Source organism: Cetorhinus maximus, chromosome X, assembly GCF_964194155.1.
Source record: "Cetorhinus maximus chromosome X, sCetMax3.hap1.1, whole genome shotgun sequence".
NCBI classification, from domain to species: Eukaryota; Metazoa; Chordata; class Chondrichthyes; order Lamniformes; family Cetorhinidae; genus Cetorhinus; species Cetorhinus maximus.
The window spans coordinates 17,913,793-18,057,971 of NC_135917.1; the positions used below are offsets into that span (position 1 = coordinate 17,913,793).

The window sequence follows — 144,179 nt, forward strand, 5'->3', positions numbered from 1 at the left end:
ATAACTCACTGCTGATAGCACGATAGTGCAACAATTCGTCAGTACTGGCCCTCAGACAGTGCAGCGCTCCCTCTGTACTGCCCCTCTGACAATGCGGCGTTCCCTATGTGCTGACCCTCTGACAATGCGGCACTCCCTCAAAAATGAACATCTGACTGTCCTCATCCCACCCCCTGCATTTACCAACCCCACCCCATCTACCCCACGCCGGATTTAATGCACAACATTCAGGTGCGTAGAATAAATTGCTTTCACTGTCAAAAATTTGGACGCGTGAAGGTAAATTCAGAATCACAGAATGACGGAATTGCGATGGTTCAGAAGGAGGCCATTCTGCCCATCGTGACCGCGCCGGCTGTCTGAATGAGCATTATTGTTCAGTGCCATCCTCCTGCCGTTTCCCAAAAACCCTACTCATTGTTTCTATACAAATATTCATGTAACGCCCTTTTGAATGCCTCGATTGAACCGGCATCCTCCACAGTTCCAGACAGTGCACTCCAGACCAGAACAAGCTGCTTCATGAAAGAGGCTTCCTTTCCCCTCAGGCCAAATTTAACAGGCCGGATTAGAAAGGTAAGAGTAATAAAGCAGCAGATTCTAAACAACGGATGACTTCTCTTTGGCTTTTCTCGTGTAGAAATGTTAGTTACCATCATTTCACTCAGGTTCGACGGTCCAGGTTTTTTTTTAAAGAATTAGAGCTAAATGAGTTCAAGCATAATTGATGAAGACTGAAGCTCTGTAAGATCTATGTATTGCTTCATATCAGTGAAACATTTTCCATTTAAGGATTCATAAAGTAAAGGTCTATTTGAGAAGACACCTGAAGATGCCCCTCGGAGATTTGTGCAGTTTTGTGAGAATCTCTGCTTTCTATTGATCTGCCTGTTTTATGAGATTGTTTAGCTGCAACTTGGACAGGTGCCGTCGAAAGTTCACTATGAGAAAATAACCAGCTGATGACACTTAATTAGGCTTGCACAGTGAGCAGCGAAAATTCTAAACCCAAGATTCATCACGTGGAATGCAAGTGAGGTCAATCTCAGTATGGATTGCATGAGGAAAAATATTCTGGAACGTTTTCTGGTTTGAAACTGAAAAAAGAAATCTACAGTGGTCCTCACAGAGCCATGTGACAACATATAGCCAATCGTGGATTAACATGGAAATATTGAGGAGAAAAGACAACAAGGGAATGAATCGCCTAAATACATGTTAATTGAAAGTCTTAAAGCTGAGGATGGCTGGAACTTAGAAGGTATAAAGCAAGTGACATAGCACTGGCATTCTAGGTGATCCCTAAAGAAGTCAATAGCTTCAAAAGTTTTTATGATCTAAGATAATTCTCTGAAGGAAGGAGCAAATTTGAGCGTGTAGCATCTCGGATTATAAACTGTAGCATTCAGGCAATTGTGCTTGTGTTGCTGAACCATCTGTTACTGTTTCCCAACAAATACGGTAATTGGCACGTGATCATTCTTAGTCCGTAGAGTTAACAAAAAACACACTTTCATCATCAGCCCTACCTGATACTTCATCAATGATGCCAATCGATTTTGTCAGAGGCTTTTTTTTTCATTTATGTGTCTCTTCTGGCTGTTATTTATAAACCCATGGTTTCTCATCAACAAACTCATTTTACCCCAAATTATTGAATCTCTGATATAACACAACGTTTCACTAACAATTCTTTTATTGATCGGCAGACACAAGGTTTATCCATCTGCCCTTCGATAAACAGGGAGCAGCATTGACCACACTTTGGGAATAGTCCGATATCCAAGGAGGATTGAAGAATAGTGGTTATTGTGTCCACGATTTCCAACTTTCCTTCCCTCGTGAAACCTCAGACATCCCCACAAAAGCTGCAAAAAAGCGGTTTCATTAGGGTGCAATAGAAAGGGGTTAACTGAAACTTTTATTTTGTGGAATGATAGTATCAGTCTCCATGGACCTTAATTGTGCCAATAGAGCTAACACCTCTTCAATTAAAATGCGAATCATTCCAATAAGCCATCTCATCCTATAACACGGATAATCAATGCAGCACTGTCAAGGAGCAGCAGATCCAAAGCGAGGGAGAGGATATATTAGCATCGGAGGACAATAGTTTGGACTATTATAATGACCTCTCCGAAACCGAGAGCAGCAGCTTGGATTTTGTTCACAATGGATCAGGATCTGAGAACAATAGATTAGAATATAACAACAATGGATCAGAATCTGAGCACAATAGATTGAAATATTACAAAAATGAATCAGAATCTGAGAACAATAGATTGGAATATTACAAAAATGGATCAGAATCTGAGAACAATAATCTGGAATTTTACAACAATCGATCAGAATCTGAGAACGATAGATTGGGTTTTCACAACAATGGATCAGAATCTTAGAACAATAGGTTGGAATCTTTGAACAATGGATCAGGACCTGAGAATAGTCGATTGGTATCATACAAGAGGCAGGGGGTTTCCCTGGTATGTTCACTATCTGTTGACGATTTATTATGGAATCACATTCAAATATCGGGTCCCAATGGTTCTTCAGGTTATTCAATGTTTTTAATATCCAATGCTCGCTATTGTTAGTGTGCCTCGTAAGTCTTTCTCTCTCCAGTTTTTAAGTACATAAAGAAGGCTCAATTGCAATGATGTGCTTGAAATTCACATTCGTATCTTCGGTTTAGTTGATATCCCTGGATGTCTCTCAATCTAGCTATTATATCTGGAAGCCATATTTCACTGGTTAGTTGCTCCTTTTTCTTATTTTTCAGTTGAGCCTTGTGAGGGTCGAAGCCAGTGTCACCTGACTGCATTCGAAAATCTGTCCTCCATCAACACATCCTCCACCAACCACACACCCCATCCCCTCCCAATATCGCGACCTGGCCCAATGCCTCATGTTTACCCAGAGCGTTTGCTGATGGCCTGGGCTCAGTTCCTACCCAATATAAACCTTTCCGAAATACTGCCCACGACCATCGTCCTAATATCACATATCTCCAATCCTGCCTCGATCCAGCTGCTGCATAAACACACAATCTGGGCATTTTTTTTTCAAATTGAGACACATCTGCTCATCTATTACAATGTCATCCGACCAGAATCGCCTCCTCTCACTCACCACTCACCATCCCCACTCCCCCCAACCCCCACCGCCCCAGACCACCATCTTGTTCAAACTTCACCTCCTGGTTAAAAACCTTTATAAAACTCAACAGATACCACGTTCTCCTGCCTGTAACATAACTGGAATCAAATCCCACTTAAACATCGTTCCTGTGCTCAGAGGGGTACATGGGCTGGCAGCCCGAAAGTGAATATTTTCATTCTTATATTGTTGCCCCTCACCCCTTTAGAGAGTTTTTCGCCTTCGAATGTTTAACAAATTCACGTTTGAAATGCGTTATTAAATCTGGATGCACCGCATTAGTGGCCAGTGTATTTCAAATGAGACCTCTGCTCCTTCTGCCAATCAGATTATATCTGAGCCATCCGTTCATCACCGATTCAGCAAAAGGAAAAGTAACTGCATCGTTCTTCAATTTCTCTCAACTGGTCAAAATGTTGAACACCTTAATGTAACTTTCTCACAATTCTGATATTGGTGCAGGAGCAGAGTGATCTGTATTTACATGCGCGTGAATCAGTGAATATGGGAGGATGGGTTGAGACAGTGGTTCATTAATCTTTGCACATCCTGGGCTTTATGAGGAGGGACATAGTGTACGAAAGGAAGATGGAGATGATAAACCTCCATAAAACGCAGTTTCGTCCTCAGGTGGAGCATTGTGCCCAGTTCTGGAAATCTCATTTAAACAAGAATGTTCAGGCACTAAAGATATTACAGAAAAGATAGACGACAATTTTCTCTGAGATGATTAATCCCAGTTGTGCAGTTGAATTGGAAAAGTTGTGGCTGTTATCCTTGGAAAACACAAGATTGAGGGGCGACTTGAAGAGATATTTAAAATTATAAACGGACTGGAAAAAGTAGGCATGGAGAAACCCTTTCATTGTTGGAAGGATCAAGAATCATAGGGCATGGATGTAAGGTAATTGGGAAAAAAAAGCGATGTCCCCCTGAGGAAAACCTTTATTACAATGCTTAATACGGAATGTGGTTGCTGGGAGTGTGGTGGAGCCAGGCCCAACCGAGGAAAAAGGGCATCGGATTAATGCCTGAAAAGGGGATAAGTGTAGAAGAAGAGGGAGATGGCTGTCGAAGTGACACCAGCGAATTGCTCCGTCAGTGGACCAGCATGGATAAGATGTACTGAATATCATCCTTCCATGCTGCACCCATTCTGTGACTGTACTCTTCATGATAATACCTTAGCTTCTCCAATCTATCCATGTTATTGTAATCACTCACCTGCGGTACCATTCTTCCCTGTCTCCTCTCAACCCTCTGCAAATTATTCACGTTATTTCTAAAGTGAGCTGCACATTATTCGGCACAATACAATATGTTTGGCCAAACTAGTGTTTTGAATAGTTGTAGAGTATCTTTCTGGAGTTTGCATCCATTCATCAAGCTGAAGGTCCCAGCTGTTTTATTAACTGCTTTTGTTAGCCTCGCCTGACGTGTTCAAATATTGGAAACAGGCACCCAAAGTCGCTGTGCTCCTGCACCTCCAATAAAATTGAGTTCTACAATATCAGTATTGTACTTTGAACATTTAATCTCTCCAGACATACAACATTTTAAAATTCCACCATTTGTTATTTCAGGTAAAATCGATTAAATGTATTAATGGTTACAGTGGCACAATCGAAAATGACAATAAGTTATCAACTAAACTTTTCTGATAACCTAATGCATTCTTTTCCTGTTTATTTCCCTTGCTCGCAGTTATATCGGCGACAATTCTGATCATTTCCCAGGGAAAGTGTGGTCTCTCCAAATGTGTAACTCACTACCTGTTGGCTATGGCATCGGCGGATCTAATGGTGATTGTACTCGACATGGTATTGAGGCATATTCCAATTGTTCATCAGGAGCAGTTTACTTTCTTGTACTACCTTCGTATCCGTAATATCCATGCCGTGCTGCTTTATGCAGCCACTGATTGCTCAGTCTGGTTCACCGTCACTTTCACTTTTGACCGATTTGTAGCCATATCTTGCCGAACTCTGAAATGTAGATATTGTACCGAAAAGACAGCAGCTGTGGTTCTTGGAACAGTGTCTGTGCTGAGCTTTTTTAATAACCTTTTCTGGTATTTCATGTTCACAGGAATGTATCAATTGATGAACCTGCCTTGGTTTTGTTCTGTAACGCTAGATGTTTACATGTCTACGGTTTGGGTAACAATCGAGTTTGTCCATTACATTCTTACTCCCTGTGTCCCATTTGTCCTGATTCTGCTGCTCAACGTTTTCACCATCAGACACATTAAAGTGAGCAGCAGAGCCCGCAGGAGACTCCGGGCTCAGAGTAGTGGAGAGGGGCTCAGAGATCCGGAGATGGAGAGTCGAAGGAAATCCATGATTTTACTGTTTGCTATCTCGGCAAATTTCCTCCTGTTGTGGGCAACGTTTACGGTGTATTCTGTATGGATCCGGATGTATAATTTGGGGTATGAGTCCATATTACTGCATCCTTATGTACAGGAACTGGGCTTCATGTTGCAGCTCCTGAGCTGCTCCACAAATTCTTGTATTTATGTCCTGACCCTGACAAAATTCAGGGAGCAATTGAAGCAGGTGCTGAAATGTCCCTTTGCACCAATCGTGGAATTCATTCAAAAAGGAGAGAAGAAATGAATCAGGGAAAGTCCAGCATTTTCTCATTTTAATTCACATTCCCAGTGGGTGGGGGTGCTGTGCCGTTCGGCCGAGTGACTGGAGGAGTTGTATAGCACCACCACCGGCATGGGGTGTGGGGAAGGTGCCTGATTCCCATGGTGAGAGTATTGAGGTGAGGCACCTAATCCGCACAGTTCCCGGGGAGCAGGTGGGCGGTGGGTGGGGGGGGGGGGGGGGGTGTTGCTGTTTCCCATGACGAGGACATATCTGGAGTTGCGGCACCTGTGACTGCACAATGCCTAGGGGGTGAGATCTGTTCCCCATGACAACGGAATAATATGGCAGGTGGGTCATGTGACGGCACAATGGACAGGGGGCGGGACTGTTCTTCTTAACGACTGCATAATAGAAAGAGCGGGAACTGTGGCGGCATCGTAAGAAGGGCCTTCTCGCATTGTTGACAGCTTAATTAGAGGGATGGGTCCTCCGGCTGCACAATGGAAATGGGGGCGGGACCTAGTTACATGATGACGTCATAAAAAAGAGTGGCGGGCCCTGAGAATGCACAATGAATGGGGGAGTGATCTTGGCCCATTTAAGACGGCACAATGGAAAGGGCCTTGTCCTGCATACTTTGTCGGGCACAATGGACGGGGTTGCAGCGAAAGTTACCGCCCACTCCACCAATTACGTCCACCCATTGGCGCAGGGAGAAAAGGTGATAGTGCAAAGGTTCACCACCAAGCCCCTCCACATGTGCTCTCCTGAGCATCAAAGGGAACAGCAACAAGATGAATAAAAGTGGCGTTTGAAACTTCGTGCTAAATATTTTTCCTGCACCGCCTTCCTTTGGGCTCTTAAATTGTACCCTTTAGTACTTTAATAATGCTAAGAATAATCAATAAATAGAAATGTGATTAAATCAAATCTAAATGTTCACTAGTGAAAGCACAACAATGTCTCTGAAATCCCTTCGTCAGTTACACCGAGAGACACTCACCAACATCAGACAGCAGCGAGTTAGAAACCACATTATCAGAAATGGTGAACATTAGCAGAGGCAGGAATTGTGAGCCCCTCGACACACACACACAGACACACACACATGCACATACACAAACACACAGGCAGACACACCCACACACACACACACACACATGCACAGACACAAAGAAGCAGACACACATACAATGACACACATAAATATAGACAGACGCACACACATACACACAGGCACATACGCACACATATACACACAAACACTTCGCAGATAGGCATACACACAGCCACACACTCACGCACAGACACGGCAGACAAACACACACTCAGATGCACAGACACGGCAGACAAACACACACTCAGACGCACAAACCGACACGCAGACACACACGCACACACACAGATGCAAACACAGACACGCACAAGCGCACACACACATACAGAGACACATTGGATGGAACTAGAATGCAATTTTAAATAACGTGATCCGGTTTTCAGGATTCACACAGTGACTGGGAAATGAAAAGGACCCACTGACAGAGCTCACTTCCATCCACAGCTCACAATTCATCTGAATTCCTTTTAGTTCAATCTGTCTCTATCTCTCTCTCTCGCCACTTCTCCCTGTGACCTGACTATTCTCGCTTGCTTTGGAACCAGGAATTTGGGATCCAATCAGAGCCCCGAGTACTGATGTTGGGATTGTGAGATGAGGGAACAATCTTTCCTGGAGGCCGTCTCCTAATTGTCCATTGCGAAGCTCACTGTGAGATGCTGAATAGTGGGAAACCCCATGTAGCCTCATTATTAATTGTGCTGGTACTTCTGGCGCTGGGGCAGCCCCACCGGAAGACTTGCACTGCCGTGGTAGTCGGTGGCTACGAAGGTGCCACAACATGGAGGCTCCCTCATTGTTCTTTACATCAATCACCAAATAACCATTTCTATATTGATGAAGAGGTAACCCGCCGCTCTATTTGTCTGCACACTCTCACAAGAATAGCCCCCTCCTTTGGGCACTAATGGGACCAGGAACATTCAGCCCCCAGACTCACTCCTTGTTTGTAACTCTCTCAAACCATCTTTTTTCGCATTCCTTACATCTTAAGCGCATTCCCTGTTGTTACTCCCTATCAGAACATTTCTCTTTCTCTCACATTTTTTCACTCTGACTCCCTGTTTGTCACTTTCCCTCAAACCATCTTTCTTTCTCGCATATTGCTTCATTCTGAGTCCGACCCACTGATTGTTACTGTCTCTCACACTATCTCTGTTCCTCGCACATTCTTTCACTCTCACTCCTTGTTTGTCAATCTCTCACACACTTTCTCTCTTTCACTCATATTCCTTCACTCTCACTCTCAATCTCTATTGTCACTCTCTCTCAAACCATTTTTTACTCCCATTCCTTCACCCTCACTCTAAATCCCTGTTTGTTTCTCTCTCTCTCTCCGACCATCACTCTATTTAGATCTGTCCCTCTCCCTCTCTATTTTCACGTACTTGTCACTCTCTTTCCAATTAACTGCCGGAAACACCTACATTTTGTTTGTCACTCTCTCACTTTCTACGTCCCTGTGTCTGTCGCAGATTATGGTTCCCTGACACTTGCTGTGATATTGTCTTTCTCTCTCTCCATCAGCAAGTGCCCTCCAATACTCTCTCTGACTCTGTATTAGTCTCACATTTTGTTTTAGTTTGAGGATGTGTACTAGTTTCAAGATATATGTTAGTGTCAGGGTCTGCATTATTGTCAGGGTCTCTATTAGTTTCAGGATCTGTATTAGTTTCAAGGTGTGCATTAGTTTCAGGTCGGTTCGAGATTCATTGTCTGTATTCATTTCAGGATCTGTATTAGCTACAGGGTATTTATTTATTTCAGTTTCTGTATTAGTTTCAGTGTCTGTATTAGGTTCAGGGTTTGATTTACTGTCATGAACTTTAATAGTTTAGGGCCTTTATAATGTCGGGATCTGTATTAGTTGCAGTGTTTCTATTAGTTTCAGGGTCTGCATTTTTTTCAGGATCAGTATTAGGTTTAGGGTCTGAATAAGTTTCAGGGTGTGCTTTACTATCACGAACTGTATTACCTTAAGGGTCTGTATTAGTTTCAGGGACTTTATTAATATCAGGTCTGTTTTAGATTCAGAGTTTGTATTAGTTTCAGGGTCAATATTAGTTTCAGGGTTTGTATTATTTTCAGGATCTGTATTAGTTTCAGGGTCTGTATTAATATCAGGTCTGATTTAGATACAGGGTCTGTATTAAATCCAGGGTTTGTATTAGTTTCAGAGGTTGTGTTAGTTTCAGGGTCTATTTTAATTTCAGGGCCTGTATTAGTTTCAGGAACTGTATTGGTTTCAGGGTATGTATTAGTTTCAGATTCAGTATTCGTTTCAGGGTCGGTATTAGTTTCAGGATCTGCATTTGTTCAGGGTCTGCTTTTAGTTTCAGTGTTTCTATTAGTTTCAGGGTAAGTTTCAGTTTCAGGATCTTTATTATTTTTCAGGATCTGCATTAGTTTCAAAATCTGTATGATCTTCATGATCTTATCCATTTCAGAATTTGCATTACTTTCAGGATTTATATAAGTTTCAGGTTTTATTTCATTTTAAGGGGCTGTTTTAGTTTCACGATCTGTACGAGATAAAGAGTCTCTATTAGTTTCATGATCTGTATTTGTATCAGGACCTTAACTAATTTAAGGGCATGCATTAATTTCAGTATTTGTATTTGGTTAACGCTTCTGTATTAGTTCCAGGATATGAATTAGCTTCGGGGCCTGTGATAGTATCAGGGTTTCTATTATTTTCATGGACTGTGTTAGCTTCAGGGTCTGTATACGTTTCACGATCTGTATTAGATTCAGGGCCTCTATTAGTTTCAGGACTTGTATTAGTTTCAAGGTCTGTATTAGTTTCAGGATCGATAGTAGTCTGTGGGTCTGCATTCGTTCCAGATCTGTATTAGTTTAAGGGTCTGTATTAATTTCAGGGCCTGTATTCGTTTCTGAGCTCGTATTAATTTCGCACTCCATATTAATTTCAGGGTCCGTATTATTTCCAGGGTCTATATTAGTTTCAGGGGTCTACATTATTGTCAGGATCTGCATTAGTTTCAGCATCTGATGATCAACCATCAACGGGAGAGCTGCAACAAGCAATCAAACGGAAGAAAAACAGCGGAGCTTCTGGCTGCCATGGTCTTCCATTAGCCCATTTTCTCTCCCTATCCTCACCAACCACCTTTAAAATTGCTCCAATTGTCGCTTTCACACTTCCTTTATTTGAAGTTTCGCCTCCTCTCCGCCTCATCCTTTCAGCGATCTCTCTGTGCCCTCGAAAAGCCTACTGCTACCCCCCTCACTAATTCGTAGTATTCACATCGTTGTGTAATCCCCAGGCCTCAATACCATGTCCTTAATATATGGGGCTATGGCTTTTACATCACAAAGTGCAATGCTTCTAATACGGCCCCCTGCGGAGTTCCACTGCATTCTCCCGTCCAGTATGAAAAACAACCATTCACCAATTCATCCTGCTTTCTGTTTCTCAGTGAATTTCACAACCGCTGACAGGCTCTAGTGACAGAGTTGACCCCTCTCTTTTTTTTTCAGATGGGATATCATATTTACAACCCTCTAGCTCTCTAGTGTCACTTCCATATCCAAGGTAGATGGATCGATTATGTCCAGTGCCTCTGCTATTTCCACAGTTCCTTCCCTCAGCAACCGTCATACATCTTATCGATCCCATGTACTTATTCTACATTATTCTGGAGCAAAACTGTTGGATTGAAATGAGTTAACTTAACCAGTTCATTCACTGACTGTAATTAATGTCATTCTCCATGGATGGTAATTGTATCACTGGAGAGTTTTTTTCCTCTTCTATTAATAACGGATTCCTTACAGTGAGTCCAGGTTGGCAGTGGGCGCATCAGCTTCTTTGCGAACAGGGACCAAGACACCAGAGAGAAAGAGAGAGAGAGAGAGAGAGAGTGGTGAGAGTTTAAAATCTGTGAGCAATTGATTAGAATGTTACAACAATGGATCAGAATCGGTGAGCAATAGATTCGAATGTTACAACAATCGATCACATTCTGAGAACAATTGATTGGAATGTTACAACAATGGATCAGAATCTGAAAACAATAGACTGGAATGATACAACAATGGGCAGGAGTTTCTTGGTTGTGCTTTAGTTCTTTCTGAAAATTATCATTTTCTAACATTAGAAGATCGGATCTATTTGATACTTGTTATTCAAAAGCTTTACTATCCTATCCTCGCGGCTGTTGGTGTCCCTGGTAAGCATCTTTATCAGACTATTATTTTTGAGAACCAAAATTGGCTGTGCCAATGTATTGGGAGCGTTCATGAATACCATTCGATTGGTCAATTCACAATGACCCCCATACAGATGTGATCTTATCCAGCTGCTGCACTGATGCCGACGGGGAGGCTGGTGAGATTACAGTGGTCACAGTGGGCAGGTTTGGTAAAGGTGAGGATATGTGTTCGGAAGTTAGCCCAAGGTTAAAAGAATCAAAGAGGTTGGAAACATTATTGTATTATTGTAATAATAATAATAATAATGTAATAATAATGTAATAATAATAATCCCATTATTGTAATCTTCGGATAACCGAACCCATTGTCTTCATTACAGTTCAGTCAAACTACATTCTCTAGATATTGATTCCAGAACACCTCTCTGGCCAGTATCTGAGGCTGAAACGGAATGTTTCCAACCTCTTTGATTCTTTTAACCTTGGGCTAACTTCCGAACACATATCCTCACCTTTACCAAACCTGCCCACTGTGACCACTGTAATCTCACCAGCCTCCCCGTCGGCATCAGTGCAGCAGCTGGATAAGATCACATCTGTATGGGGGTCATTGTGAATTGACCAATCGAATGGTATTCATGAACGCTCCCAGTTACAAAGCTTCATAAACCACAGCCCTTCTGAAATTCTGCTACCCGTCTCCTAAATCAGACCAAACCCCGTTCGCCCATCAGCGCTTGTCTCACGAACCAGCATCGTTTCTCGGTCTTGGAGATCCTGAGTTTGAATTTTCTTATCCTTGTGTCTGACACACTACGGAGTCCCGCCCCTGCAGTGACTTAGCTCCCCATGGGTGCTTCCCCTTTTGCTGCAAACCTTGCTTTTCCCTTTTTTCCTCGCCTTCAATTTTCTATTCAATTCGACACTTTAGAGTGAATTAATTCGCTTTCCCCTCCCTTACCCACGCCTGGCCACAATTTCCACCTCTCCAGCCTCACTTATTCCTGTGCCTGGAAGTTTGGATCTATCACCTCCTGCCACCAACAATTGCGGCCAATTCCACGCTGGACATGAATCAAGCCCGGGTGGACTGTCCGTGCAGCGGGAGGGTGAGGGAGGGTCTAAAGGTGGCGCCAATCAGCCCTTCGACCAGCTTTAACCCGCCACCTTTGAAACTTGGTCTGTGCAAGTCCGATGTCCTCCTGTGTTAGTCACCCTCAACTTTCCCAGTGCTGAGCCACGCGGGGAACCAGCCCTGGGCTTATTTCTAATGAAAATGCGTGCACTTGACCTGTGATAGGTGATGACTGCTTTCTGGTCTGAGAAATTTAATGGAGGTGCTGTAGGTGCTTCGCTGGGGGTTGCTATGAGCTGCTGTCTGCACTCAGGGAGTTCAGAGGATTCGGGTTCCATCCATGGACAAGGTATGGGGACTGAATTGAGAGTTCATCTGTTTCTGTAACATGAACAACAAATGGAGCGGAGGTAAATTCGATTCAGCAAGTTGGTGGTCACAGAGCTGGAGGAATTTCCAGGGTTTTGAGCCGGCGACAGTGAAGGAACGGACGATATATTTCCAAGTCAGGATGTTGAGTGGCTTGTAGGGGGGCGGTGTTCCCATGGGTCTGCTGCAATTGTCCTTCTAGTTGGTAGTGGTTGCGGGATTGGAAGGTGTTGTCGAAGGAGCCTTGATGAGTTGCTGCAGTACAACTTGTTGATGGTACACACTGCTGCTCCTGTGCATCGGTGGTGGAGAGAGTGAATGTTTGTGGATGTGGTGCCAATGAAGCGGGGCTGCTTTGTGCTGGATGGTGTCGAATGTCTTGAGTGTTGAGGGAGCTGCACTCGCCCAGTCAAGTGGCGAGTATTCCATGATACTCCTGACTTGCACCTTGTAGATGATGGACAGTCCTTGGAAAGTCAGGAGGTCAGTTATTCGCTGCAGTATTCCTTGCCTCTTGACCTCATTTAGCCGCAGTATTTATATGCCTGGTCCAGATCAGTCTCTGGTCAATGGTGGCTCCAAGGATGTTGATTGTGGGGGATTCAGCGATGGTAATTATGCTGAATGTCAAGGAGAGATATTAACATTCTCTCCCGTTTGACATGACATTTACTGGCACTTGGTGTCGAATGTTAACTGCCACTTTTCAGCCCAAGCCTGGATTTTGTCCAGGGCTTGTTGTATTTGGACATGGACTGCTCCAGTGTCTGAGGAGCTGCGTACGATGCTGATCATTGTGCAATCATCAGCGAACACCCCCACTTCTGATATTATAATGAAGGGAAGGTCATTGGTAAAACAGTTGAAGATTGTTGAGCCAAGGTCACTACCCTGTAGAACTCCTGCAATGATATCCCTGAAATAAGATGATTAGCCCCAATAAACACTACCACCTTCCTCTGTGATAGGTATCATTGCAAAATATTCCAAAATGTCCGGCGTTGCCCCCGCAACCACCATCACCCCATTCCACCATCCCCCTCGCACCACCAACCCTGCCTCCTACCCCACATTCCCTCCCACCGCCCATTACCGCCATCCGCCCCACTGCCCCCACAACACCAAACCCCCATCCCACAAACCTCCCCCAACCCCCTACCTTCCCCCACACCCCCACACAATCCTCCCACCCAATAGCCCCACAAACATCCCGCACTCACCCATTCTGCCTGAATCACCCGCATTCCTTTTGAGTCCAACATTTCTCTGTCTCCTTGATGCCTCACTCCGTTAAATACTGCCTCGATGCCAAGAACCTTCAACATCACCTCAAAACTCGATCTCAGCTTGTTCGTCCAGCTTTGGATCTATGCTGTGATGAGGTTGTGTGATCAAAGCAGAAAAATCCCATTATCTCCTGTCTATCTGTGTAACTTTGTAACATGTCATCACCTTAAGCATTCTAGCAAATTCCCTCTGTATTCCGTACAAACCCTTCAGACTCGTTCAAATATGCAGTGACTGGATTGTACACAATACTGCAGTAGAGGAAAAATCAATGTTTTATAAGTTTATCATAAAGCTCTGCATTTTATTATTTATACATCTATTTATAAAACTGAAGATCCCATTTGCTTTATTAAATGTTTGATTAACCATTCGTGCTAATTTCATAGGTTTGTTATATTTATCATATCCCAGGGTGTCTCTATTTTTGCACCAGCTTTAAAATTGTACACATTGTTTTGCCATGCTTCTACTCTGCCATCGTCCCAAAATATATTACTTCACACATCTGCCAGCCAGTCACATACCGGGAAAACTGAAACGATTGCTTTCCATTCCCACCTCAAACCCTGTTCCACAGGTCTCCACTCAATCTCTCACCCTGTCAACAGCCTGAGTCTTCCCCAGTCTGTTCACAAGCCTGGTGTCATATGTGAAACTGAGATGTTCTTCCATCCACACATTCGCACCATGACTCAGATCGGCTATTTCCACGTGTATTCCACCATCTGACTTCGCTCCTGTCTCAATTCAACTTTTGCTGATACCCTTCTTGCTTCCTGTGTTACCTCCTGTCCAAACTGTTTCAATGCACTCCAAACTTGAAATGATCCAGAATTCTGCTGCCCTTGCCTTAACTCTCAAAGAGTCCCCATTCCCAATCACCCCTAAAGCTGAGCTAATTTGGCTCCTGACCAAAGGCTTTCTTTTAAAATGATCATCCCTCCGCGGTCTGGCCGCATGGCCTCGCCCCTCCAAATTTGTATCATGTCCTCTAAACTCACAACCTCTGAAATATCTGCACTGATCTAACTTGGACCTCAGATCCCAGATTTTAATCGCTGAGCCCTTGGTAGCCCTGGCTTCAGTTACCAAGACCCCAAGCTCTGCAATATGCTATCTAAACTCCTCATTGTCTCTGGTTCGCTTTCCTGATTTCCAACACTCCTCAAACAGAGCTATTTGAGCAAGGACGTTGTCATCTTTCCTAATATCTCCTTATCTTGGTCAGCATTATATCTTATGTTATGTTGTTCCTGTGAATCACGGTGACATGTTTTATGGTACATTTTTAGTGCTGCATAAATATACGTTGTTTCTGCACAAACACTGCAGGCTGCAAGTCTGAGAGAGAAGCAGAGTTAATATTTCAGTTCAGGGAGCCTTGGCCATTGAAGTATTGCGGCTCAGTCAGTTCCACACCGGGCTCTGGGTTACAAGGTCGGCATTAGGAACAATTCCTGGCCCTGCTGACTGCTCCAGAACCCCGCCAATAATGCAGGAAATCCGGACTGCATGCTGCCGTTCATCAGACCGGATAAATGGGGAGGGGAAGCGACTGGAGGGGTGTCCGGCTTTTTAGTCAGCCGCAGAATCCAAAAATGATGTTTGATATATAACCATAGAAAAGCCAGAAGCAAGGTGGCACTTCATTAGAACTGTGTGTTCAGATGGTGAGCAGCGTTTCAGACAGAGTTGGCTCAATGGGAGTATTAGGATCAGCACTGAGTTCAAACGTCACCATTTTTTCACTTCATCTTTACTCTGTATCGCAGATAATTTCTGTCTTCCTTCAGGTACAATCATACCAGTGCATCAGTGCCATAAACACATCAGTACAATAGATGCTAAATAAAGCTGGTTAAGCCTGATTTCTAATCTCTACGATTATTTCCCCTTCCTCACAGTTAACTTACTTACAATTGTAATCCTGAAACAAAGGAAAATGTGGTCTCTCCAAATGTGTCACTCGTTACCTGGTGGGCATGGCAGTGACAGATCTATTGGTCATTATCCTTGACCTAATAATTAAACATATTCCGATTGTTTACCCGGATGAGTTTATTTTCCTCGAGTCTATCCCCCTGTATAATGTCCACGCTGTCCTGATTTATGCAGCCACTGACTCTTCAGTCTGGTTCACTGTCACTTTCACCTTTGATTGATTTGTAGCTATTTGTAGCCAGAAACTGAAAACAAAAAATGCACTGAGGAAAAAGCAGCTGCGGTTCTGGGAACTGTGCATGTGCTGAGCTGTTTAAAGAACATCGCCTGGTATTTTATATTTTTCGTAACGTATTTGCTCCTCTATTTTCCCTAGTTTTGTTATACAACAGTCGAGGTTCAGCATTCTCCTGTTTGGGGAGCGATTGAGCTCCTCCATTACATTCTAAAGCCGGCGGCCCCATTTGTCCTGATTCTGCTGCTCAATGATCTCACCGTCAGACACATTTTAATGAGCAGCAGAGCCCGCAGGAGACTCCCGGCTCACAGCAGTGGGGAAAGACCCAGAGACCCAGAGATGGAGAGTTGGAGAAAATCCATTATTTTACTGGTTGTTATCTGGGCCAATTTCATCCTGTTGTGGATGTTGTTCATGGTGTATTAAATATCGTTGTGGATACCGTTTATTCACAAAAATAATGGAGAATTGCCATGGTTTGTGCAGGAATTGGGCTTCATGAGGCAGCTCCTGAGCTGCTGTACAAACACTGGGATTTACACTGTGACCCAAACGAAGTTCCGGAAGCAGTTGACGAATGTGCTGAAATATCACTTTACTCGAATTGTTCAATTCATTCGTCGATGAAAGAAAGTCAATAACTGAGTGTTTTCCCTAGCGCCTCCTCCAGCCCAACTTCTACTACAGACACCCTGCTAATATTCGAATACAATTCAATTACTGAGCGCTGTATGCGGACAGGACAAGGAGCACACAGATATAAAAACAAAAAGCTACTGCGGATGCTGGAAATCCAAAACAAAAACAGAATTACCTGGAAAAACTCAGCAGCTCTGGCAGCATCGGTGGAGAAGAAAAGATTTGACGTTTCGAGTCCAACATGACCCTTCAACAGAACTGAAGTATAGTTAGGAGAGGGTTGAAATATAAACTAGTTTAAGGTGGGGGGCAGGGGGAGAGAAGTTGAGGGTGGGGTGGTTGTGGGGACAAGCAAGCAGTGATAGGAGCAGATAATCAAAAGATGTCACAGACAAAAGGATCAAAGAGGTGTTGAAGGTGCACACACCCCACTGAACAAATACCCATCAGTTGACAAATCCCTCATCTTATAATAAGGGTCCTTTCATACCCGAATGCTTGCCAGAGCCTTCAAATGAATGTTGCTGTGAGAGATGCAGTGGGGTCAACACTTGCTTCCCCCTCATTCTCCGGTACAATCTGCCATGAGCGTGTCAGTCTCTGCAACAACACATCCAACAGCGTTCATCACATGGGATTCACCTGCGGCCATTCGCAGTGCGGGTTGGCTGAAACAATATCATTCATCAATGATGCCGGTTTTGAAAATATTTGTGCAAATTAAAGATTATTAATAAAAGGAGCTGCAATAACAAAACAAGGAAACATCTCACCTGATATTTGGAACAGTTTTTTTTCCCCTATATCATAAGCTGCCTCCAGTTACCGACCATGAATGGTTAAGGGGAGGGGGGGATTGAAATTGACATGTCTGAGCATTTTATCGTCAACCTTGTGTTTTGGCCGGAGTAGATATTTTGATTGCCTCTTCAGATGTGGGCTTCGCTGGCTAGGCCAGCTTTTGTTGCCCATCAGTAATTGCCCTTGAGAAGTTGGCAATGAGCCGCCTTCTTGATCCGCTGCAGTCCATGTGGTGTAGGTACACCCACAGTGCTGTTAGGGAGGGAGATCCAGGATGCTGACCAAGTGACAGTCAAGGAACGGCTGATTGAGTTCCAAGTCAGGTTGGTGTGAGGCTTGGAGGGGAATTTCCAGGCCGTGTCGTTCCCATGAGCCTGCTGCCCTTATCCTTCTAATTGGTTTATTTGATGAGATTGTGAGTTGCTGTCAAGGGAGTCTTGGAAAGCTGCGAAGAAAAATCTTAACGGACACTCTTTAGAGAGAGAACATTCACTGTATAAATCCTTGCAACTTTCACAGTTTGCCAGTGGTTTTTGCTGCTCCAGGCTGTCTGTATACAGGCTTGCTTTTAAATTTAAAATCTCAAACCACAGGGGTGAAATTTGAAGTCAAACTCTCTGGATTAGTAGCCCTGTGACCTACTGATTTTCCATCTCACTCCCAACTGTCCTTGGCCTGGTGCCTAATAATCTTCATCAATCGCCATTCTCATCAAATTTACAATATATACCAATGATTTAATGAGGGGATTGAGTGTTCTGTGGCCAAGCTTGGTCACATCACCAAGATGGATATTAAATTGTCGTCAGCTTCGGCTGTCCCTCGGTTCGATGATGATGTCTCTTCGTGCTGGCAACTTCCTGTTGTTGGTGTTCATGTGGATGAACAGGCTGATTCTCCAGCCGCAGCGCTTCAGGCACATTGGGCAGTATGTCCCACTAGGTAGTGGGATTCGCAGAGCAGGATTTTCTTTCTTCCCATGCCTTTCCTGCGGCCGCTCTGCCTCAACATTAAGACATGGCGACTCAAAGCGTGATGCAGAAAGATGGACATGGTGTCGCCATTTTGACTGATTGCTAGCGACCTCCTCCCAGCCATTGACGTCAAAGCGTTAAAACTTCAGTTGTGTGAACTGTAAGGTTTCGTTGATAAGCATACTTTTCCTTTTGCCTTCCCTTATTAAATATGTAATAAATTTGATTTCATTTAAAACGTTGATTGATGACACTTTGATTGTTTGATATGTGCATGGCTGTTTGATTTTGATATTGTTCAATAAACTCAGTATTATTGGCAAATTAATTGTCTGAGACTCTGCCTGATCGTTCTGCCTCTATATGAGCTGACTGAGGGGTGTGGGATGAAGTGACTGAGGGGGTTGGGATGAAGTGACTGAGGAGAGTGCGATGAAGTGACTGAGGGGAGTGGAATGAAGTGACTGAGGGGAGTGGAATGAAGTGACTGACGGAGCTTCGATGAAGTGACTGAGGGGGTTGGGATGAAGTGACTGAGGGGAGTGGGATGCCGTGACTGAGGAGAGTGGGATGAAGTGACTGAGGTGAGTGGGATGAAGGGACTGAGGGGAGTGAGATTAAGAGACTGAGGGGAATGGGATGAAGTGACTGAGGGCAGTGGGATGGAGTGACTGAGGGGAGTGGGATGACATGACTGAGCGGAGTGGGATGATCTGACTGAAGGGCGTGGGATGAAGTGAATGAGGGGAGTGGGATGAAGTGACTGGGGGGATTTGGATGAATTGACTGAGGGGGATGGGATGAAGTGACTGAGCGGGGTGGGATTAAGTGACTGAGGGGAGTGGGATGACGTGACTAATGGGAATGGGATGCAGTGGTTGAGGGGAGAGTGGTGGACTGACTGACGGGAGGGGGATGTAGTGACTGAGGGGAGTGGGGTGCATTGAGTGAGGGGACTGGGGTGCATTGAGTGAGGGGTATAGGATGTAGTAACTGACGGATGTCAGTCGGATGACGGAGGGGTGTGGGATGTAGTGACTCGAGGGCCTGGGTAACGATAGAATTTCTCCATCACATTCTTACACCTTGTGTTCCATTTGTCCTGATTCTGCTGCTCAACGTTTTCACAGTCAGAAACATTTAAGTTAAGAGCAGAACCCGCAGGAGAGTCCGGGCTCACAGAATTGAGGAGAGTCCCAGAGACCCAGAGATGGAGAGTCGGAGGAAATCCATCATTTTGCTGTTTGTTATCTGGGCCAATTTCATCCTGTTGTGGCCGATGCTAATGGTGTTTTCTATATGGAGGCGGATGTTTTATATGATGCCTGTTCCGCAATGGATGGGTGACTATATGCTGCAATTCGGCTTCATGCTGCAGCTCCTGAGTTGCTGGGAAAACAATGCGATTTGTGCTGTGACACAGGCTAATTTCAGGGAGCATTTGCAGAATGTGCTGAAATATCCCTGTACTCCAGTTTTTTGATGCGTTCAATCCTTTGAAGAAATTTTTCACTGAGAGTTTCCACTACTTTAACATTTGATTTCTTCATTCCAGCAGGGCGGTGAGCTGCCTCTCTTGTGACAGAATGGGGATTGGTCCGGTCCCCGGGCTGTCGCCTAATGCTCTGGTGACAGAGGGGTTGGTGGAGCCTTTGACTATAGTTTGAGTGCCGGGAAGGATCAGTTGCCCCGGGGACAGCGAGGCTGGCGGTTTAGCTATGGCAGCATAGGGGAAATGGGGCCTGTCGCTCTCGTGTCAGTGAGGGGCACCTGTGTCTGTGGATGTAGAGTGGGGCATTCCCTCTGGCTCTGTTGGCAGAGGGGTGAGCGGATTCTATGACTCTGGTAAAAAATTGGGAAGGGCGCTCTCTCGATGGGGAAAGTGTCAAGCTAATATCCGTCTTCATGGCCACTGGAGGGGCCACGGTCTAATCTCAGTCCTGGAGTTAGCTGTCCCACTCTATGGCCCTCATACATTAGGGGTCTATATGTGGAGGGGGTGGGGGGGGGGGGGGAAGGGGGGTGTTAAATGCCATCATCGGCCTGCAGGGAAATTAGAACAGGAAGAGGGAAAGCCACACCAGGGAGACTGGGTGAGGCTGATGCTACTACAGGTTCACTGGGGAAGAGTGAGATGTACCAAAGGAGATTGTGGCATGGGATGTGATATCATGTTCACCACTGGAGGGTTCTTATGAAATTAAAGGTAACAATAATTTTTCGCATACTCTGTTTTTTTTTCAATATATTTTCTATTGACAAAGAATCTGAGAGAAATTGAGAAAATTACCTTGAAGACATATTCAATTAAAATCCTTAACAAGATCCAATGTGTCGGGTCAAACATTGCCAATGTATTGCACAGGAATTACAGAGTACAGCAACGTTTTCCTACTTCCATTCTGAACGGGATTAGAACCTTATAAATCAACCAAATGTGCACATTGCTGTCTGAAATAATCCCCAACTACCATCTCCAGCCCATAACTCCAGTGGAGAATGAGGAGAGAGTTCGTGCAAAGGGTCAGGTGGTAAAATAGCAAATGCACCATCCTAGTGAAGTTTGCACCCCGCTGCAAACGTCAATGCTTTTCAACATTGTTCAATATTCACACTTCATCAATCTGTTTCCAGATGCAGCCATGCAATAAATTAACTTCTCTGAGATAGGCTAAGAGCAGCGCCTGTAGTGGCAGTGAGCGTCCAGCAGAGGGTGGGGTTTTATCACTTTAATCACAAGACAGTGAAAGGATTTTGAGAAGAGGCTTTGACCCTGGGAGCTGGGAATTTGGAACCAACTCATCAATCACACTCCCATACCTTCCTGATAGTGACCCTCGCCACTCAATGAGCAGCCGTTAAAGAGAAAGCGGGAGAAGAAAGGTGTCAGGTGAAGCAGACATTCCAGTAAAAGTTAAAAGAGCTTCCTAAAACGTTCAGGATAAGCGTTCAGAAATTTATTGAGCACACAACTCAAGCAGTAGCAATTACACACAAAGTTTAAAATCAAACAGATTTGACATCAGAGTGGGTTATAAGTGATGCAAGCGTGTTCCAATTGTAAGCTGTGTATTCAGCCACTCAAACCCTTGTGATTGGAATGCTGATTGCATTCTGCCACTTTATTGATGCCTTTCCAGCTGAGAGACTTCCTTGTCTGATTGCCCATCAATGGAAGCCCAGCTTGCTGACCTGTGCAGTTTGATAGGATTACCCATTAGGGTCAATGCGGCATTTCACAACATTTCTATTGATGGTCGTCAGTGAAAATGTAAAAAAAAAACCCTTACTTTTCACTACGTCATGAATATAATTCCGTGTAAGGAATCCACCTCTTATCAGTCACTTCACTTAATTCAGCTGCTCCCCTTACATTTTCTTTCTGTCACTTCAACATCATCGGAAATTTATACAGCAGATCTTAACACAGCTATTGTCAAACAAAATTACTCTATCATTCAATATAACCTTGACTTGTGAGCCTATTTTTGATTCTACAAAGCCCAGCCCCAAAGTAGTCCCCCATTCTACAGTAACAATGATTAAAAACATCATAACTTCCCAGAGGCTGTCCTTCAACAACGGACTATCTGTTGTCCCTGTGCCCACTCTCAGAGTTTGACAGTTCCATGAATCTTTAGCGCCTCCAGCACATTTGGAGATCTTTAATCGAAAACCTTCATTAAACAGGAGAACACGTTAATCCTGAAATGGGCCAGAACTGGAGGGCCAGTCTGGCTTCAGGCTGGCCAGAGGTCACTGATCTAAAAGAGGGGCCTCATTCTATACTTAACAAAGCAAAGGTTGAATAACTCCCCCACTCTTGCAGTATGGAGCTGAATCAATAGCGGTACCAGAATTACACACGTCTAGTAGATGATCACTTTGCTGACAGATTCATTGCATTAAAGATGCTGAAGGTAAAGCAGAGCCTTCATCGAGCAAGGTAATAAAGGCACACGGAGATGGCATCACGGCTGCTCGGTGACACTCTCCATTTCTTTCACGGTTCCGGAGGGTCCACACCTGAGCACTGAATATCTTCCCGCTTCAAGCCGATTAGACATTGATCCTTCTGGAGCTGCCACAAACAGAAGAAATGATGGGTAAGTTTCACAATCAAGGGAGGGATTGGGCAAGATGACGGGATGGGAGAGAAGTGGATTGATAATGAGAAATAACTCATGTTTAAAAATTCATTCGTCGGATGTGGGCTTCCAGGTGGTGGTTTTCCCTTGTATCTACTGCACTTGTCCTTCCAGATGGTAGCGGTAGTGGGTTTGGAAGATGCTGTCTAAGGAGCCTCGGTGAATTCATGCAGTGCATCTTGTAGATGGTTCACACTACTGCTAATATGTGTCAGTGGTGGAGGGAGTGAATGATTGTGGCTGGGGTGGGGGGGGGGGGGGGGGGGGGTCAATCAAAAGGGGCTGCTCTGTCCTGAACGGTGTCAAGCTTCTTGAGTGTTGTGGGAGCTGCACTCACCTAGGCAAATGAGGGGAATTCCCTCGCACTCCTGACATGTGCCTTGTACATGGTGGACAGGTTTGGAGGTGGTCAGGAGGTGTGTTGAACTCCGCACAATTCCCAGCCTCTGAACGACTATTGTAGCCATAGTATTTCTTGGCGAGTCCAGTTCAGTTTCTGATCAATGGGCAGTAGAATAACAAGGGTGGAGATTGGGACAGTTATCTGAGTGGGGAGCTCCGGATCAGTGAATGCAGAGTGTGAAAGGGAGGATCTGGTTTATGTCATTTTTGTCCTGAGTGCAGTGCATTCTCTCACCCGATCCATAATGATGTCCCTCGCTCTCTCTTCATCGAGCCCTCGTTCTGAAGTGACCTTCACGCGAATCGTCTTGAACTTAGTATCTAACACAACAGTCACAACATCAGCTGGTTAAACATACCCTGAATTTCACATAGGGCACATTTCCTATTTAGAAAAATCACTTCCGTTTAAGATCTGCTTCCTGTAATCCAATTTATCATCCCCTTTTACCGTTTTCCCTCTCCATATACCTCTTCATCTCACTCCATCTTATCTCAATTCTACGCTTTCCGTATTATCATTCGCTATGCTCACTCTTCACTGTCAGCCCCTTGTTACCTCTTCTTATGTCATTTTCATCCCATGTTTACGTCTTGTCAGAGAGAATGAGAAATGGATAGGGAGGGAGAGGCAGACAGAGAGATGAAGCCACAAGTGACACAGAGACAGAAAATTGAGATAGAACCTCAGAAAATGTTTACAAAGCTGCAGGCCGTGTTTCCATCGATTTCACACATTACGAATACACTTTTTTGTTTTGTTTTTATTTGTTGTGTGTCTGCATCGCGGGAAAGGCCAGAATTTACTATCCACCCATAACTGAGCATGAGAAGGTGGTGGGCAAGCGCCTTCTTGAAGCGCTGCAGTCCGTGTGTTCTTCCTTCTCTGTAGCGGCCTGATACAACTGAGTGGCTGCCTGGGCCATTTCAGAGGAGAGTTAGGATTCCGGCATATTGCTGTGGAACTGGAGTCACATAGCATCCAGAGCTGGGAGGGACGGCAGGTTTCCTTTCCGAAAGGGACATTTTGGAAAGACAGGTGTTTGACAGCGATTCGGGATGCTTGATCGGTGCAAGGAATGGCTTTCTAAAAATATGCCTAATACTGAGATAGACAAAGTTTTGGTGTCTCAAGAAATCCATGGATGTGGGGAGCGGGCAGGAAAGTTCAGGTAAATCCCAAGATCAGCCACGATCGTATTGTTTGGTGGAGTAGGCTCGACGGGTCGAATGGTTTACTTCTTCTCGTATTACTTCTGATCTTCTATTCTGGACATCCTCACTTCCTAGTTGACCTGATATCAGTGCTTCACCACAGCGAATTATTCTTTACCATTACTCACCACGGGATTCATCAGAAATCCTCAGCTGCAAAATCATCTACATTTCAACTGAGAAATTAATTCGCCGGGCCCAAACTCTCCAAATTCTGAGAGAAACCAGCAAATCTAAACCTTCAGCATGGAGTGGGGAACAGGAGTTAGAGAACAAGCGACAAACAACTGAAGTGAGCGATGAGAGATTGAAACAAGAATGAGAGTAAAGAGATGTGACTGGAAAATGGAGGAAGAGAGAAAAGGGGCGGGATTAGGCTAATTTTACAAAATAACCTCAATCACTAAATCCCAATGTGCTGACTCACTGCGTCCAACTCCCCTTATTCACTGCATCCCACTCCCCAAACTGACTACGTCTAACACCCCTCACTCACTACGTCCCACTCCCCTCAATCACTGTATCCCGCTCCCTAAAGTCACTGCATCCAACTCCCCTCAGCCCGTGTCCCACTCGCCTCAGCCACTACATACTTCGCCCTCAGTCAACGCATCCAATTACCCCCACTGACTACATCCCACTACCCTCAGTCAAAAAATCCCACTGCCCCCGCTCACGACATGCCACTCCCCCTAGTCACAGCATCCCACTCCCCTCAGTCAGCACATCCCACACTCTTTAGTATCAGTTTGCAGCGATCACATTGTAAGAAGATTTTCTGTAGAATCTCCTCTCCAGACTGATACCTGATATTTCACATCCTTTTGAGCTGGATGATTCAGGGAGAGTGGATTTTCGAGTCCAGTGTTTCTCATATAATGGAGTTGGTGTTTTCCCTGGATCTGAAATGAAGATAGGAGACATGGGAGATTGCAGAGCGCGTATCACCTCAAGAGATCATGCAACTGGTTGCAAAGTTTAGAAAATGATTCAATTCATAATTATATAATTTGGAACACACCAATGTTACTCTGCTCTGTCACTCCTGATTGTACCACAGTCACTAACTCCCAGTCCCCTCAGTCACTGCGCCCACTGACCTCACTCACAATATCCCACTCTCTCCACTTATTACAGCCTTCACCCCTCATTCGCCCTATCCCAACCCCCTCAGTCACGATAACCCTCTCCCCTCAGTCACTAAATCTTACTCCCCTCACTGACTACTTCCCATTCCCCTCACGGATTGCTTTCCACCTCCCCTCACTCACTCCATCTCACTCCCCTCAGTCATTGCATCCCGCCCCCTCAGTAATTCCAAACCACGGCCCTTACACAGTGCGTCCCACCCCCGGAATCATTACATCACACTCCCATCAGTCACTGCATCCCACTCCACTCCTTCACGACATAACTAATCCTGTCAGTCATTGCAACCCACTCCGCTAAGTCACTACATCTCACTCCACTAAGTCAATACATCTCACTCCGCTAAGTCGCTACATCACACTGCCCTCAGTCACTACATCTCACTCACTTTAAACACTAAATACTACTCCTGTCAGTCACCACACTCCACTCTGCTAAGATATTACACACCACTCCCTCAGTCACTGCAGTCTAGTTTAATGGAATATTACATATAATTTTCCTCTGGCAATCTTTCACATCCGGTTTGTAAGAGATTGAATAATGTATTTGATTGAGAACGAGTCCTGCACAATTGCACGTTCTGGCCCCATTAATCGCCCTGTTATATATATATATATTTTTATTTTCAATGGGGCCCTGTGAGTGAGCTCATTCTGGGAACAAAGAGTCCACTTAGGAACAAGTGTGATATGAAGAACACATTAAGTGAAGAATCCATTTTGAAACAACCCCACTGATACAGATGGAGAAATATCAACGGATTCTTTCATCGATCGTTCCCTTTGTTCTGGAATTAGTAAGATCCCTGGATCTGCTATAACGGAGGAGGGAGATGAGGGAGGGAGGAGTGGAGGAAAAAGGAAATTTCACCTGTTTGGCATGAAGCTTCAGTAAACGTCACATATGTTAGCAAATATATTAAAGTTTAAGCTTGATTTGCATTTCTGTACTTGTGTGATAAGAGAGGTCAACATGAATTTTGGTTTCAGTTTAAAAGGATACTTGCATTTCTAATGAGCGTTTACAACTTATTAATTAAGCAAACACAAGTTTAGAATAAAATAGTGCTGTTGCCCAGAACAACAGCAGGCACTTATATCTCACAGACACACACGGAGGAAGAAAGACAGCAGCTCATGTGAGAAGCTGTTGGAGTTCTGCTAGCTTTCAAGAATGTGGCCAGATGAAGCCACTGAATAGTGGCAGATTGCTAGTCCCAAGCTAAAATTGGTGGAAAGTATCTGCCAGAGAGATTGGAGCAAAGGTGACAGATAACCAGTCCCAAACTGAAGAAAATACCACAAAATCTACGGGTGTGGAACAGGAGAAAGTCTCGAGAAGGTCATGTTAATTAAGTTAAGAGTGAGGGGAAGAGAGAAATGCAACATGCTTCAGGTTTAAAGAGTCAAAAGCTGCATAAAGCACATTTAAAGAGAGAGCAGATTGCAAGAGGCGAGAATATGATATAAAGATGTGGAAAATCCAAATTTGGATTCCACCGCTCATTCGCTACATCCCACTCACTCAGTCGCTACATCCCATACCCCTCAGTCATTGCATCCCACTCCCCTCACTCACTACATTGCATTACCTTCACACAATACATCCAACTCCCCTAACTCACTACATCCCACGCCGCTCAGTCACAACTTCCCAATCCGCTCAGTACAAAACCCCACTCCCCTCAGTCACAACACCCCACACCCCTCAGTCATAACACCCCACTCACCTCAGTGACAGCACTCACTCCCCTCACACGCTACATCCTTCACCCCTCAGTCGCTAAATCCCATTCTCCTCACTGACTCCATCCCAATCCAATTAGTCACTATATCCCATTCCAAGGTCACTCGCTCCCATTCCACTCACTCAGCCGATCCCACTCCCCTCAGTTACTGCATCACAGCTCCCTCAGTAATTCGATCCCACTCCCCTCACTCATTGTGTCCCACTCCCCTCAGCCACTACACCCCACTCCACTCAGTCACTAAATAACAATCCCCTCCGTCACTGGATCGACCTGCCTTCAGACATTACATCTCACTCCGCTCTGTCACAAAATCCCATTCCACTCAGTCACTACACCCCACTCTGCTCAGAGGATGCACCCCACTCCCACAGTCACCACATTCTACTTTAATGAAAAATTGCATACCATTGCCCAGTTATACTACATCATATTCCCTCTATTAGATATAGAATAAACTCTTTGTTTGCATCCACCTGTAGTCAAACAAGTGAAGGATCAGTTTAGAATCAACCCCACCGTGCAGATACCTGTGCTTGAAGTCTTCCCTGAAATAGAGGCTGAAATATCAACGAATTCACTTGTCGATTGTTCCTCGGGTTCTTGAGTTGGGAAAGTCCCAGGATCTGCAATAAAGAGGAGGGCGATGAGGGAAGGAGGAGTGTGGACACCTGGAAATTTCAACTATTTAACATGAAGCTTTCGTGACCGGCACCCATTTTAGGAACTAGAGATAGTTTAAGTAGCTTATAGTGGTTTTTTGTAGGTTTTAGGAGTGGATACCAGTTTTAAAGTTTAAGATTCATTTGTATTTCTGTATTTGAATGTTAGCAAAGGTCAAGTTGAGTTTCAGTTTCACTTTAAAATGGTGTTCGCATTCCTAGTGAAAGTTTATGACTTAAGAAGCGAAGCAAACACAAGAGCGGACTAAAAACAGTGCTATTGCCTTGCAACAGTGGTCTAGAGACGAAGGTCATTCCCCCAGACACAAACAGAAGAAGAAATGCACCAGATTGTTTGGGAGCCATTTGCCAAGCAAAAGTCACATAAAAGGGGCAGATAGTTAGTCCTAAGCTAAAATTGGATGAAAGTAGCTGCCAGAGAGACTGGTGCAAAGGGAACAGATAAACAATCCAAAGCTAATGTGAAGGCTGTAACATCCAGGGCAGTGGAACAGAAGGAATTTCCAAGCAGACCTTGTGGGCGAAGGAAGGGCAGGAACCTGGAATGGGTCCTGTTAATGAAGTTAAGGGTGAGGGGCAGAGCAAATGTCTCCAAGCTTCAGAGTTAAAGAGACAAAAGCTGCAGAAATCAGATTTAAAGCCAGAAGAGCTTGCAACAGGCAAGTATGACTGAAAAGATGGCTGAATGCCTGTAACTCTTTGCTAGGACATGTGAAGTTACTGCACTGTTATAGCTGATTCGGTGAGAGAGAGAGCACATGTAAGACAGCTTGGATCCATGTGGCGGCTCAGGGAAGAATAGCATCAGAAAGAGAGCTTGGAATCCGCGGGTAAAGCATTGTGGAAGGTGACCGAGAGAAAACGCCAGTTTGGGAGAAGATTCCAAGGTGAGGTCTTGGATAGTGGAGAATGGAATTCTTCATATGTAAGACAGAGTGTTGTGAGACGGGTAAACCATGGTGTGAAAGGTGTCTGGGAGGAGTTGATGAGAGATCCATAGCATCTGGTTGAGGTGGCATCTGACACTTGATGCCAGGGTATAGTTTACATGATCACAGGGTGTCATAATTTTGCATGGACTGTAAACATACTGTGAAAATTAGAGTATGGGACAGCTTTGTTTCTTATGGTATCCTTACAAATCTATATATGTATAAATATATATATATATACATATATATATATCATATATGTGTATGTGTGTATATATATATATTATATATATATTAATAAACATGTTATTATTGCGCCAGAAGTTCATCAGTTCACCCCTGTGACTCTGCTTAAAATCACACAGACTTCAGTCACTGCATCCCACACCCTCAGCAAGATATAGGATAAATCGCTGCGTCTGAGTGATTGTTGACTCCCAATGAGTGAAGGATCAGCTTAAAAAGAACGCCACAGAGCAGATAGCTAAGGCTGGAGACACAGGTGAGATAGAGGATAGTCTCTCACTGGATTCTCTGGTAGATTGTTCCTCAGGTTCCTTAGTTGTCAATGTCCCTCGATATGGAATAAAGGGTGAGAGAAAAGGGACAAGATGCTGATCCCTTTAAACAGCTTAACCTTATTTGGCAGAACTGTCCAGAGAACGTTACACAGCTGTGTTTATAACACGTGTATCTATCTGATGAATCTTCCGTCTGTCAACACAGACTGCGAACTAAGTAGAGGCTATAAATTCAATCAACACATTCGACTTCCCAAACTGACTCATTGCGAATATTCACAGACTCATCATCCTAGTCCCCTCAGTCACTACATCCCACTCCCCTCAGTCAATACATCCCACTCTCCCCAGTCACTGCATTCCACTCCATTCAGTTACTAGATCCCACTCTCCTCAATCACAGCATCTCCCCCCGCCTCAGTCACTTCATCCTACTACCCTCAGTCACGACATTCCACTCTCCTCAGTTAGTACATCCCACTCCCCTCAGTCACTACATCCATGTTACCTCAGTAACTATGTCTGAATACATTCAGGCCGTGAATGGAGTTTCCATCAGCCACTACAACTCATTAATTCTAGTTTCTACGGCAATAGGACATTTGCAGGTTGACAAGTAGAGTTGGTGATAATAGGAGAGAGAGACATAGAGATATGTAGAAAGGTAACAACATAGAGAAAATGAGATTTTGACAGATGCAGAGAGAGAGACAGTGTCAGAGATAAAAACACTGGGTGGTCAGACAGAGAGAACGAGCTTTTCAGATGAAGATAAAGTATAAAATAGTCAATTACAAAAAGTATAATTTAAATAAATGACTTTACTGTGGATCTGGAAGCTGGTGATAATGTTGAACTTTCTCCCAGATTGGTTGACGTCAGTGACATTTCATGGAGAGGTACATATGAGTGATAATGGAACAGATGAATAGGGCTGGATGAAGGAGGATGCAGAATGGTCGTGTGCAGAATGACCCCCAGAGTGGACCAATTGGTCAGAGTGGCCTGTTCCTGTGGCGTAAATCCCACACCCTCAGTTCCAGCACACAGTGTCAGAATCTAACTCTCCTGTTATAACGTGCTGACCCTGTACCGATCGTTAGTGAGGAACACATAGAGTGCACATATAATTCCCACAGATACTTACAGATTGATCATAAGACCTGACTGTCCTCAAACTCCGCTCAGTAACTGTATCACAGTCCCCTCAACCAGTACAACCCACGGCCCTCCGTCACTGCATCCCACTACTCTCAATATAAACAGAGGTCAGTGTGTAAGTGACAGGGAATTAAACAGTTCATACTAATGTTCAGTAAATCACAGATACCAATCTAAGTGTGAACCAGTCGGCACGGCGACAGCACCACACTGCCCCGACTCATAAATACGACCACCTACAGTCACAGAATTCCAGCACGTCAGTCTCTACATCTCTCCCCGCGTTCAATGATCCCACTCTCCCCAGACAATACAGCACACTGGCCTCAGTCAATGCAGCCCAATGAACTATCCACTGAAAGTCATTTCCCTAAGTAAAAACTTCAAATTCAACTCAGTCACTGCATACCACTTCCCGCTGTCACTGCATCCTAATTCCTCAGTCGTGTATTCTACTCCCCTCAGTCTCTGCATCCCACTCCCCTCAGTCCCTGCATCCTAATTCTCTCAGTCGCTTCATTCCACTCATTCAGTCCCAGCATCCAACACCACTAAATCACTGCATCCCACACACCTCAGTAATTGCATCCCACTCCCCTAAGGCACTGCATCCAGGTCCCCTCATTCACGGCATCCCACTCCCCTCAGTCACTACATCCAGCTCCACCCAGTCACTGCTTCCGACATACCTCAGTCACTGTATCCCACTCCCCTTATTCACTACATCCCACTCTGCATGGTCACTGCATCAGACACAGTTCAGTCACTGCATCCCGCTCCCCACAGTCAGTACATTCCAGTTCGTTCAGTGTGTGATTTCAGAGATGAAACGTGTGAGGGTTTTCTTTAGACTTTTCCCTCCAGACTGATACCTGTTATTTCAGATCCTGTTGGGCTCGAAGATGCAGTGACATTCTATTGACGAGTTGACTGTTCCTCAGATTTCTGAGTTGGTATTGTCCCTGGATCTTCAATGAAGTAAGGAGACATGGGACATTGCAGACTGCAGCTCACCTCAAGAGAGCATATGCTTGTAAATTATGTTAAGAACATTATTCAATTCATTACTTATTCCCTGGCACTCCTGGCTATACCCAAATTACTAAAACCCACTCCCCTCAATCATTGCATCCCACTCCCCACAGCCAATGCATCCCACTTCCCTCAGCCAATGCATCCCACTTCCCTCAACCAATGCAGCCAACTCCCCTCAGTAACTGCATCTCGCTCCCCGCAGTCACTACATCCTGCTCCGCTCAGGCACTGCATCTCAATCCCCTCAATGACGAAATCCCACTCTCATTAGTCTCTACATACCACCACCCTCAGTCACTACATCCCCCTCAGCCTGACGAGAAATGTGCATGGCCGCACCACCTGTGGAACATTCCAGTGCAGGGCTGCGCTGTTAGAGCTACTGAAGAGAGGTCCCCTTTTTGCAGAACTCGCTGCCGTGAGGCAGACATGTTTTTAAGCCCCATTCACTTTAAGGAGTCTGGGTGAAGGTTATTTAGTAAGTTGTGATGTGGGGTAGATGGTGGTTGTGTGAATGGGGTGGGTTGGGATTGAAGGATGGCTCGGCTTAGTGTGGTGGTGTGGTGGGTGGGGGATGATGGGGCTTTGATGGGCTGCATGGGTGACTGGGTGTCCTGTGAGGGGCGCAGTGGTCCGTGGTTCTCAAGACAAGTTGGTGGGGTGGGAGCTGGGGGTAGCCTGATGATGGCGGTGATTGTCATGCGGCTGGGGGGAGTGTAGTCAGGAAATGGGGAAGTTAGCTGTGCGTCTTGGTAGGACACGGTAAGAGGATATAGCCACGGAGGGAAAGTCATTGTGGGTTAATCGAGTGTGTGTGGGGGTAATCTGTTGTAGGTGAAGGGGACCGTAATCAGGGGTTTTGTTGGTGGTCAGGCTTGGAGAGTAGTCAGAGGCTGGGGAGCTGGTCGGGTGAGCGCAGCTGGGGTTCGGGGATGTGATCCGGAGGTCAGGGTGGTGGAGGAGGCGTCCAGAGGGGGATAAGTGCTAAGCGAACCGTGCATCTTTCCTGCGTAATTTCTCAACTACGAGAGTCAAAACGATCCAACTCCTCAAATTAAATCGGATAATCGGATAGTTCCTGGTGCTGGGTAATTGTCCAGCGTAATTTCAAACTTCCTGTGCAATTTCCGTGCAGCCCTCACGTGGGGACTTCCAGGGGCTTCTCCAGTGAATCTTTCTGGGGAATCTCTCGAGATCGAGGCCGCCCACCTGCCAGAGATGGAATATTCTGGGGGATTTTATCAGAGAGATTTGCGTAGATTCACAGCAACGGGTAACAGCCCCTCATAACTTTAATCCTCATGGGCAAATTCAGTGCATGTGTGTGAATCGGAAATTCCACAGGATTCTCACATATTTACCCATTTTAACCCAAAGTCACACGGTTCTGAGACCATAAAACTCAGGCCCTTATGTTGGTGCCCAAATTCTTGATGGTCGTGCAACACTAAGAACATGGTCCACAGTTTACTACCACAGCCGTAACACCGCATCGCAATAATATTCCTACCAGGCCCACAACCATCAAATTACTCTCTAATCCTCCAATTCCGGATCCCCAACATTGACAAGCGTGTGTTCAGCTGCCTGGGATCTAAGCATTGTAAATCCCTCCATAAACCAATCTGCCTCTTCCCACCTATCTCCCCCCGTCGCACTCTCTAAATCCTATCACTTGATCAAGCTCTAGGCTGTTGACCGTGATTGCAACAGAGTCTGATTCAGTTCCCTACAGTTTTGTTGAAAAGTTTGCTTTATTTTTCAGGTCATTATTCCTTGTGGTTCTTGCAGCAATGAAGAGCAGGTGGAACATTATTATTTAAGTGAGTGACGCGGCACATCCAGAGTCACCCTCCTGGACATTTATAAACAGCAATGTACCTGTGCAATAAGCAGCATTACATCCTGGCACCGGCTTCAGCTGATAAACGAAGTCACTGCTGCAGTTTTTAATCTTTATCTCTCGGGTCCAGAAGCAGCGATTTTCACCCGAGGTAAAACAAATTGTCCTGGTTACTTCCCCCTGTCCCACGGTGGGATGTGAACCTGAAATTACGTTTATAGATATTGAAGGATGTAACGAATGTGAACAGCGTTGGACAGTGAATGTAAAACTGATATTATAAAGTCTGAACACACCATTTAACCAGCCTGAAGAAGCTGTGGAACAGTGGCCGAATGGGATGAAAGTGTCCGGAATCTTCAATCCACCAGAACTGAAACATCAATAAGAGAATCATAGGATTAAGGAATTCACAGCTCAGAATGAGGCCACTAGTTCCACCAAGTCCCAACTAAGCTCTTTAAAAGATCTGTCCAATTAATCCAAGTCCCCCTTCTGTTCTACCTCATTGAGCTGAAAATCTCCCATTCCAGGATTGACACAGACTGGGAGCGCATTGCAAACCTGCTAAATGGGAAGCGAGCTGCACATGCGCAATGTTAGTAATTAGGGGGCCCATACGTAGAGAGAACTGAGATTGGGAGTGAAAGGTCCCCGAGGGAGAGGGGACAGGGAGAGGTCAGCGAGGGAGCGGGGTGAGGGACAGGTCCTGAATGGAAAGGGGACAGGGAGTGGTCCCCGAGGGAGAGGAGACAGGGAGAAGTCAACGAGGGAGCGGGGACAGGGACAGGTGCCCGAGGGAGTGGGGACAGGGTGAGGTCCTCGATGGGGAGGAGACAGGGAGAGCTCACTGCTGAAGAGGAGAAGTGGAGATGACTCAGAGGGAGCGAGGATGGGAAGAGGTCCCCGAGTGAGAAGGGGCGGTGAGAGTTCCCATAGGGAGTGGGGATGGGGAGAAACTCCCTTTGGAGAGGGGATGGGGAGCGGTCCACGAGGGATATGGAACAGGGAGATTTCCCCAAGTGAGACGGAAAAGGGAGAGGTTCCTGTGGGAGATGGGGCGGGGAGAGTTCCTAGAGGGAGCGTGGACGGGGAGAGGTCCCCGAGGGAGAGGGGACAGGGAGATGTACTGGCAGCAGAGGGATCGGGGAGAGGTGCCTGAGGGAGAGGGAAAGGGGAGAGGTCCGCGTGGGAGAGGGGACAGGGAGATTTCCCCACGGAAGTGGGGACGAGGAAACGTCCCCAATGTAGAGGGAGGGGGGGGGCAGAGGTGCCCGAGGGAGTGGAAACAGGGTGAGGTCCCAGATGGAGTGGGGAGAGGGAGAGATCGCTGTGGGAGAGCAGATGGGGAGAAGTCCTCCATGGAGTGGGGACAGATATATTTCACCAAGGAAGAGGCGACAGGGGCAGGTCCTCGAGGGATAGAGGGCGCGGAGAGGTCCCGAGGCACAGGGGAAAGGAAGAGGACGGGAAGATGCCTCCGAAGGAGTGGGTGTGGGGACAGGACCCCGAGGTAAAGGGGAGGGGGAGATGTTTCTGAGGTAGTGGGGTCCCCGAGGGAGTGGGGACGTGGAGAGTTCCTCGAAGAAGTGGGGACGGGAAGAGGTCCCTGAAGGAGAGGGTGCGGGATGAGGTCCCCGAGGTAAAAGGGGTGGGGATATTTCCTCGATGTAGTGAGGTCCCCGAGGGAGAGGCGTCCCGACGGCGAGCAGCCACAATGGCCTGGCCGAAGTCGAGGGGCCGTGTGGGGAGTAGGATTGTTCCCAATCAGAGAGGGACAGGATGACGGGACACCTAGAGGACCCTAGATCATATCGAGATTCAAATTCACATTGTACTTTTTGTTTTTTATATCAAAGAGATTCAATCTCTATCATCTGGTTCCCGATTATTTTTGCAATGTTAACAATCTCCCCGTTTCTTCTCTATTCTTTCCAACATGTATTTGAACACATCTGCTAAACCTCTCCATTCCCATTCTCTGTGCGAGCGAGAACAATCCGTGTTTCTCCCCCTGTAGCTGGACTTCCCAATCCCCATCCCCTATCCCATACACCACCGCCCCCACCCCCCCCACCAACCCCCAACACCCAACCCCTCCAGCTCACCCATCAAAAGCCTGGAACCATTCTGGTGAACCCCCTCTATTCCCTGTTCAACGGCTTGAGACCATTATTAAAGTGTGGTGTTAAATTACTTGAGATGAAGCCTAGCCCCAGGTGCTTAATTTTTTTTTGAAATGTGGGAATCGTTCACCAGCATTTATTGCCGATCCCTAATTGCTCTGGAGAAGGAGGTGGTGAGGCGCCTTATTCAACCGCTGCATCGTATGTGATGTAGGTACACCCACAGTGCTGTAAGTGAGTGAGTTCTAGGGCATTGACCCAGCAACTGTGAAGGAACGGACAATATATTTCCAAGTCAGAATGTTGAATGACTTGGAGGGAAACGTCCAGATGGCAGTTTTCCCATATGTCTGCTGCCCTTTTCCTTCCAGGTGTTCGAGGCCGTGCGTTTGGGTGGTGCTGTCTAAGGTTCCTTGGTGAGATGCCGCAGTGCATCTTGTAGATGGTCACACTGCTGCCGCTGCCGGTCGATGGTGGAAAGAGTGAACGTTTACGTTGCAGGATGAGGTGCCAATCCAGCGGGGCTGCTTTGTCCTGGATGGACTTGATCTTCTTGAGTTGTTGGAGATGCACTAATCCAGGTAAGTGGAGATTATTCCATCACACTCGTGATTTGTGCCTTATAGATGTGGACCAATGCCTTGTGGACTGGCATTGCGGAGTATGGAGGGTGCTTAGTGGGGAGTTAATCAGTTAGCTTATAGTGGGGGATTGAACGATGGTAAAGCCTTTGGGTGTCAAGGGGAGAAGGTTAGATTCTGTCTTGTTAGTGATGGTAATTGCCTGGCGATTGTGTGGTGCGAATGCTGCTGTCCAAGTATGGGGAGGTTGCGGCACAGTGATATTATCAGTAAACAAGTGACCCAGTGAGCCAGGCTCATGTCCCCGGGACACAAGCTCAAGTCCAACCACTGCAGCTGTTAAATTAAATGCAATGAATCCATCTGGAACATAAAGCCAGTCACAGTAACTGTGTGACAGTGAAGCCAACGAGCATTGCTGGAACAACTCATCTGGTTCACCTTTGGGAAGGAAATCTGCTGTGCTTACCTGGACTGGCCTACACGTGACTACAGACCCACAGCAATGTGCTCGAGTCGAAAATGGCCGAGCAATCCGCTCAGTTGTATCAAACCGCTGTCTACAAAAGGTAAATTCATTTGCATTTGTTCTCCATTTCTCATTGACATTACTGATGAGCTGAGAGTCTGTCCACTTGCTGCTTCTGCACTCACACTTTCATATGTTTGCCAAGTTGATCAGAATGTATCCCTGCACATTACCTTTTAAATTGGTACCATCCTTCCTGAAGTTTGTCATCACACATCCAATGGCCAGTGCACTCAGTCCATTTACAATCGATGCTCCTCCAGGCCTGGTCCAGGACGGTGTGATTTGCACAAGGGTCAGTCAGTACGGAATCAGCGACTGAGTGACAAAACATGATTCACGTTAATGTAAAACATAGTTGATGTTACACAACAAATAAATTGTAACCCCCAAAGCAGCAATAACCTCATTTTAACTCACCCCTTACTTGGAAATTTTGCAAATTCATCCTGGAATCATCCCTACTTCTCGGAACCACGTGAACATCTGTCTCCCAGCTCAACCTCCCCATCTCACTTACTGCTCACAGACAGTATTCCCTAGTCTAGATTAACCATTCATACTCAGTTAACAATAGCCTCAGCATCAACTCAACCGAACAGAAACTCTGCAAATATTCACTGAAAGATGTCATTGATTATCACATTCCCCAGGTGAACACTGAGTAGTCTGTGAGGGACACTCGATGGTCAGTGAGAGATACCCAGGACTATCTCAGTCCCCAGGTGAAAACTGAGTAAAGATGGTGAGGTACACTCGATGGTCAATGAGGAATACCCTGGACTATCTCAGCCCTCAGGAGAAATTAGATTCTGAATCAGATTCTGTTATGTCTGTTTCTTCTCTAAAATATACAATAAACGTGGAATAAACTAATACTGAATTGATAAATAGATTGGATGCTTGTGTAAACACTATTTTAGTAATGCATTAGATGAACTAAATAATATATTTACTGATTTAAATGCTGAAAGTAAGAAATATAAAGTTAAATTTCGGATTGGAATGGAAACATAGTTAAATGTTACGGGGAAATGTAAACAAACGCATCTGTAATTGATGATTCAAACGCATAAATCGATAAATATTAGAATTATAATAAAAACTACATCTAAACAGAAGCAATGTAGACATTTCACAATGACGTTGAGATTAAGTATCAGCCTATTTGTATAAATAACAGTGTTTTACATTGGTTAACCAACAGTGTTGTGACCCTTGCCCTACCTGATACATATTAATGAGCTCGTATGTACAGGGCAGATTCTCAAAGAATTGTGGACATTGCAACACTTGAATGCTTTGTGATATCTAAGGAGGATAGTGCAGAAAAGCCATGTCCAGCTGGAGGCCCGCAGGCCGGATTACAGACCTCGGCTCCTCTGGACTCAGCCCGCCAAACATCTTGGACATTAAAATGACCCGGATGTGATCAATGCGGAAGAGCTGCTCATTCTTTCACAGACTGGCTCCTCCATGCCTTTGTTCACCAGTGAGCCTATCAGTAGCAAGTACAGGGAGAATCAAGTCTTTCATTGGACGAGAGGCAAATAGAGGAAATTTGAGATTTCAAGGTAAGGTCGAGCACTAGGAGCAGAAGAGCGGGAGTGGTGGCCGGGAGCTGGGGAGAGGGGTAAAGGGCAGGCCGTGTGGGGGAGTGAGGACAGCGTGATGTCAGGGGATAGAGTGGGTGTGGGACCGGGGGTTAGAGAGATGGGCCAGCTGGGGAGCGAGCGGGGCCTGCGATATAGATAGCAGGGCTAGAGGGGTGGCAGAGTCGGGCCAGGTGGAGAGAGCTAGTACATTACCCCAAATAATGTGAGCTCCTGACTTGTGCAATAACATTTTATGCGGCACCTTATCGAATGCCTTCTGGACTTCCAAGTACACAACATTTACCAGATCCCCTTTATCAGCTCTGCTTGTTATATCCTCAAAGAACTCTGGCAAATTTGTCAAACATGATTTCCCTTTCACAAAACCATGTTGACTCTGTTTGCTTGATGTCCTGCTTTATCTTCTAAATAATGGACCCTAGCATTCTTCCAAGGACATTTGTCAGGCTGAGTGGCCTATAGTTTCCTGCTATTTGTCTCCCTCCCTTCTTGAACAGGGGTGTGACATTAGCAGTTTTCAAATCGACTGGTAAAATCCCGGAATCCAGTGATTTCTGGAATAGTTAGGCCAAAGCCTCCACTATCTCTGCAGCCACTTCCTTTAAAACCATTGGATGCAGGCCAGCAGGGAATGGCGACTTGTCTGCCTTTAGTCCAAATAGTTTGTCAATTACTATGTCACTTGCAATTGAGACTGTTACGGTTGGGGTGGAGGAAGCGAGAGCGGGGGTTTGTACGAGCGGGGTTGGGCATTAAAAATTGAGGCTGGGAGTAGAGCACGGTGTCCTGGGGTAATGAGGGCGAAGCCCAGTAGAGGTGAGAGTAGGGCCACGGTAGAGTGGGTAGGCCTAGGGGGAGTGATCAGGGCTGGGGCTACTGAGTTATGCCCCGGGAGTGGAAACAGTGGGCCGATGGTGAGAGATCAGGACCGGGGGTAGAGAATGAGGCCCGGGAAAGAAGGAGGGAGTGTTGAGGTAGATTGGGGCAAGGCGTTGGATGCAGCGAGCAGTTCCCGGAGGGAAGAGAATGCAGGGCCGGGGGACTAGAGAAATCGGGGCTGCTGAGAGAGAGGGCAGCGCCAGCAGAGTGCGCAGTGACAGTGGAGGAGAGAGTGGAACCAGGGTGAGTAAAAGAAGGGCCAGGGAGATATAGGGCAAGTTCGGGTGTCGAGAGTGGTGCCCGGTTGTAGAGAGAGGGTGACTGTGGTGTAGAGAGCAGGCTAAGGGAGAGATATTGTGGCCAAGGCTAGAGAGCAGAACTTGTGGGTAGTTAGCGTGGCCAGAAGGAGATTTCGGGGCCAGGGGTTAGAGGGCGGGTTTGGGTGGACTGTGCATATCTGGGGAGAGGGACCAGGGTTGGGAAGAGACAGCAGAGCTGAGGGGGAGAGTGGAGCCGGTGCGATACAGAACAGACCCAATGGCGCGTGATTGGGCCACACCGGACAGATAATTGGGTTCCCAAATGCACGAGAGTGGTATCCCAGAGGCGCATTAGTGGGGCCCCGGGGGCCCAAAAACAGGCCTGGATAGACTGACCAGTCCATCGAGAAGAGAGAAGGACCGGGATGATAGGGACCATACCCAGGATCAGAGAACATCAGGCTGAGTGGGTTAGAGCGAGGCCAGGGTGAGAGATCGGAGACAGGGGCAGAGAGCGGAACAAGGAGTTAGCGAGCCGTGCCTGGGGCAGAGAGTCTGGGGCCATCTGGTAAATGAGGTTAGAGAGCATGTGCCGTCGATTGAAAACAGTTCCGGGAGAGAGAGTTTGTGGGGCTAGTGGTGAGCGAGCAGGGTCGGGGTTTAGAGAGCAGGCCGCGGAATTGAGATTGGGTCCATCAAGAGGGCAGGGCCGGGTATAGAGATTGGGGCCGCGGATAGAGAGTGCAGCTGGGGATAGAGAGTGACACCAGGTATCTAGAGTGGGGCTGGGGAGAGAGAGTGGGACAGGGGATAGAGAGTGGGGCCAGGTATAGAGGATGGGTCCGGGAATAGAGAGTGGGGCCGGGGATAGAGTGTGGGTCTAAGGTAAGAAAATGGGTCCGGGGATAAACAGTATGGCCGGGGTAGAGAGTGGAGCCGGGTAAAGAGAGTCGTGCCGGGATAGAGAGTGGGGCCGGGGATAGAGAGTGGGGCCGGGGATAGAGAGTGTGGCCGAGCATAGAGAATTGGGCCAGATATCGAGGGTGGAGCCATGGATAGAGAATGGGGCCGGGTATAGTGAGTGGGGCTGGGGATAGAGAGTGCTACCGGGGATCCACAGCTGGACTGGTAATAGAGAGTCGGGCCAGGTATCGAGCGTGAGGCCCGTGGTAGAGTGTGGGGCCGGGGATAGAGGGTGGGGCTGGCGATTGAGAGTGCTGCTGCGTATTGAGAGTAGAGCCGGGGTAGAGAGCCGCACCGGGGAAAAAGAATAGGGACGTCGAGTTAGTGGGTCTGGGGATAGAGAGTTGAGCCGGGGATAGAAACTGTGTCTGGTGATAGAGTTTGGGGCTGGCTATAGAGAATAGGTCTGGGGACAGAGAGTGGTGCCGGGGATAGAGATTGCGGCCGGGGATTGATAGTGTAGCCGGGGTTAGAGAGTGGTTCCAGGGTTAGTGTGTGGTACCTGGAATAGAGAGTGGTGCCGGGGATAGAGAGTAGGGCCTGGGATGCAGACTGGGGGTGGTCAATGAGAGTACGGCCGTGGATAGAGTGTGGATCCGGGTACAGTGTGTAGGTCTGGGGATAGAGAACGGAGCCAACGATAGAAGGAGGGGCCATCGAGATTCGGCCCAGGAATAGAGAGTGTATCCTGGGATAGAGTGTGGAGACGGGGATAGAAAGTGGGGCCGCTAATACAGAGTAGGGTCAGGTTAGGGAGTGGGGACAGTGAAAGAGGTTGGAGCCGGGGGTGGAGAGTGGGCCGGGGATAGAAACTAGGGGCTTTGTTACAGAGTTTGTCAGGGGACAGACAGTATGGCCGGTGTAGAGTGTGGAGCCGGGTATAGTGAGTGGAGCCAGGTATAGAGAGTGGGGCTGGGGCTAGAGACTGGTACCGGGGATGCAGAGCTGGACTGGTAATAGAGAGTGGGGGCGGGTATCGAGCGTGAGGCCCGTGGTAGAGTGTGGTCCGGGGATAGAGAGTGGGGCTGACAATAGAGAGTGGTTCTGCGTATCGAGAGTAGAGCCGGAGTAGAGAGCAGTCCCGGGGAATGAGAACGGGGACGTCGAGTGAGTGGGTCCGGGGATAGAGAGTTGAGCCAGGGATAGAGAGTGTGTCTGGGGATAGAGTTTGGGGCTGGCTATAGAGAGTAGGTCCGGGGCTAGAGTGTGCAGCCGGGGATAGAGATTAGGGCCTGTGGATTGATAATGGGGCCGGGGTTAGACAGTGCTTCCAGGGTTAGTGTGTGGTACTCGGAATATAGAGTGGTGCCGGGAATAGAGATTGGGGCCTGGGATGGAGACTGGGGGTGGTCAATGAGAGTAGGGCCGTGGATAGAGCGTTGGTCCGGGTATAGTGTGTAGGGCCAGGGATAGAGAGCGGAACCTACGTTAGAAGGCGTGGCCGTCGAGAGAGTGGGGCCAGGAATAGAGAGTATATCCTGGGATAGAGTGTGGAGCTGGAGGTAGAAAGTAGGGCCGCTTATACAGAGTAGGGTCAGGTTAGAGAGTGGGGCCAGTGATAGAGGTTGGAGCTGGGGGTGTACAGTGGGCCGGGGATAGAAACTGGGTGTGGTGATAGAGAGTAGGGCTGGGGATAGAGAGTGGGGCTGGGATAGAGAGTGAGGCAGTTGCGAGAGTGGGGTCCAGGGATAGAGAGTTGGGCCGGTGATAGAGGGTATGGGCGAGTATAGAGTGTAGGGCTGTGGGTAGAGAGCAGGGCTGGGGATAGATAGGCGGTTTGTCGAGAGTGTGGGGCCGGGCTTAGAGTGTGAAGCTGGGAATAGAGAGTAAAACCTTGCATAGAGAAAGTGGCCGGGGATAGAGGGTGGGGCCTGGTATTGAGAGTGAGGCCGGGGGTAGAGTGTGGTGCCGGGTTAGAGAGTGGGGCACGGGATAGAGAGCGGGGCTGTGGATAGTGACTGGGGCCAGTTATAGAAAATAAGTCCTGGGATAGAGAGTGGGTTCTGGGATGGTGAGTGGGTTCGTGTATAATGAGTGGAGGCGAGTATAGAGAGTGGTGATGGGGGACTAAAGAATGGAGTAGGGTATACAGAGTGGTTTCGGGTATGAACTGTATGGCCGGTGATAGAGAGCAGTGCCGGAGGATTAGAGAGGGGGGCCAGGTATAGAAAAGCTGTCCGGGGGTAGTGCGTGGTGGCGGGGATAGAGAGAGGGGCAGGGGTTAGAGAGTGGGGCTGTGGATAGAGAGTAGTACCGGGTATAGTGGATGGGGACAGGGATAGACTGTGGGGACGGGGGTTGAGATTGGGTTGGGGATAGAGAGTGGGGCCAGTTAAAGAGTGGGGCCGTGGATAGAGAGTGGGGCTGCGTATAAAGATGAGGGCCGGGAAGATTTTGTAGCCACGGATATATATTGGGGCCGGGTGTAATGAATTATGCCGGGTATAGAGAGTGGGGCCTCGGGGTTAGAGAGTGGGTCCGGGAATACCGATTGCAGCCGAGGATAGAGAGGTGGGCTGGGTATAGAATGCGGGACCGGGAATAGACAGAGATGCTGGGGGTAGAATGTGGGGCCGGGGATAGAGAGTGGGGCCGTGGAGAGAGTCGGGGCGTGAATAAAGAGTGGGGCCGTCTATAAAGTTTCGGGCTGGGTCTAGAATGGAGCCGGGGGTTGAGAATCAGTCCGGTGACAGAGTTTGGAGCCAGGGATAGTAATTGGGGCAGGGAAAGTGAGTGGGTCGCGGGATAGAGAGTGGGGCCGAGGAATGAAGGTGGTGCCGGGTATAGAGAGTAGTGCCGGGGATAGAGAACAAAGCAACCGAGAGAGTGGGGCCGGGAATAGAGTGGAGCCGGGGATAAGTTGGAGTCGGGTATACAGATAAGAGCCAGGGATCGAGAGTGGGGACGTGGATACTGAAGGAGGGGTTGCAGATTGCAGAGTGCATATCACCTCAAGAGATCGTTTACTTGGTTGGAAAGTTTAGAAAATGCTTGACTTCATTATTTAAACAGTCTGAAACCGGTGTCATTCTCTCACTCCTGGCTGTAACACAGTCACAGAAACACATTCCCCTCTTTCACTGAAACACACTCCCCTCCATCACTGCATCCCACTCTCCTCCGTCACTGCATCACAATCCCTTCAGTTACTGTATCCCACCCTCTCAATCACTGCATCCCACTCTGCTCCATCACTTCATCACAATCCCCTCAATCACTGCATCCCACTCCCCTCAGAAAATTAACAGAAGTTAGCGCATGAGTGATCGTAAATCTGAAGAGTGCATATTATTGTTCAGTAAAACACAAATGCCCATCCAAGAGTGAACCAGTCGGCCCGGCGACAGCACCACACTGTACCCATTCATAAATATGACTACCGAGAGTCACAGACTTCCATCACACCACTCTCTACATCCCACTCCCTGCGTTCAATAATCCCACTCTGCTCAGAAAATACCAACACACTGGCCTCAGCCTAAGCATTACAATCCACTCCAGTCAGTAAAAACATTCCAATCCCCTCAGTCACTGCATCCCACTCCTGTCACTCCTTGCATCACACTCCCAGAAACAAATCCATCCCACTCCATCAGCCACTGCATCCAAGTCCCCTAATTCATTGCATCCCACTCTATCAGTCACTGCATCCCACTCCCATCATTCACTGCATCCAGGTCCACTCATTCATGGCATCCCACTCCCCTCAGTCACTACATCCAGCTTCCCCTTTTCTCTGCTTACGACATCCCTCAGTCACTGTATCCCACTCCCCTTATTCACAGCATCCCACTCTCCACGGTCACTGCATCAGACACACTTCAGTCACTGCATCCCGCTCCCCACAGTCAGTACATTCCAGTTCGTTCAGTGTGAGCTTTCAGAGATAAAACGTGTGAGGATTTTCTGTAGACTTTTCCCTCCAGACTGATACCTGTTATTGCAGATCCCGTTGGGCTCGATGATGCAGTGACATTGTATTCACGGGTCGACTGTTCTTCGGATTTCGGAGTTGGTATTGTCTCTGGATCTGTAATGAAGTAAGGAGACATGGGAGATTTCAGACTGCAGCTCACCTCAAGAGAGCATGTACTTGTTAATTATGATAAGAACATTATTCAATTCATTACTTATTCCCTGTCACTCCTGGCTATACCAATATACTAAAACCCACTCCCCTCAGTCATTGCATCCCACTCCCCGCAGCCAATACATCCCACTTCCCTCAGCCAATGCAGCCAACTCCCCTCAGTAACTGCATTCCGCTCCCGCAGTCAGTACATCCTGCTCCACTCAGGCACTGCATCTCAATCCCCTCAATCATGACATCCCACTGCCCTCATTGACGACATCCCACTCTCAACAGTCACTACATCCCACCCCCTTCAGTCACTACATTCCCCTTAGCCTGACGAGAAATGTGAATGGCCGCACTACCTGTGGAACCTTCCAGTGCAGGGCTGCGCTGTTAGCGCTACTGAAGAGAGGTCCCCTTTTTGCAGAACTCGCTGCTGTGAGGCAGACACGGTTTTAAGCTCCATCCACTTAAAGGAGCCTGGGTGATGGTTATTGAGTAAGGGGTGATGTGGGGTAGATGGTGGTTGTGTGAATGGAGTGGGTTGGGACTGAAGGGTGGCTCGGCTGAGTCTGGAGGTGTGGGGAGGGAATGGGGCTTTGATGGGCGGCACGGGTGACTGGGTGTCCTGTGAGGGGCGCAGTGGTCAGTGGTTCTCAAGACAAGTTGGTGGGGTGGGAGCTGGGCGTAGCCTCAAGATGGGGGTGATTGTTATGCGGCTGGGGGGGTGGTCGTGTAGTCAGGAAATGGGGAAGTTAGCCGTGTGTGTTGGGAGGACACGGTGAGATGATATAGCCACGGATGGAAGGTAATTGTGGGTTACTGGAGTGTGTGTGTGTGTGTGGGTAGTCAGCTGTAGGGGATGGGGTCCGAAATCAGGGGTTTTGTTGTTGGCCAGGCTTGGAGGGTAGTCAGAGCCAGGGGAGCTGGACGAGGGAGCGCAGTTGTGGTTTGGGGATGTGATCCGGAGGTCAGTAGGTTATCACAGTGCATCCGGGGTCACAGTGGTGGAGGAGGCGCCCAACGGGGGTCAGTGCTACGCCGACCGAGCATCTTTCCTGGGTAATTATTCAACTACGAGAGTCAAAACGATCCAAACTCCAGAACTTAAATCGGTTAATCGGATAGTTCCTGGTGCTGGGTAATTGTCCAGCGTAATTTCAAACTTCCTGTGCAATTTCCGTGCAGCCTTCACGTGGGGACTTCCAGAGGCTTCCCCAGTGAATCTTTCTGGTGTATCTCCCTAGAGCGAGGCCGCCCGCCTGCAAGAGATGGAAAATTCTGGGGGATTTTATCAGAGAGATTTGCGTAGAGTCACAGCAACGGGTAACAGCCCCTCATAACTTTAATCCTCACGGGCAAATTCAGTGCATGTGTGTGCATCGGAAATTCCACAGGATTATCATACATTTCCCCATTTGCACCCAAAGTCACACTGTTCTGAGACCATAAAATTCAGGCCCTTGTGTTGTTGCCAACATTTTTGATGGTCATGCAGCCCTAAGAACCCGGTCCACAGTTTACTACCACAGCCGCAACACTGCATCTCACTAATATTCCTACCAGGCCCACAACCATCAAATTACTCTCTACTCCTCCAATTCCAGATCCCCAACATTGACAAGCGTGTGTTCAGATGCCTGGGATCTAAGCATTGTAAATCCCTCCATAAACCAATCTGCCTCTTCCCTCATATCTCCCCCTGTCGCACTCTCTAAAACCTATCACTTGATCAAGCGGTGGGCTGTTGACCGTGATTGCAACAGAGTCTGATTCAGTTCCCTACAGTTTTGTTGAAAAGTTTGCTTTATTTTTCAGGTCATTATTCCTTGTGGTTCTTGCAGCAATGAAGAGCAGGTGAAACATTATTATTTCAGTGAATGACCCAGCACATCCAGAGTCACCCTCCTGGACATTTATAAACAGCAATGTACCTGTGCAATAAGCAGCATTACATCCTGGCACCGGCTTCAGCTGATAAACGAAGTCACTGCTGCAGTTTTTAATCTTTATCTCTCGGGTCCAGAAGCAGCGATTTTCACCCGAGGTAAAACAAATTGTCCTGGTTACTTCCCCCTGTCCCACGGTGGGATGTGAACCTGAAATTACGTTTATAGATATTGAAGGATGTAACGAATGTGAACAGCGTTGGACAGTGAATGTAAAACTGATATTATAAAGTCTGAACACACCATTTAACCAGCCTGAAGAAGCTGTGGAACAGTGGCCGAATGGGATGAAAGTGTCCGGAATCTTCAATCCACCAGAACTGAAACATCAATAAGAGAATCATAGGATTAAGGAATTCACAGCTCAGAATGAGGCCACTAGTTCCACAATGTCCCAACTTAGATTTTAAAAGATCTGTCCAATTAATCCAAGTCCCCCTTCTGTTCTACCTCACTGAGCTGAAAATCTCCCATTCCAGGATTTGCACAGACTGGGAGCGCACTGCAAACCTGCTAAATGGGAAGCGAGCTGCACATGCGCAATGTTAGTAATTAGGGGGCCCATATGTAGAGAGAACTGAGAGTGACAGGGAGAGGTCCCGTGAGGAAGAGGGAACGTGGAGTGGTTGCTGAGTGATAGAAGATGGGGAGAGCTCACTGAAGGGGAGTTGGAGGGTGAGAGGGAACAGGAAGAGGTCAACAGGGGAGAGCTGACGTTCGTTTTCCCAGTGGGAGAGGGAAGAGAGAAATGTCCCCTACGGAAGGGAAAAGGGAGTGGTCCCTGACGGAGAAGGGGCAGGGAGAGGTCATCGAATGAGAGGGAAAATGGAGTGGGGACAGGGAGATAGTCCCGATGGAAAGGGGATGGGAAGCGGTCCCCGAGGGATATGGAACAGGGAGAGGTTCCCAAGTGAGAGGGTACAGGGAGAGGTTCCTGTGGGAGATGGGGCGGGGAGAGTTCCCAGAGGGAGCGTGGACGGGGAGAGGTCCCCGAGGGAGAGGGGACAGGGAGATGTACTGGCGTCAGAGGGATCGGGGAGAGGTGCCTGAGGGAGAGGGAAAGGGGAGAGGTCCGCGAGGGAGAGGGGACAGGCAGATTTCCCCACGGAAGTGGGGACGAGGAAACGTCCCCAATGTAGAGGGAGGGGGGTGGGGGCGAGAGGTGCCCGAGGGAGTGGAAACATGGTGAGGTCCCAGATGGAGTGGGGAGAGGGAGAGATCGCCGTGGGAGGGCGGACGGGGAGCGGTCCTCCATGGAGGGGGGACAGATATATTTCACCAAGGGAGAGGCGACGGGGGCAGGTCCTCGAGGGATAGAGGGCGCGGAGAGGTCCCGGGGGACAGGGGAAAGGAAGAGGATCCCGTGGGAGTGGGGACGGGAAGATGCCCCCGAAGGAGTGGGTGCAGGGTCAGGACCCCGTGTTAAAGGGGAGGGGGAGATGTTTTTGAGGTAGTGGGGTCCTCGAGGGAGAGGGGACGTGGAGAGTTCCTCGAGGGAGTGGGGACGGGAAGAGGTCCCTGAGGGAGAGGAAAAGGGTAAAGGTACCGAAGGGGGATTGGGGACGAAGAGGTGCCCGATGGTGAGGAAACATAGAGAGGTCACTCAGGGAGAGGTGACACCAGTGTTGACAGAGTGAGAGCGGAGAGGGAGAGGTCCCCGAGGGAAGGAAACAGGGAGAGGTCACTTTCGGAGTAGGGGCGGGTTGAGGTCCTCGATGGAGAGGGAAAAGGCAGTGGGGCAGGCAGATGTTCCCGATGGAGAGTGGATGGGGAGAGGTCCCCGAGGGTTAGGGAACAGGGAGTGGTCCCCAAACGAGAAGGAACAGGGCAAACTCCCCGAGAGAGAGGAGGTGGGTGAGAGGTGCCCGAGGAAGAGTTCCCAGAGGGTCAGGGGGCAGGGAGAGTTCCCACAGGGAGAGCGGACAGGGAGATGTACTCGCAGCAGAGGGATCTTGGAGAGGTGCCTCAGGGAGAGGGAAAGGGGAGAGGTCCGGGAAGGAGAGGGGACAGGGAGATTTCCCCATGGAAGAGGGGACGAAGAAACGTCCCCAATGTAGAAGGGGTGGGGAGAGGTGCCCGAGGGAGTGGAAACAGGGTGAGGTCCCAGATGGAGTGGGGAGAGGGAGAGATCGCCTTGGGAGTGCGGACGGGGAGAGGGCCTCTATGGAGGGGGGACGGAGATATTTCACCAAGGGAGAGGTGACGGGGGCAGGTCCTCGAGGGATAGAGGGCGGGGAGAGATCCCAAGGGACATGGGAAAGGAAGAGGACGCCGTGTGAGTGGGGACGGGAAGATGCCCTCGACGGAATGGGTGCTGGGTCAGGACCCCGAGTTAAAGGGGAGCGGGAGATGTTTTTCCGGTAGTGGGATCTTCGAGGGACAGGGGACGTGGAGAGGTCCTCGAGGGATTGGGGACGGGAAGAGGTCCCTGAAGGAGAGAGTGCATGATGAGGTCCCCAAGGTAAAAGGGGCGGGGAGATTTCCTCGATGTAGAGAGGTCCCCGAGGGAGAGGCGTTCCGACGGCGAGCGGCCACGATGGCCTGGCCGAAATCGAGGGGCCGTGTGGGGAAAGGGACTGTTCCCAATCAGAGAGGGGACAGGGTGACAGGACACCTAGAGGATCCAAATCATAACGAGATTCATATTCACATTGTACTGGTTGTTTTTTATATCAATGACATTAAATCTCTATCATCTGGTTCCCTTTTATTTTTGCAATGTTAACAATCTCCCCGTTTCTTCTCTATTCACTTCCAACATGTATTTGAACACATCTGCTAAACCTCTCCGTTCCCTTTCTCTGCGCGAGCGAGAACAATCCGTGTTTCTGCCCGTGTAGCTGGACTTCCCCCACCCCATCCCCCATCCCATCCACCACACTCCCCACCCCCAACCCCTCCCCCTCACCCATCCAAAGCCTGAAGCCATTCTGTTGAACCCCTCCTATTCTCTGTTCAACGGCTTGACTCCATTATTAAAGTGTGGTGTCAGTAATCGATACATTACTTGAGATGAAGCCTAGCCCCAGGTGTTTAGTTATATTTTTTTTGAAATGTGGGTATCGTTGACCAGCATTTATTGCTGATCCCTAATTGCTCTTAAGTAGGTGGTGGTGAGGCGCCTTATTCAGCCGCTGCATCACATGTGATGTAAGTACACCCACAGTGCTGCAAGTGAGTGAGTTCTAGGGCATTGACCCAGCAACTGTGAAGGAATGGCCAATATATTTCCAAGTCAGAATGTTGAGTGACTTGGAGGGAAATGTCCAGATAGCGGTTTTCCCGTGTGTCTGCTGCCCTTTTCCTTCCAGGTGTTCGAGGCCATGCGTTTGAGTGGTGCTGCCTTGGTGAGATTCCGCAGTGCATCTTGTAGATGGTCACACTGCTGCCGCTGCCAGTCGATGGCGGAAAGATTGAACGTTTACGTTGCTGGATGAGGTGCCAATCCAGTGGGACTGTTTGTCCTGGATGGACTTGATCTTCTTGAGTTGTTGGAAATGTACTAATCCAGGCAAGTGGAGATTATTCCATCACACTCGTGATTTGTGCCTTGTAGCTGTGGACCAATGCCTTGTGGACTGGCATTGTGGAGTATGGAGGGTGCTTAGTGGGGAGTTAATCAGTTAGCTTATAGTGGGGGATTGAACGATGGTAAAGCCTTTGGGTGTCAAGGGGAGAAGGTTAGATTCTGTCTTGTTGGTGTTGGTAATTGCCTAGCGTTTGTGTGGTGTGAATGCTACTGTCCTCTTATGGGGAGGTTGCGGCACAGTGATATTATCAGTAAACGAGTGACCCAGTGAGCCAGGCTCATGTCCTCGGGACACAGGCTCAAGTCCAACCACTGCAGCTGTTAAATTAAATGCAATGAATCCATCTAGAATACAAAGCTAGTCACAGTAACTGTGTGACCATGAAGCCATCAAGCATTGCCGGAACAACTCATCTGGTTCACCTTTGGGAAGGAAATCTGCCGTGCTTACCTGGACTGGCCTACACGTGACTACAGACCCACAGCAATGTGCTCGAGTCGAAAATGGCCGAGCAATCCGCTCACTTGTATCAAACCGCTGTCTACAAAGGGCAAATTCATTTGCTTTTGTTCTCCATTTCTCATTGACATTACTGATGATCTGTGAGTCTGTCCACTTGCTGCTTCTGCACTCACACTTTCATATGTTTGCCAAGTTGATCAGAATGTATCCCTGCACATTACCTTTTAAATTGGTACCATCCTTCCTGAAGTTTGTCATCACACATCCAATGGCCAGTGCACTCAGTCCATTTACAATCGATGCTCCTCCAGGCCTGGTCCAGGACGGTGTGATTTGCACAAGGGTCAGTCAGTACGGAATCAGCGACTGAGTGACAAAATATGATTCACGTTAATATAAAACATAGTTGAAGTTACACAGCGAATTAATTGTAATTAGAGAGTGGGTCCAGGTTTATAGAGTGGAGCCAGGGATAGAGAGTTGGGCCGGGTACAGAGCATGTAGCCGTGAATAGAAAGTGAGGGATTCGAGAGATAGGGACCGCGGATAGAGAGTTGGGCCGGCGATAGAGGGTTTGGGCGGGTATAGGGTGTAGGGCTGTGGGTAGAGAGCAGGGCAAGGGATAGAGAGACAGCCTGTCGAGAGTGTGGGGCCGGGGATAGAGAGTTGGGCCGGCGATAGAGGGTATGGGCGGGTATAGGGTGTAGGGCTGTGAGTAGAGAGCAGGGCCGGGGATAGATAGCGGTTTGTCGAGAGTTTGGGGCTGGGGATAGAGTGTCGAGCTGGGAATAGAGAGTAAAACCTTGCAAAGAGAAAGTGGGCGGGGATAGAGAGTGGGGCCAGGTATTGAGAGTGAGGCTGGGGGTAGAATGTGGTGCCGGGGTTAGAGAGTGTGGAAAGGGATAGAGAGCGGGGCTGTGGATAGTGACTGGGGCTGGTTATTGAAAGTAAGACCTGGGATAGAGAGTGAGTTCGGGGATGGAGAGTGGGTTCGTGTATAATGAGTGGAGACGAGTATAGAGAGTGGGGCTGGGGGGCTAAAGAGTGGAGTAGGGTATAGAGAGTGGTTTCAGGTTTCAACTGTATGGCCGGTGATAGACAGCAGTGCCGGAGTGTTAGAGAGTGGGGCTAGATATAGAAAAGCTGTCCGGGGGTAGTGCGTGGTGGCGGGGATAGAGAGAGGGGCAGGGGTTAGAGAGTGGGGCTGTGTATAGAGAGTAGTACCGGGTATAGTGGGTGGGGACAGGGATAGAGAGTGGGGCCGGGGTTGAGATTGGGCCGGGCATAGATAGTGTGGCCAGGTAAAGAGTGGGGCCGACTATAGAGATAAGGGCCAGGAAAAGAGTTTGTAGCCGCAGATAGATATTGGCGCGGGGTGTACTGAATTAAGCCGGGTATAGAGAGTGGGGCCTCGGGGTTAGAGAGTGGGTCCGGGAATACCGATTGCAGCCGTGGATAGAGAGCTGGGCCGGGTATAGAATGTGGGACTGGGAATAGAGATGCTGGGGGTAGAATGTGGGGCCGGGGATAGACAGCAGGGCCGTGGAGAGAGTCGGGGCGTGAATAAAGAGTGGGGCCGTCTGTAAAGTTTCGGGCTGGGTCTAGAATGGATCCGGGGGTTGAGAATCAGTCCGGTGACAGAGTTTGGAGCCAGGGATAGTAATCGGGGCAGGGAAAGTGAGTGTGTCGCGGGATAGAGAGTGGAGCCGGGGATGGAAAGTGGTGCCGGGTATAGAGAGTAGTGCCGGGGATAGAGAACAAAGCAACCGAGAGAGTGGGGCCGGGAATAGAGTGGAGCCGGGGATAAGTTGGAGTCGGGTATACAGATAAGAGCCAGGGATCGAGAGTGCGGACGTGGATACTGAAGGCGGGGTTGCAGATTGCATAGTGCATATCACCTCAAGAGATCGTTTACTTGGTTGGAAAGTTTAGAAAATGCTTGACTTCATTATTTAAACAGTCTGAAACTGATGTCATTCTCTCACTCCTGGCTGTAACACAGTCACAGAAACACATTCCCCTCTTTCACTGAAACACACTCCCCTCCATCACTGCATCCCACTCTCCTCCGTCACTGCATCATAATCCCTTCAGTTACTGCATTCCTCCCTCTCAATCACTGCATCCCACTCTGCTCCATCACTTCATCACAATCCCCTCAATCACTGCATCCCACTCCCCTCAGAAAATTAACAGAAGTCAGCGCATGAGTGATCGTAAATCTGAAGAGTGCATATTATTGTTCAGTAAAACACAAATGCCCATCCAAGAGTGAACCAGTAGGCCCGGCGACAGCACCACACTGTACCCATTCATAAATATGACTACCGAGAGTCACAGATTTCCATCACACCACTCTCTACATCCCACTCCCTGCGTTCAATAATCCCACTCTTCTCAGAAAATACCAACACACTGGCCTCAGCCTAAGCATTACAATCCACTCCAGTCAGTAAAAACATTCCAATCCCCTCAGTCACTGCATCCCACTCCTGTCACTCCTTGCATCACACTCCCAGAAACAAATCCATCCCACTCCATCAGCCACTGCATCCAAGTCCCCTAATTCACTGCATCCCACTCTATCAGTCACTGCATCCCACTCCCATCATTCACTGCATCCAGGTCCACTCATTCATGGCATCCCACTCCCCTCAGTCACTACATCCAGCTCCCCCCTTTCTCTGCTTACGACATCCCTCAGTCACTGTATCCCACTCCCCTTATTCACAGCATCCCACTCTCCACGGTCACTGCATCAGACACACTTCAGTCACTGCATCCCGCTCCCCACAGTCAGTACATTCCAGTTCGTTCAGTGTAAGCTTTCAGAGATAAAACGTGTGAGGATTTTCTGTAGACTTTTCCCTCCAGACTGATACCTGTTATCGCAGATCCCGTTGGGCTCGATGATGCAGTGACATTGTATTCACGGGTCGACTGTTCTTCGGATTTCGGAGTTGGTATTGTCTCTGGATCTGTAATGAAGTAAGGAGACATGGGAGATTTCAGACTGCAGCTCACCTCAAGAGAGCATGTACTTGTTAATTATGATAAGAACATTATTCAATTCATTACTTATTCCCTGTCACTCCTGGCTATACCAATATACTAAAACCCACTCCCCTCAGTCATTGCATCCCACTCCCCGCAGCCAATGCATCCCACTTCCCTCAGCCAATGCAGCCAACTCCCCTCAGTAACTGCATTCCGCTCCCGCAGTCAGTACATCCTGCTCCACTCAGGCACTGCATCTCAATCCCCTCAATCACGACATCCCACTGCCCTCATTGACGACATCCCACTCTCAACAGTCACTACATCCCACCCCCTTCAGTCACTACATCCCCCTCAGCCTGACGAGAAATGTGAATGGCCGCACTACCTGTGGAACCTTCCAGTGCAGGGCTGCGCTGTTAGCGCTACTGAAGAGAGGTCCCCTTTTTGCAGAACTCGCTGCTGTGAGGCAGACACGGTTTTAAGCTCCATCCACTTAAAGGAGCCTGGGTGATGGTTATTGAGTAAGGGGTGATGTTGGGTAGATGGTGGTTGTGTGAATGGGGTGGGTTGGGACTGAAAGGTCGCTCAGCTGAGTGTGGAGGTGTGGGGAGGGAATGGGGCTTTGATGGGCGGCACGGGTGACTGGGTGTCCTGTGAGGAGCGCAGTGGTCAGTGGTTCTCAAGACAAGTTGGTGGGGTGGGAGCTGGGCGTAGCCTCAAGATGGGGGTGATTGTTATGCGGCTGGGGGGGTGGTCGTGTAGTCAGGAAATGGGGAAGTTAGCCGTGTGTGTTGGGAGGACACGGTGAGATGATATAGCCACGGATGGAAGGTAATTGTGGGTTACTGGAGTGTGTGTGTGTGTGGGTAGTCAGCTGTAGGGGATGGGGTCCGAAATCAGGGGTTTTGTTGTTGACCAGGCTTGGAGGGTAGTCAGAGCCGGGGGAGCTGGACGAGGGAGCGCAGTTGTGGTTTGGGGATGTGATCCGGAGGTCAGTAGGTTATCACAGTGCATCCGGGGTCAGAGTGGTGGAGGAGGCGCCCAGCGGGGGTCAGTGCTACGCCAACCGAGCATCTTTCCTGGGTAATTATTCAACTACGAGAGTCAAAACGATCCAAACTCCAGAACTTAAATCGGATAATCGGATAGTTCCTGTTGCTGGGTAATTGTCCAGCGTAATTTCAAACTTCCTGTGCAATTTCCGTGCAGCCTTCACGTGGGGACTTCCAGTGGCTTCCCCAGTGAATCTTTCTGGTGTATCTGCCGAGAGCGAGGCCGCCCGCCTGCAAGAGATGGAAAATTCTGGGGGATTTTATCAGAGAGATTTGCGTAGAGTCACAGCAACGGGTAACAGCCCCTCATAACTTTAATCCTCACGGGCAAATTCAGTGTATGTGTGTGCATCGGAAATTCCACAGGATTATCACACGTTTCCCCATTTGCACCCAAAGTCACACTGTTCTGAGACCATAAAATTCAGGCCCTTGTGTTGTTGCCAACATTTTTGATGGTCATGCAGCCCTAAGAACCCGGTCCACAGTTTACTACCACAGCCGCAACACTGCATCTCACTAATATTCCTACCAGGCCCACAACCATCAAATTACTCTCTACTCCTCCAATTCCAGATCCCCAACATTGACAAGCGTGTGTTCAGATGCCTGGGATCTAAGCATTGTAAATCCCTGCATAAACCAATCTGCCTCTTCCCTCCTATCGCCCCCTGTCGCACTCTCTAAATCCTATCAAGTGATCAAGCGGTGGGCTGTTGACCGTGATTGCAACAGAGTCTGATTCAGTTCCCTACAGTTTTGTTGAAAAGTTTGCTTTATTTTTCAGGTCATTATTCCTTGTGGTTCTTGCAGCAATGAAGGGCAGGTGAAACATTATTATTTCAGTGAATGACCCAGCACATCCAGAGTCACCCTCCTAGACATTTATAAACAGCAATGTACCTGTGCAATAAGCAGCATTACAGCCTGGCACCGGCTTCAGCTGATAAACGAAGTCACTGCTGCAGTTTTTAATCTTTATCTCTCGGGTCCAGAAGCAGCGATTTTCACCCAAGGTAAAACAAACTGTCCTGTTTACTTCCCCCTGTCCCACGGTGGGATGTGAACCTGAAATTACGTTTATAATTATTGAAGGGTGTAACCAATGTGAATAGCGTTGGACAGTGAATGTAAAACTGATATTATAAAGTCTGAACACACCATTTAACCAGCCTGAAGAAGCTGTGGAACAGTGGCCGAATGGGATGAAAGTGTCCGGAATCTTCAATCCACCAGAACTGAAACATCAATCAGAGAATCATAGGATTAAGGAATGCACAGCTCAGAATGAGGCCACTAGTTCCACAATATCCCAACTAAGCTCTTTAAAAGATCTGTCCAATTAATCCAAGTCCCCCTTCTGTTCTACCTCATTGAGCTGAAAATCTCCCATTCCAGGATTGACACAGACTGGGAGCGCACTGCAAACCTGCTAAATGGGAAGCGAGCTGCACATGCGCAATGTTAGTAATTAGGGGGCCCATATGTAGAGAGAAATGAGAGTGACAGGGAGAGGTCCCCTTGGGAGAGGGGACAGGGAGAAGTGAACGAGGGAGTGGGGACAGGGACAGGTCCCCGTGGTAGAGGGGACAGGGTGAGGTCCTCGACGGAGAAGTGACAGGGAGAGCTCCCCGATGAAGAGGAGACGAGGAGATGACCCCGAGGAAGCGAGGACGGGTTGACGTCCCCGAGGGAGAGGTGACGCTGAGAGTTCCCATAGGAAGTGGGGACGGGGAGAGGTCCCCGTGGGAGAGGGGAAAAGGAGAAGTCCCCGAGGGAGAGGGGTCGGGAAGATTTAACGGAGGGAGGGGGGACATGGAGTGGTCAGCCAGGGAGAGTTGATGGGGAGAGTTCCCTGAAGAGGAATTGGATGGGGAGAGGTGCCCGATGCAGAGGGAACAGGGAGAGGTCAACGAGGCAGAGCTGACATGAATTTTCCCAGAGGGAGAGGCAAGAGGGAACAGTCCCCGAGGGAAAGGAAAATGGAATGGTCCCTGAAGGAGAAGGGGCGGGGAGAGGACATCGAATGAAAGGGAAAATGGAGTGGGGACAGGGAGAAACTCCCGATGGAGAAGTGGTGGGGAGTGTTCCCCGCGGGGTAGGGAAAAGGGAGACGTCCCCAAGCGAGACGGAAGAGGGCAAAGTCCCCGAGAGAGAGGCGCTGTGTGAGAGGTGCCCGAGGGAGAGGGAAAAGGGAGAGTTGCCAGAGGGTCAGGGGACAGGGAGAGTTCCCAGAGGGTCAGGGGACAGGAAGATGTACTCGGAGCAGAGGGATCTGGGATAGGTGCCTGAGGGAGAGGGAAAGGGGAGAGGCCCCGATGGAGAGGGGCCAGGGAGATTTCGCCGTGGAAGAGAGGACAAGGAAACGTCCCCAATGTAGAGGAGGTGGGGAGAGGTGCCTGAGGGAGTGGAAACAGTGTGTGGTCCCAGAGGGAGTGGGGACAGGGAGAGGTCGCCGTGGGAGAGCGGAGGCGGAGAGTTTCACGTGGGAGATGGGACGGAGAGAGGTCCTCGAGGGAGCGGGGGTCGGGGAGCGTTCACCAAGGGAGAGGCGATGCGGACAGGTCCTCGAGGGAAGGAAAAAGGGAAAGGCCACTGTGGGAGAAGGGGCGGGTTGAATTACTCGATGGAGAGGAAAAAGTGGAGATGTCCCGAGGGACAGGGGACAGGAAGAGGACCCCATGGGAGTGGGGACGGGAAGATGCCTCCGAACGACAGGGTGCGGGGTGAGGTGCCCGTGGCAAAGGGGATGGGGAGATGTCTTTGATGTAGAGTGGTCACCGAAGGAGAGGGGAGGGGAGAGGCCCTTTAGGGAGTGGCGACGGGTTGAGGTCCCTGAAGGAGAGGGTGCGGGATCAGGTCCCCGAGGTAAAAGGGACGGGGAGATTTCCTCGGTGTAAAGGGGCCCCCGAGGGAGAGGCGTCCCGACAGCGAGCGGCCACGATGGCCTGGCCAAAGTCGAGGGGCCGCGTGGGGAGAGGGACTGTTCCCAATCAGAGAGGGGACAGGGTAACGGGACACCTAGAGGGTCCTAGGTCATAACGAGATTCAAAATTACATAGTACATGTTTTTTTATACATCAATGACTTTCAATCTATATCTCCTGGTTCCCGCTTCTTTTTGCAATGTTAACAATCTTCCCTTTTCTACTCTATTCACTCCCTTCATGTATTTGAACACATCTGCTAAACCTCTCCGTTCCCATTCTCTATCCGAGCGAGAACAATCCGTGTTTCTCCCCCTGTAGCTGGAGTTCCCCCACCCCATCCCATATCCCATCCAACACACCTCCCTTCCCCAACCCCTCCCCCTCACCCATCCAAAGCCTGGAGCCATTCTGGTGAACCCCCTCTATTCCCTGTTCAACGCCTTGAATCCATTATTAAAGTCTGGTGTCAGTAATCGATACATTACCTGAGATGAAGCCTAGCCCCAGGTTTTTTTTTGAAAAATTGAGATGTGTGAATCGTTGACCAGCATTTATTGCCCATCCCTAATCGCTCTTAAGAAGGTGGTGGTGAACCACCTTGTTGAACCGCTGGATCCCATGTGATGTAGGTACACCCATAGTGGTGTTAGGGAGTGAGATCTAGGGCATTGACCCAGCGACTGCTAAGGAACGGCCAATATATTTCCAAGTGAGAATGTTGAGTGACTTGGAGGGAAAGGTCCAGATGGCGGTTTTCCCATGTGTCTGCTGCCCTTGTCCTTCAAGGTGTTCGAGGCCGTGCGTTTTCATGGTCCTGTCTAAGGTGCCTTGGTGAGATTCCGCAGTGCATCTTGTAGATGGTCACACCGCTGCCACAGCCGGTCGATGGTGGAAAGAGTGAACGTTTACGGTGCTGTATGAGGTGCCAATCCAGCGGGGCTCCTTTGTCCTGGATGGTCTTGATCTTCTTGAGGTGTTGGAGATGCACTAATCCAGGTAAGTGGAGATTATTCCTTCACATTCGTGATTTATGATTTGTAGATGTGGACCAATGCCTTTTGGACTGGCATTATGGAGTATGGAGGATGCTTAGTGGGGAGTTAATTAGTTAGTTTATAGTGGGGGATTGAACGATGTGTGTCAAGGGGGGAAGGTTAGATTCTGTCTTATTGGTGATGGTAATTGCCTGGCGATTGTGTGCTGTGAATGCTACTCTTCATTTATGGGGAGGTTGCGGCACAGTACTATTATCAGTAAACGAATGACCCAGTGAGCCTGGCTCATGTCCTCGGGACAAGTTCAACCACTGCAGCTGTTAAATTAAATGCAATGCATCCATATGGAATATAAAGCCAATCACAGTAACTGATTGCGACCGTGAAACCATCGAGCATTGCCGGAACAACTCATCTGGTTCACTGTTGGGAAGGAAATCTGCCGTGCTTACCTGGACTGGCCTACATGTGACTCCAGACCCACAGCAATGTGCTCGAGTCGGAAATGGCCGAGCAATCCGCTCAGTTGTATCAAACCACCATCAACAAAAGGCAAATTCATTTGCTTTTGTTCTCTTTTTCCCAGTGATATTACTGATGATCTGTGCCTCTCACCACTTGCTGCTTCTGCACTCACACTTTCCTATGTTTGCCAAGTTGATCAGAATGTATCCCTGCACATTACCTTTTAAATTGGTACCATCCAACCTGAAGTTTGTCATCACACATCCAATGGCCAGTGCACTCAGTCCATTTACAATCGATGCTCCTCCAGGCCTGGTCCAGGACGGTGTGATTTGCACAAGGGTCAGTGAGTGCCGAATCTGCGACTGAGATACAAAATTTGATTCATGTTAACACAAAACATAGTTGAAGTTACACAACAAATAAATTGTAACCCCCAAAGCAGCAATAACCTCATTTTCACTCACCCCCTGCTTGAAAATTTCGCAATTCATCCTGGAATCATTCATACTTTTCTGAACCAGGTGCCCATCTTTCTCCCAGCTCAACCTCCCCATCTCACTCACTGCTCACAGACAGATTTCCCTGTTCTAGATTAACCATTCATACTCAGTTAACAGAAAATAACAATAGCCTCAGCATCAACTCAACCGAAAACAAACTCTGCAAATATTCACTGAAAGATGTCTTTGATTATCACATTCCCCAGGTGAACACTGAGTACAGTCGGTGAGGGACAATCGATGGTCAGTGAGAGATACCCAGGTCTATCTCAGTCCCCAGGTGAAAACTGAGTACAGATGGTGAAAGACACTCGATGGTCAATGAGGAATACCCTGGAGTATCTCAGCCCTCAGGAGCAATTAGATTCTGAATCAGATTCTGTTGTGTCTGTTTCATTTCTAAAATATACAATAAACATGGAATAAACTAATACTGAATTGATAAATAGATGGGGTGCTTGCTGTAAACAGTACTTCAGTGAAGCATTAGACGAACTAAATAATATATTTACTGATTTAAATGCTGAAAGTACGTAATATAAAGTTAAATTTCCGATCGGAATGGAAACATAGTTAAATATTAAGGGGAAATGTAAACAAACACATCTGTAATTGACGATTCAAACGCATAAATCGATAAATATTAGAATTATAATAAAAACTACATCTAAATAGAAGCAATGTAGACATTTCACAATGATGTTGAGATTAAATATCAGCCTATTTGTATAAATAACAGTGTTTTACATTGGTTAACCAACAGTGTTGTGACCCTTGCACTACCTGATACATATTAATGAGCTCGTATGTACGGGGCAGATTCTCAAAGAATTGTGGACATTGCAACACTTGAATGCTTTGTGATATCTAAGGAGGATAGTGCACAAAAGCCTTGTCCAGCTGGAGGCCCGCGGGCCGGATTACAGACCTCGGCTCCTCTGGACTCAGCCCGCCAAATATCTTGGACATTAAAATGACCTGGATGTGATCAATGCGGTAGAGCTGCTCATTCTTTCGCAGACTGGCTCCTCCATGCCTTTGTTCACCAGTGAGCCTATCAGTAGCAAATACAGGGAGAATCAAGTCTTTCATTGGACGAGAGGCAAATAGAGGAAAATTGAGATTTTAAGGTAAGGTCGAGCACTAGGAGCAGAAGAGCGGGAGTGGTGGCCGGGAGCTGGGGAGGTGGGTAGAGGGCAGGCCCGTGTGAGGGAGGGCCGACAGCGTGATGTCAGGGGAAAGAGGGGGTGCGGGACTGGCGGTTAGAGAGATGGGCTGGCGGGGGAGAGAGCTGAGCCTGGGGTGTAGATAGCAGGGCCAGAGGGTTGAGAGAGTCGGGCCAGGTGGAGAGAGCTAATATATTACCCCAAAACCTTGAGTTCCTATCTTGTGCAATAACATGTTATGTGGCACCTGATCGAATGGCTTCTGGTACACAACATCTACCAGATCCCCTTTATCAGCTCTGCTTGTTATATCCGCAAAGAACTCTGGAAAATTTGTCAAACATGATTTCCCTTTCACATTAGCATGTTGACTCAATTTGCTTGAACTCAAGCGTTTCTAATTGTCCTGCTTTATCTTCTAAATAATGGACTCTAGCATTCTTCCAAGGACATTTGTCAGGCTGAGTGGCCTATAGTGGCCTATAGTTTCCTGCTATTTGTCTCCCTGCCTTTTTGAATAGGGGTGTGACATTAGCAGTTTTCAAATCGACTGGTAAAATCCCGGAATTCAGTGATTTCTGTGATTTTTAGGCCAAAGCCTCCACTATCTCTGCAGCCACTTCCTTTAAAACCATTGGATGCAGGCCAGCAGGGAATGGCGACTTGTCTGCCTTTAGTCCCAATAATTTGTCAATTACTTTGTCACTTGCAATTGAGACTGTTACAAGAGCAGGGGCAGGGGAGAGCGCAGGGATGGTGGAGGAGTCAATGGCGCCAGGGGGATTGAGATGGTTGGGGGAGGGAGCGGGAGCGGGGGTTGGTGCGAGCGCGATCGGGCGTTAAAAATTGAGGCAGGGAGTAGAGCACGGTGTCCTGGGGTAATGAGGCCGAGGCCCAGGCAGGGGGGAGAATGGGGCCAGGGCAGATAGTGCTGTTCTAGGGGGATTGGTCAGGGCTGGGGCTATTGAGTTATGCCCCGGGGGTGGAAAGGGTGGTCGATGGTGAGAGATCGGGCCCGGGGGAAGAGAATGAGGCCCGGGAGGGAAGGAGGGACCGGTGAGCTAGAGTGGGGCAAGGCGTTGGATGGAGCGAGCAGTTCCCGGACGGAAGAGAACGCAGGGCCGGGGAACTAGAGTAATCGGGGCTGCTGAGAGAGAGATCCGCGCCAGCAGAGTGCGCAGTGACAGTGGAGGAGTGAGTAGAGCCGGGGTGAGAGACAGAAGGGCCAGGGAGATAGAGGGCAAGATCGGGTGTCGAGTGTGGTACCCTGGTGTAGAGAGGGTGGCTGTGGTGTAGAGAGCGGGTTAAGGGGGGCATATTTTGGCCAAGGCTAGAAAGCAGAGCTGGAAGGTAGTTAGCGTGGCCAGCAGGAGATTTTGGGGGCAGGGTTTAGAGGGCGGGTTTGGGTGGAGAGTGCATATCTGGGGATAGGGAGCAGGGATGGGAAGAGACAGCGGGGTTGAGGGTGAGAGTGGAGCCAGTGGGATAGAGAATGGGCCCAGTGGTGCGTGATTGGGCCACACGGGACACGACATCGGGTCCCCAAATGCGCAAGAGCGGGATTCCGGAGGCGCGTTAGTGATGCCCCGGAGGCCCAACAACAGGGCTGGGAAGACAGGCCAGGCCAGCGAGAAGAGAGCAGCTCCGGGATGATAGGGAGCATACCCGGAATCAGAAAGCATTGGTCTGAGTGGGTTAGAGCGAGGCCAGGTTGAGAGAGCGGAGACAGGGGGAGACAGTGTAACAATGAGTTAGAAAGCATTGCGAGGGGCAGAGAGTCTGGGGCCAGCTGGTCGATGAGGGTCGGGGTTAGAGACCATGTGCCGTCGATTGAAAACAGTTCTGGGGACAGAGTTTGTGGGGCTAGTGTTGAGCGAGCAGGGTGGGGGTTTAGAGAGCAGGCCGCGGAGTTCAGACTGGGGCTGTCGAGAGGGCAGGGCCGGGTATAGAGAATGGGGCCATGGATAGAGAGTGTGGCCGGAGATAGAGAGTGTGGCCGGGGATAGAGCGTGCGGCCGGGGATAGAGAGTGTGGCCATGGATAGAGAGTGTGGCCGGGGATAGAGAGTGTGGCCGGGGATAGAGAGTGTGGCCGGAGATAGAGAGTGCGGCCGGGGATAGAGCGTGTGGCCGGGGATAGAGAGTGTGGCCGGGGATAGAGAGTGTGTCCGGGGATAGAGAGTGTGGCCGGGGATAGAGAGTGTGGCCGGGGATAGAGAGTGTGGCCGGGGATAGAGAGTATGGCCGGGGATAGAGAGTGGATCCAGGGATAGAAAGTGGGGCCGCTTGTACAGAGTAGGGCCAGGTAAGAGAGTGGGGCCAGTGATTGATGTTGGAGCCGGGGGTGGAGAGTGGGCTAGGGATAGAAACAGGGTGCGGTGTTAGATAGTAGGGCCGGGTATAGAGAGTGTTGTTGGGTATAGAGAGTGGAGCTGGGGATTGAGAGTGGGGCAGAGCATAGTGAGTGGTTCCGGTTATAGAGTGTGGGGCTGGGGTGTTAGAGAGTGGGTCCAGGATTATAGTGTGGAGCCAGGGATAGAGAGTTAGGCCGGATATAGAGCATGGAGCTTTGAATAGAGAGTGAGGCAGTCGAGAGAGTGGGGCCGGGGATAGAGATTTGGGCCGGCGATTGAGCGTGTGGCCAGGTATAGAGTGTAGGGCTGTGGGTTGAGAGGAGGGCCGGGGATAGAGAGTCAGCCTGTCGAGAGTGTGGGGCCGGGGATAGAGTGTGGAGCTGGGAATAGAGTGTGGAGCTGTGCATAGAAAGGGGCTGGGGATAGAGATTGGGGCCGGGGATAGAGGGTGGGGATGGGAAAAGAGAGTGGAAACGTAGTGAGTGGGGCCGGGGATGGAGAGTAGAGCCGATGATAGAGCATGGGCCCAGGGATAGAGGGTGTGGCCGGAGGTAGAGTCTGGGGCCAGGGCTAGAGTGTGGGGCCGGCTTTAGAGAGTCGGGGCATTGATAGAGTGTTGGGCTGTGTACAGAGAGTGGTGCCAGGTATAGATTGTAGGGCCGGGGAGAGAGTGCGAGGCCGGGGGCTTAGAGATTTGGCGTGGGGCTAGATAGTGGAGCTGAGGATAGAGAGCTGGGCCGAATATAGAGATTGGGTCTGGGCATCGAGCGTGAGGCCGGAGGTTTTGTGTCGGGCTGGGGAACGAGAGTGGGGACAGGGATAGAGAGAGAAGTGGGTATGGAGAGTGGGGCCGGGTATAGAATGTTGGGATTGGGTTGGAGAGCGGGGCCGGGGATAGAGAGCGCAGCCGGCGAGAGGGTGGGGATAGAGAGTGGAGCTGGGTGATAGAGAGTGGGGCCAGGGGGAGACGTTGTGGTAGGTAGTATAGAGAGTGGGTCCGGTGACAAAAAGTGGGGGCTGAGATAGAGAGTGGGGCCGGGTATAGAGAGTGGGGCCGGGTATAGAGAGTGGGGCCGGGTACAGAGAGTGGGGCCGGGTATAGAGAGTGGGGCCGGGTACAGAGAGTGGGGCCGGGTATAGAGAGTGGGGCCGGGTATAGAGAGTTGGACCGGGGATAGAGAGTTGGACCGGGGATAGGGAGTGGGGCTAGGGATAGGGAGTTGGACCGGGGATAGAGAGTTGGACCGGGGATAGGGAGTGGGGCCGGGTATAGAGAGTGGGGCCGGGTATAGAGAGTTGGACCGGGGATAGGGAGTTGGACCGGGGATAGGGAGCCGGTCCGTCGAATGAGTGTGGCCCTGGATAGAGAGTGGAGCCAAGTGTAGAGAGTGGATGAGGCCATGGATAGAGGGTGTGGACGGGTATAAAGATTATTGCTGGGGATAGAGTGTGGGGACGGGGCTAGAGTGTAGCTCCAGGGGTAGCGAGCGGTTCTGGGGGGTTAGAGAGTGGGTCCATGGTTCGAGAGTGGAGCCGGGGATAGAGAGTGGGGCCGGGTATAGAGAGTGCGGCCGGGTATAGAGAGTGGGGCCGGGTATAGAGAGTGGGGCCGGGTATAGAGAGTGGGGCCGGGTATAGAGAGTGCGGCCGGGTATAGAGAGTGGGGCCGGGTATAGAGAGTGAGACCAGGTATAGAGAGTGGGGCCGGATATAGAGTGTAGGGATGGGGATAGAGAGTCGGTCGGGGATAGACACTGGATCGAGTATAGTGTGTGTAGCCAGGTATAGAGAGTGGGCTGAGGGCTTAGAGCGTGGAGCTGGGTATAGAGAGTGGTGCCGGGTATGGACTCGAGAGCAGGGGAAAGAGAGCGTTACCCAGGGGATAGATAGTGGGGCCAGGTATTGGGAGTGAGGCCCAGGGTAGAGAGTGGGTCAAGGGATACAGAGTGGGGCTATGGACAGTGAGTGGGGCCAGTTATAGAAGGTAGGTCCTGCGATAGAGAGTGGGTTCTGTGATAGAGAGTGGGGTCGAGTATAGAGAGTGGGGCTGGGGGGTTAAAGAGTGGAGCTGGGTATAGAGAGTGGTGTCAGGTATGAACTGTATGACTGAAGACAGAGAGCTGAGCCGGAGGGTTAGAGAGTGGGGCCAGGTATAGAAAAGCTGTCCGGGGGTAGTGTGTGGTTCCAGGGATAGAGAGAGGGGCAGGGGTTAGAGAGTGGGGCTGTGGATAGAGAGTAGGGCCAGGTATAGAAGGTGGGGACACGGTTAGAGGGTGGGGCCGTGGATAGAGAGTGGGGCCGGGTATAGAGTGTGGGGCCGGGTATAAAGTGGGGCCGTGGATAGAGAGTGGGGCCGGGTATAGAGATTAGGGCCGGGAACAGAGTTTGGAGCCTCTAATAGATATTGGGTCCACGTGTACTGAATTGAGCCGAGTATAAAGAATGGGTGCCTGGGTGTTAGAGAGTGGGGCCGGGGATAGAGATTGCAGCCGGGGATAGAGAGCTGGGCCGGGTATAGAATGTGGGACCAGGTATAGACAGAGAGGTGGGGGTAGAATGTGGGGTTGGGGATCGAGTGTTGGTCCAGGGATAGACAGCGGGGCCGTAGAGAGAGTGCGGCCATGAATAGAGAGCGGTGTTGTCTATAGAGTTTAGGGCCAGGGATAGAGAGTGGAGCTGGGGATTGAGAGTCGGTCTGGTGATAGAGGGTGGAGCCAGGCATAGGAATTGGGTCAGGGAAAGCGAGTGTGTCGCTGGATAGAGAGTGGGGCCGGGGATGGAAATTGGTGCTGGGTAAGAGGGCAGTGCCGGGGATAGTGGCGGGGCCATTGAGAGCTTGGGGCCGGGAATAGAGTGGAGCCGGGGATAGATTGGAATTGGGTATGCAGAGTAGTGCTAGGGATAGAGAGTAGGGCCATGGATACTGATTAGGGCCGGTGATAGAGAGGGGAGTGGGGTGTATAGAGTTGGGCCAGGGCTAGAGTGTGGGCCGGGTATAGAGAGTGGGCCCGGGGATAGAGAATGGGGCCGTCTATATAGATTAGGACTGTGGATGAAGCGTGGGGCCAGGGATAGTGAGTGGGGCCGGGGATAGAGAGTGGAGCCCGGGATAGAGTGTGTAGCAGGGTATAGAGAGCGGTGCTGGTTATAGAGACTAGTGCCGGGGATGGAGAATGTGGCCAGGAATATAGGTTGGGCCGGGGGTAGAATTTTAGGCTGGGGATAGAAATTGGCGGCTGTGATAAAGTGTGGGCCGGGTATAGAGAGTGTTGAAGGGAATGGACAGTGGGGCCAGGGATAGAGAGTAGGGCCTGGGATAGATAGTGGGTCCGGGGATAAAGAGCTGATCATTGATAGTGATTGGTGCCGGGTATAGAGAGTGGGGCTGAGGGGTTAGAGAGTGGAGCTGGGTATAGCGAGTGGTTCCGGGGATAGAGTGTAGGGCAGGGCATATAGAGCTGTACCCGGCGGTTAGAGAGTGGGGCCAGGTATTGAGAGTGAGGCCAAGAGTAGAGTGTGGTGCCCTGGATAGAGAATGGGGCAAGGGATAGATAGTCGGGTTGTGGATAGTGAGTGGGGCCGGTTATAGGAATTGGGGCCGGGAATAAAGAGTGGGGTCCAGTATAGTTAGTGGAGCCGGGTGTAGAGAGAGGGGCTGGGGGGTTAGAAAGTTGCGCTGAGTATAGGGAGTGGTGCCGGGTATAGACTGTATGGCCGGTGATAGAGAGCGGTACCGGAAAGTTAGTGAGTGGGGCCGGTTATAGGAATTGGGGCCGGGAATAAAGAGTGGGGTCCAGTATAGTTAGTGGAGCTGGGTGTAGAGAGAGGGGCTGGGGGGTTAGAAAGTTGAGCTGAGTATAGGGAGTGGTGCCGGGAATAGACTGTATGGCCGGTGATAGAGAGCGGTACCGGAATGTTAGAGAGTGGGGCCAGGTATAGAATAGCAGTCCTGGGGTAGTGTGTGGTGCTAGGGATTGAGAGTGGGGCAGGGGTTAAAGAGTGGGGCTGTGGATAGAGAGTGTGGGTGGTTATAGTGAGTAGGGCTGGGGGTAGTGAGCAGGGTCGGGGATAGAGAGCGGGGCCGTCAAATATGTGGGGCCGGATTTAGAGAGTGGACCCGTGGATAGTGAGTGGGGCCGGGGATAGAGCGTGCAGCCGGGAATAAAGAGTGGGTCTGGGTATAGGGAGTGCGGTCAGGTTTAGAGAGTGGAGCCAGGGATAGAGTGTCTGGCCGGATATAGAGGGTGGGGACAGGGATAGAAGGTGGGGCTGTGGGTAGATTTTGGGGCTGGGTATAGAGTGGGGGCATGGATAGAGAGTGGGGCCGGGGATAGAGATTAGGGCCGTGAATGGATTTTGGAGCCTGGGTATAGAGAGTGTGTCCTGGGGGTTAGAGAGTGACGCCGGGGATACAGATTGCAGCCAGGGATAGAGAGCTGGGCCGGTTATAGAATGTGGGGCTGGGTATAGACAGAGAGGCCGGGGGTAGAATGTGGTGCCAGGGACAGAGAGTGGGGCCGGGGATAGAGAGTGGGGCTGGGTATAGAGAGTAGTCCGGAGGTAGAGCGCGGAGCCAGGGATAGAGAGCTTGGCCGTCTATAGAGATTAGAGGCGGGGATAGAGGGTTGGGGCGGCCAGAGAATAGGGCAGGGGATAGACAGTTAAGCCACGGATTTAGAGTCGGTCCGGTAATAGAGAGTGGAGCCACAGATAAGGATTGGGGCAGTGAAAGCAAGTGGGTCCAGGGATTGAGAGTTGGGCTGGAGATAGAATGTGGGGCTGGGTATAGAGAGTAGGGCTGGGGATAGAGTGTGTGGCCACTGAGAGTGTGGGGCCGGGAATAGAGAGAGGAGCCGGGGGTAGATTGGAGCCTGGTATACAGAGTAGGGACGGGGATAGAGAATGGGGCCGGGGATACTAATTGAGGCCAGTGATAGAGAGTGGAGTCGGCTGTAGAGAGTTGGGCCGGGGCTAGAGAGTGGGGCCAGGGATAGAGAATGGGCCCGGGGATAGAGAATGTGGCCGGGTATAAAGAGTATGGCTGTCGAGAAAGTGGAGCCGGGGATAGAGAATGGGGCCGGGTATAGAGAGTGGTGCGGAGATAGAGAGCGGGGCCAGGTATAGAGGTTGGGCCACGGGTAGAGGGTCTGGACGAGGATAGAAAGTGGAGGTGGTGATAGAGTGTGGGGCCGGGTATAGAAAGTGGTGCAGCGTAGGGACAGTGGGGCCGGGGATAGAGAGTGTGGTCAGGTATAGAGATTAGGGCCAGGGATAGATAGTGTAGCAGGGGATAGGCAGTGGAGCCGAGTATATTGAGTGGAGCCATGTAAAGGGAGTGGATCCACGGGGTAAGAGAATGGAGCTGGGTTTAGAGAGTGGTGCCAGCTATAGTGTGTAGGGCCGGCAATAGACAGCGATGCCAGGGGTTTAGAGAGTGGGGCCGGTTATAGGGACTGAGGAGGCGGGTAGAGAGTGGTGCTGGTGATAGAGAGTGGGGCAGGGGGTAGAGAGTGCTGCCGGGGATAAACAGTGGGGCCAGGTATAGAGATAGGGACCGGGGGGTAGGGGCCGGTTCAGGACAGAGGGAGCTGCGGCGTTGAGAGAGCAGGGCAAGGGATAGAGAGAGGAGCGGGTGAAAGAATTTGGGGACTTGGATTTAGAGTGGGGCCGGGTCTACAGAATAGGGCCGGGGCAGAGATTTGTGCCAGGGATAGATATTGGGGCCATGCATAGGAAGTGGGGCCACTGATAGAGAGTGGGGCCGGAGTTAGAGTTTGGGGCCGGGTATCGAGGGTTGCCGAGAATAGAGAGTGGCACCGGGTTTAGTGAGTGTGGATGGGGGTAGAGAGCAGAGCAAGGTATAGAGAGCAGGGTCGTCGAGGGTGTGGGGACAGGGTGAGATTGAGGAACCGGGGATAGTGAGTGCAGCCATGGATAGAGAAAGGCACCGGGTGTAGAGAGTGAGCAGGGATAGACATTGGGGCAAGGTATAGAGATTTGGGCCGGGCATATAGAGTGGGGACAGGGACAGAGTGTCGGGCCGGGTACAGAGAATGGCACCGCGGATAAAGAGTGCTGCCGGGTTTCGAGAGTGATTATGGGCATCGAGAGTCGGGCCGTATATAGAGAGTAGTGCTGGGGATAGATATTAGAGCCAGGGATAGGATATGGGGCCGGGGATAGAGTGGGGCCATGGATAGAGAGAGGGGACGGGTACAGAGATTTGGGCCGGGGTTAAAGTGTGGAGCTGGGGATAGAGATTGTGGCAGGGTATAGAGTTTTGTGCCAGGGATAGAGAGCACAGCCGGGGCGTTAGAGAGTGGGGCCTGGGATAGAGATTGGAGCCGGGTATAGAGAGCAGGGCCGTGTATGGTGAGAGGGACAGGGTATAGAGAGTGAGGCCGGGGTTAGAGTGTGGGGCCGGGCACGGAGAGTGGGGCCAGGGATAGAGAGTGGGATCAGTATAGTGAGTGGGGCCAGTTATAGAGAGCAGTGCCGGGGATAGAGAGTGGAGCCAGGGATATTGCTTGGGCCGGGGGTAGAGGGTGTGACCGGAGATAGAAAGTGGGGGTGATATAGAGAGTGGTGCAGCCTATGGACAGTGGGCCCGGGGATAGAGAGTGGGACCGGGTATCGATATTAGGGCTGGGGATAGAGAGTGGGTCCAGGGATAGATTGGGTAGCAGGGGTTAGGCAGTGGGGCCGAGTATATTGAGTGGAGCCGGGTAAAGTGAGTGGAGCCGCGGGGTAAGAGAGTGGAGCTGGGTATAGAGAGTGGTGCAGGGGGTGGGCAGTGGGGCCCGGGATAGAGAGTGGGGCAGGGGGTAGAGAGTCGGGCCGGGGATAGAGAATAGGGCTGGTGATAGCGAGTGGGTCCGGGGATAGATAGTGTAGCTGGGGATAAGCAGTGGGGCCGAGTATATTGAGTGCAGCCGGGTAATGTGAGTGGAGCCGCAGCGTAAGAGAGTGTAGCTGGGTATAGGGAATAGTGCCGGCTATAATGTGTTGGGCCGGCGATAGACAGCGGTGCCGGGGGGTTAGAGAGTGGGGCCGGTTTTCGGGATTGAGGAGGCGGGTAGAGAGTTGTTCTGGGGATAGAGAGTGGGGCAGGGGGTAGAGAGTGCTGCCGGGGATAAAAAGTGGGGCCAGGTACAGAGAATAGGACCGGGGGTAGGGGGCGGTTCAGGAGTTAGGGGCCTGCAGCGTTGAGAGAGTGGGGCCGGGGATAGAGAGTGGGGCTGGGGATAGAGTTTTGGGCCGGGGATAGAGTGTGGGGTAGGCTATAGAGTAGGGCTGGGGGTAGAAAGCAGGCCAAGGTATAGAGAGCAGGGTCGTCGAGAGTGTGGGGACGGGGTGAGATTGTGGAACCGGGGATAGTGAGTGCAGCCGTGGATAGAGAAAGGGGCTGGGGATAGTGAGTGAGCGGGGATAGACATTGGAGCAGTGTATAGAGATTTGGGCCGGGCATAGAGAGTGGTAACAGTAATAGAGTGTCGGGCCAATTACAGAGTGGGGCCGGCGATAGAGAGTGCTGCCGGGTTTCCAGAGTGGGGCTGGGCATAGTGAGTCACGCGTGTATATGGAGTAGGGCCGGGGATAGATATTGGAGCCAGGGGTAGGGAATGGGGCCGGGGATAGGGTGGGGCCATGGATAGAGGGAGGGGACAGGTATAGAGATTTGGGCCAGGGTTAAAGTGTGGAGCTGGGATTAGAGATTGGGGCAGGGTATAGTGAGTGGAGGTGGGTATAGAGAGTGGGGCCGGGGGCTTAGAGAGTGGAGCTGGGTATAGAGATTGGTGCTGGGTATAGAGTGTTGGGCGAGGGAGAGAGAGCGGGGCCGGGGCGTTACAGTGTGGGGCCAGGGATACAGATTGGAGCCGGGGATAGAGAGCAGGGCCATGTATAGTAAGTGGGAGAGGGTATAGAGAGTGAGGCCGGGGTAAGAGTGTGGGGCCAGGGATTCAGAGAGAGGCCTGGGATAGAGACTGGGGCCGGGGATTGAGAGTGGGGCCGGGTATAGGGAGCAGTGCCGAGGATAGAGAGTGGGGCCAGGGATATAGGTTGGGGCTGGGGGTAGAGGGTGAGGCCCGGGATAGAAAGTGGGGGCGGTGATAGAGAGTGGGACCGGGTATAGAGAGTCAGGCCGGGGATAGTGAGTGGAGCCGGATAAAGAGAGTGGAGACGGGGGATAAAAGAGTGGAGCTGGGTATAGAGAGTGGTGCCTGCTATAGTGTATTGGGCTGCCAATTGACAGCGGGTATTAGAGAGTTGGGCCGGTTATAGTGGGTGAGGCCGCGGGTAGAGAGTGGTGTTGGGGATAGAGAGTGGGGCAGGGGGTAGAGAGAGGTGCCGAGGATAAAGAGTGGGGCCAGGTATAGATAGTAGAATCGGGGATATAGAGCGGTCTGGAGATAGGGAGTTGGGGTGTCGAGAGAGCGGGGCAGGGGATAGAGAGTGGATCCAGTGAAAGAGTGTGTGGACATGGATAGAGAGTGGGGCCGGGTCTATAGAATAGGGCCGCGGTAAAGATTGGGGCCAGGGATAGAGAGTGGGACCATGCATAGAGAGTGTGGTCGTAGATAGGAAGTGGGGCTGGGGATAGAGTTTGGAACCGGGGATAGAGGGTGGCAGAGAATAGAGAGTGGGGCCGGGTATATTTTGAGTTTATTGGCTTGGTCATAGAAGACAGAGGGTAGCAGTGGAATGGTGCTTTTCTGAATTGAGAGCTGTAGCTAGTGGAGTTCCGCAAGGATCAGTGCAGGGACCTTTGCTGTTTGTGGTATAAATAAATGATTTGGAGGAAAATGTAACTGGGCTAATTTGTAAGTTTTCAGACGACAGTAAGGTAGGAGGATTTGCAGTGAGTGAAGAGGATTGTCAAAGGATACAACGGGATATAAATCGTTTGGAGACTTGGGCAGAGAAATGGCAGATGGAGTTTAATCCGGACAAATGCGAGGTACTGCATTTTGGAAGGTCTAATACAGGCAGGAATTATACTGTAAATGGCAGAACAATTAAGTGCATGGATGGGCAGAGGGATCTGGGTGTACACGTCCACAGGTCACTGAAAGTGGCAACGCAGGTGGATAAGGTAGTCAGGAAGGCATATGGCATGCTTGCCTTCATTGGCGGGGGTATTGAGTATAAAACCTGGGAAGTCAAGCTGCAGCTGTATAGAACCTTGGTTAGGCCACACTTGGAATATTGCGTGCAATTCTGGTCGCCACATTACCAGAAGGATATGGAGGCGTTGGAGAGGGTACAGAGGAGGTTTACTAGAATGCTGCCTGGTCTGGAGGTTATTAGCTATGAGGCGATGTTGGAGAAACTCGGATTGTTCTCACTAGTTCGACGGAGATTGAGGGGCGACTTGATAGAAGTTTGCACAATTATGAGTGGCATGGATGGAGTAGATAATCAGAAGCTTTTTCCCAGGGTGGAAGAGTCAATTACTAGGGAACATGGATTTAAGGTGAGAGGAGAAAACTATAAAGGTGATGTGCGGGGCAAATTTTTTATGCAGAGGGTAGTGAGTGTCTGGAATTCGTTGCCAGAGGAGGAGGTGGAAGCATGTCCGATAGTAGTGTTTAAGAGGCAACTTCAGAAATACATGAACAGGATGTGAATAGAGGGATATGGAACCCGGAAGTGCAAAATGTTTTAGTTGACAGGCAATATGATCGGCGCAGGCTTGGAGGGCTGAAGGGCCTGTTCCTGTGCTGTACTTTTCTTTGTTCTTTGTTCTTTATAGAGAGTAGGGCTGGGGATTCAGAGCAGGGCCGGGGATAAAGACTGGGGACAGGGATAGTGAGTGGGTTCAGGTATAGAGAGTATAGCCGTTGAGAGAGTCGGGCCGGGGATAGAAAGCTGAGCCTGGGATTGAGCGTGCAGCGGGGATAGAGAGTGGGGCCAGGGATATAGGTTGGGCCGTGGGTAGAGGGTGTGGCCGGGGTTGGAAAGTGGGGGCTGTGATAGAGTGTGGTGACGGGTATAGAGAGTGGTGCAGCAGGTGGGCAGTGGGGCTGGGGATTGAGAGTGGGGCCGGGTAAAGAGAGTATGGCCGGAGATAGAGAGTGTGGCCGGGTTTAGAAAGTAGGGCCGGATATAGAGAGTAGGGCAGGGGTAGCGACTGTTTCCAGGGATAAAGAGTGGGGCTGGGGAAAGAGAGTGGGGCCAAGTGTAGTGAGTGCAGCCGGGTAAAGAGAGAGGGGGCAGGGGGGTAAGAGAGCACTGCTTGGTATAGAGAGTGGTGCTGGCTATAGCGTGTTAGGCCGGCGATAGACAGCAGTGCCGGGGTGTTAGAGAGTGGGGCCAGTTATAGGGAGTAAGGACGCGGGTAGAGAGTGGCACTGGTGATAGAGAGTGGGGCAGGGGGTAGAGAGTGGTGCCGGGGATAAAGAGTGGGGCCAGGTATAGAGAGTAGGTTCGGGGGTAGAGAGCGGTCTGGAGATAGGGAGCTGGGGCGTCGAGACAGTGGGGCTGGGGATAGAGAGTGGATCCGGTGAAAGAGTGTGTGGCCTTTGATAGAGAGTGGGGCCGGGTCTATAAAGTCGGACCTTGAATAGAAATTGGGGCCGGAGATAGAGTTTGGGGCCGAGGATAGTTGGTGGCTGCAGATAGAGAGTGGGGACAGGTATAAAGAGTAGGGATGGGGGTAGATTGCTGGGCTGGGTATAGAGAGCTGGGTTGTTGAGGGTGTGGGGACGGGGTTATACTGACGAACCGGGGTGAGTGAGTGCAGCCGTGGATAGAGAAAGTGTCCAGGGATAGAGGGTGAGCGAGGATAGACATTGGAGCAGTGTATAGAGGTTTTGGCTGAGCATAGAGATTGGAGACAGGGATAGAGTGTCGGGCTGGGTACAGACTTTGGGGCCGAGGATAGGGAGTGCTGCCGGGTTTCGATAGTGGGGCTGGGCAGAGAGAGTGGGGCCATTTATAGAGAGTAGGGCCGGGGATAGATATTGGAGCCTGGGATAGGGAATGGGGCCAAGGATAGAGTGGGGCCGTGGATAGAGAGAGGTTACGGGTATCGAAATTCGGGCTCGGGTTAAAGTGTGGAGCTGGGGATAGAGATTGGGGCAAGGTACAGTGAGTGGAGCCGGATATAGAGTGTGGTGCCAGGGATAGAGAGTGGGGCCAGGGCGTTAGAGAGTGGGGCCAGTGATTGAGATTCAAGCTGGACATAGAGAGCAGGGCCATGTAAAGAGAGTGGGGCCGAGTATAGAGAGTGGGGCCGGGGATAGAGATTCGGGCCGTGGGTAAAGGGCGGGGCCGGGGTTAGAGAGCGGATCTGTCGTGAGAGTGGGGCCGTGGATAGAGAGTGGAGCCGGGGATTGTGAGTCAGTCCGGGGATACAGAGTGGGAGCAGGTATCGAGAGTGGGGCCGGGAATAGAGTGTGGAGCCGGGGATGGAGAGTGGGGCCGGGTATAGTGAGTAGGTACTGGGAAAGAGAGTGGAGCCGGAGATAGAGAGTCGGTCCGGGGATAGAGGTTGGAGCCAGGGATAGAGAGTGGCGCTGGGGATAAAGATTGGGGCCTGGGTCAGATACTGGGGCCCGGTATAGAGAAGGGCTGGTGATAGAGAGCGGGACTGGCAGCTTAGAGTGAGGTTGATGGGGGTTAGAGGGTGAAGCCAGCGATAGAGACTTGGGCCGGGTATAGTGAGTAGGGCTTGGATAAAGAGTGGGGCCGGTGATAGAGAGTCGGTTCAGGGAAAGAGAGTAGGGCCGTGGATAGAGATTGGAGACGCTAATAGACAGTGAGGCAGGGGATAGAGAGTGGCGCTGGGGATAGAGATTGGGGCCGAGTATATTGAGTGGACACGGGTACAGAGAGTGGGGCCACCAGCACCGGATTAGAGAATGGAGCTGAGTATGGGGACTGTTACCGGGTATAGAGTGTAGGGCCAGGGATAGAGAGCGGGGCCGGGGATAGCGAGTGGGGGTGGTGATAGAGATTGGGACCGGGTGCAGAAAGTAGGGCCGGGGACAGAGTGTGGGGCCATGTATACACAGTAGGGCTGGCTTTAGAGAGTGCTGCCTGGTATAGGGAGTTGGACCAGGAATACTGTGGTGCCATGGATAGACAGAGGGGGCGGGAATAGAGATTCGGGCAGGGGAGAGAGTGTGAAGCTGGGGGGTTAGTGAGTGGAGCTGGGTATAGAGAGTGGTGCCGGGTATAGAGTGTAGGGCCAGGGAGAGAGCTTGCGGCTGGGGCGTTAGAGAGTGGGGCCAGTGATAGAGAGTGTAGCAAGGGATAGAGAGTGGGTCCGAGTCTAGTGTGTGGAGCTGGGTATAGAGAGTGGGACCGGGGGCTTACAGTGTAGTGCTGGGTATAGGGAGTGGTGCCGGCTATAGAGTGTACGGCCTTGGATAGAGAGTGGTGCTGGTAGGTTAGAGAACGAGACTGGGGATAGAGAGTGGATCCCGGGATAGTGAGCTGGGACGGGTATAGTGATTGTCGCAGGGTCAAGAGTGTGATGCCGGGGGTAGAGTCTGGGCCTGGGGCTAGAGAGTGGGGACGGTGATGGTGAGTGTGTCTGGGGATAGAGAGTGGGGCCAGGTATAAATGTCAGGCTGGGGGTAGAGACACAGGCAGTCGAGAGAATGTGGCCGGTGATAGAGAGTTTAGGCAGGGATAGAGAGTGGGGCCATGGATAGAGAGTGGGGCCGGGCCTTGAGAATATGGCCGGGGATAAACTGTGGGGCCGGAGATAGGGAGTGTGGCCGTGCAGAGAGAATGGGCCGGGGATAGCCAGTGGGGCCGCGTATAGAGAGTAGGGTCGAGGATAGAGAGTGGGGCCGTGGATAGAGTGTGGGGCCGAGTATAGAGAGTCGGGTCGAGGATATAGAGTGGGCACGGGATAGAGAGAAGGGCCGGGGATAGAGAGCGGTGCTGGCGACAATGAGTTTGGCTGGGGATAGAGAGTGGAGACGTGGATAGCGAGTGGGGCCGTGGTTAGTGAGTGGCGCCTGGGATAGAGAGAATGGCCGGAGATATAGAGTGGGGCCAGGGTTGTAGCATGGTGCCTGGGATAAAGAGTGGTTCCATGGATACAAATTGGGGCCGGGTATAGAGAGTGGGGCCGGGGATGCAGAGTAGATCCGGGTATAGTGTGTAGTGCCGGGGATGGAGAGTGAGGAAGGGATGGAGAGTGGAGCCAGGCATCGAGTGTAGTTCGGGGGATAAGAGTGTGGGGCCGGGGATGGAGAGTGGAGACGGGGAAAGTGTGTGGGGCCGGCTACAGAGAGTAGGGCCAGGATACAGAGAGAAGCCAGGGATCGAGAATGGGGCCATGGTTAGTGAGTGGGTCCGTGGATACAGAGTGGGGCCCGGTATAGAGAGTAGGGCCGTGGATAGAGCGTGGGGACATTGATGGAGAGTGTGGCCGGGTATATTATGTAGGGCCGGTGGGAGAGAGTGGGGCCTGGGATAGAAAGCAGAACCTTCAAGATAGTGGGGCCGGGGATAGAGTCCGCTGCCAGGTATCGAAAGTGTGGCCGGGGTTAGAGAGTGGGTGCGGGGTTTTAGATATTGGGGCTGGGGTTAGAGAGTGGGTCCATGGGTAAAGAGTGGGACCAGGCTTTTAAAGAATGGGGCTGGGGGTTAGATAGTGGGGCCAGGGATAGAGAGTATGCCGGTGGATATAAAGTGTGGCCTGGTTAGGGAGTGGGGCCGGGGTTTTAGAGAGTGGGGCTGGGGGGTTAGAGAATGGAGCCGGGGATAGAGAGTGGTGCCGGGGATAGAGGTTGGTGCCGGGGGAAGAGAGTGGAGTCGGGGATAGAGATTGTGCCCGTGGGTATAGACTGTGGCCTGGTTAGAGAGTGGGGCCGAGGTGTTAGTGTGTGGGGCCGGGGGGTTAGAGAGTGGGGCCGGCGATAGAGATTGGGGCCGTGGGTAGAGAATGGAGCCCGTGATAGAGACTGGGGCCAGGGGGTAGAGAGTGTGGCCAGGAATAGCGACTGGGTCCGGGGAGTTAGAGAGTGTGGCCGAGTGAGAGAGCGAGTTGTGCTGGTTGGTTAGAGAGTGGGGCCAGTGGTAGAGAATGGGGCTGGAGGGGCGAGAGAGGGTTCAGGTGTGGGCGAGAGACCATGGTTGGGGGTTGGAAAGAAGAGCCATGGGAGAGAGCGGTGTCAGCAGCGGGTCAGCAATGCCAGGAGGTGACGGGCTGGGCCAGTGTTTGGAGAGACCAGCCAACGTGAAGAGTATCGGGACAGTGGGTGAGAGGGCGCTGCTACGGGAAGAGGTGCAGAGAGAGAGTGTGTGGCTGGGCGGTTAGATTGTGGGGTTCAGGGATACAGTGGAGGCAAGGCAAGAGAGCGAGGCCGGGGTGCAGAGAGTGGGGCAGGTGTTAAGGAGCTGGGCTGGGGAGAGAGAGCTGGGCCAACAAGGAGAGAGCAGATCCAGGGGGAGAGACCGAGCTGGTAAGAGAGCTGTGCCAGGGACTAGACAGCAGCCAGGAGGAGAGGAGTTTCTGGGGAAAGAGGGCGGGTCCGAGGAAGGAGTGCAAAAAGTAAAGAGGGGCTGGGGAGGCATGGGGCCCTGGGGGAGCGTGGGGCAGAGGTGTGAGTGGGGCTCAGGGATGAGACTGGGGTTAGGGGAAGATCAGGGACAGTGGGAGGCCTGGGACAGGCAAAAGGAGTGGAGCTGGGAGTGGAGAGAGTGGGGCAGGGTTAGCGTGAGAGAGAGAGCAGGTCTTGGAGGGAAGAGAGGGGCTGGGGTGTGGGGAAGCGTGTTCAGAGGGCGAAATGGGAGATAGGGGCTAGGGATAGAGCGAGAGAGATAGCGCGGATAGGGCGGAGAGAGCTGGGCTGCAGTGGAGAGTGCGGGCCTGGGGCGGAGGGTGTGGGACAGGGGCGGAGAACGTGGAGCCATCGTCTAGGGAGTGAGGCGAGCTGGATAGAGGGCTGTGCCGGGGGAGCGGGGAGAAAGTGGGGCCGAGGTGTACAGAGCGGGGCTGTGGGGAGCCGATGGTGCCGGGGAGGGGGAGAGGTTGGGCCCAGCATTGGAGGCTGCTGGACACGGGTTTGGAGAGATGGGCCCAGGGGTAGTAAGCCAGATAGAAGTGTAGAGAATGGGCGGGAGGAGAGCGGGCAAGGTGGGGATGTTAGAGGACAGGGCCAGGGGGAGAAAGCATGTGCCTGGGGGTTTAGAAAGATTCGGGCTGGGGAGGACAGAGCAGGGTCGCGCAGGGCAGAGCGGGGCAGGGGAGGACCGAGTGGGGCCCGGGGTTGACAGCACGGCCGGGGAGTGGAGAGAGAGCGTGACCATTGGGGGAGAGCACTGCTCGGGGTGGGGAGAGTGATGCCAGAAGGAGAGTGGGTCTGGTCCAGAGGTCAGAGAGAATGGCCGAGGTGTAGAGTGAGGGGGCCGGGGGGGTGAGGGCGGGGCTGGGGGGGAGATGGCGGAGTCGGAGGTGGGAGGCGCAGCAAAAATGTAGAGAGTGGGTCCAGGGGTTGGAGAGAGTTGGGCTGGGTGGTTAGATTGCGGGGCCCGGGGCGGAGAACAGGTTAAATGTGTGAGAGAGGGAGATCGAGACTCAGTGAGAGAGAGATGGAGACTTTGAGAGAGAGATTCGGAGACAATGAATGCGAGAGAGAGGGCGGGAGGCTGTGAATGCGTGAGAGAGAGAGACTGAGTTAGAGAGGAGACAATGAATGTGGGAGAGAGAGAGGGAGACTGTGAATCTGAGAGAGAGGGACACTGAGTTTGAGAGGGAGACAATGAATGTGTGAGAAAGAGAGAGATGGGGACAGTGAATGTGAGAGAGTGAGAGAGGGAGACGGTAAGTGAGAGAGGGACACTGTGAATAAGGGAGAGACGGAGATTACGAATGTGAGAGAGAGGGAGACTAAATGGGAGAGAAGGGGAGATTGAATATCTGAGGGAGAGAGAGAGACTACGTGTGTGTGTGAGACAGAGAGACTGTGTGAGAATGACGGACTGAATGTAATAAAGGGAAACTGAATGTGACACTGAGGGATAGAGACGCAGAAGAGTCGGAGACTGCACGTGAGTTATTGGGTCTGAGTGAGAGAGAGAGACGGAGACTGAGTTAGAGAAGGTGAGTCTGAGTGAAAGAGGGAGAGAGAGTCTGTGAGAGAGAGAGGGAGACAATGAATGTGAGAGAGAGGGGGCGCGGCTGTGAATGTGAGAGGGATAGGGAGTCTGAATGAGAGAGGGAGAACCTGAGTGGGAGAGAGAGATGTACAGGAAGACTATGAGTGAGAAAGAGATGGAGACTTTGTGATTGTGAATAGGTGAAAGGGAAGGGAGACTGTAAGTGAATATGGATGAGAGGGACATTGTGAATGTGGGAGAGAGGGGAAATCTGAATGTGAGGGAGTGGAAGGTTGTGAATGCAACAGGGTTGGTTAATGTGAATCTGAGATAGAGGGAAACTGTGAATGTGAGGGAGAGAGAGAGTTAGACAATGTCTGTGTGAGAGAAAGAGGGAGACTATCTGTGAGAGACAGGGGAGACAAAGTGAGAGGGAGAGAGGGAGACGGGGTGAGAGAACGGGAGACTCGGTGAGAGAGGTGGAGAGTGGGAATGAGTGAGAGGGAGTTGGGGAGTGTGAAAGTGAGAGAGGGAGACTGTGAGTGAGGGAGAGGGAGACTGTCAATGTGAGGGAGAGGGAGATTGTGAATGTGAAGGAGAGGGTGGCTGAATGTGAGAAAGAGGGAGAGAGAGAGAGTGCGAGAGAGAGGGGGACTGTGAGTGAGTTGTTCGGGCTGACAGAGAGTGAGGGCGACTATGAATGAAAGAGAGAGAGACGGAGACGTAGTGAGAGAAGGAGAGTCTGAGTGAGAGAGGGAAACTCAATTTGTGAGAGAGGGAGAGCGAAACTGAGACATTGGGAGACAATGAATGTGAGAGAGAGAGTGATACTGAGTGAGAAAAGGAGTGCATAAATTAGATAGGGAGACTTAATATGTGAGAGAGGAAGAGCGAAACTGAGAGTGGGAGAGAAGGAGGCTTTGAGAGAGAGAGGGAGACAATTTATGTGATAGAGAGGGAGGCTATGAATGTGTGCGGGAGGAAGGGAGACTGAGCAAGAGAGGGAGACAATGAATTTGTGCGAGAGAGGGAGACTGAATGGGAGGGAGAGGGAGACTGTTAATATGAGAGAGAGGTGGAGACTTTAAATGTGAATGAGAGGGAGGCTGAATGTGAGAAAGAGAGAGAAAGAAAGAGAGAGAGATAGGGGAGACTGTGAGTGAGTTATTGGGGCTGAGTGAGAGAGAGAGGGCGATTGTGAATGTGAGAGTGAGAAAGGGAGACTTAGTGAGAGAAGGAGAGCCTGAGTGAGAGAGGGAGACTGAATGAGAGAGAGAGGGAGAGCGAGACTGAGGGATAGAGGGAGACAATGAATATGAGAGAGAGAGAGAGAGAGAGAGAGAGGCTGTGAATCTGAGATAGGGAGCGAGGGAGAATGACAGAGAGAAGGATAGCATGAGTAAGAGAAGGAGACTGAATCTGTGAGAGACGGAGAGCGAAACTGAGAGTGGAAGAGATGGAGACTGTGAGAGAAAGGGAGACAATGAAAGTGAGAGAGAGAGAGGCTATGAATGTGTGTGGGAGGAAGGGAGAATGGTTGAGAGAGTGACACAATGAATTTGTAAGCGAGAGGGAGACTGTGAATTTGAGAGAGAAGGAGAATGTGGATGCGAGAGAGGGAGGCTGGATGTGAAAGAGAGGGAGACTGGATGGGTGTGTGTGTGATGGAGAGAGAGCGAGAGAGAGAGACAGAGTTTGTGAATGTGCGTGTGAGAGAGGGGGAGACTGTGAATGTGTGTTAAACAGAGGGAGAATGTGAACGTGAGAGAGAGGAGAATATGCATGTGAGAGAGAAAGGGACATTGAGTGAGTGGGAGGGACTGAGTATGAGAGAGGGGAGTGATGGAAACTGAGTGAGATAGAAATGGATACTGAGGGAGTGAGAGAGGAAGACTGTGAATGTGAGACAGAGGGAGCCTGTGAATATGAGAGGCAGGGCGACTGAATATTAATGAGAGAGGGAGACAGATAATGTCAATGAGAGAGAGCGAGGAAGGCGGTGTGTGAGAGAGGTGGAGGCAGTGAAAGCGTGAGAAAGGAAAATGAGTGAGAGAGTGAGACTGTGAAATTGAGATAGAGAGAGAGATTGAGTGGTAGAGAGTATGAGATGGAGACAGTGAGTGAGAGAGATGAGACTGTGGTAGAGAGCGACGGAGACTGTGAATGTGTGTGAAAGAGAGGGGGGACACTGAGAGAGAGATAGTCTGAGATAGGGGGAGACTAAGTGGTGGAGACGGTGAATGCGCGAAGGAGGCAATGAGTGTATGAGAGAGAGGAAGACTGAGAGAGAGGGAGGGGGGAGGCTGTTAGTGAGAGAGACAGGCTGTGAGTGAGTGTAAGGTAGACAGTAGGTGAGAGAGAGGGAGACTATGAGAGAGGTAGATAGACTGTGAATGTGAGAGAGTGGGAGACAGTGAATGTGTGTGTGTGAGAGAGAGGCGGATAGTAGGTGAGAGAGGTGGGACTGAGTGACAGAGAGGGACTGTATTTGAGGGAGAGGGAAGTGAGAGTGAGTTAGAGGGCGGTAGAGACTGTGGATATGAGAGAGAGGGATGCTAGTGACAGATAGGGACTAAATGTGAGGGAGAGGGAGAGTGAGACTGAGTTAGAGGGTGGCGGAGACTGTGAATATGAGAGAGAGGGATGCTGACTGAGAGAGGGAAACAATGAATGTGAGAGAGAGAATGAGACTCTGAATGTTAGAGAGAGGGAGACTATGCGAAAGAGAGAGACTGCAAGTGAAAGAGGGAGGCTGTGAATGTGAGGGAGACTATAAGTGAATGAGTGAGATTGTAAATGTGTGAGAGAGACAGGGAAACAGAAAGAGAGGCAGAGAATGCGAGTGGGAGATGGGGACATTGAGTGAGAAAGAGGGACGTTGAATGTCAGAGAGAACACGACTCTGAATGAGAGAGAGAGAGAGGGAGACTGTGCATGTGAGAGAGGGAGAGGAGACTGAGTGAGAGAAAGGTGAATTAGCGTGAGAGGGAGGCTATGAAATTCAGATGGAGTGAATGAGAGAATGAGTGAGAGAGTGAGTGTGAGATGCAGACGATGAGTGTGAGAGAAGTGGCTGTCGGTGAGAGGGAGATGGAGACCGTGAATGTGTGTGTGAGAGAGAGAGAGAGACTAAGAGAGATAGTCAGAGACAGGGGGAGACTGAGAGGTGGAGACTGTGAATTAGAGAAGGAGGCTGTGAGTGTGTGTGAGAGAGGATGACTGAGTGAGAGAGAGAGAAAGAGAGTGAGGCAGTTAATGAGAGAGGCAGACTGAGTGAGAGAAGGGGAGACAGTAGGTGAGAGGGAGATTGTGAGAAAGGGAGACAAGGACTGTGAATGTGTGAGAGAGAGGGAAACAGTGAATGTGTGTGAGAGGGAGACGGAGACTGAGTGAGAGAGAGTGGGCCTGAGTGACAGAGGGGGACTGAATTCAAGGGAGAGTTGGAGTGAGACGGAGTGAGAGGGAGATAGAGACTGAGAATATGAGAGGGGTGGTGGGGGGGGGGGGGGGGAGATTGACTGAGAGAGAGAGAGACAATGAATGTGAGAGGGAGAAGGAGACTCTGAATGTGAGAGAAAGGAACTCTGTAAGCGAGAGTGAGACTGTAATTGAAAGAGGGAGACTGTGAATTTGAGAGAAAGGGAGACTGTGAATATGAAAGAGAGGGAGACAATGAATGTCAGAAAGAGAAGGAGACTGTGAATTTGTGAGAGAGAGGATTAATGTAAGTTAGGGATTGAGACTGTGAATCTGTTTGAGAGAGAGGGAAACTGAGAGAGAGACGGAGTATTCGAGTGAGAGAGATAGAACCTTTGAGTGAGAAAGGGGGACATTGAATCTGAGAGAGAGAACAGGACTGAATGAGAGAGAGGGGAGACTGTTCATGTGAGAGAGGAAGATGGAGACTGAGTGAGAGAGGGATTGTTTGAGTGAGAGTTGTAGACTGCATGGGCGAGAGAGGGAGAGCGAGACTGAGTGAGAGAAATGGAGACTGTGAGAGAGAGAGGTAGACAATGAATGTGCGTGAGAGAGACTGTTACTGAAAGAGGACTACCGTGAATAAGGGAGAGAGGAAGACTACGAATGTGAGAGGGAGGAAGACTGAATGTGAGAGAGAGGGAATGAGAGGGAGACTCAGATAGAAGGAGGCAAGGCAGGAGATTGCAGGGGCTCTGACCCGAATTTTTAATCCCTCTCTGGCTACGGAGGAGTTGCCAGAGGACTAGAGAACAGCTAATATGTTTGCGCTATTTAAGAAGCGTTGTAGAGATAACCCAGGGAACGACAGACCATTGAATCTCACGTCAGTGGTAGGGAAACTATTGGAGAAAGCCCTGAAGGAGAGCGTATATCTCCATTGGAGAGGCAAGGTTTGATCAGGTATAGTCAGCATGGCTTTGTCAGAGGGAGGTAATGCTTAACACATTTGATTTATTTTTTGAGGAGGTGACCAGGTGTGTTGATAAGGGTCGTGCACCTAATGCAGTTTACATGGATTTCAGCAAAGCCTTTGACAAGATCCCACATGGGAGATATATAAAATGCACATGGAATACAGGGTAATTTGAAAATGTGGATTAAAAATTGGCTTAGTTGCAGCAGGCAGAGGCTGATGACAGAAGGATGCTTCAGTGACTGGAAGACATTGTTAAGGGGTATCACAAGGATATGTGCTCGGTACCCTATTATTGCCCTTTTGTATAAATCACATAGATGACTATGGGGGGATAGGATATGTAAGTTTGCGGATGACACAAAAATTGGCCGGATTGTTAACAGTGAGGTTTAGTGTCTTGAGCTGCAGGAAGGTATCGATGGGATGGTCAAATGTGCAGACAAGTGGCAGATGGACTGTTTCCCTGAAAAGTGTGAGGTGATACACTTTGGAAGGAGGAATTTGACAATGAAATATTCAATGAACGTCATGGCACTAGGAAGTCTGAGGAACAAAGGGACCTTGGCGTGTGTGTCCATTGATCTCTGAAGGCAGAGGGGCACGTTGGTGGGCTGGTGAAGAAGGCATATGGGACAATTGCTTTTATCAATCGAGGCATTGATTACAAAAAGTAGAGAGGTCATGTTGGAGTTGTATAGAACCTTGGTGAGGCCACAGCTGGAGTACTGTGTGCATTAGGTTGTTTTCGTTGGAGCAGAGAAGACTGAGGGGCGATCGGATCGAGGTGTGCAAGATTATGAGGGACATGGGCAGCGTGGATAGGGAGCAGCTGTTCCCCTTAGTTGAAGGGTCATTCAGAGGGGGCCTTATGCTCAAGGAGAGGGGCAGGAGGTTTAGGGGTATGTGAGGAATAAAAACAACCTAGAGGTTGGTGACGGCCTGGAATCCCTGCCTGAGAGGGTGGTGGAGGTGCGTTGCCTCACATCCTTTAAAAAGTAACTGGATGAGCACGTCAATGCTATGGGCCAAGTGCTGGTAAATAGTATTAAGTAGGTGGGTCGGGTGTTTCTTACGTGTCGGTGCACACTCGATCGGCCGAAGGGCCTCTTCTGCACTGTGCTTCTGTGATCCTGTGATGAAGAGAGATGGAGGCTGCAATTGAGAAAGTGAGAGGGGGAAACTGACTGTGAGAGAGAGATGAGGAAACTGTGAGTGAGAGATTGGGATTATGAGTGAGAGAGAGAGGGATACTGTGAACGTGAGCGAGAGAGGGAGAGTCTGAGTGAGAGAGATAGAGCGAATATAAGAGATATGCAGAGAAAATAATTGTGAGAGAGAGGGAGGGAGGCTGTGAATGTGAGAGAGAGAGACTGTGAGTGAGAGTGGGAGAGGGTTAATGCGAATGTGAGTGAGAGAGGAAGACAATGAGTGAGAGAGAGATGGAGGCTGATTGTGAGAGAAAGGAGAATGAGTGAGAGAGGGTGGCTGCCAAATTGAGATAGATGGAGACTAAGTGAGAGAGAGTGCGAGAAGGGGACTGAGAGTGAGAGGGAGATGGAGACTGTGATCGTGAGAAAGAGAAAGAGAGGGAGACAGAGAGAGAGTCTGAGAGAGGGGGAGACTGAGAGATAGAGTCTGTGAATAAGAGAGGGAGGTTGAGTGAGGGAGAGAGAGATGGATACTGCGAGTGAGAGAGATGGATATTGTGAGTGATTGACAGGAAGACTGAGAGACAGGGTGAGTGTGAATGTGAGAGAGTAGAAGACTGTGAATGTTGGATATTGTGAGACAGTGAAAGTGAGAGAGAGGGAGATTGACTGAGAGAGAGGGAGGCTGAGTAAGAGGGAGGGACAGACTGTGAGAGAGGGGGAGATTGAAATCCATTGAGAGAGAGATGGAGGCTGCAAATGGGAGAGTGAGAGAGGGAGACTGAGAGAGAGAGTGGGGGAGGGGGGGAAACACTGAGTGAAAGATTGGGAATATGACTGATAGAGAGCGAAAATCTGAATGTGAGTGAGAGCGGGAGAGTCTGAATGATTGAGGAATACTGAATGTGAGAGAGAGTGGAGACAATGAATGTGACAGAGATGGAGGGAGGCTTCGAATTTGTGAATGTGCGAATGTGAATGAGATTCTGAGTGAGGGACTGTGAACGAGTTAGAGAGAGAGACTGTGAGTGAGAGAGGGAGACAATGAATATATGAGAGATGGAGACATTCTATGTGTGAGAGAGAGTGAGACTGTCAGTGAAAGAGGGACAATGCGAATATAGGAAAAGGGGGACTGTGAATGTTAGAGAAAGGGGGCTGTGAACGTGAAAGAGAGGAAGGCTGTGAACGTGAGCGAGAGGGGGACTGTGAATGTGAGGGAGACGGAGACTGTGAATGTGAAAGATAAGGAGACTGAGAATGTGAGGGAGAGGGAAACTGTAAACGTGAGAGAGAGGGAGACTGTGAATGTTAGAGAGGGAGAGGGAGACTGAGATTCAGAATGGGATAATGTTAGTGAGCTATTTGGGCAGAGAAAGAGAGAGAGACGGAGACTGTGAGAGAAGGAGACTGCATATATGAGAGAAGGAGAGACAGAGAGACTGTGACAGAGAGAGCCTGACAATGCATGTGATAGAGAGAGGGAGTCTGTGATTGCGGGAGAGAGAGGGAGACAATGAATGTGTGTGAGAGAGGGAGTCTGAATGAGGGAGAGAGACTGAGTGAGAGAGGGATACTGAATTTGCTCTAGAGCGAGAGAGGGACTATGTGAATGAGGGAGAGAGAGAGAGAGAGCGAGAGGGAGGCTCATTGAGAGAGGCAGAGTCTGATTGAGACAGGGAGACTAAATTTGCGAGAGCGTGGGAGCGAGGCTGTTAGTGAGAGAAAGATGGCGACAATGAATGTGCGAGAGAGAGGGAGACTGAATGTGAGAGAGAAGGAGATATTGAATGTGATAGTTGGTGACTATGAATTTGAAGAGAGTGATAGTGAATGCGAGAGGAAGAGGTAACTTGTTAATCGTTGTGAGAGAGAGGTGGACTGTAAATGTGAGAGAGAGGAGTTAAATTGAGAGGGGGCAGTGAATGTGAGAGAGAGGGGACTGTGAACGTGAGAGAGAGAGGGAGACTGAATGTATTTGTGGATGTATGTCTGTGTGAATGTGTGTGTGTGAGAGAGAGAGAGAGGGAGAGAGGGAGGGAGACTGAGGGGGACTGAGAGAGAGAGCGACTGAATGTGTGAGAGAGGGAGAGTGAGGCTGAATGAGAGAGATATGGAGGCAGCGAATGAGAGAGAAATAGGGAGACTGATTCAGAGATGGAGAGTCTGAGTGAGAGACGGTGACTGAATGTGAAAGAGAGAGAGAGAGAGAGAGGGATGCCGTGAACGTGTGTGAGAGTGACAGAGAGAGACTGAGTGGAAGAGAGGGATAATGTGAATCTGATAGAGAGGTAGATAGATGGAGACTGTGAACTTGAGGGAGGGGAGACTGTGTGAGAGGGGGAGACTGCGAATATGAGAGAGAGAGACTGAGTGAGAGAGAGATGGAGAATGTGATTGAGAGGGAGGAAACTGTGAGTGTGAAAGAGATGAAAGCTCTGATTGAGAGAGCAGTGACTGTGAGTAAGAGAGAGATGGAGGCTGTGAATGTGAGAAAGATAAATAGAGGGAGCCTGGGAGAGACAGTCAGAGACAGGGGGTGACTGAGAAATGGAGACGGTGAATGAGAGAGGGAGGCTGTGAGTGTGTGAGAGAGAAGGTGGCGGTGAGTGAGACAGAGAGGGATACTGTGAGTGTGAGAGAGGGAGACTTTGAATGTGGGAGAGATGTAGACGTTGAGACGGAGAGGGAGAATGAATGTGAGATAGACAGAGTGGGAGACTGAGTGAGAGAGAGGGAGACTGAGTGAGAGAGGAGAGGGACTAAATTTGAGAGAGGGGGAGAGTGAAACCTAGTGAGAGAAGATGGAGGCTGAATATGAGAGAGTGGGAGTGGGCGACTGAAAGAGGGGGGAATTGAGAGTGAGAGATTGAAGCTCTGAGTGAGAAGAGAGAGACTATGAATTTGAGAGATAGCGAGACTGTGAATGTGAGAGAGGGGAAGACTGTGAACGTGGGGAGAGGGAGACTGTGAATGTGAGGGAGAGCTAGACTGTGAATGTGAGGGAGGGGGGAGACTGAATGTGAGGGAGGGGGAGACTGCATATGTAAGGGAGAGGGAAACTGTAAATGTGTGGGAGACTGTGAATGTAAGGAGAAGGAGACTGTGAATGTGAGGTAGAGGAGACTGTCAATGTGTGGGAGAGGGAGACTGTGAATGTAAGGTAGAGGAGACTGTCAATGTGTGGGAGAGGGAGACTGTGAATGTGAGGCAGGGGGAGACTGTGAATGTTGGGGAGGGGGAGACTGTGAATGTGAGGGAGAAGGAGACTGAATGTGAGGGAGAAGGGGACTGTGAATGTGAGGTAGAGGTAGACTGTGCATGTAAGGAGGGGGGAGACTGTGAATGTGAGAGAGGGGGAGAGTGTGAATTTGAGGGAGGGGGAGACAGTGAATGTGAGAGAGGGGGAGACTGTGAATGTGAGGGAGGGGGAGACTGTGAATGTGAGGGAGGGGGAGACTGTGGTGGTGAGGGAGGGGGATACTGTGAATGTGAGGGAGAGGGAGACTGTGAATGTGAAGGAGAGGTTCACTGTGAATGTGCGAGAGGGGGAGACTGTGAATGTGAGAGAGGGGGAGACTGTGAATGTAAGGGAGAGGGAGACCGTGAATGCGATGGAGAGGGAGACTAAGAATGTGAGAGAGCGGGAGACTGTGAATTTGGGGGATGGGGAGACAGTGAATGTGAGATAGGGGGAGACTGTGATTGTGAGGGAGAGGAGACTGTGAATGTGGAGGGTGGAGGAGATTGTGAATGTGAGAGAGGGGGAGACTCTGAATATGAGGGAGAGGGAGACTGTGAATGTGAGGGAGAGGGAAATTGTGAATGTGAGGGAGAGGGAAACTTTGAATGTGAGATAGAGGGAGACGATGCATTTGAGATAGAGAGAGGAGGTTGTGAATGTGAGAGAGACTGAGGGAGAGTGCCAGCGAAGGAGAGATACTGTGAATATGAGAGAGAGGGAGACTGAATGTGAGAGAGATGGAGACAGAATTTGAGAGAGACAGAAAGAGAGAGAGAGAGAGAGACAGAGAGAGTGAGAGTATGAGTGAGAGATGTGGGCTGTGAACGTGGGAGAGAGCGAGAGTGTGAGTGAGAGAGGGAAGCAATGAATGTGTGAGAGAAGAAGACAGTTAATGTGTGAGAGAGAGGGAGACTGTAAGCGAAAGAGGGACACTGTAAATATGGGAGAAGGGCTGCTGTGAATATGAGAGAAAGGGACGCTGTGAACGTAAGAGAGAGCGAGACTGTGAACGTGAGAAAGTTAGAGGCTGTGAACGTGAGGGGCAGAGAGATTGTAAATGTGCGGTCCAGGGAGCCTGTGAAATTGAAAGAGAAGGAGACTGTGAACAGGAGAGGGAGACTGTGAATGTGAGAGAGAGAGAGAGGCTTAATGTGAGAGGGAGAGAGGGAGACTGTGAATGTGATAGTGAGGGTGACTTTGAATGTGCGATAGAGGATGGCTGAGAACGTGAGAGAGAGGGAGACTGTCAATGTGAAAGAGAGGGAGAGAGAGAAAATTTGATTGTGTGAGAGAGGAGGGAGCCTGAATGTGAGAGAGAGAGAGAGAGACAATGAATATGGGAGAGATGGAGATGGTGAAAGTGAGAGAGAGAGAGGGAGACTGAACGTGAGAAATAGAGAGGGAGATTGAGTGAGGGAGGGACTGGATTGTGAGAGAGGGGAGTGAGACTCAGTGAGAGAGATATGGATGCTGCATATGAGAGAATAAGAGTGGGAGACTGAGAGAGAGAGGGGGGAAATTGTGGGTGAGAGATTGCGGCTATGAGTGAGAGAGGGAGAGAGGGAGACTGTGATTGTGAGTGAGAGAGGGAGGTTCTGAGTGAGAGAGATCATATGAATTTGAGAGAGAAAAGAATACGTGAGTGAGAGAAGGATAGAAACTTGAATGTGAGAGAGAGGGAGACTAAATGTGAGAGAGACAGAGACAATGAATGTGAGGTAGAGAGGAGGACTGTGAATCCGAGACAGAGAGGGAGACTGTAAGTGAAAGAGGTTGACGATGAATGTGGGAGAGAGGGAGACTGTGAATTTGTGTATGAGAGAGAGTGGGAAACTGGGAGAGAAGGACAGTATGTTAATGAGAGAGATATAGTCTGTGAATGAGGCGTGCAATGAATGTGAGAGGTAGTGGAAGACTGAATGAGATAGAATGGGAGACTCTGCATGTGAGAGAGGGTGAGGGGAACTGTTTGAGAGAGGGAGAGTCTGTATGAGAGAGGGAGAGAGAGACTGTGTTTGCGAGAGGGGGAGAATAAATGTGAGAGAGATAGGGAGGCTGCGAATGTGAAAGAGAGATAGGGAGACCGAGTGAGAGAGGGAGAGTCTTAGAGAGAGAGTGAGACTGAGTGTGATAGCGAGAGTGCCACTGAGTGAGCGAGAGATGGAGACTGAGTGACAGAGAGATGGAGACAGTGAATGTGAGTTAGAGAGGGAGAGTCTGAGTGAGAGAGAGGGATAATGTGAATGTGAGAGACAAGAAGAGGTTAAGTGAGGGAAAGCTGGAGACTGTGAATGTGAGAGAGAGGTAGACTGAATGTGAGAGAGAGGTGGGAACAATGACTGTGAGAGAGAGGGGGGGTGGGGGGATTTGAATGTGTGAGAAAGAGAGAGAGAGAATGTGAGTGAGAGAGTGGGAGGTAATGCCAATGTGAGAGAGAGAATAAGATGGTGAGAAAGAGCACGATTAAGACTGAGAATGTGGGAGAGAGGAAGACTGTGTATTTATCAGAGACAGAGAGAGAAATTGAGAGAGAGAGGGAGAATGTGAATGAGAGAGTTAGCGACTGTGAGTGAGAGAGGATGACAATGAATGTGGGATATAGTGGAAGGCTGAATGAGAAAGAGTGGGGGGGCTGTGCATGTGACAGAAGGAGAGGGTAACTGAGAGATAGGGAGAATCTGAGTGAGAGAGGGTGACTGAATGTGTGAGAGAGGGAGAACTAGAATGTAAGAAAGGGAGAGAATGAATGAGAGTGAGAGAGAGAAAATGTGAATGTGAAAGTGAGATACGGAGTCTGAGTGTGATAGTGAGGGTCTGAGTGAGAGAAGAGGAGAGTGTGAGAGAGAGAGAGCATGAATGAGAGAAAGATGGACACTATAAGTGAGAGAGAGGAGACTGTGGATGAAGGAGGGATCGAGACTGCGAATGTCAGAAAGATAAAGAGAGGTTGACTGAGAGAGACTGTCTGAGAGAAGGTAAGACTGAGATATGTATGTGAATGAGAGAGGGAGGATGAGAGTGGGAAAGAGAGTGGGAGGCTGTGATTGAGAGAGAGGGAGACTGAGTGAGAGAGAGAGAGACTATGAGTGAGAGAGAGAGTGAATTGTGATGAGAGGGAGAGAGGGATAATGTGAATGAGAGAGAGCGAGACTGAGTGAGAGAGAGAGAGAGGGGGGACTGTGAGTGCGAAAGAGTGACTGTGAGTGAGAGAAAGGGAGACAGTCATTGAGAGAGAGGGAGACTGCGTGAGAGAGAGATGGCAAATGTGCATGTGTGAGAGAGGAAGACTGTGAATGTGTGAGATAGCGAGAGGGAGTCTGAGTGAGAGAGAATGACGCTGAGTGACAGAGAGGGAGGAAATGTGAGGGTGAGGGAAATGGAGACAGAGAATCTAAGAGAGAGGAAGACTGAGTGAGACAGGGGGAAAATGAATGTGAGAGAGAAAGGCTGTAAATGAAAGAGGGAGGTTGTGAATGTGGGATAGAGGGAGACTGTGAATGTTGGAGAGAGGGAAACTATGAATGTGAGAGAAAGGGAGACTGTGAATGTGAAAGGGAGGGAGACTTAGAATGTGAGAGAGAGTCAGACTGTGAATGTGAGGGAGAGGCAGACTGTGAATGAGAGAGAGAGAGACTGTGAATGTATTTGAGATGAAGGCAATGAAAATGAGAGAGAGGGAGACTGTGAAATAGAGAGAGAATGAGAGAGAGAGAATGAGAGAGAGAGAATGAGAGAGGGAGACAGAGTGAAGCAGAGGGGGACTGAGTGAGAGAGTGGGACTGAATGAGAGGGCTTGGCACAGTGATATTGAGTGAGAGAGAGAGATGGAGGTTGCGAATGAGAGAGAGGGAGAGAGAGAGAGAAACAAAGACTGTGAGTGAGAGATTGAGTCGATGCATGAGAGAGAGGGAATGAATGAAAGAGGGAGAGTCTGATTGAGAGAGGGAGCTTGAATGTGAGCGATAGAAAGAGAGAGAGATAAAAACAAAAAGCTAAAAGCTACTGCGGATGCTGGAAATCCAAAACAAAAACAGAATTACCTGGAAAAACTCAGCAGGTCTGGCAGCATCGGCGGAGAAGGAATCAGTAAACGTTTCGAGCCTTCATGGACCTTCGGCAGAACTGGAGCATAGTTAGAAGAAGGGAGAAATATAAATTGGTTTAAGGTGGGTGGGGGGTGGGGGGGGGGGGGGGCGGTGGAGAGAGTCGTTCAAGAGAAACTGTTCCCACTGGGGGAAGGAGCGATAACGACAAAGATACAGACTTAAGGGGAATGGGAAAAGAAGCGATGGAGACATGAAGTGCATCAATATCTCTTTTCTTGTATCTTCATTGTGAATTATTTTTAGCACCTTTATCAAGGCCTTCCGAGATTTGATTGTTGTTAATTTGGAGATCAGGCTGGAGGTCAGGATACACATTTATTAGCAATCAGACATGGGGTGAATTTTCAATCTGATTTATGATTGTGAGCATGAGTAATTGGGATGTGAGAATTTTAAAATTAACTTCATGTTTGAACCTCTCCAATCAGGTTGGAGAATACAGGAAGAGGAGGCATCCATTCAGCCCCTCGAGTTTATTCCAGCATTCAGTGAGGTTTTGGCTGATCTGTGAAATAACTCAATCTGCCAGCCTTTGTCCCGTATCCTTTCAGATCGTTGGAGAATATAAACATGGCAATCCCTAATTAGAATTTAACCATCCATTGCATTTAACAGACGAGAGATTCAATCTTCGACTACATTGATATGTAGACGTATTTGTTAATTTCACTCAAGAAACTATGATTCTAATTTTTAGATCACGCCTCCTCATCCTCCACATCCGGACTCTCGGAAATAGATTCTGCCCACCTGATATCCTCAGGGTAGCTTTCAAATTTTGAACAAATCAGCCCCCCCGCCCACCCCCCTGCCCACCCGCCCCTCTGAAAGGGGAACAACAGTCTTACTTTGTCTAAAATCTCCTAATAATTTAACCCTTGGAATCCAGGATTCGTCCTGTTAAATCTACATGACAGTCCCTCCGATGTCAATCTATCATTCCTCAGGTGTGGTGCACAGAGCTGCTCACAGTTACTCCGTGTGTGATCTGACTAAGGCGTTATCAATCCAGCACATGGAGTCTACAAACTTGTCGGCCATTACAACAGATATAAAGGTCAGCACCCCGTCAGGCATTTATATTAATTTGTTAACCCGTTAAAAACATGTCATAATCTGTGTAAAGGATCCCCAAGTCCCTTTGGGCCTCCACCACTTGTGGATTGTCACTCATTAGAAACATCACTGTTTTAACCTTTTGATTACAGACTGTATGAACTCACACAAGGCAACGATCAGGCCCAATTGACACACTGTTGTCCATTCTGTGAACAATATCTCTTCATAATTTTACATTCTGTGTACACTGCTAACAATGGTATCTGTTCTTTTGTCCCAGGTACAGCACTGGAACCACCCTCAATAATATCACAACTTAAGTTTCGCTCCATAACGATTTTAAATGAACATGGAGGAGATTGATCACAATGTAAATAACTTACTCAGGAAACCGGTAATCAGCAGCAGAGTCCACATCACTGGGTGATATTCTGGGAAGGAAAAAAAAGAACTAGCATTAGAGGGAGTTAATGGAATTGGGAAAAGGAGGGCAATTTAATTAGGGATTGAGGCAGTGTATTGGAGGTTTATAGTGGGTGAACTGTAACCTCATTGGGACCCCAACATATAGAGTTTAAGCCCAAACCAATACCAGAGAATGCTGGAGATGCACAGCAGGTCTAACATCATCTGTGGAGACATAAAAAGAGTTAGCGTTTCGAGACCATTTAGCTCTTTCTTACATGTCTTGAACCAACACCAATTGCTTCGCTCCAATGCTTCCCTCTTTCCTTGTTCAATTGTCTCAATGGTTTAATGTCGATGACTTACTGACCTGCCGACTCTCTTCTCTAGCTCCTCCTCCAAGGCCTGCTGTATAGACACACTGCTAATACTCGAACACAATTCCATTACTGAGCCCTGTTCGCGGACAGGACAAGCAGCAGGCACACCCCACCGAGCCAATACCCATAAAGTGACAAATTCCTGATCATATTCGAAGGCCCATTCATAGCTGACTACATACCAGAATATTCAAATGCTCTGTGAGATGCAGTGGGGGTCCTTTTCACTTGCTTTGTCCTCTCTCTCAGGTACAATATGCTGTGCGTGGTGTCAGACTCTGTGACAATACATCCAGTACCGCCCATCCCTCGGAGGCAACATGTGACCACTGGCTGTGCTCTTTGGCTGAAACATTATCATTCATCTGTGATATACATTGTGGCATTCATGCAAATTCAAGTTTTCTTTTAATGAAACGCGTTGTGAAAACAAGGAAACTTGTATCTGATATTTGGAACAGTTTATTTGCCCCTTTGACATACCTGCCTCCCGTTGTCAATCATGGAGGGTGTAGGAGGACTGAAATTGTCTCCGGGTCTGAGCATTTAATGGTCAACGTTGTGTAATGTTCCGGGAATATATTTTCATTCCTTCTTGGGATGTGGGCATCGCTGGGTAGGCCAGCTTTTATTGCCCATCCCTAGTTGCCGCTTGAGAAGGTGGTGGAGAGCCACCTTGTTGAACCGAAGCCATCCATGTGTTCTAGGTACACCCACAGTGCTGCTTATCGGGAGGATGTTCCAGGATTTTCACGCAGCGTCAAATACGGAATGGCCAACGTAATTTCATGTCAGTTAGTTTAGTGGTTTGGAAGGGAAATTACAGGCGGTTGTCTTCCCATGTGGCTGATGCTTTTGACCTTCTAGATGCGAGCGGCTGTGAGTATGGAAGGTGCTGTCAGAGGAGCCTTGCCGAGTTGCGGTTTGGGATTTTAATGGAGACAGTTTTAGAAAGAGAACATTCACTCTGTCAATCCCTCCAGCATATTATTAGCGAATTTTACTGATCCAAGCTGTTTGTTTATAGATTTGCTTTTAAATTCAAATTCACAGACCCCAGGGGTGTAATTTGAAGTCACACTATCTGGATTGATTTTCCATTTCACTGATAAACCATTCAATTCGCCATCGCCTGGTCCCCAATAATCTTCATCAATCCCCATCCTCACCAAATTTACAATCTGTACCAATGACTTAAAGAGGTTACGGAGTGTTTTGTGTCCAATCTTGGTAACCGCACCAAGCTGGATAGAAATTGTCCTCGCCTTCAGCTGTTTCTCGATTCGAGGTTGATGTATCCTCGGGGTCGACATTTCCTGCTGTGGGTCTTCATGTGGATGAAGTGGCCGACTCCCTAGCCGCAGGGCATCGAGCACATAAGGCTGGACGTCCCACCAATTCGGGGGATCCGGAGAGCAGCATTCACTTCCTTTCCTTCTCTTCTCTGCGGCCACTCTGCCTCATCATAAAGCCATGGAGACCGAAAGCGTGATGCAGAATGATGGACACTTTGTCGCCATTTTCACTGCCTGGCAGCGAGCTCCTCCCAGTCATTAACGTCGATGCTGGCCCACTTCGAGGAGAGTTTCCAAGTGTTGCATTCGACCGTTGGCCATTGGAGAATTGAGAAACCAGGACCTGGTGGTGAGAGACACGTTTCCACCAACTGGACGCTGTGTCCAGGCGATTTATGTCGATTTTGCGAGAGTTTGGTCAGAATGCTCATGCAGCCAGCTTCAAGATGGACACGAGCGTCTGTGTGACAGCCCTCCCAGTGAATCCGGCGGAGTCACTGCTGGTGGAAATATCTCTACCCAGCTTGTCGGCATCACGGTAAAGTTGTGAGGAGGACACAAAGAGCTGGAAAGAGATAGTAGCAGTTGGGGTGAGCAGGCAACATGAAGGCAGGTCGAGTATCATGTGGGGAAGCGGGAGGTTATTTACTTTGGCAGGAAGAAGAGAAAAACAGAATGCTTTATAAACCGTGAGGGCGTTTTAAATGTTGATGCTCGGAGTAATTTTGGAATCTTAGTACAGGACACAGTACAAGTTAGCAAACAGGTGCTGTTTGAAGTGAAATTATATGTTTGTACTTCACAAGAGAAGGAGGTTTTGCTGCTTTTTTACAAGAGCTCAGTGAATGAAAGTGGAGCTCAGGCCACAGTCAAATCATCCACCATTGTATCGAATGGTGAGCAGGCTCTAGTGGCCGAATGGTCTACTCCAGCTCCTATTGGTTAGGAGGTCTCAGCTGCAGTAACACGGTTTCAGTCCTCTGATCTGAGGTAGGATATGTTTGAGTTAGATGAGGCGTGGCAAAGATTAACACGATCACTTCCCAGGATGAGAGGGTTGTACATTCATGAGTGAGCTGGAGCAAATTGGGGCTCTGAATTTCAAACAAAAATAATTGCTCCCATTGAAGCTTTTCAGTTTCTGATGCAGATCTGTAGATAGATTCAGACAGATTATATCCCGGCTGGAGGCTCCAGAACTGGATGGAGGCATCGGGGCGGCGAAGGTACATACCCAGAAAAGAAAAACAATAAAAATTGGGAAATAACAATACTGGTCTGAAACGGTCTAGTATGCTTTAAAATTGAACACCAATAAAAACTGGGAAATAAGAGTATGTGTGCGACCTATTTATTCCTTCTGGCTAGTTAGGAAAAAGGCATCAACCATGAAATAAAGAAGTTAGGAGCAATTTATATGGAGTTGAAGGAAACGTGAGCAATGAACTGGAAACAATGATGTTAGCCCTGGTAGCATGAGTTACCCATGAGCCATTTGGAACGACATGGCCGAAGGCGGTGTAACAAAACTTTGGGGGTGTGAAACAGAGAATCATCTCGATGTAGACACCAAGTGAAGGGAAACCGGTTCAGACCATCGGGGTCAGAGAGGACATTCCTGTCAGGGTTGAGATGGTGAGTGTGGCACTGGACCCGGGGGTACGGGCAGAGGAGAATTCCCATCGATGTGCACCCCAAGGTGGAGATGGCATCACCACCGGAGTTCCTCAGTTCAGTGTCCATAGCCCAACCATATTGAGCTGCTGCGTCAATAACCTTCCTTCCATCATAAGGTCTGAATTGGGGATGTTCGCTGATTGCACAATGTTCAGCACCAATCGTGACTCCTTAGATATGGAACCAGTCCATTTCCAAATGCAGCAAGACCAGGACAATATCCAGACTTGGGCGGACAAGTAGCAATTAACATTCGAGCCACACAAGTGCCCGGTAATGACCATCTCCAACAAGGGAATCTGACCAGCGCCCCATGACATTCAATTGCATGCCCACCAATGAATCGTCGACTATCGAGATCCTGGGGCTTAGCGTTGATCAGAAACTGAACTGGACTAGCCAGGTAAATATTGTGGCAACAAGAACCGGCCAGAGGCTATGAATCCTGCGGCGAGGAACTCACCTCCTGACTCCCCAAAGCCTGCCCACTACCTCCAAGGCACAAGTCAGGAGTGTACTGGAACACTCTCCGTTTGTCTGCATGGCTGCAGCTCCCACATCATTCAAGATGCTCGACACTGTACAGGACAACGCAGACTCGCTTGACTGGCATCACATCAACAAGCATTAACTGTCTGCACCACGGACACACATGTGCAGCAGTGTGTACCATCTACAAGATGCAATGCAGCAACTCTCAAAGGCTCCTTCGATACTAACTTTGAAGCACACGACCCCTAACGTCTAGAAGGGAAAGGGGAACAGAAATGTGGGAACACCACCACCTGGAAGTTCCCTTCACACGTTCCTGACTTGGAAACCTATCGGCCGTACCTTCACCGTCATTGGTTCAAATCCAAGGAGCTCTCTCCCTAACAGCACTATGGGTGTACCTAAACCACATGGACTCCCACCGTTCATGAAGGCAGCTCACCACCAAATTGCCAAGAGGCAATTAGGAATTGGCAATAAATGCTGGATCAGCCTGCGAATCCCACATCCCCTGAATGAATATTAAAAATGTGGGGAGAGTGGCATTGTACTAAGGGGGCAGAGAGAGAGGAGAATTCATTTCAGTGTCAATCCTAGGAAGGTGCAGTGTCCTTCGAAGAACAGCTGTCAGCGCGTGGGGCGGGGGCACAGTTAAGATTGTCATCCGCTTCTTGCAGACTGGGGGTCGAATTGAATGCGTGACTCCTGTCGGGTTTCGTTGCTACGTATGCTTCCCACTTTGTCTCCCTTTATTAACTATTGGATACGTTTGAGTTAATTGAACATGTTGGTTGATGAGACTTTGCTTGTTTGATAAATGCATTGTTATTTGATTTTGCTTCCGTTCAATAAACGTCAGTATTATTTCCGAATTCATTGTCTAAGACTCTGCCTGATGTGTCTGTTTCTGTCGAAATAAATCAGTTTGTAGGGTTAATTCAGGTTCCATGAATTAGTCTGTTCAATGCTAAATAAATTCAAGTATAAGTTCATCAAACCAAACAACCCATTTTAAAAGTACAAGGTGAGATTAATCTCCTCCTGCTCCAATGTCTAATGTTCTTCACTGCCGGTACAGTGGGCTAACTTCAGGGTGCAGGGGAGATTGTCAGCTCCCCCCCCCCCCCACCCCCCATTCACACTATGGGACCATTGTCAATAAGGAGGTTGCGTGATGCAGACAGGTACTGTGCTGAGCAGATTTCAATGATGCACACCGTGTATCAGAGATAAGGAAAGGTCAGCCAACATATATTTATTGGTGAGCTTACTGTGTTTGACAGCGACTGTTCACAGTAGAGGTGGAGATAAGATCTCTCAGAAACCACACATACAGGAACATGTGCAAACAGGAGCAAGTGAACTGAGAACTGTTTGAAATATGAGAGGAGGAGATGGTAATACGTTAATTTTGCCTTGTTCCAGTATTCAGAGGGTCCACAGCACATCTGTATTATTACAAGTTACCCATCTTGCACCCAGAACCATTAATAACCTTACAAAACACAGCCCCATCAATCTATGCCTTGACAATCCCAATTGACACGCCAAACATCTTTCCACTGACTTTGGTGTGATTGTGTGATTCCTGATATTAACCGTGAATAGCCCAAATCCAATTTCAAGGTTATGTCCCTCAGGAGCAGACCACTCAGTGATCTCAAAACTTGGCTAACCGATTTCTACTGCATGTCAAATTTGCTGCCAGTGCAGCTCCCCCTCAGTAGTGACCCACCGACATTGCAGAGCTCCCTCAGTACTGTCTCTCCGAGAGTGCGGCTTTCACACAGTACTGACTTCCTGTCAGTGCGGGTTCCCGCAGGACTGATCATCCGTCAGTGCAGCACTCAGTCACAAATGACTCGCCGACAGTGCGGGGCTCCTTCAGTACCGCCCCTCTGACAGTGCGGGTTATCCCTCTTTAATTTCCCTCCAAGAGTGCAAAACTCCCTCAACACTGACCCTCCGAGAGAACGGCACTCTCTCAGTACTGATCACCCGCCAGGGTGGCACTACCTCAGTATTGAACCTCTGACAGTGCAGCACTCCCTCAGGATTTGCCCTCCAACAGGGCAGCACTCCCTCAGCACTGAACCTCTGACAGTGCGGCACTCCCTCAGTACTGACTGGCTGTCAGGGCCGCACTTCCTCATTGCGACCCCTCTGACAGTACAGCACTACCTAATTACTGTTCATCTGACAGTGCAGCACTCCCTCAGTATTAAAACTTCCGACAGTGTGGCGCTCCATCAGTACTTAACACCCGACAGAGCGACACTCCATCAGGTCTGACACTCCGACAGTGCAGCACTCGCTCAGTACTGACCTTCTGACAGTGCAGAACTCCCTCAGCACTGATCCTCCCACAGGGAACACTGCCACAGAATTGACAATCTGACAGTGAGACTCTCCATCAGAACTGACCTTCCGATGGTGCGGCATTCGCTCAGCACTTTCTCTCTGACAGTGTACCACTTCTACAGACCTGGCACTTCGACAGAGCGACACTCCCTTAGTACTGACCCTCTGACAGTGGGGTACTCCCTCACTGCTGACCCTCTAACAATGCGTTGCTCCCTCAGTACTCACCCTGCAACAGTGCAGTAATCCATGAGTAATGAAACTCCAACAGCGCTGCACTCCTTCAGAAATGACCCTCGAACAGTGCAGCACTACCTCACTACATACCATGCAACAGTGTGGCACATCCTTAGTACTGACCCTCGGAAAGTTTGGACCTCTCTCAGTGCTGATGCTCCGACAGTGCGGCGCTCCCTCAGCACTGACCCTCCAACATTGCGACATCTGACTCACAAACCATCACATTGTCTTTCGCGTGGCCCCCAATAATCATCAAAAATCCCCATTCTCACCAAATTTACTATCTATGCCAACGACCTAATGAGGGGAGGGAGCTTTCTGTGTCCAAGCTTGGTCACAGCACCAAGCTGGACAGTAAATTTTCCTCACCTTCGTCTGTCCCTCGATTGGCTGATGTTGTCTCCTCGGTGTGGCCACTTCCTGTTTTGGGTCTTCATGTGGATGAACAGGTCAAGTCTCGTGCCGCCAAGTTTCACAGTCAAGGGGCAGGACGTACCACAATGTATTGCATTTCGGAGAGTAGGATCTGGTCCTGTCCTTCCCTTCCTTTCGGCAGCTCTGCCTCATCATTAAGTCATGGCTACTCAAAGAGTGTTGCAGAATGATTGACATGTTGTCACCATTTTTAACAACTGGCAGCAAGCTTCTCCCAGTCATTAGCGCCAATGCTGCCAAAATTCGAGGCGAGTTTCAAAGTGTTCTCCTGGAACAATGGCCATTGGAGAGTTGAGAAAACAGGGCCAGGCGGCGAGACATACTTTTCCACCATCTGGACAAACTTTCTAGTGCATGGAAGTCGTTTTTGTGAGAGTTTTGCCTGAAAGCTCATGCAGGCATTTTCGAGAAGCACACACGCGATTCTGTGGCAGCTCTCCCGGTGAATCCGGCGGAGCCACTTCTGGTGGAAATTTCTCTAACCCGACAATCAACATCATGGGAAAGTTGTGAGGAGGACACAAAGAAACGGAACGAGGTAGCAGCAGGTTGAGTGAGCAGGCAATATGGTTGGCAGGTCGAGTATGATGTGTGGAAACGTTACATTATCCACTTTGGCAGGGAGCGTAGAAGAACAGAATACTTAACAAACAGTTAGGGTACTTTTATAGTTGGTGTTCGTAGGGATTTTCTTTTAATGCTTGTCAAGGACGCATAACAAGTTAGCACACGGTTGCATTGGGAAGTGAAATTATATGTTTTTACTTCACACGAGAAGGGAGTCTGGCTGCAATTTTGCAAGATTTGTATCAGTCAAAATGGAGTTCAGGAGATCAGCCACCATTGTATCGAATGTCGAAGCAGGTTTTAGGGCCCAAATGGTCTAATCCGGCTCCTATTTGTTAGGAGGTCTCAGCTGCAGTAAAACGGTTTCAGTCCTCTGACCTGAGGTAGGTTATCTTTGACTTAGATGAGGCGTGGCAAATGTGCTCTTGATCGGTTCCTAGGATGAGAGGTTTGTCAATTCATCAGTGAGCTGGGATAAATTGAAGTTCAAACAAAAAGAGTTTATCCCATTGTATCTTCTCAGTTTCTGATGCAGATTCATGTGTACGGCTGGTTGGTTGCTGCGGGAGGGAGGGGGTGGGGGGGCGGTGGCGGGGGTGGTGGTGGTGGGGGTTGGAATGTGGGCATATACCCGGAAAATGAAATCAGTAAAACCTAGAAATAAGAAGACTGGTCTGAACCGGGCTAGTATGCCTTCCAATAAGACCATAATACCATAGGGCATAGGAGCAGAAATTAGGCCATTCGGCCCGCCGAGTCTGCTCCGCCATTAAATCATGGGTTGATAAGATTCTCAACCCCATTCTCCCACCTTCTGCCCGTAACCTTTGATCCCCTTACCAATCAAGAACCTATCTATCTCGGTCTTAAATACACCATATGACCTGGCCTCCAATGGAACAACAATAAACCTGGGAAGTAGGAGTATGGGTCCGGGTATTTTTCTTTCCTTCTGGCTAATTAGGAAAAAGGGATCAGCCATGACATACAGTATCCTGGAGGAATTTCTTTGCAGTTGAAGGCAACATGAGCAATCAGCTGCAACCAATGACGTGAGTCAAGGCAGCATGAATGACCAATAAGCCATTTGGAACGCCATGGCAGAAGGTGGTTTGTCAACACTCTAGGGTGTGAAACACTGAAACGTCTCGATGTGGACCCAAAGCGAAGGGAAACCTGTTCAGACCCTTGGCGTGAAATGGGATAATCTTGTCAGGGAGGAGATGTACAGTGTGTCACCGGACCCGGGGGGACTTACACTGTAGAACAAGTGAGGATCCAACCATCGCCCATTGACGATCAGTGGCATTACCATCGCTGAATCCCCCACTATAAACAACCTGGGGGTTACCATTGCCAAGGAACTGAACTGGACTAGCCAGATTAATTACGTGGTTACAAAATCAGGCCACAGCCTGGCAATATCCCGACGAATAAATCACCTCCTGACTCTCTATAGCCTCTCCACTTTGTACATGGCACAAGTCAAGGTTGTGAAGGAATACTCAGCGCTTTCCTGGAGGAGTGCACCTCCCACACCGCTGAAAATGCTTGAGACCGTCCGGGACAAAGCAGCACTGCTTGATTGGCGTCACATCAATAAACATTCAATCCCTCCACCACCGACACAAACTAGCAGCACTGTGTACCATCTACAGGATGCACTGCAGCAACTCTCCAAGGCTATATCGGTAGCACCTTTTAAACCAACGACCCCTACCATCTAGAAGGGTAAGGGCAGCAGACACCTGGAAGTTCCCCTCGAATCCACACACGACTGCCTTGGAAGCCTATCGGCCGTTCCTTCACCGTTACTGGTACACAATCTTGGAGCTTCCTCCCTAACAACACTGTGTTGTACCTGAAACACATGGACTCCTGCCATTCAACAAGGCAGCTAACCACCAACTTCTCATGGGGGAATTAGGAATTGGCAATAAATGCTGGCTCACCCTGCGAATCCCACATCCCATGAATTAATAGAAAAATATGGAGAGTGTGGCATTGTGCCCAAGGGGGCAGAGAGAGGATAATTCATTTCAGTGTGGATCCCAGGGAGGTTCAGTGTCCTACGGTGAAAGGCTGTCAGTGCGGGGGGCAGGGTAGAAGTTACGATTCTCATCCGCTTCTTACAGACTGAGCATCCATTTGAAAGTGTGACTACGGTATGGTTTCATTGATATGTATACTTTCCACTGTGTCACTCCTTATTGGTTAAGATTTAGTATATTGAAGAAATTGATTGATTAGGCTTTGGTATTTTGATAAGTGCATTGCTGTTTGATTTTCCTTCTGTTCAATAAACGTCAGTATTATTTCCGAATTCAGTGTCTAAGACCTAGCCTGATGTTTCGGTCTACGTCGTACTAAAGCAGTTTGAAGGGTTAAGTCAGGTTCTAGTAATTAGTATGTTCAATGCTAAATAAATTCAAATCTAAGTTAATCAAACCAAACAACCCTTCTTAAATGTGTATGGTGAGGTTAAACTCCTTCTGCTCCTATGTCTAAAGTTCTTCAATGGCCTGTTCAGTGGGCTAACTCCAGGGTGCAGGGTCGATTTTCAGCTCCTCCCCAACCCACAGTGTGGGGCCATTGTCAATCCTGAGGTTGTGTGATAGAGACAGGCTCTGTGCCGAGCAGAATAGTATGCTGCACCTCGTGTCAGAAACAAGGAAAGGTCAGCCTATATATATAATTGTGAGGTACTCTGTTTAACAGCGACTGTTCAGAGCAGACGTGGAGATAAAATCTCTCAGAAACCACACATCCAGGAACATCTGCAACCAGGAGCAAGCGAACAGAGAGCTGTTTGAAATATGAGAGGAGGAGATGGTATTATATTCCTTATGCCGTGTTCCAGTATTCAGGGGGTCCAAGGCACATCTGTACTATTAAAACAGTTGCCCATATTGCACGCAGAACCATTAATATCCTCACATACCACAAACACATCAACCGATGCCTTGACATTCCCAATTGACACGCCAAACATATTTCTGCTGACTTGTGTGCCATTGTGTTATTACTGATATTAACCGTGAATGGACAAAATCCAATTTTAAGGCTATGTACCTCAGGAGCAGACCCCTAACTGGTCTCAATACTTGGCCAACATATTATTACTGCATGTTAGAATTGCTGCCAGGGCAGCTCCCCCTCAGTATTGACCCGCCGAAACTTCGGAGCTCCCTCAATACTGTCCCTCCGAGAGTGTGGCATTCCCTCAATAGTGACTTCCTGACAGTGAGGTACTCCCTCAGCACTGATCATCCATCAGTCCAACACTCAGTCACAAATCAACCGAGCATAGTGCGGGGCTCCCGCAGTACCGCCACTCCGACAGTGAGGGACTCCCTCGGTAATGTCCCTCCGAGAGTGCGGCCCTCCCTCAACACTGACCCTCAGAGATAGCGGCACTCCCTCAGTACTGACCATCCGACAGGGTGGCACTATCTCAGTACTGACCCTCCGACAGCGCTGCACTCCCTCAGAACTGTCCCTCCGACAGGGCAGCACTCCCTCAGTACTGAACCTCCGACAGAGCAGCATTCCCTTTGTACAGACCCTCTGACAGCGCGGCACTCCCTCAGTACTGACTCTCCATAAGGGCGGCACTTCCTCAGTGCGGCCTCTCCGATGGTACAGCACTTCCTAATTACTGTTCCTCTGACAGAGCGGTCCTCCCTCAGGTCTGACACTCCAACACTGCAGCAAAAGCTCAGTACAGAAAATCCGACAGTGTGGCGCTCTATCGGAAATCACCCTCCGACAGCGCAACATTCTCTCAGCACTGACCCTCTGATAGTGTGACGCTCCATCAAAACATGCCCTCCGACAGTGCAGCATTCCATCAACATTCCCTCGGTGCCGACTACCTGACAGTGCTGTAATGCCTCAGTACTGACATTCAAAAATGCGGTATTGCCTATGGACTGACCCTCTGACAGTGCAGCACATCATGAGTACTGACACTCCAACAGTGCTGCAATCCTTCACTACAGAACCCGCGACAGTGCAGCGTACCCTCAGTACGGACGCTCTGACAGCTTGGCACTTCCTCAGTACTGACCTTCTGATAATGCTCCTCTCCCTCAGTACTGATCCTCCGACAGGGACACTGCCTCAGAATTGACCCTCTGAAAGTGCGACTCGCCATCAGAACTGTTCATCCGACGGTTAGGCATTCGCGCAGTCTTTACCCCCTGACACTGTGCCACTTCCACAGACCTGACCCTCCGACAGAGCAACAGTCCCTTAGAACTGACATTCTGACAGTGGAGTACTCCCTCACTTCTGACCCTCTGACAATGCGCTGCCCCCTCAGTACAGACCATCCAACAGTGCAGTTCTCCATCAGTAATGACCTTCCAACAGCGCTGCAATACTTCAGAAATGACCCTCGAACACTGAAGCACTACGTCACTACATACCTTGCAACAGTGTGGCACATCCTCAGTTCTGACCCTCGGACAGTTTGGCCCTCTCTCATTGCTGATGCACTGACAGTGCGGCGCTCCCTCAGCACTTAACGTCCGACATTGCAACATCTCACTCACAAATATTCCCATTGTCGTGCACCTGACCCCAATAGTCTTCACCAATCCCCATTCTCACCAAATGTGCAATCTATGTCAACGATGTAAGGAGGGGTTGGAGTCTTATGTGTCCAAGCTTGGTCACAGCACCAAGCTGGACAGTAAATTGTCCTCACCATCGGCTGTCCCTCAATTCGGTGATGATGCATCCTCGGTGTGGCCACTTCCTGTTGTGGGTTTTCATGTGGATGAATAGGCCAAGTCTCGTGCCGCAGAGCTTCAGAGACGTGGGGCAGGACGTCCCACCAGGTAGTCCAGCCCGGAGAGCAGTATTTGCTTCCTTTCCTTCCATTCTGTGCGGCTGCTCTGCCTCATCATTAAGACATGACGACTCAAAACATGATGCAGAATGATTCACATGTTTTCAACATATTTACCAACTGGCAGCAACTACCCCCAATCATTAGCGTCGATGCTGCCAAAATTCTAGGCGAGTTTCAAAGTGTTCCCCTGAACATTGGCCATTGGAGAGGAAACAGGACCTGCTGGCGAGACACACTTCTCCACCACCCAGACCTACTTTCCAGTCCACGGATGTCGTTTTTTGTGAGAGTTTCGCCTGAATGCTCGTGCAGGAATTTTCGAGAAGCAGGCGATCGTTTGTGTGACAGTCCTCCCAGTGAATATGGCGGAGCCACTGCTGGTGGAAATGTCTCTACCCCGCTTATCAGCATTACCACAAAGCTGTGAGGAGGACACAAAGAACTGGAAAGAGGTAGCGGCAGGTTGAGTGAGCAGGCAATAGTGTGGCAGGTCGAGTATAATGTGGGGAAATATAAGATTATCCACTTTGGCAGGGAGATTTGAAGAACTGAATACTGGAGGAACAGTCAGGGCATTTTTAATGTTGATGCTGGGAGGGATTTTGCAATGCTTGTCCAGGACACAGTGCAAGTTAGCACACGGTTGAACTTGGACGTGAATTGACGTGTTTGTACTTCACAAGAGAAGGGAGTCTTGCTGCAATTTTACAATATTTGAGTCAGTCAAAATGGAGTTCAGGCCTCAGTTAGATCGGCCACAATTGTATCGAATGGGGAAGCAGAATTTAGGGTCCGAATTGTCTACTCCTGCTCGTATTTCTTAGGAGTTCTCAACTGCAGTAAGACGGTTTCAGTCATCTGACCTAAGGTAGGATATGGTTGATTTAGATGAGGCGTGATAAATGTTCTCCCGACTTGTTCCCATGGTGAGAGGCTTGTCCGTTCATCAGTGAGCTGGAACAAAGTGGGTCTCTGAAGTACAAAGAAAAATAATTTATCCCATTGAAGCTCCTCGGTTTCTGATATAGATACATAGGTAGCTGCAGAGGGATTACATCCCGACTGGAAACTCCGGAAATGGATGGGGGGTGGGGGCAGGGATTTGGGCACATATGCGGAAAATTAAATCATTAAATCCTGGAATTAAGAATACTGGTTTGAACCGGTCTATTATGCCATTCAATTGAACACCAATAAACTTGGGAAGTAATAGTATGGGCCCGGACTATTTTTTTTCCCTTCTGGCTAATGAGGAAAATGGGACCAGCCATGAAATACAGGAGTTTGGAGGAATTTCTTTGCAGTTGAAGGCACCGTGAGTAATCAGCTTGAACCAATGACGTGAGCCAAGGCACCATGAGTGACCAAAGAGCGATTTGGAACGCAATGGCCGAAGGTGGTGTGTTAACACTCTGGGGTGTGAAACACTGAAACGACTCGATGTGGAGCCAAAACGAAGGGAAACCTGCTCAGACCCTCGGCGTCAAAGGGGATATCCCTGTCAGGGAGGAGGTGGAGATTGTGGCACGGGACCCGGCGGGAACATCCTGAGGAGAATTCATATCACTGTCTAACAATTCAATAATAATTCAACCATCGCCCTTTACCGCTCAGTGGCATTACCATCGCTGAATCCGCCACTACCAACACCCTGGGGTTGCCAATGCCCAGAAACTGAAGTGGGCTAGCCAGAAAAATTGTGTAGCTACAAGAACAGGCTAGAGACTGGCAATGCCCCGGCGAATAAATAACCTCCCAATTCCCGAAAGCCTGTCCACTATATACAAGGCACAACTATGGAGCTTGATGGGACACTCAGCTCTTCCATGGAGGAGCGCACCTCGTACAACACTCAGCAAACTTGAGACCTTCTGGGACAAATCAGCCCTGCTTAATTGGCAACACATCAACAAACATTCACTCCCTCAACCACCATCACAAAATAGCAGCAGTATGTACCATCTACAGGATGCACTGCAGCAGCTCAACAAGGCTCCTTCGATAGCACCTATTAAAACCACGAACCCTAGCATCGAGAAGGGCAAGCGCAGCAGAAAAATTGGAACAACACTAACTGGAATTTCCCTCCAAGCCACTCACCATTCTTACTTGGAAATACATCAGCTGTTTTTCACCATCACTGGGTCAACTTAATGGAACTGTCTCCCTAACAGTACTGTTTGTGTACCTGCAAGACATGGACTCCAGCCTTTCAAGGAGGCAGCCCATAACCGCCATCTCACGGGGCAATTAGAGATGGGCCTTGAATGCTGGACCATCCAGCGAATCCCACAACGCCTGAATTAATATGAAAAAAGGTGGTGGGCGTGACACAGGGCCCAGGGGGCAGACAGAGGAGATTTTCTGAGAGTGTGGATTCCACGAAGGTGCAGTGTCCTTTGGTAAACAACTGTCAGCGTGGGGGCAGGGGCTCGCATAAGATTGTTATCCGCTTCTTCCAGATTGGGGGGTACATTTGAAAGTGTGACGATTGCATGCTGTTGTTGAAACGTATACATTCCACTGTCTCTCCCCTTATTAAAAATTGGATAAGTTTGAGTTGATTGAACAAGTTGATGGATGAGGCTTCCATTGTTTGAGGAGTGCATTGTTGCTTGATTTTGCATATGTTCAATAAACGTCAGCAGTATTCGTTAATTCAGTGCTTAGACTATGCACGATGGTTCTATCTCTGTCTTACTAAATCAGTTTTGAATGGTTAATTCAGGTTCCAGTGATTAGCCTGTTCACTGTTAAATTAAATCAAGTCCAAGTTTATATAAACAAACAACCCTTGTTAAACGTAAAGTGTGAGATTAACCTCGTCCTGCTCTTATTTATTATGATCTTCAATGGCCGGTTCAGTGAGCAAACTCCAGTTTCCAGGGTAGTTTTCGAGCTTCCCCAACCCACACTGTGGAGCCATTGCCAATACTGAGGTTGTGTGATGGAGACAGGCTCTGTGTGAAGCAGATGTGAATGCAATACACCGTGTATCAGGAACAAGGAAATGGCAGCCTATTAATATTTGTGATGTTGCTCTGTTTAACAGCGACTGCTCACAAGAGAGCTGGAGATAAGATCTCTCAGAAACCACACATCCAGGAACATGTGCAAACAGGAGAAAGGGAACAAAGTGCTGTTTTAAATATGAGAACAGGAGAAGGTAATGCACCCCCTTAGATTTGTTCCAGTATTCAGGGGGTCTACAACACATCTGTAATATTACAACGGTAACCCAGCTTGCACGCAGAACCATTAATATTCTGACGTAAAAAAGACCAATTAATTTATATCTTGACCTTCTAAATGGACACGCCAAACATTTTTCCACTGACTTGTGTGTGATCGTGTGATACCTGATATTAACCCTGAATGGCCCAAATCCAATTTAAGGTTATGTCGCTCAGGAGCAGACCATTAACTGTTCTCAATACTTGGCCAACATATTAATACTGCATGTTAGAATTGCTGCCAGTGCATCTCCCCCTCAGTAGTGAACCACCGACATTGCGGAGCTCCTTCAGTACTGTTCCTCCGAGATTCTGGTGTTCCCTCAGTACTGACTTCTTGACAGTGCGGTACTCCAACAGTACTGATCATCCGTCAGTGCAGTAGTCAGTGACAAATGACCCGCGGATAGCATGGGGCTCCCTCAGTATCGACACTCCGACATTGTGGGGCTCCCACAATAATGTCCCTCCGAAAGTGCTGCACTCCCTCAGCACTGACCCTCCGACACAGCAGCACTCCCTCAGTACTGACCATCCACAGGGTGACATTAGCTCAGTACTGACACTCCGATAGCGCTGCACTCCCTCAGGACTGACGCTCCGACAGGGCAGCACTCCCTCAGCACTGAAACACCGACAGAGCAGCATTCCCTTTTTACAGACCCTCCAAAAGTGCGGCACTCACTCAGTACTTACTCTCCGTCAGGGCTGCACTTCCTCAGTGCGGCCCCAACGATAATACAGCACCTCCTAATTATTGTTCCTTTGACAGAGCGAGACTCCCTCAGGTCTGAGAGTCTGCACGTGCAGCAAACAGTCAATACTGACCATCCGACAGGGCGGCACTCACTCGGAAATGACCCTCCGACAGTGCGACATTCCCATGCACTGACCTTCTGACAGTGCTAAATTCCATCAGAACATATCCTCCGAAAGTGCGGCATTCCATCAACAACTACCCCCTGACAGTGCGGTACTCACTCAGTGTCAACCCCCTGATGAGCGCCACCCCATTCGGCACGACTACCTGCCAGTGCTGTACTCCATCAGTGCTGACTTTCAGAAAGTGTGGTAGTCTCTCAGGACTGACCCTCCGACAGTGCAGCACACCATCAGTACTGACCCTCCAACAGTGCTGCACTCCTTCACTACAGAGCCTACGACTCTGCAGCGCACCATCACTGCGGACTGTCCGATAGCTTGGCTCTTCCTCAGTACTGAACTTCTGACAGTGCAGCACTCCCTCAGAACTGATCCTCCGACAGGGAACACTGCCTCAGAATTGACCCTCTGAAAGTGTGACACTCCATCCGAACTGAACATCCGACGGTCCAGCGTTCGCTCAGTACTTACCCCATGACAGTATGGCACTTCCACAGACCTGTACCTCCGACAGAGCAACTCTCCCTTAGTACTGACATTGTGACAGTGGGGTACTTCCTCACTACTGACCCTCTGACATTGCGCTGACCCCTCAGTACTTACCGGCCAACAGTGCAGTATTCCAACAGTATCACTCCAACGACGCTGCAATACTTCAGAAATGACCCTCGAGCACTGCGTCAGTACCTCACTACAGATCATGCAACAGTGAGGCACATCCTAAGTTCTGACCCTCGGACAGTTTGGCCCTCTCTCAGTGCTGACACTCCGAGATTGCGATGCACACTTTTCCACAATCCAGACCAACATTCCAGTCCACAGAAGTCGATTTTGCGAGAGTTTTGCCTGAAAACTCGTGCAGGCATCTTCGAGAAGCAGACGATCGGTTGTGTGACAGTCCTGCCAGTGAATATGGCAGAGCCACTGCTGGGGGAAATGTCTCTACGCCGCTTATGAGCATCATCATAAAGCTGTGAGGAGGACACAAAGAACTGGAAAGAGGTAGCGGCAGATTAAGTTAGCAGGCAATATTGTGGCAGGTCGAGTATAATGTGGGGAAATGTAAGATTATCCATTTTGGCAGGGAGAATTGAAGAACAGAATAGTGAACAAACAGTCAGGGCATTTTTAATGTTGGGGCTGGGTGGGATTTTGGAATGCTTGTCCAGAACACAGTACAAGTTAGCAGACGGTTGCATTGTAAAGTGATTTGACGTGTTTGTAGTTCACAAGCGAAGGGAGTCTTGCTGCAATTTTGCAAGATTTGAGTCAGTCAAAATGGAGTTCAGGCCCCAGTCAGATCGGCCCCAATTGTATCGAACGGCGAAGCAGGCTTTCGGGTACGATTTGCCTACTCCGGCTCCTATTTCTTATGAGTACTCAGCTGCAGTAAGATGGTTTCAGTCATCTGACCTGCGGTAGGATATTTTTGACTAAGATGAGGCGTGGCAAATGTACTGTCGATCGGTTCCCAGGATGAGAGGCGTGCCCATTCATCAGTGAGCTGGAACAGATTGAGTCTCTGGAGTACAAACAAAAAGAGTTTATTGCATTGAAGCTTCTCAGTTTCTGATGTCGATACAAAGGTAGCTGCAGAGGGATTACATCCCGACTGGACATTCCAGAAATGGATGCGGGGTGGGGCAGGGATTTGATTAAAAAACCCGGAAAATTAAATCAGTAAATCCAGGAATGAAGAATACTGGGCTGAACCGGTCTATTATGCCTTTCAATGGAACACCAATAAACCTGGGAAGTAAGATTGTTGGCCTGGACTATTATTTTTTCTTTCTGGCTAATGATGAAAAATGGACCAGCCATGAAATACAGGAGTTTGGAGGAATTTGTTTGCAATTGAAGGCACCGTGAGAAATCAGCAGGAAACAATGACGTCAGCCAAGGCAGCATGAGTGACCAATGAGCCATTTGGAACGCCATGGCCGAGGGTGGTATGACATCACTTTCAGGTGTGAAGCACTGAAGCTTCTCGGTTTGGATCCAAAGCAAAGGGAAACCTGTTCAGACACTCGGTGTCAAAGTGGACATCGCTGTCAGGGAGGAGATGGAGAGTGTGGCACCGGACCCGGGGGAGGTTAAAGACTGAGGAGAATTCCTATCACTGTCTAACAAGAGAAAATTCAACCATCGCCCCTTGCCGCTCAGTGACATTAACAACTCTGAATCCCCCACTATCAACACCCTGGAGGCTACCATTGCCCAGAAACTGAACTGGGCTAGCCAGATAAATTATGCGGCCGCAGGAACAGGCCAGAGCCTGGCAATGCCCCGACGTACAAATCACCTGCTGAGTCCCCAGAGCATCTCCACTATCTACGAGGCACTGCTATGGAGCGTGATTGAACACTCAGCGCTTTCCTGGAGGAGTGCAGCTCCCACAACACTCAGTAATCTTGAGACCTTCTGGGCCAAATCAGCCTTGCTTGATTAACACCACATCAACAAACATTCACTCTCTCAACCACCGACACAAAGAAGCAGCAGTGTTTACCATCTACAGGATGCACTGTAGCAACTCACCACGGCTTCTTCGATAGAACCTGCCAAACCCACGACCACTACCATCGAGAACTGCAAGGGCAGCAGTATAATTGGAAAAACACAACCTGGAACTTCCCCTCCAAGCCACTCACCATTCTTTCTTGGAAATATATCTGCCATTCCTTCACCATCATTGGTCAAGTTTTTGGAACTCCCTCCCTAACAGTACTGTGGGTGTACCTACACGACACGGACAAAACCCTGGAACTCCCTCCCTAACAGTACTGTGGGTGTACCTGCATCACATGGACTCCAGCCTTTCAAGGTGGCAGCTCATAAACGCTTTCTCACAGGGCAATTAGAGATGGGCAATAAATGCTGCCCTACCCAGAGAATCTCACAACCCCTGAATGAATACTAAAAAGATGGTGAGCGGGACACAGTACCCAGGTGGCAGACAGAGGAGATTCACTGAGTGTGTGGATTCCAGGAAGGTGCAGTGTCCTATGATGAACAGCTGTCAACATTGGGGACGGGAGATCGGTTTAGATTGTCATCCACTTCTTCCAGATTGGGAGGTACTTTTGAAAGTGTGACGATTGCAGCGTGTTGTTGATATGTATAGTTTCCTTTGTGTCTCCAATTAACAATTGGATCAGTTTGAGTTGATTGGACAAGTTGATGGATGAGTCTTTTATTGTTTGATAAGTGTATTGCTGTTTGCATATGTTCATTAAACGTCAGTATTATTCGTTAATTCAGTGCCGTGGACTCTGCATGATGGTTCTATCTCTGTCCAACTAAATCAGTTTTGAAGGGGTAATTCAGGTTCCAGTGATTAGCCTGTTCACTGATAAATTAATTCAAGTCTAAGTTTATATAAAGAAAACAACCCTTTTTAAATGCAAAGGGGGAGATTAAGCTCCTCCTGCTTCTATTTGTTATGTTCTTCAATGGCCGGTTCAGTGAGCTAACTCCAGGTTTTAGGGTAGTTTTTGAACTTCCCCTAAGCACACTGTGGGGTCATTGACAATACTGAGGTTGTGTGATGGAGACAGGCTCTGTTTGGAGAGATTTGAATTCAGCACACCGTCTATCAGGAACAAGAAAATGTCAGCCTATAAATATTTACGAGGTTGCTGTGTTTGACAAATTCAGAAGAGGTGGAGATAAAATCTCTCAGAAACCACACATGAAGGAACATGCACAAACAGGAGAAAGGGAACAGAGAGCTGTTTTAAATATGAGAACAGGAGAAGGTAATGCCTCCCCACCCACCCCCCTTGGCTTTGTTCCATATTCATGGGGTCTACAACAAATCTGTAATATTACAACGGTAACCCAGCTTGCACCCAGAACATTTATAAATCTGATGAAAAAAAGACCCATTAATTTATATGCTTGCCTTCCAGATTGGCACACCGATCATATTTCCACTGACTTGTGTGTGATTATGTGATTCCTGATATTAACCGTGAATTGCCGAAATCCATTTTCAAGGTTATGTCCCTCAGGAACAGACCACTAACTGTTTTCAATACTTGGCGAACATATTATTACTGCATGTTAGAGTTGCTGCCAGTGCAGCTCCCCCTCAGTGGTGACCAGCCGTCATTGCGGAGCTCCCTCAGGGCTGTCCCTCCGAGAGTGTGGCGTTCCCTCAGTACTGACTTCCTGACAGTGCGGTATTCCCTCAGTACTGATGATCCGTCAGGGCAGCACTCAGTCACAAATAACCCGCGGATAGTGCGGGGCTCCCTCAGTACCGCCACTCAGACAGTGCGTGGCTCCCTCAGTAATATACCTCCGAGAGTGCGGCACGCCCTCAACAATGACCCTCCAAGACAGCGGCACTCCCTCAGTACTGACCATCCGACAGGGTGGCACTACTTCAGTGCTGACCCTCCGACAGCGCTGCATTCCCTCAGGACTGACCCTCCGCCAGGGCAGCACTACCTTAGCACTGAACCTCTGACAGACAAACATTCCCTTTGTACATACCGTCCGACACCACGGCACTCCCACAGTACTGACCCTCAGTTAGGGCAGCCCTTCCTCAGTGCGGCCCCTTCGACAATACAGCATTCCTAATTACTGTTCCTCTGACAGAGCGACCCTCCCTCAGGTCTGAAACTCCGACAGTGCATCAACGCTCAGTACTGAACCTTCGACAGGGCGGCGCTCCCTCGGAAATGAACCTCCATCAGCGCGACATTCCCTAAGCACTGACGGTCTGACAGTGCGACACTCCATCAGAACTTACCCTCCGACAGTGCAGCATTCTTTCAACAACTACCCTCTAACAGTGCGGTACTCTTCAGTGTTGAAAGCTTGACAGTGCGGCATTCACTCCATGGCGACCACCTGACAGTGCTGTACTCCCTCAGTACTGACTTTCAGAAAGTACTGTAGTACCTCGGGACTGACCCTCCGACAGTGCAGCACATCATCATTAATGACCCTCCTACAGTGCTGCACTCCTTCACTACAGAACCTGCGATAGTGAAGCGCGCCCTCAGTACGGACCCTCCGACAGCTTGGCTCTTCCTCAGCACTGAACTTCTGACTGTGCAGCAGTCCTTCAGTACTGATCCTCCGACAGGGACACTGCCTCAGAATTGACCCTCTGAAAGTGAGACTCTCCATCAGAACTGAACATCCGACGGTCCGGCATTCACTCAGTACTTACCCCCTGACAGTATGCTACTTCCACAGACCTGACCCTCCGACAGAGCAACACTCCCCAAGTACTGACATTCTGACAGTGGGGTACTCCTTCACTACTGGCCCTCTGTCAATGCGCATCCCCCTCAGTACTGAAACTTCAACAGTACAGTACTCCATCAGTACTGATCCTCCAACATCGCTGAACTCCTTCAGAAATGTCCCTCGAAAAATGCAGCACTTCCTCACTACATGCCATGCAACAGTGTGGCACGTCCTCAGTTCTGACCCTCAGACAGTTTGGCCCTCTCTCAGTGATGATGCTCCGACAGTGTGGCGCTCCCTCAGCACTGACACTCCGACATTGCGACATCTCACTCACAAAAATTCCCATTGTCGTTCGCCTGGCCCCCCCATAAACTTCACTGGTCCCCATTATCACCAAGTTTACAATCTATGCCAACGACCTAATGAGGGGATGGAGTATTCTGTGTCCAAGCTTGGTCTAAGCACCAAGCTGGACAGTAAATTGTCCTCACCTTCAGCTGCCACTCCTTTCGCTAATGATGTCACCTCGCTGTGGCAACTTCCTGTTATGGGTCTTCATGAGGATAATCAGGCCGAGTCTCGTGCCGCAGAGCTCCCGAGACACGAGGCAGGACGTCCCACCAGGTAGTGCGGTCCGACGAGCAGTATTTGCTTCCTTTCCTTCCATTCTCTGCGGCCGCTCTGCCTCATCATTAAGACATGGCGACTCAAATCGTGAAGCAGAATTATTGACACGTTGTCAACATTTTAGCATCTGGCAGCAAGCTCCTCCCTTTCATTAGCGTCGATGCTGCCAAAATTCGAGGTGAGTTTCAAAATGTTCCCGTGGAACATTGGCCATTATTGAGTTGGGAAAAGAGCACCTGGCGGCGAGACACACTTTTCCACAATCCAGACCCACTTTCCATTCCACGGAAGTCGTTTATGCGAACGTTTTGCCTGAATGCTCGTGCAGGCATTTTCGAGAAGCACACAATCGTGTGTGTGACAGTCCTCCCACTGAATACGGCGGAGCCACTTCTGGTGGAAATGTCTCTGCCCTGCTTATGAGCATCACCGTAAAGCTGTGAAGAGGACACAAATAACTGGAAAGAGGTAGCGGCAGGTTGAGTGAGCAGGCAATATGATGGCAGGTCGAGTATAATGTAGGCAAAAGGAAGATTATACATTTTGGCAGGGAGAATTTAAGAACAGAATAGTGAGGAAACAGTGAGGGCATTTTTAATGTTGGTGCTGGGAGGGATTTTGGAATTGTTGTCCAGGACACAGTACAAGTTAGCACACGATTTCATTGGGAAGTGATTTGACCTGTTTGTCCTTCACAAGCGAAGGGAGTCTTGCTGCAATTTTGCAAGATTAGAGTCAGTCAAAATGGAGTTCAGGCCTCAGTCAGATCGGCCACAATTGTATCGAATGGCGAAGCAGGATTTAGAGGCCGAATTGCCTACTCCGGCTCCTATTTCTTAGGAGTGCTCAGCTGCAGTAAAACGGTTTCAGTCATCTAACCTGAGGTAGGATATGTTTAACTTAGATGAGGCATGGGAAATGTACTGTCGATCGGTTCCCAGGGTGAGAGGCTTGTCCATTCATCAGTGAGCTGGAACAGATTGGGTCTCTGGAGTACAAACAAAAAGAGTTTATCGCATTGAAGCTTCTCAGTTTCTGATGTAGATATATATGTAGCTGCAAAGGGATTATATCCCGACTGGACATTCCAGAAATGGATCCGAGGTGGGGCAGAGATTTGGGCACATACCCGGGAAATTAAAACAGTAAATCCTGGAATTAAGAATACTGGTTTGAGCTGGTCTATTATGCCTTTCAATGGAACACCAATATACCTGGGAAGTAAGAGTGTGGGTTCTGACTAGTTTTATTTTTCCTTCTGGCTAATGAGAAAAAAGGGACCAGCCATGAAATACATGCGTTTGGAGGAATTTATTTGCAGTTGAAGGCAAGGTGAGCAATTAGCTGGAACCAATGACGTAATCCAAGGCAGCATGAGTGACCAATAAGCTAATGGAACGCCATGGCCGAAGGTGGTGTGTCAACACTCTGGGGTGTGAAACACTGAAAGGTCTCGATTTGGACCCGAAGCGAAGGGACACCTATTCAGGCCATCGGATTCAAAGGAGACCTCCCTGTCAGGGGGGAGATAGGGAGTGTGGCACTGGACCCGGGGAGGGGTGGGGGTGTCAGACTGAGGAGAAATTCTATCACCGTCTAAAATAGAGAATTCAACCAACCCCCTTTGCCGCTCAGTGGCATTACCATCGCTGAATCCCCCAATATCAACACCCTGGTGGCTATCATTGCCCAGAAACTTAACTGGGCTAGAGAGATAAATTATGTGGCTACAATTACAGGCCAGAGCCTGGCAATGCTCCGACGAATAAATCAACTCCTGACTCCCCAAAGACGGTCCACAAGGCACAACTATGGAGCTTGTTGGAATACTCAGCGCTTTCCTGGAGGAGCGCACCTCCCAAAACACTTAAAAATCTCCAGACCTTCCGGGACAAATCAACCCAGCTTCATTGGTACCACATCAACAAACATTCACTCTCTCCACCACCGACACAAAGTGGCAGCAGTGTGTACCATCTGCAGAATCCAGTGCAGCAACTCACCAAGGCTCCTTCGATAGCACCTACCAAACCCACGAACCCTACGATCGAGAAGGACAGGGGCAGCAGAAAAATTGGAACAACACTACCTGGAATTTCCCCTCGAAGACAGTCACCATTCTTACTTGGAAATATAGCGGCCGTTCCGTCACCATCAATGGGTCAACATAATGGAAGTGTCCCCCCCCACCCCATAGTACTGTACGTGTACCTGCAACACATGGACTCCAGCCTTTCAAGGAGGCAGCTCATAACCACCTTCTCAGGGGCAATTAGAAATGGGCAATAAATGCTGGCGCAAAAAGCGAATCGCACATCCCCAGAATGAATATTAAAAAGATAGTGGACGTGGCACAGGGCCCGCGGCAAACGGAGGATATTGTAAGAGTGTGGCGTCAAGGAAGGTGCAGTGGGCTTTGTTGAATAGCTGTCAGCATGGGGTGCGGGGATGCAGTAAATATTATTTTCCACTCTTTACAGATTGGGGGGTACATTTCAAAGTGTGAAGATTGTAGATTGTTGTTGATATGTATACTCTCCATTCTGTCTCCCTTTATTAACAATTGGATCAGTTTGATTTGATTGAACAAGTTGATGGATGAATCTTTGATTGTTTGATAAGTGCATTTTTGTTTAATTTTGCATATGTTCAATAAACGTCCGTATTATTCGTTAATTCAGTGACTTAGACTGTGCATGATGGTTCTATTTCTGTCCAACTAAATCAGTTTTGAAGGGTTCATTCAGGTTCCAGTGATAAGCCGGTTCACTGATAAATTAATTCAAGTCTAAGGTTATATAATCAAACAGCCATTATTGAACGCAAAGTGTGAGATTAACTTCCTCCTGCTCTTATTTCTTAGGTTCTTCAAAGGCCGGTTCAGTGAGCTAACTCCAATTTGCAGGGTAGTTTTTCAGCTTCCCCCACCCACACTGTGGGGCCATTGTCAATACTGAGGTTGTGTGATGGAGACAGGCTCTGTGTGGAGCAGACTTGAATGCAGCACACCATGTATCAGGAACAAGGAAATGTCAGCATATAAATATTTGTGATGTTGCTGTGTTTGACAGGGACTGCTCACAAAGGAGGTGGAGACAAAATCTCTCAGAAACTACACATCCAGGAACATGTTCAAACAGGAGAAAATAAATAGAGAGCTGTTTTAAATATGAGAACAGGAGAAGGTAATGCACCCCCTTAGATTTGTTCCAGCATTTATGGGGTTTAGAACACATTTGTATTATTGGAACGATGACTCAACTTGAACTCAGAACCTTTAATATTCTGACGTATAAAAGACCCCTTAATTTATATCTTGACCTTCCAAATTGACACATAGAACTTCTTTCCATTGACTTGTATATGATTGTGCGATTCCTGATATTAACCATGAATGGCCCAAATCCAATTTTAAGGTTATGTCCCTCAATAGCAGAGTACTAACTGGTCACAATACATGGACAACATATTATTACTACATGTTAGAATTTCTGCCAGTGCAGCTCCCCCTCTGTAGTGATGCGCCGACAATGCGGAGCTCCCTCAGTACTTTCCCTCCGAGAGAGTAGCGTTCCCTCAGTACAGACTTCCTGACAGTGCGGTACTCCCTCAGTACTGATTATCCGTTAGTGCAGCAATCAGTCACAAGTGACCCGCGGAAATTGCGGTGCTCCCTCATTACCGCCACTCCGACAGTGCGGGGCTCCCTCAGTAATGCCCCTCCGAGAGTGCGGAAATCCATCAACACTGACCCTCAGAGACAGCGGCACTCCCTCAGGACTGACCCTCTGACGGGGCAGCACTCCCTCAGCACTTAACCTCCGACAGAGCAGCATTCCCTTTGTGCAGACCCACCGACAGTGCGGCAATCCCTCAGTACTGACATTCTGTCAGGGCGGCCTTTCCTCAGTGCAGCCTCTCTGATATTACAGCACTTCGTAATTACTGTTCCTCTAACAGAGCGACACTCCCTCAGGTCTGACACTCCGACAGTGCAGCATGCACTCCGTACTGATCCTCTGACAGTGCAGCGCTGCTTTTGAAATGACCTTCCAACAGCGCAAAATTCCCTCAGCACTGACCCTCTGACAGTGCGACAATCCAACAGAACATACCCTTCGCTAGTGCGGCATTCCATCAACAACTTCCCTCTGACAGTGAGGTACTCACTCAGTGTCGAACCCCTGACAGTTCTGTACTCCTTCAGTATTGACTTTCAGAAAGTGCGGTAGTCCCTCAGGATAGACTCTCTGACAGTGCAGCACATCATCAGCACTGAACCTCCACCAGTGCTGCACTCCTTCACTTTCGTGCCTGTGACAGTGCAGCAAACCCTCAGTGCGGAGCCTCCGACAACTTGGCGCTTTCTGAGTAGTGACCTTCTGACAGTGCAGCAATCCCTCAGTATTGATCATCCAAAGGGGAACACCGCCTCAGAATTGACCCTCTGAAAGTGAGACTTTCCATCAGATCTGAACATCTGATGATCCGGCATTCGCTCAGAACTTACCACCTGACACTCTGCCACTTCCAGAGACCTGACCCTCCGACAAAGCAACACTCCCTTAGTACTGACATTCTGACAGTGGGGTACTCCCTCACTACTCACCCTCTAACAATGCGCTGCCCCCTCAGTACTGACACTCCAACAGTACAGTAATCCATCAGTACTGACACTCCTACAGCGCTGCACTCGTTCAGAAATGACGCTCGAACACCGCAGCACTACCTCACTACATACCAGGGAAGAGTGAGGCACATCCACAGTTCTGAACCTCGGACAGTTTGACCATGTCTCAGTGTTGACGCTCCAACAGTGCGACAATCCCTCAGCACTTACCCTCGGACATTGCCACATCTCTCTCACAAAAATTCCCATTGCCGTTCACCTGGCCCTCAATAATCTTCACCAATCCCCATGCTCACACAATTTACAATCTATGTCAACTACCTAATGATGGGATCGAGTGATCTGTGTCCAACCTTGCTCACAGCACCAAGCTGGACAGTAAATTGTTCTCACCTTCGGCTGTCCCTCGATTCGATAATGATGTCTCTTCGGTGTGGCCACTTCCTGTTGTGGGTCTTCATGTGGATGTACAGGCCGATTCTCGTGCCGCAGAGCTTCAGAGACACGAGGCAGGACGTCCCACCAGGTCGTGCGGTCCGGAGAGCAGTATTTGCTTCCTTTCCTTCCATTCTGTGTGGCCGCTCTGCCTCATCATTAAGACATGACGACTCAAAATGTGATGTAGAATGACTGACATGTTGTCAACATTTTTACCATCTGGGCAAAAAGGTCCTCCCAGTCATTAGCGCCAATGCTGCCAAAATTCGAGGCGAGTTTCAAAGTGTTTCCCTGGAACATTGGCCATTGGAGAGTTGAGAAATCAGGACCAGGCGGCGAGACACACTTTTCAACTATCCAAACACACTTTCCAGTCCACAGAAGTCTTTTTTGCGAGAGTTTTGCGTGAATGCTCGTGCAGGCATTTTCGAGAAGCAGACGATCGTTTGTGCGACAGTCCTCCCAGTGAATACGGTGGAGCCACTGCTGGTGGAAATGTCTCTACCCCACTTATCAGCATCACCGTAAAACTCTGAGGAGGACACAAAGAACTGGAAAGAGGTAGCGTCAATTTCAGTGAGCAGGCTATATTGTGGTAGGTCGAGTATAATGTTTGTAAACGTAATATTTTCCACTTTGGCAGGGAGAATTGATGAACACAATACTGAAGAAACAGTCAGGGCATTTTGAAGTTGGTGCTGGGAGGGATTTTGGAATGCTGGTCCAGGACACAGTACACATTAGCGCACGGTTGCATTGGGAAGTGATTTCACGTGTTTGTACTTCACAAGCGAAGGGAGTCTTGCAGCAATTTTACAAGATTTGAGTCAGTCAAAATGGAGTTCAGGCCTCAGTCTGATCGGCCACAGTGGTATCGAATGGGGAAGCAGAATTTAGGGTCCGAATCGTCTACTCCGGCTCTTATTTCTTAGGAGTTCTCAGCTGCAGTAAGACGGTTTCATTCATCTGACCTGAGGTAGGATACGCTTAACTTAAATGAAGGGTGGCAAATGTTCACTCTATCGGTTCCCAGGATTAGAGGCTTGTCCATTCATCAGTGAGTTGGAACAAATTCCGTCTCTGCCGTACAAACAAAAAGAGTTTATCCCATTGATGCTTTTGTGTTTCTGAAGTATATACATAGGTAGATGCAGAGGGATTATATCCCGATTGGAGACTCCAGAAATGGATGCGGGGTGGGGCAGGGATTTGGGCACATGCCCGGAAAATTAAACAAGTAAACCCTGGAATTAAGAATACTGGTTTGAAATGGTCTATTATGCCTTTCAATGGAACACCAATAAATCTGGGAAGTAAGAGTATGAGTCCGGACAATTTTCTTTTCTCCTTCTGGCTAATGAGGATAAAGGGATCAGCCATGAAATACAGGATTCTGGAGGAATTTCTTTGCAGTTGAAGGCAACGTGAACCATCAGCTGGAACCAATGACATGAGCCAAGGCAGCATGAGTGACCAATGTGCCATTTGGAACGCAATGGCCGAAGGTAGTATGTCAACACTCTGGGGTGTGGAACACTGAAACGACTCGATGTGGACGCAAAGCCAAGAGAAACCTGTTCAGACCCTCGGCGTCAAAGGGCACATTCCTGTTAGGGAAGAGGTGGAGAGTGTGGCATTGGACCTGGGGGGGGGGCGGGGGTGGGGGACAGACTGAGGAGAATTGCTATCACTGTATAAAAAGAGAGAATCCAACCATCGCCCTTTGCCACTCAGGGGCATTATCATCGCTGAATCCCCGACTATCAACACCCTGGGGGCTACCATTGCCCAGAAACTGAACTGGGCTAGCCAGATAAATTCTGTGGCTCCAAGAACAGGCCAGAGCCTGGCAAAGTCCCGACGAATAAATAACCTCTTGACTCCCCAAAGCCTGTCCACTATATACAAGGAACAAGTCAGGCTTCTGATGGAATACTTACCGCTTTTCTGGGGGACTGTAGCTCCCGCAACACTCAATAAGCTCGAGGCCGTCCGGGGCCAAGGAGCAGCTGCTAGATTGGCATCACATCAACATACATTCTCTCCCTCCACCACCGACACAATGTAACGGCAACATCTACCATCTACAGGATGCACTTCAGCAACTCACCAAGGCTCCATTGAGAAGGGCAAGGGCAGCAGGCACATTGAAACAAAACCACCTGGAATTTCCCCTACAAGCCACTCACCATTCTTACTTGGACATATATCGGCCGTTCCTTCACCATCACTGGGTTAAAACTACTGGAACTCCCTCCCTAACAGTACTGTGAATGTACCTGCACCACATGGGCTCCAGACTTTCAAAGAGGCAGCTGATCAGCACCTGCTCACGGAGCAATTAGAGGTGGGCAATAAATGATGGCCCACCCAGCGAATCCCACAACCCCTGAATGAATATTAAACAGATGGTGGGTGTGGCACAGTGCCCAGGGGGCAGACAGAGGAGAATTCCTGAGAGTGTGCATTCCACGAACGTGCAGTGTCCTTTGGTGAACAGCTGTCAGAGTGTGGGGCGGGGGCGCAGTAAACTTTTTCATCCGCTTCCTACAGATCGGGGGTACATTTTAAAGTGTGACGATTGCAGGGTGTTGTTGTTATGTATACTGTCCATTGTGTTCCTCGTTATTAACAATTGGATCAGTTTGAGTTGATTGAACAAGTTGATGGATGAGTCTTTGGCTGCTTGATAAGTGCATTGTTGTTTAATGTTGCATATGCTCAATAAACGTCAGTAGTATTCGTTAATTCAGTGCCTTAGACTCTGCCTGATGGTTCTATCTCTGTCCAACTAAATTAGTTTTGAAGGGTTTATTCAGATTCCAGTGATTAGCCTGTTCACTGTTAAATTAATTCAAGCCTAATTTTATGTTAACAAACAGCCCTTTTTAAACGTAAAATGTGAGATTAACCTGCTCCTGCTCCTATTTCTTATGTTCTTCAATGGCCGGTTGAGTGACCTAACTCCAGGTTCCAGGGTAGTTTTTCAGCTTCCCCCACCCACACTGTGGGGCCATTGTCAATACTAAGGTTGTGTGATGGAGACAGGCTCTGTGTGAGGCAGATTTGAATGCAGCACACCGTGTATCAGGAACAGGCAAATGTCAGCCTATAAATATTTGTGAAGTTGCTGTGTTTGACAGTGACTGCTCACAAGAGAGGGGGAGATAAGATCTCTCAGAAACCACACATCCAGGAACATGTGCAAACAGGACATAGGGAACAGAGATAAAAACAGAATTACCTGGAAAAACTCAGCAGGTCTGGCAGCATCGGCGGAGAAGATAAGAGTTGACGTTTCAAGTCCTGATGACCCTTCAGCAGAACTGAGTAAAGTTAGGAGAGGGCTGAAATATAAGCTGATTTAAGGTGAAGAGGGGTGGGGGGTGGGGGAAAGAAGTTGAGGGGTGGGGGTTCGTTGTAGGGACACGCAAGCAGTGATAGGAGCAGATAATCCAAAGATGTCACAGATAAAAGGAACAAAGAGCTGTTGAAAGGGGGTGATATTATTTAAGAAAATGTGCTAATTAAGAATGGATGGCAGGACACTCAAAGTGCAGCTCTAGTGGGGGTGGGGTGGAAAGACTGATAGGGTATTACAGTTATAGATTTAAAAATAATGGAAATAGGTGGGAAAAGAAAAATCTATATAAATTATTGGAAAAAACAAAAGGGAGGGGGAAGAAACGGAAAGTGGGTGGGGGTGGGGGAGGGGGCAGTTTAAGATCTAAAGTTGTTGAATTCAATATTCAGCCCAGAAGGCTGTAAAGTGCCTAGTCGGAAGATGAGGTGCTGTTCCTCTGGTTTGCGTTGGGCTTCACTGGAACAATGCAGCAAGCCAAGGACAGACATGTGGGCAAGAGAGCAGGGTGGAGTGTTAAAATGGCAAGCGACAGGGAGGTTTGGGTCTTTCTTGCAGACAGATCACAGGTGTTCTGCAAAGCGGTCTTCTAGTTTGCGTTTGGCCTCTCCAGTGTAGAGGAGACCGCATTGGGAGCAACGAATGCAGTAGACTAAGTTACGTGAAATACAAGTGAAATGCAAGTTCACTTGTAAGGAGTGTTTGGGCCCTTGGACGGTGAGGAGAGAGGAAGTGAAGGGGCAGGTGTTGCATCTTCTGCGTGGGCATGGGGAGGTGCCATAGGTGGGGGTTGAGGAGTAGGGGGTGATAGAGGAGTGGGCCAGGGTGTCCTTTACCCAGCTTATATTTCACTCCTCTCCTAACTTTACTCAGTTCTGCTGAAGGGTCATGAGGACTCGAAATGTCAACTCTTTTCTTCTCCGCCGATGCTGCCAGACCTGCTGAGTTTTTCCAGGTAATTCTGTTTTTGTTTTGGATTTCCAGCATCCGCAGTAGTTTTTTGTTTTTATCAAAGGAAACAGAGAGTTGTTTTATATATGAGAACTGGAGAATGTGATACACCCCCTTAGCTTTGTTCAAGTATTCAAGGGGTCCAAAACACATCTGTTTTATTACAACGGTGACCCAGCTTGCAGCCAGAACCTTTCATATTCTGATGTAAAAAAGACCCATTTATTTATATTTTGAACTTCCAAATTGACAATCCGAACATCTTTCCACTGATTTGTGTGTGATTGTATGATCCCTGACTTTAACCCTTAATAGCCCACATCTAAATTTAAGGTTATGTCCCTCAGGAGCAGATTACTCAGTGATTTCAATATATTGCCAACAGGTTACTTTGTGCAAGTTAGAATTTCTGTCAGCGGAGCTCCCCCTCAGTACCGACCCGCCGACAGTGCAGCACTCCCACATTACAGTCCCTCTGTAAAGTCCCTCGGACAGCGCGGTAATCCCTTAGTGCTGACTCTCTGACAGTTCGGTACTCTCTCATTAGTGACACTCAGACAGCAAAGCGCTCCCTCTGTACTGACGCTCAGACAATACGCCGCTCCATCAATGCTGAACCTCTGACAGTGCGGCACTCCCTCAGTACTGACCCTCCGCCACGTTGGCATGCCCTCAGTATGGATCCTCTAACAGTGCGGCTCTGCCTCATTATTGACCCTCCGACATTCGGTGCTTCCTTGGTCCTGACCCTCAAACAGTACAGCACGACAGTTTTACTGACCCTCTGACAGTGTGGCACTCCCTCAGTACTGACCCTCTGACAGTGCGGCACTCCCTCAGTATTGACCATCCGTCAGTGTGGCTCTCCCTCTGTACTGAAACTCCGAGAATGCTGCACTCCCTCAGTACTGAACCTCTGAGAGTGCGGCCCTCCTTTCTAGAATTGGAGGGTTATAATTTTTGGATATATATCTACAGAGTCGCTATTTTGCAGAGAACATTCACACCAGCGACTATATTTCACTACGATCGATCATGTTCTGTTTAATATTTTATCAAAATAAGCAGCTTACACATCTCAAAACTGACAATTCATACAGAGATCAGGAGAAGTATTTTATCTCCTAGCGTCGTGAGTCTTTGGGACTCTCTTCCTCAAAAGGTTGTTGAAACAGAGTCTTTGAATATTTCCAATGCCAAACGAGATAGCATCTCGATGAAAAAGGGGGTGAAAAGTTATCTGTGGGGCCGCAGGAATGCGGGGCTGAGGTTACCATCAAATCAGCCCTGATCTTATTGAAGGGCGGAGGAGGATCGAAGGGCAGACTGTCCTTCCACTGTTCCTCCTTCGTTTTTTCATAGGGATAGCTTATAATCAATTTCAACAACATATTCTCAATAAATACGTTAAATTATTAATTGATTGTAATATATTATGAGTTAATAAATCCAATTATTAACTGAATCAGCATAATATGCATAATTGGTCTAAATATTAATTCATTTCAAAAATGTATTATGAATTAATTCTTAATTCCAATAGCATGTTAAGGGTTGTTGGTCAAATCATTAATTTCAATTATGAATTAAAACGTCTAATTATGAATGATAAATTAATTATCGGATCTTCAATTAATTTCTAAAAATGTATTATAAATCATTGGTCTAACTATTAATCAATTACAGAAATATATTATGCATTAAAAATCCAATTATTATTTAATATAATTCCATCTCCGGTATATCTACTGGTGAATTAATATCAGCACTTCACTATCCGAGGGTCAGTACGGTGGTAGCACTGCCCTGTTGGAGCGTCATTACTGGAGGAGTTCTGCACTGTTTGAGAGTCATTCCTGAGGGAGTGTCGCATTGTTTGAAGGTCATTACTGAGGGAGTGCCACACTGTTGGAAGGTCAGTACTAGGGGCGTGCCGCACAGTTGGAGGGTCATTGCTGAAGGAGTGTCGTACTGTCGGAGGGTCAGTACTTAGAGAGCATGCACAGTTGGAGGGTCAGTTCTGAGGGAGTGCCGCACTGTCAGGGGGTCAGTACTGAGGGAGCGCCGCACTGTCAGAGTGTCAGCGATTGTGACATGGAGGAATAATCTGTTGCCCATCTATTCTGGTCACTGAGTGGTCTACTCCTTAGGGACATAACCTAAAAATTAGATTTGGGCCATTCAGGTTTAACGTCACGAATCACACAATCACAGACAAGCCAATGGAATTCTGTTCGGTGTGTCAAGTGGAAATGTCAAGGCATATATTGTTGCTTCGGTGGTACGTACGGATATTCAAGGTTCTAGGTGTCAGCCGGTCACTGTTGTAATAATACAGAAGTGCTGTAGACTCTCTGAATACTGGAACAAGGCTAAGGGATTGTAACTCTTTTGAGTCAAAACAATAAACTAAATTAGCAAAAACAAGGGAGAAATCAAGCACAGCCCCTAAGTCAGGTCAGCTGTAAAATCAAGGAAAAACTTTTAAAGGAACCTTAAAAACATCAAACTAAGATGTGATTAAAGGGGTCAACAAGACACCCCAGTCCCCGTATTTCCTTCTCCTGTTTTCATAATACCAACAGCTCTCTGTTCCCTTGCTCTTGTTTGTAAATATTCCTGGATATGTGGTTTCTGAGAGATCTTATTTCCACCTCTGCTGTAAACAGTCGCTATCAAACACAGTAACCTCAGATATAATTATGGGATGACCTTTTCATGTTCCTGATACACGGTGTGCAGCATTCAAAGCTGCTCAGCACAGTATCTGTTTCTATCACGCATCCTCAGGATTGACAATAGCCACATAGTGTGGGTGGGGGAAGTTGAAAAGCTACCCTGCACCCTGGAGTTAGCTCACTGAACTGGCCATTGAAGAACATTAGAAATGGGAGGAGGAGTTTACTCTCACCCTGTATGTTTATAAAGGGATATTTGTTTTTTTTATAAACGTCGACATAAGTTAATTTAGACGTGAATAGCCTAATCACTGGTACCTGAATTAACCCTTCAAACTGATTTACTTCAGCAGAGACAGATCCATCGGGCAGAATCTCAGACACTGAATTCGGAAATAAGACTGAAGTTGACTGAACAGACGCCCAAGCTGTAAGAAGCGGATGACAAGCTCAACCACAGCACACCCGCCCTCCGGCCCACCCCGCGCTGACAGCTGTTCACCGAAATACACTGCACTTCCTTGGGATCCGCACTAACAGGAATTCTCCTCTGTGTGTCCCCGGGCACACGTGTCACACTCACCAGTTTTTTCTTACTCATTCGTGGGATGTGGGATTCGCTGGCTGGGCCATCATTAATTATCCATCCCAAATTGCCCAATGTGAAGGTGTTTGTGTGCGGCCTTCCTGAACAGCTTCAGTCACTGTGGTGTAGGTACACCCACAGTGCTGTGAAGGATAGAGTTCTAGGATCTTGACCCAGTGACAGTGAAGGAGCGAACGATATATTTCAAAGGGCGGGTGGTGTGTGGCTTGGAGGGGAACTTCCAGATGGTAGTCTTCCCATGTGTCTGCTGTACATGCCTTTCTAGATGTTAGAGGCCATGTGTTTGGAAGGTGCTGTCTAAGGAGTTCAGTTGAGTTGCTGCTGTGCATTTTGTAGATGGTGCACACTGCTGCTACTGTGGGTCGGCAGTGCAGGGAGTGAATTATTTGTGCTTGTGGTGCCTGTCAAGCCTGTCAATTGCCCTGGACGGTGTCGAGATTCTTGAGTATTGTGGGAGTTGCACTCATGCAGGCAAGTGGGGAGTATTGCATCGCACTCTTGACTTGTGCCTTGTAGTTCGTGGACAGGCTTTGGGGAATCATGAGGCGAATTACTCGCTCTAGAATTCCCAGCCTTTGACCTCTCCTTGTCGCCAAAGTATTTATGTGGCTAGTCCAGTTGAGTTTGTGTTCAATGGTAAACCTCATGATGTAGATAGAGGGATATTCAGTGATTGTAATGTCATTGAACATCAAGGGGCGATGATACGGTCCCTTCTTGGAGATGGCCATTGCCTGACGTGAATGTTACATGCCACTTGTCAGCCCAAGCCTGTATATTGTCCATGTCTTGCTGCATTTGGACAAGGACTGCTTCCGTATCTGAGGAGTCATGAATGGTGCTGAACATTGTGCAATCATCAGCGAACATCGCCACTTCTGACCTTATGATGGAAGGAAGGTCATTGTCGCAGTAGCTGAAGATGGTTGGGCTGAGGACACTAACCTGAGGAACTCCGGTGGTGTTGTCATCTCTACCCTGGGATCTGCACTGCCGGGAATTCTCCTCTCTCTGACCCCCCGGGCCCAGTGCCACACTCACCATCTCCAACATGACAGAAATGTCCCCTCTGACCCCAAGGGTCTGAACCCGTATCCCTTCGCTTCTTGTAAACATCGAGATGTTTCTGTGTTTCACAGCCAAGAATGTTGTCACACCACCTTCGGCCATGACGTTCCAAATGGCTCATTGTTCACTCGTGCAGCCAGGGCCATCGTGATTGTTTCCAGCTAATTTCTCACGTTGCCTTCAATTCGAGGCAATGGATCGCTTCCAGATGCATTTCTTATTTTTCATACCGTCCGACTATCCAATTCGTTAGGCCCATAAATAAAATTTCAGGGCAGTGTTTTCCGGGAGTGCAGGTTCCTTTCTCACATCTTCTGTGGCCGTATTTTCTTTTCGTTGTCAGACCCCAGTCTTCCAAAGGCAGAACGTAGATGCGTCGGAAGCAGTTCAGAGAAGGTTCACAAGGCTGATACCAAGAATGGACGGATTGTCAGAGGGGGACCGGTCAGGCAGGTGAGGCTGTTATCCGCTGGAGTTTAGAAGAATAAGAGGTTCTTAATCTTGAGATTCTGAGAAATTTCGGATTCTGAGGGGGTCTGCAAAGGGAGGATGTGGAGGGGATGTCTCTCCATGTGAGGGAAACTAAAATGAGGGTTTTCACGGTTTACAAATGAGGGGTCGCCCATTGCAGACAGAGATAAGAATAAGTAGTTTCTCTCAGAGTGTCATGAGTCTTTGGAACTCTCTTCCTCAAAAGGCGGTGGGAGAAGAGTCTTTGAGTATTGTGATGGCCGAGCAAGATAGATATTCTGTGAAAGGTTATCGGCCGGGGCAGGAGGGGGAGAGGGAGGTTGGGGCGGGAATGTACTGCTGAGGTCACAATCGGATCAGCCATGATCTTATTGAACAAGGGAGCACGCTCGAGGGGCCGAGTGGCCCACTCCTGCTCCAATTCGCATGTTCGTATGTCATCCTGACTTAGGAGCATTAATGGCAAAGTACAGAAATCTGACTTTTATTGACTATTTGATGAGTGTTGAATTATACCTCAAGTCCAGTTTAATTCATCTACTACCTTCCAATAGTGCTGATCATCAGTGAGGAGTTGGTATGGAGTAAGCTTGTTGAGAAAGGTTTGCAACGCTAACATGGGTTCTCTCTGCTCATGTTAGTAACAAAATGGCCAAGCTTAGCAAGCCCAATAAATCCCACTAAAATTAAACGAAAATCCCTTCCCGTGAAACTGCTCCGCTGTCGGATAGGAGAGATGGTAGCAGAGTGGTAGTGTCATTGGATTTGCGAACCCGAGGCTCAGGAGAATTTTCTGGGGACACGGGTTGAATTCACCCCATGTAATTCAGAATTAAGTCATAAACCTGGAATTCTCTTTTATTCATTTATGGGATCTGAGATTGGGGGGTTGGGAGGAGAAAGACTGGGGTGAGGGTGAGTTACGAGGGTATGGGAAGTGTGGGAATGGGAAGAGCGGGGACCGGAGGAGAGATCCCAGGCCCTGGAAGGTGCAGGGGGCCGGGGCATGAGCGGTGTCGAGTGTGGGGCAGTTGGGCTCCTGGGAAGAGTGGGACCGGTGGAAGGGGAATGCTGGGCTGTGTGAGTTAGCGTGAGAGAGAGTTTGTGTGAGATCAAGTGTGTGTGGGAGCTCGACAGAGGGGGTGTCCTTCTATTCTACCTGCCAAAATGGATAATATCACATTTTTGCGCATTATACTCGACCTGCCGTCAGATTGCCTGCTCGGTCAACCTGCCGTTATCTCTTTCCAGTTCTTTGTGTCCTCCTCACAGCTTTACTGTAATGCTGATGAACGCGAAAGCGAAATTTCCACCAGCAGTGACGCCGCCGGATACACTGGGAGGACTCTCGAACAAATGCTCATGTCCATCTTCAAGCTGGCTGCACAAAACCTAGATTAAACACTCGCAATATCCCTGTCAACGGACTGCACACTATCTGGAAGGTGGAAACATGTGTCTCACCGTCAGGTCCGTTTTTGCCAACTCCCTAATGGCCAACATTCCATGGGAACATTTTGAATCTCTCCTTGAAGTGTGGCAGTATCGATGGTAATGACGGGGAGGAGCTCGCTGCCAATGGGTCAAAATAGTGACAACGTGTCAATCATTCTGCATCACGCTTTGGGTCGCCACAGCTTAATGATGAGGCAGAGCGGCCGCAGAGAAGGGAAGTAAAGGAGGCAAATCCTGCTCTCGGATCCCACTACCTGGTGGGACGTCCTGCCCACTGTATCCGAAGCTCTGTGGCTCGAGAATTGGCCTGTTCATCCACATGAATACCCACAGCAGGGAATAGCCACCCTGAGGAGACATCGTCCCCGAAGTGAGGGACAGCCTAAGATGCGGACAATTTCCTACCCAGCTTGGTTCTGTGACCAAGCTTGGACACAGAACACTCCGTCCCCTCATTTTGTCATTGGTATAGATTGGACATTTTGTGAGAATGGGGATGGATGGCGATTATTGGGGGCCAGGTGATGGGCACTGTGGGGTTTGGAGTGAGATGGAAAATCATTACGTCACATGGCAACTAATCCAGGGAGTGTGACTTCAAGTTGCACCCGTGGGGTTTGAGAATTTAAATTTAAAAGCAAGTATGTATACAAACAGCCTAGATCAGTAACAGCCACTGACAGATTATGAATGTTGGAGGCATTTATACAATGAATGTCCTCTCTCTAAAACTGTCTCCATTAAATTCCAAATCACAACTCGCCAAGGCCCCTTAGATAGCACCCTCCATACCCACAGCCGCTACCATCTGGAAGGACAAGGATAGCAAGCACATAGTAACACCACCACCTGGAATTTCCCCTCCAAGACACTCACCGAACTGACTTGGAAATATATTGGCCATTCCGTCACTGTCGCTGTGTGAAAATCCTGAAACCCCTCCCTAACAGCAGGGTATATGTACCTACACCACATGGACTGCAGCGGTTTAAGAAGTTGGCACGCCACTTCCTTCTCAAGGTATAACTAGGATGGGCAATAAAATCGGGCCTAGCCAGCGCTGCCCACATCCCAAGAAGGAACTAAAAAACAAAGCCAGACCGTTACCCAGTGTTGACCATTAAATTCTCAGACCCGGTTACAATTGCAATGCCCCTTCACCGTTCATGATGGGCCACTGAAGGCAGGTTATCTTATGTCACAGGGGGAAAAATCTATTCCAAATATCAGATGACACCTTTCCGTGTTCTCACAACTCCTTTAATTAAAAAAAGTTTAATTTGCATGAATGCTGCCGCAATGTCTATCATGGATGAATGATAATGTTTCAGCCAACCAGCGCAGCCGATGTTAAAACGTTAGTTCCGTGTGATAGGCGGTTCTGGATATATTGTCACAGAGTCTGACACCACGCATAGCATATTGTACCTGAGAGTGAGGAGAAAGCAAGTGAACAGGACCCCCACTGCATCACACAGAGCGACACATCATTTGAATACTCTGGTAAGTAGCCAGCTATGAAAGAACCTCCAAAAAAAAGCAAGAATTTGACCCCCTGATCAGTGGGATGTGTGTACGATGGTTATCCTGTCCGCATACAGGACCCAGTAATGGAATTGTGTTCGAATATTAGCAGGGTTTCTATACAGCAGGTCTGGAGAAGCGTGTCTCCAGGTCGGAATTCATCGAGTTTAAATTATTGAGGGAATTGAACAAGGAAAGAGGGAAGGATTGATGTCAAGCAGTTGGTGTTGGTCCAGGACATGGAAGAAAGTTCTGAAATAGAGTGACATGGAATCAAAACATTAACTCTGTTTATGTCTCCACAGATGCTGTTATACCTGCTGACCTTTCCACCATTCTCTGGTTTTGTTTTGAGCTTAAACACTATCTGTTGGGGTCCCGGTGAGGATACAGTTCACCCACTACTAATCGCTAATCCACTGACTCACTCCCTAATTAAATTGTCGTCCTTTTCCCCATTCCATTAACTCTCCCTCATTCTAATTCTGTGTTTTCCTTCCCAGAATATCACCCAGTGATGAGGACTCTGCTGCTGATTCTCGGTTTCCTGAGTAAGTTATTTACATTGATATCAAACTCTACCATGTTAATTTAAAATAGTTATGGAGCAAAACTTAAATTGCGATATTGTTGAGGGTGGTTTAACTGCTGTGCCTGGCACATAAGAATAGATGCCATTGTTAGCAGCGTAAAGGGAATATAAAATTCCGAGAATGGGCAGCAGTGTTTCAAGTGCGGTTGAATGTTGCCTCACGTGAACTTATTGAGTCTGGACTCAAAAAGGAGAAATCAGTGATCTTTCTAATTAGTGAAATTCCACAAGTGGTGGAGGTCCAAAGAGACTTGGGGATCCTTTACACAGATTATGGCATGTCTTTAAAAGGTTCTCAAATTAATCCAAAATCCTAATGGGATACCTTTATACGTGTTCTAATGGACGGCAAGTTTGTAGACATCATGTATCGGATTCATAAAGCCCTGCTTAGGCCACACGTGGAGCAACTGGGAGCAGTTCTGTTCACGACCCCTTAGGAAGGATAGATTGACCTCAGAGGGAATGCAGGTTTACCAGGATGAAGCCTCGGTTCCAAAGGTTAAATTATTAGGAAATTTTAGGCAAACTGAGGTCGTTGCCCCTTTTAAGAGGGCGGTGGGGGGGTGGTGGGGTGCTGATTTTATCAAACTTTTTAATCTATCATGGGGAAGGGGCCAGGTGGATCGAATCTATTTGCGAGAGTCTAGATGTGGAGAATGGGGTTGGGGGGCGTGATCTAAAATTTAGAGTCAGAGTTTCTTGAGTGAAATTTGTTAACATTTCTACATATTAAGTAACTAGAAGTTTGAATATCTCTTTCTGTAAAAGGTAATGAATGGTTAACATCAAAATCTGAGATTGGTACATTTTCATTATCCAAAGGTCTGAAAGGATACGGGGCAAAGACTGGTGTATTGAGTTATGTCACAAATCAGCCATAATATCACTACATGCGGGAATAAACTTGAGGGGCTGAATGGGCGTCTCCTCTTCCTGTATTCTGAAACCTCATTGAAGAGTTTCAACTATGAAGTGTGTTTCAAAATTCTCACATCGCGATTACTCGTAGTCACAATCACAAATCTTATTTAAATATACCCCATGCCTGATGGCTTTTACATGTGTACCCTGCACAGTCTGATATCCAAATTACCGACAATAACATCTCTGAAAGCCCTGATTAAGGCTGAAAACTATGGCAAGGAAGAAACCAGAACAGAGAGATTTTAATGTACCTGAAAATGCTGACCTGACTAGGGCCTATTTCTCTTTTGAAGGTTGAAGACTGAGGGGCAATCCGATAGCGACTTATAAAGTCGTGACGGTCTCTGATAAGTTTCACATACAGAAAATTTCTTCACTTGCGGGAGGGACAACAGTCAGGGGTCATAAATCTCAGATAGTCACCAGTAAATCCAAGTGGGATTTCAGGAAGCATCCCTGCACCCGGATAATTTTGAGAATGTGGAACTTGATACCACGAAGTGGATGTGGCGAGTAACATAGATGGATTTAAGTTAAGCTGGTTGAGCACACAAAGGAGAAATGGAGAGAAAGATATGTTAATGGGATGAGATGAAGTGGGGCTGGGAGGAGGCTAATTTGTAGAATAAACAACGACAAAGGGCAAGTCCCCAGAATTGCCTGTTTCTCTGCTGTGAATCTGACATAATTCAATGTATTATTAATTTGTACTGTTCAGCCATATTGTTTATTCTGCTCCAATGTTCTATGTTCATCAGGTACTTTGAAATCATAGATTGACATAAATGTTATAGTGCAGAAGGATGCCATTCGACCAATTGTGTCAGCACTCTCTCTCCCATTGGGCAGTTGAACTAATACCACTCCCCACCCCAGCTCTCCAAGTAACCCTGCACATTCTTCGTTTTCAGATAAAAATATAATTCCCTTTTGAATGCTTCCACTGAAACTCCCTCAACCACATTCTCAGACATTGCAATCCACACCCTAACCACTCACTGTGTAAAAAAGTTTCTCCTCATGTCGCCATCATTTTTTTCCCAGTCCCCTTAAATATGTGTCCCTCTAGTTCTCACTCATTCCCCCAATGGGAACAGTTTCTCTCTATAGACACTCTCCAGACCCCTCAAGATTTTGAACACTGCTATCAAACTCCTTCCAACAATTTCCTGCCCAAGGAAAACAGTTCCAGCTTCTCCAAAATTTCTCCGTAACGGCAGTTCCTTACCCCAGGAACCATTCGGGTGTACCTTTTCTGCACTATTTCCAATGCCTTCACATCCTTTTTAAAGTGTGCAGACCAGGACTGGATGCAGTACTCCAGCCGAGGCTGAACTAATATCGTATACAGGTTCAACATAACCTTCTTGCTCTTGTACACTTTGCCCATATTAAGAAAGCCTGAGATAGTGTGCTTTCTTCCGCACTACCTCATCCTTTCCAACCACATTCAATAACACATGTACATATACACACAGGTCCCTCTGCTCCTGCATTATGTTTGAATTGTGCCCCTTATTTCTCCCCATGTTCTTCATACCAAAATTAATCGTTTCACATTTCTCCATCTTGTAATTAACGTGCCTCCTGTCCACCCACTTCTCCGATTTGTCTATGACCTTTTGAAATTCTTCACTATCCTCCTCACAGTTCACAATGCTTCCAGCTGTTGTAATTTCGACAAATATTTGGAACTGTACCCTGTATACACTTGCTCATTAATATATATCAGCAAGAGCAAGGGTCACAACACTGAATGTTAATCAGTGTAAATCACGGTTATTTATGCAAAAAGTCTCATTTTCAATGTATTGAAAATATCATTGTGACATTTCAATATGTCCATTCAGATCCTATCTTTAGCATTGTCATAATTTCAGAATTTTAATCAGTAAATGTATTATTCAATTTGTCTAATGTATTATTAAAATAATATTTATATCACGTATCTAATTTATTTCTCAATTCAGTATTAATTTATTCAACGTTAAGTGTTTACTTTTCACGATAAACAGTCACAACAGAAAATTATTCAGAGTCTGATTTCACCTGCGGACTGATATAGCCCAGGTTATCTCTCACTGACCAACTAGTGTCCCTCTCCATCTGTACTCCGTGTTCACCTGGGGACTCAGATAGCCCATGATATCTCTCACTGCTCATCGCGTGCCCCTCACCATCTATTCTCAGTGTTCATCTGGGAACTGAAGTACTCCATGATATCTCTCACTGAATATTTGCAGCGTTTCTGTTAGGTAGAGGTGATGCTGAGGTTGTCGCTGTTTTATGTTAACTGAGTGGGAATGGTTAATCTAGAATAGGGAATTCTGTTTGGGAGAAGTTAGTTGGAGGGGGAGGTTGAGCTGGGTGACAGATGGAAACTTGGTTCAAAGAAGGAGGAAAGATCAAAGCTTTAATTTGCGACTATTTCAAGCAGGAGGCAGAGAAACTGAGGTTATTGCTGCTTTTGGTGTTACAATGAGGTCGCTGTGTAAATTTAACTTTATTTTATATTAACATGAAACATATTTTGTCTCTCAGTCGCGGACTCGGCACTCACTGACCCCTGTGTGAATCACACAGTCCTGGACCAGGCTTGGCGGAGCATCGATTGTCCTGGGACTGGGTGCACTGGCCAGTGGAAGTGTGATAACCTCATTCAGGAAGGATGGTACCAATTTAAAAGGTAATGCACTGGGACACGTTCTGATAACATAGGCCAAGGAAGAAGGGTGGGAGTGTAGGCACATGACCGCAGATAGACGGAGGCCATCAGTGTTATCAGTGGGGACATAGAGTTCAAAGACAGCTGAAACATCATTTTGTGGATACCGGGTAGAGACAACTGAGCGGCTTGCTCGGCCATTTCAGGTTCGAGCACATTGCTGTGGGTCTGGGGTCACGTGTAGGCCAGTCCAGGTAAGGACGGCAGATTTCCTTCCGAAAAATGAACCACATGAATTGTCCTGATAATGATCGATCGGTTCACTCTCGCAGTTACTGAGACTGGCTTTACATTCCAGATTTACTCAGCGCATTTAATTTAACAGCTGCAGTGGTTGGGCGTGAGCCTTTGTCTCCAGGCCATGAGCCTGGCTCACTGGATCACTGGTATACTGACATTAGCACTATGCCACAGCCTTCCCATAGGTGGACAGTAACATCCGCACCACACAATCGCCAGGCAATGACCATAACCAACAAGAGATATGCTAAGCTTCCACCCACCCCCGACACCTAAATGCATTACCATCGTTCAATCAGCCACTATACACTAACTGATTAACTCCTATATAATCCCCTCCTGGCTACCCAAAGCCTGTCCATAATGCATCGCTCCACATCTACAAGGCACACGTCAGGAGTTTGATGGAATAATATCCAATTGCCTGGATAAGTGCAGCTCCAAAAACTCAGGAAGCTCAACACTAACCAGAACAAAGCCGCCAGGCTTGATTGGCAACTCATCCAACACCTTAAACGTTCACGCCCTCCACCACAAAAGCACAGGGGCAGCAGTGTTCATTATCTTCAAGATGCACTACAGAAAATCACCAAGGCTCCTTAGATAAAGTACCTTCCACATCCACGACCGCTACTACCAATAAGAAAAAGGACGGCTGACGCCTCAGAACACCACCACCTGGAAGTTCCCCACCAAGTCACTCACCATCCTGACTTGGAAATATATTGGCCGGTCCCTCGCTGTCGCTGGGTCAATTCTGGAATGCCCTCCCTAACAGCACTGTGGGTGAACATAAACGGCCTGGACTGCAGCTCACAATCAACGAATGAAGGGCAACTAGGGCTGGGCAATAAATGCTGGCCCAGACAACGATGCCCACATCTCGAAATATTTTTTTTAAATCTGGGACTAGGCCTCATCTGAACAAATGTGTCCCATTCCTGACCCCACACTTTAATAAGGGCGTCAAGAACTTGAACAGGGAACAGAGTAAATTCACCAGAACGGTTCCAAGTGTTGGACGGGTTGGGCTCCAGCTACAGGGGGAGAAACACGGATTGTTTTCCATCGGTTAGAAAATGGGAACGGAGAGGTTTAGCAGAGCTATTCAAATACATGAAGGGTATGAATAGAATAGAAAATCAGAGATTGTTTACACTGGAATAAGAGTTGGAAACCAAGAGACACAGATTGAATGTCATTTGTATGAAAAACAAGTGCAATGTGAAGCTCACCCTGCCTCCTCCCCCTCCGGGATCTCCCGTGGAACCTCTCAATATCCCCTTTCCCTGGGTATACTATCTCCACCTCCTCAACCCGTCTCGCCTCCCTTAATGACAAATTCCTGTCTGCTCGGCCTCGGCGACCAATGACTGACCCAACACCCTTGGGGGATTCTCACAGCCCCTTCTTTTCGGTGGCCTTTCCTTGCCACCCCCGCCCCACCCCCCACCCATAGGGAACCCTCCCTGTGCCCACAATTTCAGGAACTTCACCCTGGTGGACATCTCCCTGCCCCTTTCCCTGGTGGCCCTCTCCCTGTTCCTTCTCCCTCGAGGACCTCTCAGTGTCCCTTCTCCCTCTAGGTCCTATCAATGCCCGCCCTCTCATGGACCACTCCCTGACATCTCTCCAAGGTGTACGTCCCCTGGTCCACAATCCTAGGTTATCCTCTCGCAGCCCCCTCTCCCTCCGAGATCTCTCCCTGCCCTCTGTCCCTCCGGGTCCTCTCTGTGCCCTCCCTCCCCTCGGGACCTCACCTTGTGGCCCCTCCCTCGTGTTCATCTGCTAGTCTACTCTTCCAGGGAGAACTCTCCCTGCCTCTTCTCCGAGGGGGTTCAGTGCCTTTCCCATTACCAGCGGGAAGCTCTCCATTTTCCCTCTCTCTCGGGGAGCTCTCCATTTATCCTCTCTCTCGGGGAGCTCTCCATTTACCCTCTCTCTCGGGGAGCTCTCCATTTATCCTCTCTCTTGGGTAGCTCTCTCGGGGAGCTCTCCCTTTGCCCACTCTCTCGGGGAGCTCTCCATTTCCCTCTCTCTCTCGCGGAGCTCTCCATTTCCCTCTCTCTAGGGAAGCTCACCATTTCCCTCTCTCACGGGAAGCTCTCCATTTCCCTCTCTCCCGGGAAGCTCTCCATTTCCCTCTCTCGAGGGAAGCTCTGCATTTCCCCTCTCTCGGGGAGCTCTCCCTTTACACCCTCTCTCGGGGAGCTCTCCATTTCCCTCTCTCTCCGTGGTCTCTCCCTTTCTCTTCTCCCTCGGGGAGCTCTCTATTTCCCTCTCTCTCCGAGATTTCTCCCTTTCGCCTCTCTCTGGGGGAGCTCTCCCTTTCCACTCTCCATGTCCTCTTAACCTTTCGGCTCTCCCTGTGTGAGCACTCCATGTCCCATCTCCATCGAAGAATTCTTCCTGTTCCATCTCCCTCATGGACCACTCCCTCTCTGATCTACCCTGGGGACAACTCCCTGCACCCTCACTGTCGGTGACGTCCACCTGTCATCTCTCCCTGCCAGCTCTCCAAGGTCGACCGACCCCAGGCCACTCTTCCTGGAGGATCTCACCCAGGCCCCTCTCCCAGTGCGAACTTTCACTTTCCCCACTCCAAGGGGTAACATTCCCTCTCCCATCACCACAGGGGACCTCAACTTAACTCCTCACTCCCTGTCGCATCTGCCTGTGCCCTCTCCCTCGGGGGCCTCTCCCTGCGCCTTCTCCGTCATGATCATCTCCCTGCCCCCTCTCGCTCGTGGACCACAAGCTGTCCCATCTCCAACAGCGGCTTCTCCCTCTCCCATCTCCGTTGGGGACATGTCCCTGTCCCCACTCCCTCGGGCAGCTCTCCCTGTCCCCTTTCCAAATCGCCTCCCCATGTCCCCATCTCCGTAGAGGACCTCCTCATATACTGTCCCCTCACTCACTGCCTAGTTTCCCAGCCTCCTCTCCCTGGGGTTCCTCTCCTTGTCCCATCGCCTTCAGGGTACTCTCCCCATTCCCCTCCCTGGCCCACTCTCTCGGGGACAGCGCGCCACCACATCTCTCTTAGGGAACTCTCCCTGCCCAGTCTCACATGGGGATGTCTCCCTCTCCCTTCTCCCTTGGTGTTTAATCACTGTCTCCTCTGATTATCCCCATATCTTCCATGGACCACTCCCTGTGCCTTCTCTTTCTCCACTATCATTTGGGGGACCTCTGCCTGTCCACTCTCCTCGGGCATCTCCCCTCTAACCTACCCATAGGTTCCTCTCACTGTTTGTACACCCCCTTCACTCTCACTCGGGGTACTCTCCATGTCCCTTCGCCCTGTGCCCCAGCTCTCGGGGATCTCTCCCTGTACTCTCTCCCAAAGGGTCCTCTTACTGTTGCTCTCGATCGGGGAGCTGTGCCTGATCCACCCCTTCGAGCAGCTCTCCCTGTCCCCTCTCCCTCCTTGAAATCTCCGTGTCCACTCTCCCTGGAGGAACGCTCCCTGTCTCGTCACACTCAGGGACAACTCCCTGCCCCTGTCCGCCGGGGACCTCTCCCTGCCCCTCTCCGCCGGGGTCCTCTACTTGATCCCAACTAGGGGACCATTCCTGCCCCTCTCTTTTGGGTACCTTACCCTTTCTTCTCCGACTTGGGGACTTCTCCCTTTGCCCTCTCCCTCGGGAACCCCCCTGGATCTCCTTTCCCTCGGGGAGATCACACTTTCCCCTCTGACTTGGGGAGCTCTCCCTGTCACCTCTCTCCCTGTGACCTCCCCCTATCCCCTCTCCCTGTCGGCTCTCCCGGTGCCCTCCCCATGTACCCTCGCCTTTACCCACCTAGCTGTGGGACGACTCCATTACTCCGATCCCTATCGCCACTCCACCCACCCCCCCACCCCCCCACCCCGTCCCCTCTCCCTCGGAGACCTCACACTGCCCCTTCACCATCTGAGAACCCACACTTTCTCTACACATGGGAGACATCGTAATGCCCCCTCTCCATTCAGGATGCCTGCTTTACTCCTCTCCTTCGGGGATCTCTCCCTGTTCTCCTCTCCTTCGGGGATCTCTCCCTGTCCACCCTCCCTCGGGGAGCTCTCTCTGACCCCTCTCCCTTGGGGAACTCTCCCCGTCCCCATCTCCCTCGGGGAGCTATCCCTGTCCACTCTCCATCGGGGAGCTATGCCTGTCCACTCTCCCTCGGGGAGTTCTCTCTGTCCCCTCTCCCTCGGGGAGCACTCACTGTCGTCTCTCCCTCGGGGGTTCCCTCTGTTCCCCTTCCCTCGAGCAGCTCTCCCTGACACCTTTCCATTGGGGAGCTCTTCCTGTCCACACTCTAACGGGGAGACCTTCCTGTCCCATCTTCCTCGCGGAGCTTTCCCTGTCCGTTCTCCCTCACGGAGCTCTCCCTGTCCGTTCTCCCTCGCGGAGCTCTCCCTGTCCGTTCTCCCTCACGGAGCTCTCCCTGTCCGTTCTCCCTCGTGGAGCTCTCCCTGTCCGTTCTCCCTCGTGGAGCTCTCCCTGTCCATTCTCCCTCGCGGAGCTCCCCCTGTACCCTCTCCCTCGGGAAGCTCTCCATTTCCATTCTCCCTCGGGGATCTCTCCCTATCACCTCCCGCTTGGGGCCATCTCAATAAACTCTGTCCCTCCGGGGCCTCTCACTGTCCCCACTCCTTCTGCGGCTTTTCTTTTTCCCGTGTCACTTGGGGAGCTCTCTCTTTCCCTTCACGTATCTCCTTGCCATTACACCTCTCCCTGAGTAACCACTCCCGGCCGACTCTCCGTCGAACAACTCCCTGTCCCCTCTTCCTCATGGACCTCTCCCTGTCTCCTGCACCTCGGAGAGCTATCGCTGTCCCCTCTCCCTCTGGGAACTTACACTACCCCCTCGACATCGGGTGCATCTCCCTGTCCCCTCTCCCTCCGGGAATTCGCACTGCCCTCTCCCCATCCCGGACCTCCAACTGCCCACTGAATCTCGGGGAATTCTCCCAGCTGCTTCCCCCTCGGCGACCTCTACACGGCCTATCTCCCTCTGGGGTCTCTAAGTGTGCTCTCTCTGTTGGGGACATCTCCCTTTCATCTACCCCTGTCCGCACTTCCTGGTGTCACACCGCCCCTCAGTCCACTCTCTCTGGAGCACCTCTCCATGCCCCCATACCAAGGGAGAGCTCTCGCAGTCAACTCTCCAAGGGGGCAATCTCACTGCCCCTAATCTAAGGCGGAAAATTCCCTCTCCCATCAGCATTGGGGACCTCTCACTTCCCTCTCCCTATCTGTTGCCTCTCCCTGCCCCCTCTCCCTGGGGGACCTCACCCTGCCCCCTCTCCCTCGGGGATCTCTCTGTGCCCACTCTCCAAATCCCCTCCTCATGTCCCCTCTCTGTGGGTGACCTCTCCCTGTCCTGTCTCCCTTGGGGACCTGACACTGTTGCCTCTCTCACTGTCTTCTTTCCCTGGCCCCTCTCCCTGGGGTTCCCCTCCATGTCCCCTTTCCCTCGGCGTACTCTCCACGTTCCCCACCCTGTCCTCTCACCCCCGGGGACCGCGTGCCATCCCATCTCCCTTGGGGACCTCTCCCTGCCCAGTCTCCAGGCTTAATCCATGTTCCCTCTTCCTCGAGGCCTTCTCACCATCTAGTCTCCCTGTCGGTATCCCACGGGGGCGCCTCCCTGTCCGCTATCCCTCGGAGACCTCTCCCTGTCGCTCTCCCTCGGGGATGTCTCCCTGTCCTCCATCCTTCGGGACCTCTCCCTATCCGCTATTCCTCGTGGATCTATGCCTGTCCACTCACCCTCGGGAACTTCTCACTGCATCTTCTCCCTCGAGGACCTACCCCTTTGCCCTTCCCACCAGGGTCGTCTCCCAGTTCCAAAGCCCTTGGCGACCTCTCACTGACCCCTCTTCCTCTCGGAACTCCAAATGTCCCCTGCCCATCGTGAACCTCTCAATATCCCCTTGGGGCACTCTCATTATCCCCTGTCCCTCGTGGTCCTCTCCCTGCCCTATCTCCCTGACCGCTTCCACTATGGGGGAGTCTCCCAGTCCACTCTCCTCGGGGATCTCTCCCTCTAACCTCCCCCAGAGGCTCCTCTCGCTTTTCCTACTCCTTGTCTACTCTCACTTGGTGTATTCTCACTATCCCCCCACCCTTAGGGCCTACTCCATGTTCCTTCTCCCTGACCCCTACCACTCGGTGATCCCACCCTGTGCCCTCTCGCATAGCTCATCTTACTGTTCCTAATCCCTGTCTCCTCTCGCTCGGGGAGCTGTCCCTGATCCCATCTTATGGAGAGCTCACCCTGTCAGCTCTCACTCTGGAAACTCTCACTGTCTCCTTGGGCTACTCTCCCTGTAACTTCCCACTCGGTGTCCTCTCCCTGATCCCTGTCCTACATGGAATCCTGACTGATGCATCTCTCTCGCGGCCCTAACCCTGTCCACTCTCCCTTGTGTATCTTTCCCTGCCCTCACTAATATGGGGACCTCGCTCTGCCCCATCTCTGTAGGGGACGTCTCCATGTCCCCTCTCCATCAGATGGCTCTCCATGCACCGTCTCCCTCGGTGAGTTCTCCCTGCCCCCACTCCTTTGGGGAGCTCTCCCTGTCCCATGTCATCCGGGGAGCTCTGCCTGTCCCGTCTCCATGTCGCCTCCCGTATTCACCACTCCCGGGGGACCTCTCGCTCTCTCCTCCGCCTGTTGCATGTCGCTCGGGGAACTTCTGCCTGACCCCTCACCCGCGGGTACTCTCTCCATCTCCTTTCCCTGCACCCACCTCCCCTTTTATCGTTCCCTGTCCGCTCTCCTCAGTGGGCCTGCCCCTGTCCTTTCAGCGAACAACCCCTGTCGCTTGCTGAACTCACTCTGCCCCCTCCTCTCCCTGTTCCCTCTCCCTGACCCCTCTCCATTTCCACTTTCCTTTGGGGAACACACCCTGTCCCCTATCCCTCGGTTGCCTTTCCCTGTCCCCGTCGCCTTTTCTCCAGTCCATGTCCACTCTCCCTGGTGATCCCTCATCTCGCCCTGAGTCTTCTCCTCATCTCCTCTCCGTTTCCACTCTCCCTTGTGGAGCTCTCCCTGTCAGCTTTCCCTCAAGGAACTCACCGTTTCCCATTTCCCTAGCGACATATCTCTCTCTCATCTCATCCTGGGGGAACTCTCACTGTCAACTCTGCATATGTGACCTCTCCCTGACCCCACGCGCATCGGGATCTTTGCATGCCCC

At 49.2% G+C, this 144,179-nt stretch overlaps 1 protein-coding gene and 1 long non-coding RNA gene across 4 annotated transcripts; both read right to left on the reverse strand.

Annotated features, from left to right (window-relative positions):
- Positions 1-19,812: 19,812 nt before the first annotated feature.
- LOC144672631 (pancreatic secretory granule membrane major glycoprotein GP2-like) lies at positions 19,813-99,789 on the reverse strand. Of its 3 annotated transcripts, XM_078534480.1 has the most exons (10): positions 93,628-93,827; positions 93,044-93,091; positions 58,844-58,988; positions 55,395-55,471; positions 55,137-55,301; positions 27,567-27,662; positions 24,944-25,039; positions 23,158-23,243; positions 22,399-22,453; positions 19,813-19,997 (listed from the first exon to the last, which is right to left on the reverse strand). In XM_078534480.1, the coding sequence occupies exons 1-10, from the start codon at positions 93,749-93,751 to the stop codon at positions 19,990-19,992; spliced, it is 900 nt and encodes a 299-aa protein (XP_078390606.1). In that variant the 5' UTR covers positions 93,752-93,827; the 3' UTR covers positions 19,813-19,989. The 3 variants fall into 3 exon arrangements, with proteins under 3 accessions (XP_078390606.1, XP_078390607.1, XP_078390605.1); XM_078534481.1 differs by lacking the exons at positions 19,813-19,997; positions 93,628-93,827 and adding an exon at positions 99,236-99,789 and having other exon boundaries at positions 22,324-22,453; XM_078534479.1 differs by lacking the exon at positions 19,813-19,997 and having other exon boundaries at positions 22,324-22,453.
- On the reverse strand, positions 46,176-50,525 carry LOC144672757 (uncharacterized). Its single transcript, XR_013574163.1, has 3 exons — positions 50,403-50,525; positions 46,433-46,509; positions 46,176-46,339 (listed from the first exon to the last, which is right to left on the reverse strand). It is a non-coding gene; the product is annotated as an uncharacterized LOC144672757 (long non-coding RNA).
- Positions 99,790-144,179: the final 44,390 nt, after the last annotated feature.

Excerpts from the sequence above, each read along its gene's own strand:
- LOC144672631 (XM_078534479.1), bottom strand. The coding sequence starts at position 93,751 with ATGGGCGGTACTGGATGTATTGTCACAGAGTCTGACACCACGCACAGC. Across the intron at positions 55,472-58,843 it reads GGATGGTACCAATTTAAAAG|TTCTGGTGGATTGAAGATTC; the intron begins GTAATGTGCAGG and ends TTGATGTTTCAG. Across the intron at positions 27,663-55,136 it reads TAATGCTGCTTATTGCACAG|ATCCTGGGACTTTCCCAACT; the intron begins GTACATTGCTGT and ends TCTTTATTGCAG.